General features: G+C 45.9%; 2 protein-coding genes across 9 annotated transcripts; both read right to left on the bottom strand.

Moving 5' to 3' along the window:
* Nucleotides 1–30,707: 30,707 nt before the first annotated feature.
* Nucleotides 30,708–109,258, bottom strand: LOC141271206 (C-type lectin domain family 2 member A-like). The gene is made up of 5 exons (XM_073681328.1): nt 109,183–109,258; nt 69,058–69,126; nt 32,345–32,505; nt 31,797–31,906; nt 30,708–31,001 (listed from the first exon to the last, which is right to left on the bottom strand). Exons 1-5 carry the CDS (start codon nt 109,193–109,195, stop codon nt 30,887–30,889), a joined length of 468 nt encoding a protein of 155 aa, XP_073537429.1. The 5' UTR covers nt 109,196–109,258; the 3' UTR covers nt 30,708–30,886.
* Nucleotides 109,259–116,838: 7,580 nt separating this feature from the next.
* LOC141271205 (killer cell lectin-like receptor subfamily B member 1B allele B) lies at nt 116,839–137,986 on the bottom strand. 8 transcript variants are annotated; one of them, XM_073681320.1, is made up of 6 exons: nt 137,761–137,986; nt 130,812–130,904; nt 124,180–124,261; nt 122,064–122,209; nt 117,648–117,757; nt 116,839–117,514 (listed from the first exon to the last, which is right to left on the bottom strand). In XM_073681320.1, the coding sequence occupies exons 3-6, from the start codon at nt 124,205–124,207 to the stop codon at nt 117,388–117,390; spliced, it is 411 nt and encodes a 136-aa protein (XP_073537421.1). In that variant the 5' UTR covers nt 124,208–124,261; nt 130,812–130,904; nt 137,761–137,986; the 3' UTR covers nt 116,839–117,387. The 8 variants fall into 8 exon arrangements, 7 of the variants coding, with proteins under 7 accessions (XP_073537421.1, XP_073537423.1, XP_073537425.1 ...); XM_073681322.1 differs by having other exon boundaries at nt 122,064–122,137; XM_073681324.1 differs by lacking the exon at nt 124,180–124,261.
* Nucleotides 137,987–144,179: the final 6,193 nt, after the last annotated feature.

The raw sequence follows: 144,179 nt of genomic DNA, 5'->3' as shown, positions 1-144,179 counted from the left end.
ACAACCTACTGTCTCCTACCCCACCATCCTGTAGAAAGTATGGCTGCAAGTGCAGGGTCTATAAGACTTAAGATGCAATATGGCACCTTGACAAAGCCCAGTTATGTTCTCCCTCTGATATCTAACAATAGCAAACAGGTCATGCAGGAGAAACTTGCACCTACTGCCACTCAGTGTCTTCACCTCCTTTGTGAGACACTAATGTTTGCTCAGCCAGTCTAACAAATAAAATTCCTGAGGTACGGAAATTGTGGATGGCTTTGCTTCTGGTATTGTGTGTTAATACCAAACTGTGGCATGCCATTCACTGGATATTCCTGGCTGGTTGGAGACCAGCTCATGCCCACAGAAAAGTACCAGCAAGCTAAGGAGATGGTGGCCTCTATCATCATGAAGGAGTTTGCTCGTTGTCTAGTAGTTTGGCTTTTATACTAAAGATCCTGCTCATTTTTATAGTTTTAAGTGAACACGCAGAGACCGTGGTTTCTGCAGCAGCGCTTCCAGGCTGGGGTAGTGGCAGAGAAATTGCTGTACCATCAGGTTGAGGATGCGAGCGATGCAAGGTATGTGTCTGAGGTTGCCCTGGAGTAGGGCTGCCACTGGGTTTACACCATTATCGCACATGGCCTTCCCTTGCTCTAGGTTCATTGGAGAGCCATTGCTCAAACTCGGCCTGGAGCACTGGCCACAACTCTTCAGCTGTATGACTGCGATCTCCAAGGCATATTAATTTTAACACTGCCTGATTGCAGTGAGCCCTGCGCAATACAGAGGTGGGGGGGATTCTCTCTGCTCTGTTGGAATGTGTGTCTCATTAAGCCAGAGGTTGAGGGTGCAGGTGGAGGCTCTAGAGGAAGTGGAGGATGCAGAAGCACTGGATACATAGGTTTGTCCCGCAAGCCTTGGGGATTCCAACACTTGCTGTCTAGTGACACCTTCGTGTCTAGTGGTTTAGTTCTCCATCCCCTGGTGTGTAGTGGTTTAGTTCTCCAACCCTAGCTGTTTAGTAAGTTCGTTTTCCAACCCCTATTGTCTTATTAGTTTAGTTTTCCAACCCCTGTTGTATATTAGTTTAGTTCTCCATGTTTTGGTGTGTATTTATTTCTTTATCCAACCCATCTATGCCCACCCCCAGGGGTTAACGTCTGGTGACAAGAGTTTGGATTCTTCTCGGACCCTACTTCGTCTGGGCCCGGATCAACTGAAAACAATTTTGGGCATCGCTACACATGCTTTCCCCCTCTTGAATCTGTGAAGCTTTGGATCAGACCTCTGATGCCCCAGAATAGAATGTGTGAACAGCTCTACAGACATCTGTGCGTCCCCAAAGTCAGTTGGCCGGTGGGAGAGTTGTGACGTGGGTGAAAACAAGGGTAATTGGGATGCCACCTCTGAGGACTGTACTGTGTGTGATGTTACGGTGGAGGAAGAGGAGCAGAGGCCACTTGCGGCAGCGCTTGTCATCTACTGGAGCACATGTTCTTCCTGCCCCTCAGCTACAAGGTGTACCGCTGTTCGACTGCCAAAGAAAGGGAGTGGAGTAGAGTAACAGAAGTTTTAAAAATGCTGCACAATTGCTCACTGCAGGAAAACAAACCTACTTCTAATCTCTTATATCATATGTGTCTCACAACCCTAAACAGCTATTCAGTACTTTCAAGTCCCTCCTCTGTCCACCAGCTCCCCCTCCCTCTCCTCTCCACTCATCTAGGCTGAAGATTTAGGGTATGTGCACACGATGCAGAAATGAAGCAGAAAATTTCTGCATCATTTCTGCATCTCCCTGGCAGAAAAACGCATGCGGATTGTACATGCCTTTTTCCTGCGGAATACATGCGGATTCACATGCGTTTCCACATGCGTTTCCGCATGCGGATTGACAAGCGCTTTCCAGGCGATTTTAGCATCACCTGGAAAGTGCTTGACAACTAGGTCACACTATATAAATCCATGCAACCGGCATGGATTAATATAGGTTGACCCGAGAGAATGGTAAAAATAAAAAATAAATGTATACTTTACCCTCCGATGGCCCGCGCTGTCCTGCTCACTCCGTTCTCCCTTGCCGGCAACATTGAATTGAAAGACCTGCCGACGTCAGCATCACGTGACCCGTCACATGACTCTGACGTCAGCGCAGGTCCTTCAACTCACTGCAAAGTGCCGGGAACCAAGCTGGAGCGGTGCGCGGGCCGACAGAAGGTAAGTATACATTTATTTTTTATTTTATTCTTTTTTTACAGATTTTTTAATGGTACCTGGGTGTGGATGAGACTCTCCTCTCCTCCACACCCGGGTACCATCCGCACATTAGAACGCGCCAATAACGCAAGTACAAATGCAGTCTTGCGGTATTGGCGAGTTCTAATGCAAGTCAATGGCGGCGAAAACGCCGCGTTTCCGCAAAATTAATGGACATGCTGCGGATTTTTGAGCGCAGCGTAAACACTGCGGAAAAATCCGCAGCATGGGCATAGCATATGCGGATTTCCATTGGGGAACATTGCTGTCCTTCTACCATGCGTTTTTAATGCGTTTCCGCAGCTTTTCCGCAGCTGCAGAAACGCTGCGGAAATGCATAAAAAACGCATCGTGTGCACACAGCCTTAGCCTCATTCTTCAAGCAAAAGATTGACAACATAGGGCAAAGCTCTTGCTTAAAGCCTCAACAGCCCCTTATAACGACTCAACTCTCCTCCTCCAAAATCAGCTTCTCCGCCATGACGGAAGATCATCTTTACTCTCCAAATCACATCACACCACCTGTGAACTTGACCCAATACCATCCCACCTCATTACAAACCGTACTACAGTCTTCATGCCAAGCTTAACCCTCCTCTTCAACCTGTCACTAACAACTGGTGTCTTCCCCTCATGATTCAAACATAGCTCGATCACACCCATCCTCCAAAAGCCCTCCCTTGACCCATCCTATGTTTAGCTATCGCGCCATCTTACTTCTCACCTATGCCTCCAAACTACAGGATCATCACGCCTATTTTGAACTGTCCTCCCACCTCTCCTCCTGCTCCCTCTTTGACCACTTACAATCTGTCTTCCGACCGCACCATTCCACTGAAACTGCCCTGACTAAAGTCACCAATGACTTACTAACTGCCAAATCCAAGCAAGACTACTCTGTCCTCCTACTCCTAGACCTGTCATCTGCCTTCGACACAGTAGACCATTCTCTCTTACTACAGACTCTCATGTCTCGGCATCACAGACTTGGCCTGGTCTTGGATCTTTTCATACCTAACAGACAGGATATTCAGAGTCTCCCACTCATACACCACCTCCACATGTTGCCCTTTATGTGTCGGTGTCTCCCAAGGTTCAGTTCTGGGACCCCTTCTCTTCTCCATCTACACCTTTGGCCTGGACATCTCATAGTCACACGGGTTTCAGTATCACCTCTATGCTGATCTACCTCTCTGGACCTGATATCATCTCCTTACTAACGAGAATCCCAAAATGTGTGTCCTCTATTTCATCTTTCTTCTCTGGTAGATTTATAAAACTTAACATGGATAAAACCAAATGCATCATCTTTCCACCATCTTATTCATCCCCCCTCCCAACTGACCTGTCCATCAAAGTGAATGGCTGCCCACTCTCCCCAGTCCCACAATCTTGACTGATCTGTCCTTGAAACGTCAGATCCAAGCCCTTTCCACTTGCTGCTGACTCCAACTCCAAAGTATCTCGGGGATCCGCACATTCCTCAACCAAGAATGTAGAAAAACACCAGTGCAAGCCTTCATCATCTCCCAGCTCAATTACTACAAGCTCCTGCTCTGTGGCCTCCCTTCTACCACTCTCGTACCCCTCCAATCTATCCTAAACTGTGATGGCCAATTAATCCATCTATCACCCCGCTTTGCCCAGGCTTCTCCCCTCTGTCAATCCCTGCGCTGGCTCCCTGTTGCCCAGAGACTCCAGTTGAAAAGCCTAACTTTGGCATACCAAGCCATCAAAAATCTGTCTTCTCCATACATGTGTGACCTAGTCTCCCTGTACTAGTTACCTGCACGCAATCTTCCATCTTTCCAAGATCTTCTTCTCTACTTCCCTCTTATCTCTTCTTTTCACAATCACATACAAGATTTGTCCCTTGCATCTCACTGTGTTACGCTGTACCCCAACACATCAAACTCTTGCCTATCGTGGAAACCTTGAAAAGAAAGCTGAAGACCCACTACTTCTGACAAGCCTACAACCTGCAGTAACCACCGCTCCAGCTTACCGCTGCACGACTAGCTGTACCCTGACCAACTGTATCCTCACCCATCCCTTGTAGATTGTTTGTGCGCCTTCGCAGGCAGGGTCCTCTCTCCTCTTGTACCAGTCGGTAAGTCACCGACGGTGACCCCTTTTCACATGTAAAGTGCCACGGAATAAATGTCGCTGTAAAAATAATAATAATTATAGTACTTGTATTCTGGGTCAATTGATGGCACTTTTCTGGTGTCTGCCACTAATTTGATGTTCTTTGGCAGCTTTTGGGCCTGTTTAAAGGTGTTGTATATGCGTTTTTTGCCCCCTACTGAATCCTATGGCGTTGGGTAATGTTCGACGAATATTCGACTAATAAATCGGCGAATATTGCAGATTCGACGATCGTAATCCGAACCGAATATTAAAACATTCACTCATCTCTAGTCTTACCTGGCGCAAGGAGAAAAAGACCTGGACTGTTGCTCAGTGGTCCAAGGTGTTGTTTTCAGATGAAAGTAAACTTTGCATTTCATTTGGAAATCAAGGTCCCAGAGTCTGGAGGAAGAGTGGAGAGGCCACAATCCAAGCTGCTGGAGGTCTAGTGTGAAGTTTCCACAATCAGTGATGGTTTGGGGAGCCATGTCATCTGCTGGTGTAGGTCCACTGTGTTTTATCAAGACCAAAGTCAGCGCAGCCGTCTACCAGGACATTTTAGAGCACTTCATGCTTCCCTCTGCCAACAAGATTTTTGGAGATGGAAATTTCATTTCTATTACTGGTAATAGCAGGAGTTAGGCAGGGTTTGTGGTTGTGTGTGTATACAGCACAATAAGGTCCATTGCACTTTATGTTCACGTTCTGTCTGCTGCTGCTTTTACATATCTACACAGCCCTACATATCAGGGCTCTTTCTTTTTGCTCTTATTGCTTATTTTTGCTGATTATTTGCTTAAAAAGCAATACAGTACTCTATGTTACTGCTCCATTATCAGAATACAGGCAGATTTTTGGATTTTATTCACACTGCAGTAGAAACTTTTACATCACATCACACTTGATCGCATATTACTGTGGTAATAATCGTGACATTTTTTGGAGCGTGCCAAATATTCCACTCCATTTAAAGTTAGCCATCTGTGTTTTATTGAACCTATTGACACTTGGTTGCTGACCAATACTATACTACAAGGCCACAGCCTAAAACCGTGGTTGTCACACGTGATCGCATATTACTGCGGTAATAATCGTGACAGTTTGTGGAATGTGCCAAATATTCCACTCCATTTAAAGTTAGCCATCTGTGTTTTATTGAACCTATTGACACTTGGTTGCTGACTAATACTATACTACAAGACCACAACCGAAAACCTGTGGTCGTCGCACGTGATCGCATATTACTGCAGTAATAATTCAGACATTTGTGGAGCGTGCCAAATATTCCACTCTATTTAAAGTTATCCATCTGTGTTTTATTGAACCCATTGCTCTCAGTGGGACCATAAAACTTTCACACCACTAATCTAATCCAATAAAGGACTCAGTCTCTAAGCTCAGTTTTTTTTGTTTATTTAAATGTAAATTTATTATGCCATCCATCTGCTTTTCTTTTCCTGTGCATATATTTGTGTTTCTTCATATATCTTGTTATACCATGCCTGAGGAAGGGACTTAAGTTGTCTCGAAAGCTTGCCTTGTAACATCATTTATTTTATTTTTGTGAGCCATTAAAAGGTATCATAACTACAAGATTATCTTGTTTTTCCCACTGAGAGCAATCTTTTTTCAACTGGCTAACACGGTACCAAACCCCATTTTTTCTTTTAATTGAACCTATTCACACTTGGTTGCTGACCAATACTCTACTACAAGGCCACAGCCTAAAACCGTTGTCGTCACATGTGATCGCATATTACTGCGGTAATAATTCAGACATTTTGTGGAGCGTGCCAAATATTACACTCCATTTAAAATGGTAAAGGCACGTGGCAAGGGACGGGGAAGTGGGCGTGATGGTGATGGTGCATGCAGAGGTCGAGGCCGTGGGCAAGATGAAACTGTGCCTACTGAGAAAGCACAACAAACACCCACATCTTGTCGTCTGACCCAATTTCTAGGGGGCCACAGCACACCACTATTGAAGCCAGAGCTGTGTCAAAAGGTTGTTGATTGGATAGCAGATAATGCTTCCAGTCACTTTGCCACTACCAACACCACCCTTTCTTCCACACAGTCAAGTCTCAGTATCCGGAAATCTGAACCGCATATTCTTCACCCTGATCCTCCTTCCTCCCACCATGCTGAGTGCCCAGAGACAACTGATCCCACACTTGGACACTCTAAAGAGCTGTTCACTTTTCCATTTATAGATTCGGGCCTCTTGCCCGGCTAGCTTCAAGTGGGGCAAGACGAGATCGCATGTAGCGATGCCCAAATATTTGAGCAGCCACGGTCACATGAAGGCGACCGTGGGAAAGTGCAATTTCTGTCGCAAGAGGTGGATGATGATGATGAGGCACAATTGCCAGAAAGTCAGGAGGAGGACCAGGATGCGGAAGTCAAAGACGAGGTGGTGGATGATGAAGTCACTGAACCAACCTGGCAAGGTGAAATGCAGAGCGAGGACAGCAGCACACAGGGGGAGGGAGGTGTAGCAGCACAACAGGCAGGAAAAAGCAGTGTGGTGGCCACAGACACAAGACGCGCAACTGTTCCCCGGAACACCAACACAACGGAAATTGCCAGTACAACTGTTAAGTCTTCCCGAGTCTGGTTGTTTTTTAAAGACTGTCCAGATAACCCCAAAAAGGTAATTTGTAACATCTGCCAGGCTGGCATCAGCAGGGGCAGGAAACTACCAGCCTGACCACCACCAGCATGCTCAAGCACATGACAGAAAATCATCCGACTAGGTGGGCCGAATGCCAGGGTCAAGAAAAAGTGTCTGCGGGTGACACCACTGCTTATTCCGCTGTTGTGCATGCATGCCAATAACCTGTCCATGGCGCATGCGAAGATGCCTTCCGCCGTGCACCTGTCGTTGCACACTCGCAACTACCACCATCAGCAACCACGTCCACGTCCTTGTCCCAGTGCAATGTTCAGTTTCACTACCCCAGTCCTTGGAACACAAGCGCAAATACATAGCCAATGCCCCACAGGCCACACTACTAAGCTCACACATTTCTCAAATGCTTGCGCTCGAAATGTTGCCTTTTAGGCTTGTGGAGACAGAAGCTTTCTGCAAGCTGATGGTGGCAGCTGTCCCTCGGTACTCGCTCCCTAGCCACCACTATTTCTCCAAGTGTGCCATCTCATATTACAGAAGCACATGTCCCAGAACATTAGCCGTGACCTCAACAATGCAGTTACTGGGAAGGTCCACCTAACCATGGACATGTGGACAAGTGCTTGTGGGCAAGGATGGTATATCTCGCTGACAGCACACTGTGTTAATATAGTGGAAGCCGGGACCCAGTCAGACCTTGGGATGGAACACGTCCTCCCGACGCCGAGGATTGCGGGCCCTGGGTCAATCAGTGTTGCCCCCCACATTCTACAGCTCTTGCACTTCCTCCTCAGCCTCAGAAATGACCACATCAGTCAGTGGACAAATCGCACACCTCTGAAGAGTTGTTGACAGCTGTAACAGAGCAGGCAGATCTCTGGTTGTTACCGCTGAACCTACAGCCAGGCATGGTCGTGTGTGTGACAATGGCCGGAACCTGGTGGCGGCTCTGAAGCTAGGCAACCTCACACACGTACCATGCCTGGCCCATGTGCGCAACCTAGTTGTTTAGCGGTTTCTCAAAACTTACCCGAATCTGCCTGATCTTCTTGTCAAAGTGCTGCGTGTGTGCCCATTTCCGAAAGTCACCTATAGCTTCTGCCGCCCTCACAGTGCTTCAGTAGCGTGTGCAGTTTCCAGCTCACCGACTGGTGTGTGATGTCCCCACGCGTTGGAAAGGATTTATGAGCAGCAGAGGGCAGTTGTTGAGTACCAGCTTCAACACGCCCGTCGGCATTCAGGTCAGCCTCCGCACATAAGAACTGAGGAGTGAGCATGGATGTCAGACATTTGTGTCGTTCTCCAAAACATTGAGGACTCCACCAAGATAGTGAGCGGCGATGACACCATAATGAGCTTATCTGTTATCTGAAATGCTGCTCACAATTAAAGAGGATGCATTGAAGGCGCAGCATGATGAGATGAAACAAGGAACCATACAGGGTGATGCCACACAGCCAAGCCTGATCTCATCCCAACGGAAATTGGGTGCTAATGGGGAGGAAGAGAAGGAACAGGAGGAGGATGAGGAGGAAAGCACGGACAGTCGTCGTCTTGTTCAGGACAGGGAAGACTTGGCTGTTGGCAGTCTGGCACACATGGCTGACTTTATGTTCCGCTGCCTTTCCTGTGACCCTCAGATTGTACACATTTTAGCCAACAGTAATTACTGGTTGGTCACACTTCTAGACCCACGTTACAAGGAGAACTTTATATCTCTCATTCCAGTGTCGTAGAGGTCTAGTAAAATGTTGCAGTACCAGCAGACCCTCGTTGAGGAATTATTAAAAAAATTCCCATCTGAAAACACTGGCGGCAGAGGTCACAGTTCCTTGGACAACCAAGGAATACAGGCGAGGGAGACACAAATACGACGCAGCAGAGGCAGGGGAACACTATCAAAGGTGTGGGACAGTTTTCTCAAACCCTCCCAATCAGGGGCGTACATAAGAATCATGGGGCCCCATAGCAGAAGTTCTAATTGGACCCTCCCCCCCAAAAAAAATAAATAATTGTCGGGGTCACAGCAGAGCAGATCTCACAACTTTCCAGCCTTTACATAGTAATTTTCCTCCTGCTGAAGTCCTAGATTCCTTTTTCATTGCCCCATAAAGTTTGATGCCAACAAAAGTGCCCCCCAAACATAGTATGATACCCCCACGGTGAATTCCTCCACATGCACAGTTTAATGACCATACTGTACCCCACCTCAACTCCCAGGGCAAAGTATGCTGACCCCAACACAGTATGATCCCCCAACTGTGACCCCCACACAGCCCTCCATGCAGTATAATGGGCCTATATGCAGTATAGTGGTCCCACACCTCTCCACACTCCACAGAGTATAATGCACTCCCGATGGTCCTCCATACAGTATAAGGCACTCGCCATGGTCCTCAACACAGTATAATGCACCCCATTGTCTGTACGCAGTATAATGCAGCCCCCTATAGGGTAAAATGCAGCTCCCCCCCACCATAGCGTAAAATGCAGCCCCCAGTCCTCCAGTATTATCAGTACTCACTGATTTATAAATAAATACTTACTTCTCCTCGTTCCCCGCTGCTTCAGTCTCTGCAGCGCGTCTCTGTCATCACCTCAGCAGCTGCCAGCTCCACTGTCTGACAGAGCGTGGAGCGTCATCACACCGCTGCGTCAGACGCTGAAGAGGAATGATGGGAGAGAGAGTGTCACATGACATTCTCTCCTCCATCATTGCTATCAACCAGGGCCGGCTCCAGGTTTTCGTTGGCCCCGGGCGAAAGAGTCTCAGTGGGCCCTTTAATACATACCAACATTCATGATGCACAGATACGACGGAGAAATATAGGTATAGTACACAGGGCCCGGGCTGGCCCCTCATCCTTCACATATGCAGACATGCACGCACAGGGTACGCAGCCACGTGCGCACACACACAGTACGCAGCCACGTGCGCACACACACGGTACGCAGCCACGCGCGCACACACACGGTACGCAGACACACACGCACACACACGGTACGCAGACACGCGCGCACATGGTACACAGATATGCACATACACAAATAGATACACAGATAAGTACACATACAGACATAAGTACATATTTGAACACATTCTTAAAAACACATAAAACAGATATAAATATATATATATATATGACTCGCCCCCTGGGCCGTGGGGCACTCGGATCCGGGCAATTAGGGAAACGATGGGAGTAGTAGTGGCAACCCGGTTCCGTGGCTCAGGGTGGTCAGGCCAGTGGTAGTCCGTTATGTACTGATGTTTATGTCCGACTACGCCACCCGTGGATTGCGGTTATTAGGAACCGCCGCTGCATGCAGACCGCTGGGGCTGATGAGGTGTGCAGCTAGGGTAGTGTGACTCCCCACGGGAAGAGTGCGGCCCCAGGGCAGTATAGTGGATGGTGGGAGTGATGGTAGTGAGAGTCCCAGTGATGATAGTGCTGGAGGAGCAAGGAGCACACAGACAACAGGTTGCAGTCCAGGGTCTTTACTAAACAGGTAAACTGCCCCACAAACAGTCCCAGCTAGGAGGGGACCTGGATGTCTGAGAGCAACGGGGAAATTGGCCCTGGTCATGGTGAGGGTGTAGGCCTACCGTGCTTTCTGCGCTCCTTCTGGCTATCTCCTCCTGATAGGGTAACAGCCCACGTTTCCGAGCTTTCCGTGTATTCTCGCCTGTATGGCCTGCGACGTGGGTTCCTTTCTGCTCCCAGCCTTGTACGGCTTTACTGGTCCCTTCGGTTGTGGCAGGGCCTCCAGGCTTCTTAGGCCAAGGAAAGTACAGTCCCTTGCGAACTGGTTCTCTGCTGGGGGATGTGCAATCCTCCCAGCCTCAGACACCAAAGTCTGGTAAAATTAAGTCTTTTCTCTGCCAAGACAGGCTCTCTTCGCCTCTTGTCTCTGGCTGGTGGCTCTCTCCTACTGCCACACTTCCTCTTAGGTGCAATCAACTTTCTGTCCCTGCTCCACTCTGGGACACGTCTCAAAGCTGAGACAGGCAATCCAGTTCTCTCTAACCCTGTCCCCAGTACCAGCTTTTATAGGGGCAGCCTGCTCCCCCTACTGGCCTGAGACAGGAGGCATTGCATGCTAATGTTCCCCTAACCAGAGAACCTCCCCCTTGCTCTCAGACACAGCTTTATTACACTTGTGGCATCCAGGTAGGGTGACACATTCCCCCCTAGTGAAATTTAGTACTCCGGGACTAAACAGTAAACAAAGATAATATACATAACAATAAAACATGAATACACAAATGACGCACAGATTGAGTTCTTAAGGTCACAGTGTGGTCTGTGACCAGGTGTCCATATCACCAAAACAACGGGGAGCCTTAACCAGGTGGGGGTCTGTCCTACCCCAAGTCCTTCACAGTCTTAGTTCATTCCTGGGTTAGGCTCCGAACGCAGTCCATACAAGGTCCCGGTTATACAAAGTCCATAACCTGTGAGTCCTTACGGTTGCTGCAAGAAACTGAAACACATTATCAATAAACATGCAGGTAACTTGGCAAACATTTTAACATTTGGCAACAAGGTTATTTACAATTTAGTACACTCTATATTCTCCAGCGAGCGGGTATCTGCCCCTTTGTGCTCCTGGTTGACCTACGTAGCCCACTGTCTGGTGGTGGACCAACCTGGCTTTCCCCACTAGCGTTAGGGGTACAGCTACCAGCTGGGTGTACAGGTAGGGCAGGCAGCTGTCTGCGGGTTCTTTGGCTTACCGCAGGCATGGCAGGCTCACTGTCAGCAGAGGGTTGATTCTCCTGGGCTGCTGGTACAGGCTCTTCTGCCTCTGGAACCGCTTGCTCCTCTTCACCTTCCGGCTCTGGTGTTGGTTGTTGCTGGGCCGGTTGCAGGAAATGCAGGACGGGTACCACTATAGCATCATTTATGCGAGTCCAGGACTGAGGGAACTCTCCGAGAACGGTGCTGATCATTTCTTCCTTGTCCTCTGCGGGTTCAAGGTCACTCTGATCCTCTTCTGCACTGCGGAGTTGCTCGGGGCACCTTTTGAGGTGGTCTCTGGAGACGACACTAGTGGTTTCTCCTCCGTCCTTGGTGATCACGCACACCTTTGGGTTGTCGTGATCAGACTGCAGTACGGTGTAGGGTTCCCTTTCCCACTGGTCGTCCAACTTATGTAGCCTTCTTTTTCGCTTTAGGACTTGCTCACCAGGTTCTAGGGGACTAGCAGGGGCGTGTTGATTGAAGAGTCTTTCTTGCTTCTCTCTCACCTGGGCCAGGCTCTTCTCCACACTCTCCTGTACCTTCTTGTACTGCAGTCGCCTTTCCGTATCCCAGTCCGCATCCGGGGAGGTGTCCTCAGGTATTAGGACTCCCATCTCCAGGTCTACGGGCAGCTTACCCGGTCTGGCTCGCATCAGGTAAGCCGGGGTGCAGTTTGTAGCGTTCACCGGGATATTGTTGTACATGTCTACCAGGTCCGGCAGTTTTTCTGGCCACAGGCTGCGTTCCTCCAGGGGCAACGTCTTCAGGAGATCAATGACTATATTGTTCATCTTCTCACACATCCCGTTGGTTTGGGGGTGGTAAGGCGTTGTCCGAATCTTCTTACAGCCATAGAGGTTGCAGAACTCCTGGAAGATTTCAGCTTCAAACGCTGGACCCTGGTCTGTCAGGACCTGTTCCGGATACCCGTGTGGACGGCAGAAGTATTGCTGGAAGGCTCGGGCCGCTGTTTGGGCTGTCAAGTCCTTTACCGGGACCACCACTAGAAAACGGGAATAGTGGTCCACGATTGTCAGGGCGTAGATGTATCCGGACCGGCTTGGAGCCAATTTGACGTGGTCCAGAGCTACCAGCTCAAGAGGCTGCGTGGTGACGATGGGCCTCAAGGGTGTCTTCTGGCTGGTGCGGTCCTTCCTCCTCAGGTGACAAGGGCCACAGTCTCTGCACCACTTTTCTACTGCTCCTCTTATGCCGACCCAAAAGAACCTTCCTCTTAGTAGGAACTCCAGTTTCTTCCAACTGAAGTGTCCCGCTCTGTCATGGTAAGCTCCCAGGACCATAGCTGCATCTCGCCTTGGGACCACGACTTGCCAGGTCAGCTCGTGCGTCCGGTGGTTGACAATCCTTCTGCACAACTTGCCTTCGTAGAAGAACAGCTTGCTCTTCTCCTTCCATAGCTGCTTGGCTTCCTCTGGGGCATCTGGATCTAGGCGGGCGTCTTCCCGGGTCAGCAGATCTTTCACCAGGCGGACAGCAGGGTCACTATCTTGGGTTTCGGCCCAGCTGTGGTGAGGTAGGGGATTCATCATCACAGTTGTTAGATCCTCCTCCTTCACGCGGTGAGAGTGTTGAGCGGCTCCATACCGGTGAAACGCGGGGAGTTCTACCTCTTCCAGCTCTTCTGGGTCTTCGTCACCTTCAGGTAAGTGAGGCATTCTTGATAGGGCGTCCGCGTTGGCGTTGGTTTTGCCTGCCCGGTACTTGATCACGAAGTCATAGTTGGAGAGACGGGCCATCCACCGCTGTTCCAGGGCACCCAGTCTTGCATTGTCCAGGTGTGTCAACGGGTTGTTGTCCGTGTACACGGTGAACTTTGCGGAGGCCAGGTAATGCTTGAAGCGTTCCGTCACGGCCCACACCACCGCCAAGAATTCTAGCTTGAAGGAGCTGTAATTCTCCGGGTTCCTCTCGGTGGGCCTCAGCTTCCGGCTGGCGTATGCGATCACCCGTTCTCTGCCCTGTTGGTTTTGGGACAGTACGGCTCCCAGTCCCACATTACTGGCGTCAGTGTGGAGAATGAAAGGCTGGCCATAGTCAGGGTAGGCCAGGATCTCATCCCCAGTGAGGGCCAACTTTAGCTGGCGGAAGGACTCCTCTTCCGGTTTATCCCACTTGAAGGGTGGCTTTTGACTTCTGGACTTGGACTGTCCGATTAGGAGGTCCTGCATAGGAGCTGCCATCTTGGTGAACCCGGGGATGAACCTTCGGTAGTAGCCTACCAACCCGAGAAACTGTCTCACCTCTTTGATGTTCGAGGGGCTTGGCCAGCTCTTGATTGCCGTGACCTTGTCAGGGTCGGGGGCCACTCCTTCCGCGCTTACCACGTGCCCTAGGTACTGGACCTTTGGTTTCAGCAGGTGACACTTCGATGGTTTCACCTTCAGGCCATAGCCTGCCAGGGCTTCGAACACCTCGGCCAGGTTCTTCAGATGGTCCTCGTAGGTCTTCGAATAGACGATCACGTCGTCCAGGTAAAGGAGGACCGTCTCGAAGTTTCGGTGCCCTAGACAGCATTCCATCAGCCGCTGGAAGGTCCCTGGTGCGTTGCAGAGCCCAAAAGGCATGCAGTTGAATTCGCTCAGTCCCATCGGGGTGGTGAAGGCGGTCTTCTCCTTGTCAGCCTCTGCCACAGGAACCTGCCAGTACCCGCTAGTAAGGTCCAAAGTAGAAAAGAAGTTAGCAGATTTTAGTGCGGCTAAAGACTCTTCTATTCTAGGCAGCGGATATGCGTCTTTGTGAGTGATACGGTTGATTTGTCTATAGTCCACGCACATTCTCATGGTGCCGTCTTTCTTTTTGACCAGAACCAAAGGGGCTGCCCAGGGGCTACAGCTGTCTCTAATAACCCCAGCTTCTTTCATCTCTCTTAACATGCCCTTTGCGTTCTGATAATGTGCAGGGGGTACAGGTCTGTGCCTCTCTTTTATTGGTGGGTGGCTCCCGGTGGGGATGTGGTGTTCTATCCCCTTTACTCTGCCGAAGTCCAGTGGGTGCTTACTAAAGACTCTCTCGTACTCCTGTACCACCCGGTAGACTCCTTGTTTTTGGTGCAGGGGAGTGGAGTCAGCACCCACATGGAGTTTCTGGCACCAGTCCTCCTTTTGTTTCTGGGAGCCATTACCCTCCGCCTGAGGAGATGGAGGCAAGGGTTCCACGGCCCTGATAGCTTGGTGTTCGACAACAAACAGTTTGGCGAGTGTAGCGTACCTGGGTAAGTGTACCTCCCTCTCCCCAATGTTGAGAATGCGGACGGGCACCCTCCCATGACGGACATCAACCACCCCCCGGGCTGTCAAAATGGTGGGCCTGCTGTCTTAGTACACGGGTTCTACCATGGCTTGGTAGTCTCTACCTCTCAACCCGATTGCAGTCCGACACCAGATCATCATTTCACTTTTGGGAGGCATGGAAATGGGGAATGGATCACTGAGTCTTACGCTACCGATCTCACCACCAGACAGTTCTACCTGCTGCCGTCTCATCAGGGCTTTTATCTCCTTGTTGAGGACTCTCTTTTGGCTGGAACTAGCATTCACCGCCACCTGTTGTAGAATTACAATTACCTCTGAAAGACAATTTTCAATTATGTTAGTACCCACAGTTATTTTGGGGTGACTTTCATGACGGTCAATGTCCACAATAATCACTCCCTGTGCCGGCAGTTCAACTTTACCAATTTTAATGGTCATCTCCTTGAACCCCATCTGCGGCACGGGTAAGCCATTACTGGCGATGATGCTCAAGTTACTGTCTGGATACCGTGTGATATCAGCATCAGTCCAATACTGCTGAAAAAGTACATAAGGGATTGTGGTTACTTGCGACCCAGTATCCAGCAAGGCGTTCATGGGGATACCGTCCAGCACCACGGGTAAAACCGGGCGCCCCCCAACGTACTTATTACGCCAATTGTAAGGGCCTGGTGATCTTATGCCTGGGGGTTGGCCCTCTGCCCCAGGTTGGACCCGTTTAAATTACAGTACCTGGAAATGTGTCCGGGCTGGTTGCATCGACGGCAAATGGGCTGTCCATCCTCTGCGTAGCGGTCTGTGGGCCTCCCTCGGAACGACGGGATCCTCCTCTGTCGACGCCACGGGACATCCTCCGGACTTGAAGCCAGCTTGATGGGTCTTGACGGGTCCACTTGCAACGCCTGGACGGTCCTGGTCAACGCCGCGACGCTCCTGGTCAGCTCCTGGACTTGGTGGTGCAGGCCTTTCGACGGGGCTTGGTTCAGGGCCTGTGCATCAGCCTCCACGGAGTCCATAGAGGAGGGCGCCGCCTCCTGGTGGTAGGTGATAGCAGGGCGCCGGGGGTTTATAGCGCCACTGGTTGCAGATTCACGGAGCACCCTTATGGCCCTGTCCTTAAATTGGGCAAAGGTCAGGTCGGGGTTCTGGAAGAACATGAGGCGTAGCTGGGCCCTGTGGGCGCTGGACAGCAGACCCTCTATGAATTGTTCTGTTAGCAGCTTATCGGTTTCCTGCACACTGCCAGGGTCAGTTTGTTGAATAGCCCTCAAGGCTTCCTGTAAATTTAAGGCATAGTCTCTGATGCTGTCCTGTGCCCGCTGCTTACATCCGTAGAACCTCATTTTAATCTCAGCGGAGGTACGTGTATCAAAGGTACCCCGCAGCCGGGCCAGAATACCCTTCACAGTCCCTTTCTCCTCAATGGGCCATGATTTTACCTCCCTTTGGGCTGCGTCAGTTAACTGCCCTGTCAATATGCTGACCTTCTGTTCCTCTGTCAGGGGGTAAACTTGGAACAAACTATACAGTCTTTCCTTGAAGTCAGTTAGGGCATGGGGCTCCCCTGAGTATTTGGGCAGCCAGGCCGCTCCAGGGATGTAGGGCAAGGAAAAGGGCATCACCGCTGCTGCAGCTGCGTTGGTGGTAGTGGGCGCTCCTGTGTCCGACATCTTCCTCCCCCCCTAGTGAAGCGTGGCCTACCTTCCGACGATCCTCTTCTGTAGGCCGCGGCTCCGCTGCTGCTCTGGACGAGGACCTGGCGTCGCACTCCGATGACGTCAGCGTCGCTCTCTCTCCCTTCCAGGACCTTGCGCAGCGTCGGTGCGTGGGGCGGAGCTTCGGATCTCACGCGGTTTTGATGTCCACGCCCCTCTTCTTCCCGCGCGGCGTCCTGAAGATGGCGTCCGATGGCGGGAAGCAGCTGCGGATGGCGGGAAGACGGCAGAAGACGGCGGGAAAAGGTCCAAGATGGCGTCTGATAGCGGGAATCGGCTCCGGACGGCGGGAAATGACTCCGGACGGCGGGAAACGGTCCGAGATGGCGTCTGATGGCGGGAAACTTCTCCACAGGTAAGTTTACAACAGTCTTTTTCAGGCACGCAGTACCCGGTGGTTGCGGGCACGAAATCCTGCCGACTACGCCAAAGCTGACTCACCCCCTGGGCCGTGGGGCACTCGGATCCGGGCAATTAGGGAAACGATGGGAGTAGTAGTGGCAACCCGGTTCCGTGGCTCAGGGTGGTCAGGCCAGTGGTAGTCCGTTATGTACTGATGTTTATGTCCGACTACGCCACCCGTGGATTGCGGTTATTAGGAACCGCCGCTGCATGCAAACCGCTGGGGCTGATGAGGTGTGCAGCTAGGGTAGTGTGACTCCCCACGGGAAGAGTGCGGCCCCAGGGCAGTATAGTGGATGGTGGGAGTGATGGTAGTGAGAGTCCCAGTGATGATAGTGCTGGAGGAGCAAGGAGCACACAGACAACAGGTTGCAGTCCAGGGTCTTTACTAAACAGGTAAACTGACCCACAAACAGTCCCAGCTAGGAGGGGACCTGGATGTCTGAGAGCAACGGGGAAATTGGCCCTGGTCAGGGTGAGGGTGTAGGCCTACCGTGCTTTCTGCGCTCCTTCTGGCTATCTCCTCCTGATAGGGTAACAGCCCACGTTTCCGAGCTTTCCGTGTATTCTCGCCTGTATGGCCTGCGACGTGGGTTCCTTTCTGCTCCCAGCCTTGTACGGCTTTACTGGTCCCTTCGGTTGTGGCAGGGCCTCCAGGCTTCTTAGGCCAAGGAAAGTACAGTCCCTTGCGAACTGGTTCTCTGCTGGGGGATGTGCAATCCTCCCAGCCTCAGACACCAAAGTCTGGTAAAATTAAGTCTTTTCTCTGCCAAGACAGGCTCTCTTCGCCTCTTGTCTCTGGCTGGTGGCTCTCTCCTACTGCCACACTTCCTCTTAGGTGCAATCAACTTTCTGTCCCTGCTCCACTCTGGGACACGTCTCAAAGCTGAGACAGGCAATACAGTTCTCTCTAACCCTGTCCCCAGTACCAGCTTTTATAGGGGCAGCCTGCTCCCCCTACTGGCCTGAGACAGGAGGCATTGCATGCTAATGTTCCCCTAACCAGAGAACCTCCCCCTTGCTCTCAGACACAGCTTTATTACACTTGTGGCATCCAGGTAGGGTGACACATATATATATATATACACAGTCATACACACTGATATACACACAAGACACATTAGAAATATATTTAATACAGGGATTGGGGAATATGGCGACAAGCCTCACTCACCTGCTCCTTGGCCTGTGTCCGGTCCAGCTGTGCAGGGTCGCCGGCTTGTCTGATGGCCATCACAGGCCCTGGACCATCAGTGTGGCCCACTCGCCGTCGGGGCTCACACCGCTTCCCCAGCATGTCCGCAGAGATGACCTCCGGCAGTGTTTGATTGCCGGCACTTCATCAGGGCCCCCTTCAGGGCCTCCCTTCACCAGGGCCCCCCTTCATCAGGGCCCCCCTCGGGGCCTGCCTGCATCAGAGCCCCCCTCCTTCATCAGGGCCCCCCTCGGGGCCTGCCTTCATCAGGGCCCCCCTCGGGGCCGGCTTTCATCAGGGCCCCCCTCGGGGCCGGCCTTCATCAGGGCCCCCCTCGGGGCCGGCTTTCATCAGGGCCCCCCTCCTTCATCAGGGCCCCCCTCGGGGCCTGCCTTCATCAGGGCCCCGCTCCTTCATCAGGGCCCCCCTCGGGGCCTGCCTTCATCAAGGCCCCCCTCCTTCATCAGGGCCCCCCTCAGGGCCTGCCTTCATCAGGGCCCCCCTCGGGGCCTGCCTTCATCAGGGCCCACCTCATTCATCAGGGCCCCCCTCGGGGCCTGCCTTCATCAGGGCCCCCCTCCTTCATCAGGGCCCCCCTCAGGGCCTGCCTTCATCAGGGCCCCCCTCCTTCATCAGGGCCCCCCTCCTTCATCAGGGCCCCCCTCGTGGCCTGCCTTCATCAGGGCCCCTCTCGGGGCCTTCCTTCACAAGGGCCCCCCTCGGGGCCTGCCTTCATCATGACCCCTCCATCATCGGGGGCCCCCCTCCTGCACCCCCCTGCTCCGCAGCTTGAGTGCCTCCGCCGCCACTGTCTTCAGGCATGGCCGTGTGCAGTGCCCTATGCGGCTGTGTCTGCTAGCAATGACGTGACAGGGGCGACACAAGCACAATTAAAGGCGCAGTGTCACCCCTGCCGTGTCATTACTACAACACACAGCCGCACATCGCACTGCGGGCGGCCATGCCGGAAGACAGTGCCTGTGGGCGGCGACAATCATGCAGCTGAGCGGGGAGTGCAGGAGGGGGGCGACTGCTATGGGGCCCCCTCCAGCTCACGGGCCCCATAGCAGTCGCGTGGTCTGCCGCCATTGGCGGTACGCCACTGCTCCCAATGCCCAGGCCCTGATGCGGGGGTATTCTGATGAGAGAAAAGTCAGGGAAGATGCAGGACTACCTTGCTGATGGTACCAACGTCCTCCGTGATTCCTCTGTGCCCTATAATTATTTGGTATCCAAGCTGGACACATGGCATGAACTGGCTCTCTATGCCTTGGAGGTCCTGGCCTGCCCCGCTGCTAGCGTTTTGTCAGACTGTATTTTTAGTGCCGCCGGGGGCATTATAACTGATAGGCACACCCATCTGTGAAAATGCTGACAGGCTGATTGGGCCAAACTTCTCAACACCACCGAATGATAGCAGCGGGACATAAAGTCAAATCCAGTTGGCTTTTTTTTGGGAGGTCTATTCCCATGCTCCTCTTCACATCCAGACATAGGTATACACTTCATGATTTTGGCTATTTCCTGTTGTCCTTCTCCTTCTCCTCATCCTCCACCATCATACCACCAGGGTGACTGTGATGCAACACCTACATAATTTTTTTAAGGGTGTTTATGATGGCCGTAGGAATTTTTTTTAGAGGCCTACCTCTAACATTCTGTATGATATACAGTATGTTCATGCATACCCCACAGGGGTAAATGTTTTATAGCCCATGCACCTAGTGCATGGGCACTATCAGTATAGGAGACCCATTCCTTAACAATGGTAACAATTTTTTTTAATGAGGACCTTCTCTATGTCTCTTCAAAGGGGTATTGGAGTGCGTCCAATTTTTTGCCAGCCCTTGCAGTCACTGCATGGGCATTACCAGTATAGGAGACCCGCTCCTTTATAATGGGAACATTTTTTTTTACTGAGGCCCTCCTCTATGTCTCTTCAAAGGGATATTGGAGTGCGTTCGAATTTTTGGCAGCCCTTGCAGTCACTGCATACGTAATAACAGTATAGGAGACCCGCTCCTTTATAATGGGAACATTTTTTTTACCAAGGCTTTCCTCTATGTCTCTTCAAAGGGGTATTGGAGTGCATCCTAATTTTTGGCAGCCCTTGCAGTCACTGCATATGCTATAACAGTGTAGGAGACCCGCTCATTTATAATGGGAACATTTTTTTTTACTGAGGCCCTCCTCTATATCTCTTCAAAGGGGTATTGGAGTGCATCCTAATTTTTGGTAGCCCTTGCAGTCACTGCATATGCAATAGCAGTATAGGAGACCTGCTCCTTTATAATGGGAACATTTTTTTATCTGAGACCCTCCTCTATGTGTCTTCAAATTGGTATTGGGGTTTTTCCAAAATTTGGGCAGCCCTTTCAGTCACTGCATACGCAATAACAGTATAGGATACCCGCTCCTTAATAATGGGAAATTATTTTTTTAAATCAGGCCCCCTTTATCTCTTCAAAGGGGTATTGGGGTTTTTCTTAATTTTGGGCAGGCCTTACAGTCACTGCATGGGCACTACCACTATAGGAGACCCGCTCCTTAATAATGGCAACAACAAAGCATAGCCGGCTGATATCCCTCTGACAATAGTGAGGGCTGATTGCTGGCCCTATAAAAATAGGCTTTGTGACTTTCAGATGCCCTCCTTCATAAATGAAACAGGATGTGTCTGATCATGCCTCACACCACATGGGCAGATAAGGTAGTAAAATGTTAACATGACATTTACTGGTAAATGTATTTTTCACCGTTGAAAGCAATGCAAAAGTGAAAAAACGCTACATGTGAACATAGCCCAACGTGTGGAGGATCATTTTTCTTTTTGGTTATTTATTTTGCCATATATACAAGTCATTACCCTGGAAAGAATGTTCTTCAACATTTTTCCCAGGAAAATCTATTTTGGTTTTGTTTTTGTATATTTTATCGTGAGCCCGTAAAAGTGGCGTAATACTCTGACAACATTGTTCACAGCAGTGACCTGGGAGTCAGAGATGCTTCCAGGGGTCTTCCCCAAGCTGTCCCCATGTCATTTCAGCACTGTTCCCATCGATTTCGGCAATTTTTAGGCCCCCTGCAGACCTCCGGGGGTATGCAGCCGGAAAAATTCTCCCATAAACTTACATTGGGCTCGTTGCTTGAGTTCAGGCCCGGCGTCAGCACCCGGTGCACCCGGGCAAGTGCCGGGGCCCTGAGCAGGCGGGGGGGGCCCACTCACCGTCGGGCACCCCGACGCGCTATGGGTCCTGTGAGCGGTGCGGTGCCGGTGTCAACGCCTGCCACCTTCCCCGCTTGTTCAGGGCCCCAGTAGCCGGCGGCGCAATACTTACCTTTCCCCGTGCCTCCGCCGCAGGTCCTGTCTCTTCCTCGGCTGCTGCACTGATGCATGATAATGCCCCGTCTCATGCTGCACATAACACATCTGCATCTCTGGCTGCTATGGGCATAAAAGGGGACAAACTTATGGTGTGGCACCCATGCTCCCCTGACCTCAACCCCATTGAGAACCTCTGGAGCATCATCAAAAGGAGTGTCTATGATGGCGGGAGGCAGTTCACATCTAAGCAACAGCTCTGGGAGGGTATTGTGTCCTCACGCTAAACAATTAAAGCAGAAACCATCCAAAACCTGACAAATTCAATGGACGAGAGAGTTCAGAAGCTCCTTTCGAACAAGCAGTCCTATGTGCAAATGTAACATCACCTAGAATAAAGTTTTAAGTTGAAAACTGTTTGATTTCAGTTTGTAATAACCTGCTAATGCTTATAATTTAAAAAATGACCATATTTTTGTTCTTTATTAAAATGAAAAGGTTGAAAACTCTGCTGTGCATAATAATTTGGAACATGCATTTTGAGTGCAGTTTGAGTTTTTTATTTTTTTAAAAATATACTGTTATCATAGGCAGTTTGTACAAAAACCTTTCAATTGGACTCTAATAGTTATTTGACTGGAAAATTACAATGACTGCAATTCATATAGGTAATTTGAGAAAATCTGAGAAAATATTATTTGCATAATAATTTGGAACACAGTGTATGGGGGGGAGAGGTGACATCCTGCCTGGGGCATTATATCGGGGGAGAGGTGACATCCTGCCTGGGGCATTATATGGGGGGGTGACATCCTGCATGGGGCATTATATGGGGGGATGACATCCTGCATGGGGAATTATATGGGGGAGAGGTGACATCGTGCATGGGGCATTATATAGGTGGAAGGTGACATCCTGCATGAGCATTATATGGGGAGGAGAGGTGACATCCTGCATGGGGCATTATATGGGGGAGAGAGGTGACATCCTGCATGGGGCATTATAAAGGGGGGTAGTGACATCCTGCTTGGGGCATTTTATGGGGGGAGTGACATCCTGCATGGGGCATTATATGGGGGCCAGTATTCTGTATGGAGCATTATATGGGGCCAGTATTCTGTATGGGGGGAGAGATGACATCCTGCATGGGGCATTATATGGTGGGGGTGACATCCTGCATGGGGCATTATATGGGGGGAGAGGTGACATCCTGCATGGGGCATTATATAGGCGGAAGGTGACATCCTGCATGGGCATTATATGGGGGGTGACATCCTGCATGGGGCATTATATGGGGGGGGGAGGTGACATCCTGCATGGGGCATTATATAGGGGGAAGGTAACATCCTGCATGGGCATTATATGGGGGAGAGGTGACATCCTGCATGAGGCATTATATGGAGGGGAGAGGTGACATCCTGCATGGGGCATTATATGGGGGCCAGTATTCTGTATGGAGCGTTATATGGGGGCCAGTATTCTGTATGGAGCATTATATGGGGGCCAGTACCCTGTATGGAGTGTTATATGGGGCCAGTATCCTGTATTGAGCATTATATGGGGGCCAGTATCCTGTATGGAGCATTATATGGGGTACAATATCCTCTTTGGAGCGTTATATGGGGGCCAGTATCCTGAATGGAGCAGTATATGGGGGCCAGTATCCTCTATGGAGCATTATATGGGGGCCATTATCCTGTATGGAGCATTATATGGGGGCCAGTATCCTGTAAGGAGCGTTATATGGGGACCAGTATCCTGTATGGAGCGTTATATGGGGACTAGTATCCTGTATGGAGCGTTATATGGGGACCAGTATTCTGCATGGATCATTATATGGGGTCCATTATTCTGTATAGAGCAATATATGGAGCCCACAATACTGTATGTAGGACTATGTAGGACTATGTAGGACTATGTGGGGCCATTATACTGTATGAAGGATTATGTGGGGCCATTATACTGTATGGAGCACTATGTGGGGCCCATTATACTGTATGGAGGACTATGTGGGTCCCATTATACTGTATGGAGGATTATGTGGGGCCATTATACTGTATGGATGACTATGTGGGGCCATTATTCTGTATGGAGCAATATATGGGGCCCATAATACTGTATGGAGGACTATGTGGGGCCATTATACTGTATGGAGCACTATGTGGGGCCCATTATACTGTATGAAGAACTATGTGGGGCCATCATACTGTCCGGTCTGCACTGTGAGGATTCGCCAGTTTCTGAGCTTTTGTAGAATTTACAATAGATATCGCTCATTTAATGTAAGAAGTGAAATCTTTGGCATTGTACTATATACTGTATATATTTCTCTGCGGTATCTGTGCATCATGAATCATGGTATGTGTTAAAGACTCTTTCGCCCAGGGCCCACAAAAACCTGGAGCTGGTCCTGCTCAGGTCAAGCACCCAAGCATTCCAATTTTCTCGACTCAAGCAAAGAGCAACTGGGCATTTTAGTGCTCGCTCATCACTAGTGTTTATGCATTTTTTTACAAAGATGATACAAAATGGGAACAAAACAATACGGTATATACAATTACATGAGATAGAAGGGATAACAAAAGAAAGTTACTAAACCTGATGCCACAGGTGGCTCAGAGATTAGCGTAGGGATTTATTCCTTAGGAAAACAGACAAAACCTACAGCAAGCTATACCTTCCAGGACTGACAAGTGACCAAACACAAATTCTGCTTTCTGTTAGATTAAGGTTACTCCTACATACGTTCCCTTGATGAGCTCATGTGCGGGCTGGTTGTGGGATGTGCTAGGTTTGTAAGAATTTTATGAGATCCCCAACTTACAGGATATCTTTGTCCATGGAGGTCCCAGGTGGTAGATATTGTCGTCATGTTTCTTACTATGATTTTAACTGTCTATAGAAATGAAACATGGCATGGATAGCACCATCAATCGGACCCACATTAACTCCTTCACGCTGCAGCACTTTTCCGTCTTTGTCCTTTTGTTTTTCACTCTCCTTCCCAGAGCCATAACTTTTTTATTTTTCCGTCAATATGGCTATGAGAGGGTTTTTTTTTTTTGAGGGCCGAGTTTTACTTTTGAACAACATCATTGGTTTTACCATATCGTGTACTGGAAAATGGGAAAAAAATTTCAAGTGTGGTGAAATTGCAAAGAAATGTGCAATTCCACAGTTGTTTTTTTTTCCATTTTTTTTTTACCATGTTCACTAAATGCTAAAACAGACCTGCCATTGTGATTCTCCAGGTCATTACGAGTTTCTAAATACCAAACTTGTATAGGTTTTTTTTTATTTAAGTGGTGAAAAAAATCCAAAGTTTGTTAAAAAAAAAAAAAAGTTGTCATTTTCAGAGACCCATAGCGTTTCCATTTTACAAGATCTGGGGCCGGGGAGGGCTTATGTTTTTGGGCGCTGAGCTGACGTTTTTATTGATACAATTTTGGCATAGATACAATGTTTTGATCGCCCGTTATTGCATTTTATTGCAATGTTGCGGCGACCAAAAAAACGTAATTTTGGCGCTTTGATTTTTTTTTGCGTTACGCTGTTTACCGATCAGATTAATTATTTTTTTATATTGATAGATCGGGCGATTCTAAATGCGGCGATACCAAATATGTGTATATTTAATCTTTTTTATTGTTTAATTTTGAATGAGGCGAAAAGGGGGGGTGATTTAAACTTTTATATTGTTTTAATTTTTTAAATATTTTTAAAAACATTTCTTTTTTTACTTTTCACATCCTTCAATAGTCTCCATGGGAGACTAGAAGCTGAGATTCTCTGATCACCTCTACTACACACAGGCGATGATCAGATCGTCTGTGTGTAGCAGAAATGCTCATCTTAAGGTTGCGCTCATAGCAATCTTGCAATGACAACTGCAGTGGTCTCCTGCAGACCCTGGATTGTCTTGAAAACCCATTGGCGACCCGTGGTCATGTAACACGGGCGCCGATGGGCGGGACCAATGACGTCCTTCCGGAGCGGCGATGTTAAATGCTGCTGCCTGACAGCGGCATTTAACTAGTTAAAAGCCACGGGTGGATCGTGATTCCACCGGCGGCTGTTAGGTGCACATGACAGTTGATCAGATCAGCTGTCATGTCCCCGGAAAGGTGCGAGCTCATCGCCGGTGCCTGCACTGAAGGGAGAGACACGGCATGCGCTGTACATGTACGGCTCATGTCGTGAAGGGGTTAAGCTGGAGGGGTTCTAATGGTCTTACTGCGATGTGAGTGAATGTATTATGTTTGTCCCTTCACTACAGCAGTTGCCGTTGAAACACGTAGCCTCTCTATTCCTGTCTCTGTGCATTATCTGTTTTTGGCTTTACATGCATTAACTACCATAGCCCTTGAGCTGTGCTATATTTTAGCTGTTTCTAAATGAAGATCAACATTTTTTTAATCAATTTTCTTCGAAGCAGGAACATTTTTTCTTTTCTCGGCTGGCATGGTGTATACGCCTTGGATGGAATATACTGTATATATGCATATATACCGCTGTACGGTCACTGCTAATTCCTTAATAAGAAAAGAACTATTAGCTGCCACCACTAATCATTTACACAGGCTAATTGAACACTCATTACAAGTAGCGTATGGCTTCAGGGGTGCGGCTTACAGAGCAAGAGGAACAGAGCTATTCAATTTTATATATTTAATCCGGAAAGGTAGCCAGTGTTTTTAAACATTTTTACAAAGATGATACAAAACAATACGGTATACCATTAAATTGCATAAAAAGGATAACAAACGAAAATTACTAAACCTAATGTCACGGAAATGGCTCAGAGCTTAGCGGAGGGAGGTACTCTTAAGGAAAACAGACAGAACCAACAGCAAGCTGTACCTTCCAGGACTTACAAATGACCAAATCCAAATTCTGCTTTTTTAGAGCAAGGTTACACCCACATACCTCCTCTTGGTGATCTCATGTGTGGTTGTGGGATGTGCTAGGTCCTTTGGAATTTTATGAGATCCCCAACTTTGCCCCTGGAGGTCCCAGGTGCTAAATATTGTCATGTTTCTTATCGCGATTTTACCTGCCTATAGGAATGAAACATGGCATGGATAGCACCATCAATCGGACCTATATTAAGTCTGAGGGGTTCTGTCAACCTTACGGTGATGTGAGTGAATATGTTATGTTTGTCCCTTTGCTACGATGCCGAACATATATCTCCCATAAATAACGGATTGATGCAAACGCCAATATTCATCACTGACCACTGGCTCCTAAAGGTCTGGGAGTTGGGCTTTGATCAGAGGAAGCAAATGCCTGGGAAGCATACATCCCTGTGTCTGCGTAAATGAATCTCAGTCTTGAAGTCTTTTTTGCCTGGACAAATTTCCTGTTGTCATTACCTGTTCACTGCAGGAGGCTCCTACTTCAATTGAAGTTAGTTCTTTCTGACCGTGTACGGAACATACGGAACAGCTCCTGGGCAGGGGAGGAAGCAAAAGACAATACAGATATTACAGCATGGGATCACAGAGGATTCATTTTGTGAGGTAAAATATTTTTTAAAAACAGGCAGTGAAATGTTTTACCTGACAAAATGAATCCTCTGCGATCCTCTACTTGTAATATCTGTATTGTCTTTTGCTTCCTCCCCTGCCCGGGAGCTGTGGTATGTTCCGTACACGGTCAGACACAGCCAATTTTTAAAATTAACTTTAGTTTGTGGGAAACCCCCTTTAAATGTTTGGCCACACCCTGATGCACCATGTGCCTGTACTTGGTTTGAACAGATAATTCAATGGACTCAGCAAACGACCAAATGTGTTTCCCAAAGCTGCAGGATCTCAGCAGACTAAGAACAACTGGCAACAACAATAGCAAGAGGTTGTTTTATCCAATAAAAATAGGTTCACACAAGTGTATTTTCAGCCAGAGTGCTATCCATGTAAAAAAAAAATACAGCACACTGACAGCACTCAAGCCTGTAAAGGTGGAAAATTCATCTAAACATCCTCTCTAAAGACTTCTCATATATTATTGTATGGACCTGTTTTACATGTGATGCTATATAGACTATGTTCTGCAGCAGTCCAGTTACCCCGAGGATAGGGTTAACAGCTAGAAGCAAGCCCAGGTTGAGAGGAGTTACATGGGCACACAGGAAGCTAGCTCCTGTTTATTAGTAGTCGAGAGTGAGTGAGTTGGAGAGAAGCTACAGAAGTAGGAGGAAGTGTTATATTCTTTTGTCTAGCTTATAGGCCACAAATGAAGAGTGTGTTCAGTGAGGATAGCAAGTTCCAGATGAAAGTATACTACAGCAACTGAATTCTTACACGGTCGGAGTTCAGAGTGCAGAGATTGAAGGAGTAATAAGAAGGTTCTTCTCACCATCAGTGAGTACCCATAGCATAAATAGAGCTGAGGGTGACAGAATAACCCTATGCAGCTATAAAGAGTGGGCTACAAAACAGAAAAGCAACGTGTTAACCAGCTTTGGAGGTTTAGAGAATTCTTACTCCGACTAGGAGGGGACATATTGGTGCTACCTGTAGTGGAGGATAAAGAAGTGAAGGCCAGAACTAGGAAACTTGAGTGATACTCTGTCAACCATGAATAATACCAATACCAGCAATACGCTGTGTGTTCTACTTAAAGAATTCCAGTAAAGATGTTTTTTATCTTTTTAAAAAGGCTTCTGGTCTCACTGGTACGTTGTGTATTTTCAAGGTACCCATACAATCAAACTACTTGTGGTCTAAAATAGGGGTAAGCAGCAACCCCAAAGATCGAAAACACATTCAGGGGTACCGGATGCTTGGGGACTGTGAAGCCAACGTCACTGAGACGGGTTCCTTACAGGATGATGTTATTTGGTGCGGATGAGCAATTTTTTTTCAACTGACTGAATCTGTGAAAAAAATCACACAATGCACTAGTTTCTTTTGTAAATCCTATGAGATTTGCCCATTCAAGTCACGTCCAATTTTTATGGGTATGTTGCAATTCTGTAACATAGGAAACTGTAAATGATCTCGTACATTATTAGTAACTGTTGTTGTAAAAAAAAAACTGATTGCACATGCATGACAAGTGAGAAAAAAACTCATCAGTTTTTTTTTCTGGATGAAACTGGTGATTTTTTTTTTATACTCGGCTCGTGTGAACCCAGCCTTGGTGTATGTTCACATGTACAGTTTTTGAAGTGTTTTTTTCTGCACCAAAAACCAGTGTGTACAATATCAGAATTGTGTTCTTTTCTTGGAGACTTTTTACTTGAATTTTTCACCTATTCATTTGAATCTGCAATGAAAATACGTGCAGAAAAAGAAAGCAACATGTGCATGAAATTTCAGAAATCTCATTGATTTTGAAATGCTGCTCATTTAACCCCTTTCTGGCCCAGGGCGTACTAATACGTATCTGTGCCCTGGGCCTTATGGGCCTGATACATATTAGTACGCCCTGGCGATTTCGCCCGCACACAAGCGGTGCGGGCGAGATCGCTGCCAGGTGTCAGCTGATTCTCACAGCTGACACCCAGTGCTATCTGCAGGGAGAGGTCCCACACCGCTCCCGGCACATTAACCCCCAAAATGCTGCGATCGAAATCGATCGCAGCATTCCGGTGGCAAGAGGAGGTAAGCGCTATACTTACCTTCTCTGCCGGCGTCCCGCTGCGTCTGAGTCCGGTCCCGGATGTTGCCATGGTGACCCAATGTCATCATGACAACATCCGGGTCACGAGGAGGCAGGAAGTTGCTTTGGTCATGCGCAGTGCATGACCAAAAGTAACTTCTCCCTGTGCAGCGCTGACAGGCTGCATAGCACAGGGATGGTTCTGCATTACTGAGCTATACAGCCGATCAGGCTGCAAAAAGTGAAAGTCCCATAGTGGGACAAAGTGTAAAAGTAATAAAAAAGTCAGAAAGTGAAAAAAAAAAAATAATTGTAAAAATATATAAAAAAATGAAAACAATAATAATAAATATATATATATATATATATATATATATATATATATTGTACCCATAAATACTCTTATGAAAAAAAAAACAAAAAAACAATAAAAGTACACATATTTGGTATTGCCGCGTCCAGAACGACCTGACCTATAAAACTGACCCACTAGTTAACCCCTTTAGTGAACACGGTAAAAAAAAACAAAAAACGAAACATAAAACAATGTTTTATCATCATATGGCAAACAAAAAATGGAAGAAAACACGATCAAGAAGACTAATGTAAATAAAAATGGTACAGCTGAAAACGCCATCTTGTCCCGCAAAAAACAAGCCGCCACACAGCTCCAACAGCCGAAAAATATAAAAGTTATAGCTCTCAGAATAAAGCGATGCAAAAACAATTCTTTTTTCTATAAAATAGTTTTTATTGTGTAAAAGCGCCAAAATATAAAAAAAATATATAAATGCGGTACTGCTGTAAACATACTGACCCTAACAATAATGCTACCTTATCAATTTTACCACACGCAGAACAACATAAAAAAAAAAAAAAATTCCTGAATTGTTGTTTTTTTTTATTCTGGTTTCTAAAAATCAGAATAGAAAGCGATCAAAAAATGTCACGTGCCCGAAAATGGCACCAATAAAAATATCAACTTGTCCCGCAAAAAACAAGCCATCACATGACTCTGTCGGCCGAAATATGGAAAAATTATAGCTCTCAAAATATGGCTAGGGTTGTAAATTTTGTTGCAAAAAAGAGAAATCGCTTGTCAACTTTAACCCTTATAGCTCCCTACTAAAAAAAAAATTTGGTTCCAAAATTGTGCTGATGTAAAGTAGACATGTGGGAAATGTTATTTATTAACTATTTTGTGTAACATATCTCTCTGATTTAAGGGCATAAAAATTAAAACTTTGAAAATTGCGAAATTTTTGAAATTTTCGCCAAATTTCCCATTTTTTCACAAATAAACGCAAGTGATATTGTAGAAATTTTACCACTATCATGAAGTACAATATGTCATGAAAAAACAATCTCAGAATCAGGGGGATCCGTTGAAGCGTTCCAGAGTAATTACCTCATAAAGTGACAGTGGTCAGAATTGTAAAACTGGCCCGGTCATTAACATGCAAACCACCCTTGGGGGTAAAGGGGTTAATGCACAAAAAAATGTATGGGGAAAAAAACTAAAAATGCCACATGAGAACAGACCAAAACTGTGAAAAACTGAACGATAAAAAATTACTGCATAATCAAAAAAATTCACAAAACTTTAATAATCTCCTGTACATTCCCTCTAACTCTTGTTACAAATCCATTTGAAATCAAAATTTCCATCTCCGCTTCCCACATCTCTAGAATTCAGATAAACATATTCAATGTTTTCATGTGACGATCTTCTGATCTTGAATCTGGAAAAGAAGACGTTATATTTAGAGAAACATCGCACCACCATGCTATCACATCCTATTAAGATGCAACCCTCTGCAGTGTATAAATCGCTGATCACTGTGTAATTACCCTACTGTCAGTACATACAGAGACTATTTCATTTTCAGAAAAAAAAAATTCTATAATTTTCCAATATATTTGTTGTATCAATGCAAAAATCTATTCCATTCATGATGATGAAACAGGTGCACTGCTGCAGTGTCCAACACAATGGCGTAGAGGTAATAAAATTGTCTATAATGGAACTTACACATTTTTTCATACACATTTTTAGAATTCCTCTTTAAAAACATTGCACTTGCCCTTAGAGCTTCCTATGCTTGGAGATAATCCATGAACATTTGCTTTGATTTGGGGACCTTAATACTGTATCATGTATCATGGAGATGTGTAATTCACTAAGCCATCCAAGACTTAAAGTATAAACGAAGTTTTTGGACACGTTAAAAGTTTTAGTAGGTGGAGGCCCTGGTGCTGAGGCCAAAAATGATTGCAAAAAGAAAGAGACAGAGTTGCTTAGTCGAGTGTTGCTTTCATAGGTTTATAGACTTTCTATGGTGTCTGTTTTTGGTTCTTGGATGAGAGCAGCTCAGTTAACCTCTTCTGTTCCTCCATTTTAATGACTGATGGTGTTCTCAGCAACCAGGTTCTTTAATAATCAAAGCTTACACTTTTTCTCTATGACATGTCAATCATTTTCTAAAAGTACAATTACATTTTAATGTTCTGAGATTATCCCCCATGTGAGAACTTACAAGCTTTCATCATATAATGATCCATCTGTCCAGGTCCAGGCCGTATTATCATCTGTACGTCTTATACCGATCCAGTGATTGTCTGTACCCTTATACCGGAACAGAAAATCCTGATAATAAAATCATCATAGTTATTATCTATAATCCTGTGAGGATATTATTTATTTTTCTCACTTATATAGCGCCATTAATTCCACAGCGGTTTACAGACATTATCATCGCTGTCCCCATTGGGGCTCACAATCTATTTCCCTATCAGTTTGTCTTAGGAGTGTGGGAGGAAACTGGAGAACCCGGAAGAAACCCACACAAACACGGGGAGAACATACAAACTCCTTGTAGATGTCCTTGGTCTCCTTGTAGATGTTGTCCTCGGTGGTAACTGAACCCAGGACCCCAGCGCTGCAAAGCAACAGTGTTAACCACTGAGCCACCATGCTGCCCATATAAAATCTTGTGTGGAAATATTATTATTATTATTATACAGTTATTATATAGAATCCTGTGTAGATATTCCATGTCTCCTCTGTACATTATCAGTTTCTCACCTTTTCCTCTTTATTTTCTATAATCGCCAGTGATGATTTATGTGAGTTGCAGAATTCCTCGCTGTTGTTCCAGGTGTCACTTTCATTAGAGAAGTAATAACACTTTCCCCGGTACCAGATCCAATCATCCTCACATGGAGCAGATTTCCCATTCTTGATCTCTGTATATGAAACAAAATCATTTGTAGAAAATCATTATTTTTATCTGCAATAAAAGCTTGTTCTTTCAGTACGACCCATTTGATTTTTTACTAGAAGATTCTGGAGAATACATAAACTACATTTCCTTTCCTTCGTAGCTTTCTTGTGTAGGTCAGGGTCAGCACTAAAATTCACAATATATGTTACATTTTAGTTAAGTATTCTCTATAAAGATTATAAAAATAATGCAGTGCTGTAATTACATAATCTCTAAACGGAGTCACACCAGCGGCTCTCTAAATTTTCATGAAGCTGTAATAACTAGATATTAAAGAATCTTAAAAATGAAGCACAAGTCCAAAACCCAGACAGTATGGGACATGAAAAATTAATATCTTATTATTATTTAAGCCATTGCTCTTTTTGGTTAGCAGAGCACGAGTGAAAACCAGCTATATTTTTTCGAAATAATCTAGACCGCAAAAATAAAGCAATAGATTAATTATTTCAGCCTGCCCAAGATTATTAACAAAATATATTGTTTTGATACAGAGTAAAATCTTAATTAGCCAGACAATTAGATTTGGTAATCCAAGAGAAATACGATAGCTGGCTGTGTTTTATTAATGTTCTGCTTGTCGTCAGTTTATGTGCACTAATTTAACTTGTAAAGTGTCCATCATTCCACTAATCTCATTACTATCTAAGCAGCCTCTAGCCATTGTTCAGGAATTGTCTAGGGCCTATTGTGTAAGTGTTGAAAGAAGGTCCAGCAGGGCCTCCACTGCAGGGAGTCTCACATGTAGACCCAGGTGATGAGGTCCACCTGAGAAAGATACCTCCACTAATGCACACTTACAGTGGGTATGGAAAGTATTCAGACCCCTTTAAAGTTTTCACTCTTTGTTTCATTGCAGCCATTTGGTAAATTCTAAAAAGTTCATTTTTTTTCTCATTAAAGTACATTCTGCACCCCATCTTAACTGAAAAAAAAAAACAGAAATGTAGAAATTTTTGCAAATTTATTAAAAAAGAAAAACTGAAATATCACATGGTCATAAGTATTCAGACCCTTTGCTCAGACACTCATATTCAAGTCACATGCTGTCCATCTCCTTGTGATCCTCCTTGAGATGGTTCTACGCCTTCATTGGAGTTCAGCTGTGTTTAATTAAACTGATAGGACTTGATTTGGAAAGGCACACACCTGTCTATATAAGACCTCACAGCTCACAGTGCATGTCAGACCAAATGAGAATCATGAGCTGAAAGGAACTGCCCAAGGACCTCAGAGACAGAATTGTGGCAAGGCACAGATCTGGCCAAGATTACAAAAGAATTTCTGCATTACTCAAGGTTCCTAAGAGCACAGTGGCCTCCATAATCCTTAAATGGAAGAAGTTTGGGACCACCAGAAGTCTTCCTAGACCCGGGCGTGCAGCCAAACTGAGCAATCGTGGGAGAAGAGCCTTAGTGAGAGGGGTAAAGAAGAACCCCAAGATCACTGTGGCTAAGCTCCAGAGATGCAGAAGGGAAATGGGAGAAAGTTCCACAAAGTCAACTATCACTGCAGCCCTCCACCAGTCAGGCCTTTATGGCAGAGTGGCCCGACCGAAGCCACTCCTCAGTGCAAGACATATGAAAGCTCGCATAGAGTTTACTCAAAAACACATGAAGGACTCCCAGACTATGAGAAATAAGATTCTCTGGTGTGATGAGACGAAGATAGAACTTTTTGGTGATAATTCTAACCGGTATGTGTGGAGAAAACCAGGCATTGCTCATCACCTGCCCAACACATTCCGAACAGTGAAACATGGTGGTGGCAGCATCATGCTATGGGGGAGTTTTTCAGCTGCAGGGACAGGATGACTGGTTGCAATTGAAGTAAACATGAATGCGTCAAAGTACAGAGATATCCTGGATGAAAACCTCTTCCAGAGTGCTCTGGACCTCAGACTTGGCCGAAAGTTCACCTTCCAACAAGACAATGACCCTAAGCACACAGCTAAAATAACAAAGGAGTGGCTTCAGAACAACTCTGTGACTATTCTTGACTGGCCCAGCCAGAGCCCTGACCTAAACCCAATTGAACATCTCTGGGCAGACCTGAAAATGGCTGTCCGCCAATGTTCACCATCCAACCTGATGGAACTGGAGAGGATCTGCAAGGAAGAATGGCAAAGGATCCCCAAATCCAGGTGTGTAAAACTTGTTGCATCATTCCCAAGAAGACTCATGGATGTACTAGCTCAAAAGTGTGCTTCTACTTAATACTGAGCAAAGAGTCTGAATACTTATGACCATGTGATATTTCAGTTTTTCTTTGTTTAATAAATTTGCAAAAAATTCTACATTTCTGTTTTTTTTTGGGTGCAGATTGTACTTTAATGAGAAAAAAATTAACTTTTTAGAATTTACCAAACGGCTGCAATGAAACAAAGAGTGAAAAATGTAAAGGATTTGAATACTTTCCATACCCACTGTAGTTTTGGGTGGGGGAGGGTGAGATCAGTTCTATTCATTTAGGAGTTTGAGCCCAGACAAGCAGGAGGGACATGTGCATTTGTAGCTGGGAGACTTGGGGCAGAGAATCAAGTAACATCAGATAGATGTTACTAGGAGAATGAGAGACATCCTTCAGGACAGTAGATGGATTGCATGGCATTACATAAAGAGACACAGATTTGTATTCTACATGATTCTAGTCTAAGGGTGTTGGCCCTGACTGTAAAGATACAGATTTGCTCCATTTAACCATCAGAGAGACCATGGACACTTTTGGGGAGACCAAGAGAGGACAAAGAAATCACCTGGCCCCATGGATATGTTTTGGGGTTGCTAGGAGGGACCCACCGGTCGCCTATAACCCATGGAGACATTTGGAGTTGCCAGGAGGGACCTACCTGTCACCTGGCCCCATGGAAACTCTCAGAGAGGCCAGGTTGGGACTCACGGGTGTCCTGGCCTTTTACCTCAATGGACTGCTACCTTTTCTCTGTGGGGTCCTGCCAGAAGCGGGGGGCCACAGGTTGAGGAAGCTGGCCCTGGAAGTCTCCAAAGTCACCACTGTCCTATCCCAGGTGGGTGGAGAGGGAAGGGTGAGACTGTGTAATGTTGTACCATCTTGGGTATACTGTGGGACTGTTCTGTGTGTTTATTGTCCATTTTATTGGGCAGCAGAAAGGTTTACTAAAAAGAGCAAAAGAAAGCCTGTGTTTCAGTTTCGATAATTAAATCAAGTGGATGAAGAACCCAAGGCTTAATTCAATCATGACAATAGTTTGACATTTCTTTTTGCCCACTGGAAACAAACAGTATGGCCAGTAAAGCAACAGCTTTTAATAATTCAACCAAATATTTTCCTATTTTATTGGATAAAAAATACTGAAGTTTTGTTGATTTAGAAAGTGAAAATGCTATGGATTTTTAACAAGTTATCCCAAAATTATCCCCCTTTTTTAGGATGAGCGATAGGTTTTTTGTTTGGAAAATCAAGAAGCTGTGGCTATTTAAAGTGACAGTGCCGCAATTTTCATTTTTGTATTAACAATTATTGATTATATAGTCAATTATTTTTAGTAGAAAGTTAATTCACTGTTTTAACAGTTTTTGTTTTCATTCAGCTACTGGGTGGTGCCATGTGCATTTGACAGTTACACACCTCAAATACAGCAAATGTATATAGGAGTCTGTGGTTGCTGTCCAACTGCATCTCCTGCATTGTGTCTGCCTCCAGCTGTGACCTGGGCATGCTTCCTGGGCTGTCCAGGTCACTGCTGTGGGAGGAGATTGGCGCCATTCTTTTTAAGCTTACAAAGCTGCAAGCTCTAGTTCCCCCTTGTCACCATCCACAATGCTCAGTGCGTGCAGTGAAAGGAGTTGCTGAAGAGGAGGTGCCGGGGAGTGGAGGTTTGGGGTGAGGCGAGTATCGGCGGCAGGGAACAGTGATCGCAGCCTGACATCAGTAGTACAATTCAGGCTACAGATCACTATTCATGACCGTGTTCAAAGCACAGCAGAGAAATCACACTGTTGTGCTCTGAACACACTGACACAGGTCTGCTATATCACTGTAAACTGACATAGCAGAGCTGTGTATGTATTGCCCATCATGGTGACTATGTGGGGCTATTATACTGTATGGTGCATTATACAGGGCCATTATACTATAGAGTGCACTATGTGGGGCCATTATACTGTATGGAGCACTGTAGGGCCATTATACTGTATGGAGCACTGTGTAGGGCCATTATACTGTATGGAGGACTATGTGGGGCCATTATACTGTACGGAGAACTATGTGGGGCCATTATACTGTATGGAGGACTATGTGGGGCCATTATACTTTATGGAGGACTGTGGGGCCATTATACTGTATGGAGGACTATGTGGGGTCATTATACTGTATGGAGGACTGTGTAGGGCCATTATACTGTATGGAGGACTATGTGGGGCCATTATACTGTATGGAGCACTGTAGGGCCATTATTCTGTTTGGAGCACTGTATAGGGCCATTATACTGTATGGAGGACTATGTGGGGCCATTATACTGTATGGAGGACTATGTGGGGCCATTATACTTTATGGAGGACTGTGGGGCCATTATACTGTATGGAGGACTATATGGGGTCATTATACTGTATGGAGGACTGTGTAGGGCCATTATACTGTATGGAGGACTATGTGGGGCCATTATACTGTATGGAGCACTGTAGGCCCATTATTCTGTTTGGAGCACTGTATAGGGCCATTATACTGTATGGAGGACTATGTGGGGCCATTATACTGTATGGAGGACTATGTGGAGCCATTATACTGTATGGAGCACTGTGTAGGGCCATTATACTGTATGGAGGACTATGTGGGGCCATTATACTGTACGGAGAACTATGTGGGGCCATTATACTGTATGGAGGACTATGTGGGGCCATTATACTTTATGGAGGACTGTGGGGCCATTATACTGTATGGAGGACTATGTGGGGTCATTATACTGTATGGAGGACTGTGTAGGGCCATTATACTGTATGGAGGACTATGTGGGGCCATTATACTGTATGGAGCACTGTAGGGCCATTATTCTGTTTGGAGCACTGTATAGGGCCATTATACTGTATGGAGGACTATGTGGGGCCATTATACTGTATGGAGGACTATGTGGAGCCATTATACTGTATGGAGCACTGTGTAGGGCCATTATACTGTATGGAGGACTATGTGGGGCCATTATACTGTATGGAGGACTATGTGGGGCCATTATACTGTATGGAGAACTGTGTAGGGCCATTATACTGTATGGAGCACTGTGTGGGGCCATTATACTGTATGGAGCACTATATGGGGCCATTATACTGTATGGAGGACTATGTGGGGCCATTATACTATATGGAGGACTATATGGGGCCCCATTATACTGTATAGTGCCCTACGTGGGGCCATTATACTGTATGGAGGACTATATGGGGCCCTTTATACTGTATGAAGCACTATTTGGGACCATTATACTGTGTGGTACACTGTGTAGGGCCATTATACTGTATAGAGCACTATGTGGGGCCATTATACTGTATGGTGCATTATGTGTGGCCCATTATACTGTACACAGCATTATGTGGGCACATTATACTATATGGAGCACTATGTTGGGCCATTATACTGTATGGTGCACTATGAAGGGCCATTATACTGTGGAGCACTATGTGGGGCCAATTTTACTATATGGAGGTCTATATGTGGACTCTAGGGGGTTCAGTAGGATGAAAATTACTTTGTAAGGGCTGCAAAGTTATGAGATATGATCTTCCTTGACCCTGCTGAATATTGCTCCCTTTTTTTGGGGGGGGGGCAAGTAATGTGTGACCCTGCTCTGTCCACTTATATGGGAGTAGTAATGTAGTGGACAGAGATGGGCCACACATTTCACCACTGCTCCCATAGATGTGGATGAACCGGGGTCATGCATTACACAACTGCTTCCATAGAAGTGAACAGAGCGAAGTCACACATTGCACCACTGCTCCCATAGAAATGTGTGACCTTGCTCTATACACTGTCAATGAACAGTGTACACAGAAAGCTGTCTATCAGTGGTGTGGGAAGATTATAGAGGGCTCAGTGTTCAGAGAAAAGCTATATCTGTGTCACGACTCTGTTGTCGGGCATCCTGGAACTAGGGGCTCCTTCCCTGTCCCTAACGCTAGAGAAGCCTTAGCTCGCCCTGTTCCCTGGATTACTTCTGAAGGTGAAGACGCCGGGGCCATGCACCTTGTCTAAACTCCTGATCCCAGACTCAATCTGTTCCTTCCCGCCATGGAGGGAAGAGGGGAGTAGTAATGTATGGCAATACACCAACCAGACTAACAAAGTAATACAAACAGTGATAAAGGGCAATACCAATCATACAAAAATATGCACAAAAACACCAGAGGATGACACCAGGAAGTGGAGGATGGGGAAAAACCAAAGACAGAGGAGAGGATAAAAGCAACCAAAACCAAGCAACCGTCTTAGATAAATCCACCAAATGCCTTCTCAAACAACAACAACCACCCACCATCTCCTAACCATGCAGCAATGAAGCTAGCTCTGGCAAAGACTGCTTTCCAGAGCCCAGAATATATAGGAGTGGGGAGTGGCAAACAGTGAACAGCTGAGAGCATCACTGTGATGCTGAGCCACTACTCACGAGCAAGCCATGAGGCAGGGTAGTGAGGAGGTCCAAGGTCAGGTACCAGGAGGGCTCGTAGTACAGAGGTGAGAGTCAAAGACGTGGTCAGGAAACAATCCGGGATCAAACGCCAGGAGAGTATGTCAAAACCAGGGAATACAACGGATTCTCAGGGGACAAAGCCAGGCTCAGATGCCAGGAGGGTACATCCAAAGCAGAAGGGAAAATCCACAAGAGTAGTCATGACAAATCCTAGGTCCGGCAACAGGGTCAGCAAACAGAACCACAGAGCTAAGCAACCACATCTAGCTAAGCAGAGTTACAACTGACACAGACTTCTGGAAGTTAGAAAGTTAAATCCCTTCCAAATGAGTGAAGGATGGGAGACACCTGAGGGAAACACCTACAGACTAAACCAGATACGACAGCAGGGCTGTCAACCAAATTGCTGACAGCACAACACCTTCCAGATTACCATAAGGCGGCTGAACTGTAGCTCACAGCGTCCCTATGCCTCAGTCAGTAATGAAATCGTGACGATCACCCTGTGAAGCTTCCAAAAGCTCTCAGCAGCAGATTGACCCCTGCACTGCTAAAATAAACCTGCTCCGTTTAATATGAAGGTGAAAGGCTTCTAATGAGTGCAGGAATCAGACACTGCGGTCTTCTGGCTCCTCTCTGTTGCGGTAAACCCGTGACAATCTGCGGCAGAGAAAATATGGATCCTATCAAAATGACAGCAGCTTAGTTAGTGTTACATTGCTGAAATCAGGGCCTCTGTTTGCTTTAGGCTACATTTACAAATCCACGTGAAATATTTGTGTGCTGCTTGATTTTTTTTTTTATCGGACGGCACATGAAACCATAGAGTTTCGTAGATCAATTAACACAACTATGAAAATTACAGATTCAAATAAGATCCGGGAGACTCAAAGCAGGTCCTATTATGATGAAGTTTTGAGGATTAGAATAAGATATTGTCAAGGAAAAAAGAAACTCACGACATAGAAAAATTATGTGCTGCCATTCCTTTTTTCAGTATTCAAAGTACTTGCCACTCAAAAAGAAAAATTGTGCTGGTGGTGCTCAAGTAGTGCCATATATCTACAACATTAATGATCATTTCTTTTTTTAAGCCCTCAAATCTATCTGTCCCTTGTAAGCAGGTGGTCTAAATGCAACAGTGGAAACACCAGGCGGGAACAACAATTTACTTTATTTGCTCAACAGAATTATATGGGAAAAAGGGTATTGTTAAAGGCAAATCACACAAAAATAATATTCACAGGATTATTGGCAAACAATTATATAGACAGAGATATGTGGGTTAGTATACAATAAAGATTTCAGGATAAGCTCAGAATCTACAGTCCAAACTCGTTCTAGTTGAGAGGGGAGCAAACACAGTATTTGGTGGGAACAGTGTCTAGGAACTTTTGCAGCTTTCTGGACCCTGACAAGGGCCACTCCTCCGTCTCACTAGCCACACGTTCTCCTAACAAAGTCTATTAGCGCTCTCTGGGCCGCTCTAGTGTCAGCCAGACCCTGTCTGGCCTGCAGCCCTCCCCCTGTCCATGCCCAGTACCGTAAGTCCGTTCTGATAGTGACGGCCCGTCTCATACGCCTCCTCCGATCACTGGCCCAGGCTCGGGTCTCTGGCTGGGTATCCTGAAGGCCTCTTTGGTACTTGACCTCCATGGTCTGTATCAATGGGGGCTGGTCCTTGGCTGTTGACCGGCATTGTCTGGGTCAGGAACCTTGACCGGCATTGTTCGGGTCTGTGGTGCTTGACCGTTGATGGGTGAAGTCTGGACCTTGACAGACGTTCTTCTGGTCTTCGGTGCTTGACTGTCATCATCTGAGTCTGGACCCTGCTGGTACCCACGGCTGCAGCCTACTGTCTCGGCTGCTAGAGCCAGGGCCGGACTGGCCTGGCGGGATATTGGGGAAATGCCCGGTTGGCCTCGATGCGAGAGTGAGAATTGGTAGAGCGGGCCCTTTAAAATTACAGGCCCTTTAAAAGTGTGGCCCAAGAATATACAGGGCCGCATGCACATACCATTATTAGCTATGACCCACATGATCCGGACTGACGTTAACGGTCTTTGTGGGCGGTGACACGCATCGCGCGCTCTGCTCTCCCGCTGTCCTGTCCTTGTAACACCAGCTTTGTGATGACACCGCGCTCCCGCTGTCCTGCCCTGGGAACGCTTTACAGCAGTGATTACACTATGCTCTGCCGCCCTGGAAACGCTGGCTACAGCTCTCCCTGCTTCAATGCAAAAAAAATTTTCTGGGTGAGTGTTCCCAGGATTGTTCAACAATATCATTTCTACATGCATTGCAATCTCGCCCTCCTAAATGAAATATAGACTGGACTCTTTATTGCATATGACACATACAGTCTATATCGTGGCTACCAGGTACACATAAATTGACCAATTTATGTGCTAAGATTTCTCATTTATTTTTATTTTCTAGGGCAGTAATGCTATTCAAATTTCATATATTTCATGTTCACATACTTAGCATTGCAGTGTGCTGCTTTGTTTGTTGGTTGCATACGGCGGTAGCTGCTCCTAGTAAGCACTTGTTCACACCAATTCCTTGTTTTGGATGTGCTGGTCAGTTTTTTCTGTTTCTATGTATAAGCTTTGACTGAGCACTCCACCTCTATGCCACAGGCGGTTTTAATTGCAGCAGGTTCCTATTATCCCACACATAAGCAGACGGATGTCTCTTAGAGAGGAATTCACATTGATAGTGTCCTGGTATTTTTCAGAGATGCCTTATCGTGGCTACCAGGTACACATGAATTGACCAATTTATGTAGTAAGATATCTCATTTATTTCTATTTTCTAGGGCAGTAATGCTATTCAAATTTCATATATTTAATGTTCAAATACTTAGCGTTACAATGTGCTGCTTTGTTTGTTAGTTGTATATGGAGGTAGCTGCTCCTAGTAAGCACCTGTTCACACCTACAGTACATACAGTCTATATGTCATAAAGGAGGCCAAGAGTGCGGTACACATCATATATGGGGCCTAGAGTGCGAGCTTATATGACATACAGACTACACTATCGGCCTACTATAATATATACTTTATATAGGAGGCCGAGTGCATTGTATATGTCATATACAGTAGGAGTCCAAGAATGTGAAGAATGCGGTATACGTCATATAAGCTCGCACTCTCGGCCTCCTATAAGACATATAGACCACAGTCTCGTACCGTATGTGATGTATACAGCATAATAATGTATAGTATGGTGCTGTGCTTATATAGTATATTATGTAGAGTTGTGTACATAATAATAAGTTTCTATAGCGCCAACATATTCTGCTGCACAGTACCACTTCTCCTGTCCTGTATATACACTGCACAGTACCACTTCTCCTGTCCTGTATATACACTGCACAGTACCACTTCTCCTGTCCTGTATATATACACTGTAGAGTACCACAGTATCAAACATGATGTCCATTGGCAGTCTTGGTGATCGTCCATACAATAGGAAAAAGGGTGATTAATAGAGATGAGCGTTGTTCGACTCGAACTGTTCGCCAATCTCAAATTCGAGCTGTTTTGGGCGGTGTTCGAGCCATTCGGCGAACACGAACGATTTGAAAAAAATTTGGCTGTTCGAGGTTATGTTCGATAACTGTTCATGCACCAAAATCATAACTGGATTTTTTCTCAGTAATGATGAAAATTAATGTTAATACGCAGTTTGAGTGTACAGCGGGGTGGGGGGAGGGGCAGGGGATGGATCTCTGCAGGAACAATGAAGATCTCCATTTTTTTTTCTCTTTCCCGCATTTACAGTGGGGAGGTGCAATCTGTCAGCCTATCAGCAGCGCACACACGGAGCGAAGTGCTTTTTTTCACACAAGCAAGGGCATGTGTCATTGGCAGTGTATGTCACATGTCCTTGCCCTATAAGACCCAGCCATTTTCCCCGTCGCCACCATTTTCTCACTGCTGCAGCTGCATGTTAGACGGCACCGCTGTTGCTGTGTGCGCTATACCTTGTTAATTTCAAGCCAATTTTCGCACAAATCTACATATAGCTTGGGAGTAGGGAATAGTTGTGATTGCAGTCCTTTTAAGGACTAGGTTACAGCATTTCCTACGACTTTTATCAGGCAGGTCTGTGCTCTTAAATAGATAGGTTGGGAGTAAAGACTAATTGTAATTGCAGTCCTTTTCAGGACTAAGTTACATCAGTTCCTATCAGTTTTTGCCAGGCAGGTCTGTGCCAGTGCTGTGCAAGTTTTTTTCACAGCATTTGGCTAAATCTAGCAAAGCAAATCCTTTTTGGCCTATTGCAGAGTGTGTTAGTCAGTGGAGTAGCCTATCTGTGTTACAAGCTACACCACCTGTGTATAGAAGACCAATTTTTTTAACTGCACCTAGTGAAGTAAAACCTTTTGGGCATAGCATCATTCTATTAGTCCATCTATACTGACCTCCATAAGGTTGCAAATTGAATATCATTTTTTTCTGCATCTAGCTCTGAAAAGATATTTGGGCTTCTAGCAGTGTGTGGGACTTGTTCTATTAGTCCATCTATACTGACCTCCATCAGGTTGCAAACTGAATATAATTTTTTTCTGCATCTAGCTCTGAAAAAATATTTGGGCTTCTAGCAGTGTGTGGGACTTGTTCTATTAGTCCATCTATACTGACCTCCATCAGGTTGCAAACTGAATATAATTTTTTTCTGCATCTACCTCTGAAAAAATATTTGGGCTTCTAGCTGTGTGTGGGACTTGTTCTATTAGTCCATCTATACTGACCTCCATCAGGTTGCAAATTGAATATAATATTTTTCTGCATCTAGCTCTGAAAAAATATTTGGCCTTCTAGCAGTGTGTGGGACTTGTTCTATTAGTCCATCTATACTGACCTCCATCAGGTTGCAAACTGAATATAATTTTTTTCTGCATCTAGCTCTGAAAAAATATTTGGGCTTCTAGCAGTGTGTGGGACTTGTTCTATTAGTCCATCTATACTGACCTCCATCAGGTTGCAAACTGAATATAATTTTTTTCTGCATCTAGCTCTGAAAAAATATTTGGCCTTCTAGCAGTGTGTGGGACTTGTTCTATTAGTCCATCTATACTGACCTCCATCAGGTTGCGAACTGAATATAATTTTTTTCTGCATCTACCTCTGAAAAAATATTTGGGCTTCTAGCAGTGTGTGGGACTTGTTCTATTAGTCCATCTATACTGACCTCCATCAGGTTGCAAACTGAATATAATTTTTTTCTGCATCTAGCTCTGAAAAAATATTTGGCCTTCTAGCAGTGTGTGGGACTTGTTCTATTAGTCCATCTATACTGACCTCCATCAGGTTGCAAACTGAATATCATTTTTTTCTGCATCCAGCTCTGAAAAAATATTTGGGCTTCTAGCAGTGTGTGGGACTTGTTCTATTAGTCCATCTATATTGACCTCCATCAGGTTGCAAACTGAATATAATTTTTTTCTGCATCTAGCTCTGAAAAAATATTTGGGCTTCTAGCAGTGTGTGGGACTTGTTCTATTAGTCCATCTATACTGACCTCCATCAGGTTGCAAACTGAATATAATTTTTTTCTGCATCTACCTCTGACAAAATATTTGGGCTTCTAGCTGCGTGTGGGACTTGTTCTATTAGTCCATCTATACTGACCTCCATCAGGTTGCAAATTGAATATAATTTTTTCTGCATCTAACCCAGACAATAGTTTTGGCCTAATACCACAGTTTGGCCACTCAGCTCTGCTCGGTTCCCATCCATTGTTTTTTTGTGCAAACAACTCCAAAGTTGTGAATTAGTTAACCACCAAAATGAGTGGAAAAAGGCCTGCTGCTGGTGGAAAGGGGAATAGGTGTGTTGGGAAGGGGAAAAAAGTTGTGTCCGTGGAGTAGGTGTTAAAGCAACAGTAGCATCTGCAGAAGAAAGACCATCTTCCAGCAAAACTAAAATGTCTACTTCTTTTAGCGGACAATGTGATAAGATCCCTTTCTTACGGCCACGCCAATTGCTACAAATTCCAGATGAGGCACAAAAACAGCAGGTGCTTAAACGGATATCAAGTGCTCCTTTAAGTGGGCTCTCCTCCACATCAACTTCAACATCACAAATACTCCAGTCCTCAGAGGTGTCACCCCAATCGCACTTGCTTCCTCACAGCTCCCAAATCTCCAGCTGCCCGTCTGAGTATGAGGTAGAACAGATGGTTGAGTCTGCAGAGCTGTTTACTCATACTATAGCCTGGGAATCAGAGGTCGGCTCCAGCGCTTCTGTGAATCCAGACGAGGAAATGATCTGCACTGATGCCCAGAATCTTTATGAGTCGGATCCAGGACCAGACGCAGAAGGTGCTGACCATAATGTAGACCCTCATTCCCAAACTGTAACTCCTGTTGGTGGAGACAATGAGGAAGACGATGATGAGACTCAAATACCTGATTGGAGCCACAACTTTAGTTTTTTGTCAGGGCAGGAACAGGTTGGCTCTGAGGATGACGGGTGTGATAACACACAGGGTGATGATGATGAGGTTGGAGATCCCACTTACTGTCAACCCACAGTCAGCCAAGAGATGAGGTCAGCAGAGGAGGTGGAGGAGGATGCTAGTGATGACGAGGTCAGGTTGCGCCTTCCTGGACAGAGACGTAGTACTGGAAGCACGTCAACAACTGCATCCTCAAACACAACTCTGCCTCTGACCACAAGTCGTGGTGGCTCTTCAGGTCGCATGGGTGCTAAGCCTTGCATAGTCTGGGCATTTTTTCAGATCGATAAAGATGACCCAACTCGTGTTATCTGTAACATTTGTCAACAAAAGCTAAGTAGAGGCCAAAAAATACATAGTTTGAGTACTTCATGCATGAACCGGCACATGGACATGAAGCATAAGTTGCAGTGGGAAGCTCACTGTGCTACAATGAGGACTAGCCGGCCGGGCCAAACACCGTCTGCCCCATCTTGTGCATTTGCGGCCTCTTCATCCTCTGTGACTGGGGGGACAGCAGTCACACCTGTTTTGGGACGCAGACCTGCCACCTCTTTACCCGCAACAGCCAGCGTGATTGGCAGGTCATCATTTTCATTGGAGGTGGTAACACCAGCTGGTGCTGAGCGCTGTCCGACATCGATAGCACCACCTTTGGATCAAGGCAACCTAACATGTCCGCCTGCATCTTCCTCACAGAAAGGCAGTTTGCCGGGGACACCCTTATCAACTCCGTCTAAGCACAACAGCCAGCCCTCAGTCCCTCAGATGTGGACAAGTAAAAGACCATTTCCTCCTAGCCATGAGAAAGCTAAGAGGTTGAATTTCACCATCTGCAAGCTCTTGGCTACAGAAATGCTGCCTTTCCGCCTGGTGGACACAGAGGATTTTCGAGACCTTATGTCCGTCGCAGTGCCCCAGTACCAGATGCCCAGTCGGCACTACTTCTCAAAGAAAGGTGTGCCTGCGCTCCACCAGCATGTCGCACACAACATCACCGCTTCTTTGAGAAAATCTGTGTGTGACAGGGTGCATTTCACCACAGACACTTGGACGAGTAGGCATGGACAGGGGAGTTACATGTTGCTGACTGGGCACTGGGTAACTATGGTGACAGCAGGACAAGGGGCTGCTGTCCAAGTCTTGCCGTCCCCACGAGTTGCGCGTCAATCCTCTTTATGTCAAAGTTCCTCCACTGCTTCTGCCTCCTCAACCTCCTCTCGGTCCTCCACCTGCACCCAAAGCCTGTCTGGTCATGCCACAAGCTTTCTAACTGCGCAGAAGGGATCCTGCACACCTCCTTACTATGCTGGCAGTAGGGCTCAACGTCATCAGGCGGTTTTTACTTTGAAATGTCTGGGAAATGTGAGTCACACAGCTGAGGAGTTGTGGTCAGCTCTGGAGAACCAATTTCATGAATGGTTGTCTCCACTGGACCTGAAACCAGGGAAGGCCGTGTGCGACAATGCTGCAAACCTGGGTGCGGCCCTTCGCCGGGGCAATGTCACACACGTGCCTTGTATGGCTCACGTGTTGAACCTGGTTGTCCAGCAATTTTTAGCCCACTATCCCAGACTAGATGGCCTTCTGCAGAGGGCACGTTCGCTGTGTGCTCACTTCCGCCGTTCGCATCCCGCAGCTCAGCGACTTACATCTCTACAGAAGTTGTTGGGCCTGCCACTTCACCGGCTAAAATGCGATGTGCCTACCCGGTTGAATTCAACTCTGCACATGTTGCAGCGACTGTGGCAGCACTGACAAGCCCTGGTGCAATACGTTCTGACGTATAGCCTGGGCCAACGAGATCCAGAGGTGGGGCAAATCACGCTGGAGGAGTGGTCTCAGATCAGGGACCTATGCACCCTTCTGCACAGTTTTGAAATGGCGAAGAAGCTGTTTAGTGCTGACGATGCCATTATCAGAATGACTATTCCGGTGATTTACATGCTGGAGCACATGTTAAACAGAATTCGGAGTCAGGTGGTGGCACAAGAGGAGGTGGAGGAAGTAGAGGAGGAGGAGTTGTATGCGGAAGGGCTAACATCTGCAAGGTCCAGACGGTCGGCAGCACCAAGGCGGCAGGCATGTGAGGGTGGGGGAGATGGTTTTACCAGGGCGCATGGTAGCAGCCAAACTAGTGAGGAAGGTGCAGGAGCCCAGGAAGAAGTGGAGGACGAACTGATGGAAGACTCATCAGATGAGGGAGACCTTGATCACATTTCTGTTGTGCGAGGTTGGGGGGAGAGGACAGAGGAAGGAAGCATGATTGTTACCTCGCCACCAACACAACAGGGACTTGGTGCTCCTGGATGCTCAAGACACATGAGTGCCTTCTTGCTGCACTACCTGCAACATGACCCTCGAATTGGGAGAATTAGAAATAATCCTGACTACTGGGTTGCCACACTGTTAGATCCCCGGTACAAAAGTAAATTTGCAGAAATAATTCCAGCCATAGAAAGGGATGCACGCATGCAGGAGTATCAGCAGAGACTGTTGCAGAATCTTACATGTGCTTTTCCACAAAACACCAGTGGTGCACGTAGTGAATCTCACAGTTCCAACTTGCCAACCGTGGGACCGTCGAGTGTTCAGCACTCAAACTGTAACAGAAACACAGTATCTGCTGGTAACATCAATTTTGCGGAATCATTTCACCACTTTTTTAGCCCATCCTTTGCAAGGCCACAGGAGACAAGAAGTCTGACACATAGTCAACGCCTAGAGACGACGGTACAGGAGTATCTCCAAGTAAACATTGAAGCTATGACTGTGTCACTGGACCCTTGCTCTTTTTGGGCTTCCAATCTGGATAAATGGCCAGAGCTCGCCACTTACGCCTTGGAGATCTTGTCATGCCCCGCACCCAGCGTTCTGTCTGAATGTGTGTTCAGCGCTGCTGGTGGTGTGCTGACAGATAAGCGCACGCGGCTCTCCACTGATAATGTAGACAGACTCACGTTCATAAAGATGAACAAATCATGGATCCGAAACGACTTTTCTACCCCTGTGTCATCCTGGGGACAGTAAAAGCTTGATGATTGGTTAAAATCACCTCACCAACCGTTTTAAGCTTTCAAATTACTAATCATGTTTATCTATATCTTGGCTGGAAAATAATTTGGGCTTTGTAGCAGTGTGCAGTACTGATTCTATTAGGCCATCTATACTAAGCTCCACCAGATTTAAAATTACGAATCATGTTTATCTGTATCTTGGCTGGAAAATAATTTGGGCTTTGTAGCAGTGTGCAGTACTGATTCTATTAGGCCATCTATACTAAGCTCCACCAGATTTAAAATTAATAATAATTTTTAGCTGCATGTAGCCCGGAAAATAATTTTGGGGCTCCGAGATGCGCAAGACACATAAGTGCCTTCTTGCTGCACTACCTGCAACATGACCCTCAGATTGTCAGAATTCGAAGTAATCCTGACTACTGGGTTGCCACACTCTTAGATCCCCCACACTCTTCGATCAACCTTTTCATTTTAATAAAGACCAAAAAAATGGTCATTTTTGAAATTATAAGCATTAGCAGGTTATTAGAAACTGAAATCAAACAGTTTTCAACTCAAAACTTTATCCTAGGTGATGTTACATTTTCACATAGGACCCCTTGTTCGAAAGGAGCTTCTGAACTCTCTCGTCCATTGAATTTGTCAGGTTTTGGATGGTTTCTGCTTCAATTGTTTTGCTTGAGGACAGAATACCCTCCCAGAGCTGTTGCTTAGAAGTGAACTGCCTCCCGCCATCATAGACACTCCTTTTGATGATGCTCCAGAGGTTCTGAATGGGGTTGAGGTCAGGGGAGCATGGGGGTCACACCATAAGTTTGTCCCTTTTATGCCCATATCAGCCAGAGATGCAGATGTGTTATGTGCAGCATGAGACGGTGCATTATCATGCATGAAAATGATCTTGCTGTTCTTCTTCTTGAACCATGGCAGGAAGTGCTGTTTGAGAAACTCCACATACATTATGGAGTTCATCTTTACCCCTTCAAGGATCCTAAAGGGGCTGACAATTTCTCTCCCCATGATTCCAGCCCAAAACATTACTCCACCTCCTCCTTGTTGGCGCTGTAGCCGTGTTTGCGTGGGGTGTCCATCAACCAGTCATCCTCCACTCCATCCATCTGGACCATCGAGCGTTGCACGGCACTCATCCGTGAATAAAACAGTTTTGAAATCAGTCTTAATGTAATGTTTGGCCGACTGGAGCAGTTTCTGCTTGTGTGCAGTGGATAGAGGAGGTCGACAGGATGGCGTACGCACAGCTGCAAACCTCTGAAGGACCCTGCATCTTGTTGTTCGGGGGACGTTGGAGGCACCAGCAGCTTCAAAAACTTGTCTGCTGCTATGACAAGGCTTTTTTGCCGCTGCTCTTTTAACCTGACGTAATTGCCTGTAGGAAAGAGTCCTCAATTTGCCCTTATCAGCACGCACACGTGTGTGCTGTGAATCAGCTACATACTTCTTGATTGCCAAGACACTTCATCCTGATCATCGCACAATGTTGATTGTAGTCATGCCTTGACCTAAACACTCCACAATTTGTTGCTTCTCAGCAGCTGACACATCCTTTTTCTTTCCCATTTTGGCAGAAAATGTAGGCTGCTTAATAATGTGGGACAGCCTTCTTAGGTAGTCTTGCCGTTCATTGGACACACCTGCCAAACTAATTAGCACAGGTGTCTGCAATTGCTTACAGTGATATAAAGAGCCCTGACACACATCACCATCAATGAGTTTAACTGACAAACAAACAAATTCTTCCCTTATCACTCCTAAACACTTTTTGCATAATAATTTGGAACACAGTGTACATGTGCTTTTCCACAAAACACCAGTGGTTCACGTAGTGAATCTTACAGTTCTAACTTGCCAACCGTGGTCTGTATGGAGTTGTTCAATAAAGGGCCCAAAATTAAGATAACATAGATGGGAGAGGTCTCTATGAATAGGAATTCCTAAGAATTTGATACCCTGTGAGGGCCAGGCAAAGGGAAAGTTGGACTGGATGGAATCCTGTATGGATTTGGGGAGGGAGACATCAAGGGCCTCAGACTTCGCTGTATTGATTTTAAAATTTGACCATGTAAAAAAGTGATCTATTTCAGCCATAACAGCCTGCTGATGGATATATGTGATTGACATCATCAGCAAATGCAGAGCACTTGTACTCGGTGCCTCCCACCTCAATCCACCTAATATTGGGGTTATGGCGAATTGATGAGAGCAGGTGCTCCGTCACTAGGATGTATAAGAGAGGGGACAGAGGACATCTCAGCCTTGTCCCATTGGTGATTATGAAAGGTGATGAAAATGTTCTGACGCGCCCCCTGGGCCTTGGGACATCCGGAGCCGGACCCTTTTTGGTGGATGCTGGTGGTTGTAGTCTCCGTGGCAGGGACCGGTTCCATGGCTCAGGGCGGTCAAACCAGTGGCAGAACTATTTATGTGGTTTTGATGTTTAAATGTCCGACTACGCCACCCATGGATTGCAGTCAGAGTAAACCGCCGCTGCAGGGCAGACCGCTGAGGCTGGTGTTGTGGGTGCAGCAGAGCGTAGCATAACTCCCCATGGGAGGAGTATAGCCTCAGGGCAGTGTATGCGGAGGATGGGGGTGATGGTGCAGGGCAGCAGCAGTAACGACACGGAGTCAGTGATGCAGTCCGGGGCCTTTACTCACAGTTCTTATTATCCAGACCACTTCTGCAGGTAACGGCTGCCCACGTCGTACTGTGCTCACCAGGTGAGGGGCTCAGACAACTCCCAGATAACTTTGGAGCGCTTCACAGGACCCCCTTTGTGTGTCCTTTGTCTGGCCTTTCTTACCAACCCTTCTGTCCGGCTGCCTCGGGCCTCCTCTTGGTAAACTTGGCGCCAGTTTCCCTGACCCTGTGTGCTGCCCTCCTAGCAGGTGTAGCGAGGGGCTGCGCCACATAAAATGTCACAGCCTCCGGTTTCTAGCTGAGGGTCGTTTCCCGCCTCCACTAGTTTCGGGGACCGGTCTCCCCCTTTGGTCTGATCCCTCCACGCAGGAGGATTCAGGCGTGCGGTGGCGACTCGCCCGTCCACACCCCTGGGATCCCTTCGTTCCTCGTTCCTGGAGCCTTCTCCGCTCCTCTTCCTTCCTTCTCCCTCTTCCAGGCCTGGGCCTGTGTTACTAGGCCCGCCTCTGGAGCAGGGCTCATGCAGAGCCCCTGCTCCCTGTCACTTCTGCTCAGACTTCTCTGCACTGAACTAAGATGGTGCCCACCTTTTATACTCCCTTCTCAATGCACCCAGGAACTGCTTCCTCCCTGCTCCTGCACTACAGGGTTCCCCTTCCTCAGTGTTCCCTCCCCCCTCTCCAGCCAGGGACAGGGACTGTCGTACCCATCTCAGGGGCATATTGGTCGCCCTGCCCCACGGCAATGTGGTGTAATGCATGCAGGTGTCGGGTCCTGATCCGCACTCCATCCTTACCTGAGAGTGATATATCACACCTCTGGGTGAGGTGCAATACCTCTGCAGCAACCGAGTCCTCGGGGTGCTACAGTTCCATTTATCTTCAGCCTAGGTGACGCATTGCGATACAGGGCCGTGATTTTGGCTATAAAAGGGTCCCCTAGACCCCTACCCCAAGCTTTTTAAGAGAATAATATATGGCGTGCCAGGAGACTCTATGGAATGCTTTCTCAGCATCCAACGAGAGTATCTAATTACAAATTTTTAACTGCATCTAGCCCAGGAAATACTTTGTGCCTAGTAGCAGTGTCTGCTAGTCAGCGGATTATCTCGGCTGTTAAGCAAGCTACACCACCTGTAGTTTGGACACTTAATTTTTTCAAGGGAAATGCTTCGGGACCATGGGATACTCAGTGAAGAGCATCAGGAGGCACCCCAAGGCATAGGGGCTGGGACTGGCGGTAGGACGCCTTGCTGTGGACAGCCGAGCTCGATCCTTATAAAATCTTTTTAACTGCAGCAGCTTTAGTGGACGCTACTGGAGCTGGAATTACACGGCTGCTGGCATGAGACTTGCCCTTCAATAGATTCTTGTAAAAGGATTTAAAGTGTATTCATTCAAATTAGAGAGACAATTTAAATTAAAAAGCTTAGAGCTGCCTCCACCACAGGGGGGCTCGCTCGACCCACCAGCGGACAGGCACCAGCATTAGGAGAGGGGGGCTGGCCGTCAGGGTCCACCGCGGCTCTGGCACAAACGGAGGTGGCATGGGCAGGAACGGACTGGCCGTGTCGGCTTCTCACTTTTTGGATTTTAGAAGGGCATGACATGTCTATATCTGTGTCTCCCCCTCCTTTTACTCCTCCACCTCTTTTCTTTTCGCATGACTATATGTACTTGTCACTTTTCCATGTGTTAGTTATGTCTTCTGAGCAGTTTGTCAGCTTTTGGACACCTTTGAAGGTGTTTTCTATGTGTTTCTATGTGTTTTTGTTTGCCTGCCATTGGTTTTAACAGTGTTCGAAGGTGTTCGACGAACAGTTCGACGAACAGTTTGGCGAACACAAGGGTGTTCGACGAACCGAACCGAACTCGAACACTACGGGGGTGGCTCAACACTAGTGATTAACCCGTTGCATCGCTCTTTATACAGTTATAGGTATGTCCCACTTTTGACAGAGAACTCTTCCAATCTTTCTTCTCATAAGTTGTTAAAGTGAGCAACATCGACAATAATGTCTGGTTAAAACGTTCCACTTGTCTATTACGCTCTGGGTGATAGGGTGTTGTGTGGGATCTCTGAACTCTACAGTACTTTCCTAGCTTGGCAAAGAGCTGATTCTCAAATTCTCTTCTTTGGTCATGATGTAACCTCGTAGGGAACCCAAACCTCAAAGCAAAGTCATTGAATATCTTCTCTGCCGCTGTTCCACCTGATTTATTGGTGGTGGGATATGCTGGAGCAAATCGAGTGAAATGGTCTATCACCACCAAGATGTATTTGTAACCATCCTTGCACGTCTCGAGATGTAGAAAGCCTATTGAGACCATCTTAAACGGATACGTTGTTTAAATGTTGGTGCCCTGGTTGATGTGTTGGGACATTTATCTTTCAGACACCCACACTCCCTGGTCACGTACCTCTCAATATCTCTCTGCATGTACGGCCAGAAGAAACGTTCACGGATCAAGTTGGTTGTCTTTTCCACTTCCAGGTGTCCCATGTTTTCATGGAGTTCTTTGAAGACCAACCTACGAAATAATCTGGGTAGTAACAACTGCCGGTTTTGTCCTCCTTTAGGATACAGGATACCATCTTCACTCAGGTAGAGCTTCGTCCATTCTTTAATTAAAACAGATACTGCTGGTGACTCATTATCTGTTAGAACCCTCCTATTTGTTTTTTCCATCTTGTGTTTTGCAGTCACGTGACCATCTGCCTTTATATTCCAGCTCCGCCCTTTTGGCTGTGCTGGACTTCAGTGTTTGACTGCTTCTCTAGCCAGGTGCTTCTGTGCCTTTCTCTGTCAGTTCGTTTGGTCCTTCTGGGACCTCTAGTACTTTTTTGTCTGTTTGTCTTTTTGTGTTCTTCAACAACTTCTCTGTTTAGGAGGTGTCCCATTTTTGTCCCAGTCCTTAGTTCTTTTAGGGACCCCTCCCCTTATGCTATAAGTCTCCGTTCAGACTAGCCGAAGACTAAGGCGGGTCTGTTCGTCTGGAACAGGCAGCCCTCTACATTGTAGGGGATTCAGCTTAGTTTTACTGTAGGGACAGTTTTCCTTTATCTTTCCTTAGTAAATGTTGCAGATCATAACAGTAAGTCCAGCCCAAAAAAACTAAAAGGAAAGAAATTCTGGGATCAGTATGGTTTCCGTTCAGGATTTAGCTCAACGCCTGCAGGGATAGTCTCTGGAGGTGGCCGAGCTCCAGCAACACGTGAGTAGCTGTTCTGAAGTGCATTTTGTGGAACCCAAGGTAATAATAATAATAATAATAATAATAAGTTTATTTTTATAGCGCCAACATATTCCGCAGCACTTTACAAATTTTAGGGGGGACTTATACAGACAATACAGAATAAGCATATCTCATATCGAACGGAGTGAGGGCCCTGCTCGCGAGCTTACAGTCTATGAGGAATTGGGGGAGACACAAAAGGTAAAAAGTACATATATTGTATAATGCAGCCTTGATATACTGAATAGGATAAATAATAATACATGGACTGGTCGCCAGCCAGTATGTGTGCAGTCCTGACAGAGGCTTTTATGTGCATGGTTGGTTTGAACCCGAAGTTGAAGAAGATTTTAATATGGGGGAAAGCTGGGATGGACAGAGTGTGTTTAGGTGATACGCCAGTCTAAAGAAATGTGTTTTTAGGGTTCGCTTGAAACTGTGGGTATTGGGAATTAATCGAACTGTCCTGGGTAGTGCATTCCAGAGAATTGGCGCAGCACGCGAGAAATCTTGGAGACGGGAGTGGGAAGTTCGGATTATGGAGGATTTTAGTTTCAAGTCATTTGCAGAACGGAGGGCACGTGTAGGGTGGTAGACTGAGACAAGGGAGGAGATGTAGGGGGGTACTGAAGCATGGAGCGCTTTGTGGGTAAGCGTGATAAGTTTAAAACGAACTCTATATTGGATGGGCAACCAATGCAATGACTGGCACAGGGAAGAGGCATCTGAGTAGCGGTTGGCGAGGAATATGATCCTGGCTGCTGCGTTCAGGACGGATTGGAGAGGGGAGAGTTTAGTAAGAGGGAGACCGATTAGTAGAGCGTTGCAATAGTCAAGACGAGAATGAATAAGAGCGACAGTAAGAGTTTTTGCCGAGTCAAAGGTGAGAAAAGTCCTGATTCTTGAGATGTTTTTGAGGTGTAGATGACATGAACGAGCGAGTGATTTGATGTGAGGAGTGAAAGAAAGATCTGAATCAAAAATGACCCCAAGACAGCGGGCTTGTAGCTGGGGAGTAATGGTTGAGCCACAAACGGAGATGGCAATATCGGGCACAGGTAGATTAATGGAGGGAGGAAAGACGAGTAGTTCAGTTTTTGACAGATTCAGTTTTAGGTAGAGGGAGGACATAATGTTAGACACAGCAGAAAGACAATCACTGGTCTTTTGTAGTAATGCAGGGGTGATGTCCGGAGCAGAGGTGTATAATTGGGTGTCATCAGCATAGAGATGGTACTGAAAACCGAATCTACTGATTGTTTGTCCAATAGGAGCGGTGTATAAGGAGAAAAGAAGGGGGCCTAGGACTGATCCTTGAGGAACCCCGACAGTAAGAGGAAGTAGGGAGGAGGAGGAGCCGGCAAAAGACACAGAGAAGGAGCGGTCAGAGAGATAAGAGGAGAACCAGGAGAGAACCGTGTCCTTGAGGCCAATAGTGCGGAGCATAGTGAGGAGGAGCTGATGATCCACAGTGTCGAATGCTGCAGAGAGATCCAGGAGAATCAGCAGGGAGTAGTGACCATTAGATTTAGCTGTTAGTAGATCATTAGAGACTTTAGTGAGGGCAGTTTCAGTAGAATGTAAAGAGCGGAAACCAGATTGTAAAGGGTCAAGAAGAGAGTTGTCTGAGAGATAGCGGATTAGACGGGAGTGGACCAGGCGTTCCAGGAGTTTAGAGATAAAGGGAAGATTGGAAACAGGTCTGTAGTTGGCCGTGCAGTTCTGGTCGAGGGATGTTTTTTTAAGTAATGGTTGTATGCTGGCATGTTTAAAAGAAGAGGGAAAGATACCAGATGAGAGGGAAAGGTTGAAAATTTTAGTTAGGTGAGAGGTGACAGCTGGAGCAAGGGACTGAAGGAGATGTGAGGGAATAGGGTCGCTGGTGCAGGTGGTAGGGCGAGAAGATGCAAGGAGCCTGATCACTTCATCTTCCGTGACTGGTTCGAAGTCAGAAAATGAGCAAGATACAATGTGGCGGGGGGGAGCATGCATAACATTTGGGGATTGGGAGAAAATTTCCTGTCGGATATGGTCAATTTTTTCTTTGAAATAGTTAGCCAGATCGTCAGCGCTGAGGTCGGTGGTCGGGGCCTGTGCTGTTTGATTGAGGAGAGAATGAAACGTGTCAAAGAGTCGTTTAGGTTTATTGGAAAGTGAGATGATGAGGTTGTTAAAGTAGGTTTGTTTGGAGAGGTGAAGGGCAGAGTTATATGTTTTCAGCATAAATTTATAGTGGAGGAAATCTTCGGGCAGATTTGATTTTCTCCACAGCCGTTCAGCGCACCTGGAGTACCTCTGGAGAAGACGTGTTTGAGGCGTGTGCCAGGGTTGTCGCCGTCTATGCCGAATTGTTCTTTGTGTAGGAGGTGCGGCTTCATCCAGGGCGCATAGCATTATTTTGTTATAATGCTTCAATGCAGATTCGGGACATGAGAGGGAGGAGATTGGGGCCAATGATGATTGCAACCTTTTTATAAATTTCTGGGTGTTAATGGCGCGTAAATTTCTATAAGTGTGGACGGTGGGAGTGTCTTGAGTAGAGTCACAGTTCTTGACAGAGAATGAAAGAAGATTATGGTCAGAGAGTGGAAGGGGAGAGTTAGTAAAGTCATGTACTGAGCAAAGCCGGGAGAAGATCAGGTCCAATGTGTTCCCGTCCTCATGTGTAGGAGAATTAGCAAGCTGTGAAAGGCCGAAGGAGGAGGTTAATGATAAAAGATGCGTGGCAGATGGGGAAAGAGGATCGCCAATTGGGATGTTAAAGTCTCCCATGATTATCGTGGGGATGTCGCAGGATAGAAAATTTGTAAGCCAGGCAGCAAAGTGATCCAGGAATTGACGGAGGGGACCTGGGGGGCGATAGACAACCGCCACTCGCAGGGAGAAGGGCCGGTAGAGTCTGACTGTGTGGGCCTCAAAGGACGGGAAGATAAGGGAGGGTACAGGGGGGATAACCTGAAAAGTACATTTTGTTGAAAGAAGCAGACCAACACCTCCACCTGATCTGTTGTCAGGTCGCGGGGTATGAGAGAAATGTAGGCCACCATAGGAGAGAGCTGCAGCGGCGGTGGTGTCCGACTGCTGGATCCAGGTTTCAGTGAGAGCCAGAAGGTTGAGGGAATTAGAGAGGAAAAAGTCATGGATGTAAGAGAGTTTATTACAAGCTGAGCGTGCATTCCAAAGGGCACAGTTGAATGAGACAGAAGATATGCAGGGAATATTAATGAGATTAGCAGGGTTTCTGAATGTAACAGGGAAAGAGTTAGTGTTATTATTACTGGAGGGTCCTGGGTTGGGAGAAATATCACCTGCGACTAATAGAAGGAAGATACAGAGAGTGAGCAGATGATTGAGTGATTTGTGAGAGCGTTTCCTGCGTTGTATGGTGGGAATGAATGGATCTGCGTGGTATAACATTGTTAAGAGAGCATGACAACTGTACATAGGAGAAGAGAGGAGTGAGGGATTAATATGGATGAAGTGTGCCGCATTTGTGGGAGAACGGTGAATGTGGATGATTGTAGCAACCAGAGTATAAATGGCACAGATACAAATGGTGAATACTGTTTGCCAAAAAGATGACCTGGAAGCAAGTTTGTTTAATTGTCTTGCATGTCTTACCTGTCTCCTGCCCTGTCCAACTGCCATTTTCTAACTGCCAGGGCACTTTGCTAAATTATGGCACTTCGATAAAGTATGCATAAATGCTATATGCATAAATGCCCCCGCATAAATGCCTCCCCTTAACTAAGTCTCAATATATAGGGACGTATCTGCTTAGATCTGCACAGATTTAACTCATTAACAATCAATCACTAGCTTAAAAGACAACAGGAGACCATAAAGTGCAGGGAAAAAAAAAAAAAAAAAAAAAGACTAGTAAACTCGGCATGGATCATAAACTCTTAAAGTAAGTGTGATGACCTTTAAGTATCATGGAATAAAAAAGCTAGAGTAGGACTGCCTGATGTTTTTTTATGGTAAACAGCAAGATTTTTTTTCCTTTATAAATGCTTGTTTGTTATATTTTCGTTTGAGACCAAGGTCCTCTGGGAATGAATCACAGCGCATTGGTTTTATTATGTCACTTTTGCGCAAAGAACCACAGGGGTGGGCCTTTTCTCTCCAACCTAATGATCCATGTTTAAGGTCTGTAGAAGAATTTTTTTCTTCTATGGGGCTATTATATGACGATCCTGATTGAATCTCATCTGCTGAGGCAGAACTCAGGCGTTTGAATCAGGGGTCAGATGATGTTGAAAATTATTGCACACACTTCAGAAGATGGGCCTCAGAAGTTAAATGGAATGATCCAGCTCTGAAATGTCTATTTCTTGCTGGTCTGAGTGAAAGGGTTAAGGATTTGCTAATTGCATTCCCCGCACCTGAGACTCTTCGGGATGCCATCCAATTAGCTGTTCATGTGGATAGGAGACTGAGATTTAGACAGAATGAGGTAAAGACTCCTGTAATGCCAGGTCCTAGTCCCCAGAAAATCTGCTCAGATGGCGAAGAACCGATGGAGGTTGGGGCGAAGTCGCTCCCCTCTCAGGAAAGAGACCAGAGGTTCGCCGAGGGATTGTGTCTTTATTGTGGTAAAGCTGACCATTTGATTAAGAATTGTGAGCTTCATTTAAATAAAGAAAAAAAAAAGGTCAGTTACGCCCGTATAGCTCGTTTAGGCTCTGCAGGAGTATTTCTTTTTGGGAGTACTACTTTGCAGGAAAATTTGATTGAATTTCAGGTATTTGTGGATTGTGGTTCCACACTTAATGTGATTGATAAAGGGTTTTAGGAAAACCTTAAATTGAAATCCAAACCTTTGTCATCACCTATTTCTGTGATTGCAATTGATAACACTCCCTTGAAATGTATTACTCACAAGGTTGCTGCATTTCCCCTCACTATCAATGGAGTTCACCAAGAAATTTTGGACTTGGTTGTATTAGATAATTTACCCTCTCCGGTCGTTCTAGGATTGCCTTGGTTAAAACTGCACAATCCTTTACTGGACTGGTCTACTAATGTGATTAAGTCTTGGAGTCCAAAGTGCTATGATAAATGTTGTAATGGTCGCATTGCGGCTGTGGAAAAAGGGGAATTACCGGTACCTATTCAAGATTTTTGCCTGTGGCAGTTGGATTTTTCATTGTTAATAAAAGGACGGGGTTTACGTCCATGTCTGGATTTTCGTGAAATTAATAAGATTACCGTACGCAATTCCTACCCAGTGCCGTTAATTCCTGACTTGTTTAACCAGTTGGTGGGGGCCAAGTGGTTCTCTAAAATTGATCTCCGGGGGGCATACAATTTGTTACGAGTGAAGGAGGGTGATGAATGGAAAACTGCTTTTTACATTCCGGTAGGTCATTTTGAGAATCTGGTGATGCCTTTTGGTCTTACCAATGCACCTGCATTTTTTCAGAACCTTATTAATGACATCCTGAGACCTTTGATTGGTAAAAATGTGGTTGTGTATTTGGATGACATTTTGATGTATTCACCAGATCTAGAGTCCCATTGGCAGAGTGTACGTGAAGTTTTGCAGTTATTGAGTGATAATTCACTGTTTGCTAAGCTGGAGAAATGTGAGTTCGCTGTGCAGAAAATTTGTTTTTTGGGCTACATTGTCTCCAGCGAGGGCTTTGAGATGGACCCTGTGAAGGTTCAGGCTGTGCAGGAATGGCCTAGGCCTATTGGTTTGAAATCTATACAGAGATTTTTGGGTTTTGCCAATTATTACAGGGAATTCATTAAGAATTTTTCTGTAATTGTTATGCCTCTGACCGATCTCACCAGGAAAGGTGCAAATACTGTCCAGTGGACTACTGAGGCCATTGAAGCATTTGAGTATCTCAAAGAGAGGTTCAGTTCTGCCCCTATCCTTATGCAGCCTGATGAGACCAAGCCTTTTTTGGTCGAGGCTGATGCTTCATCGGTGGGGGTCGGAGCAGTTTTGTCTCAGGAGAATAGAATCATAGAATGGTAGAGTTGGAAGGGACCTCCTGGGTAATCTGGTCCAGCCCCCTGCTCAAAGCAGGATTCACTAAATCATCTCAGACAGATGTCTGTCCAGCCTCTGTTTGAAGACGTCCATTGAAGGAGAACTCAATGGACAAGGAGTACATCCTTGTGCCTTCTTTTCGAAAAAAATTTCGGAAACAGAACTGAATTATGATGTTGGAAATCGGGAGTTGCTGGCTATTAAACTCGCGTTTGAACATTGGCATCATTTTGTGGAAGGCGCTAGATTTCCTATTCAGATTTTCACAGATCATAAGAATTTGATCTATCTGGATGCTGCCAAGCGCTTGAATGCCCGTCAAGCTAGGTGGGCACTTTTTTTCATCGGTTTCATTTTTCTGTTACCTATATCCCTGGTAATAAGAATGTTAAAGCCGATGCTTTATCTCGCAGCTTCTCTCCTACGGTCGGTGCCGAGGAGGAGTAGAGCATTTTACTGAAAGGAGTTGTGGTGGCGGCATTGGACTCCATTTTGGAGAATGGGATTCTGAAAGCTCAAGATGATGCTCCATCTAACACTCCCCATGGGAGGTTGTTCGTGCCTAGAGCCTTTAGGAGAGATTTGTTTGTGGAATGTCATGAGTCTCGGTTGGCAGGTCATCCAGGAATTTCGGAGACTAAGAGACTTATCAGTCACAGTTTTTGGTGGCCTGGATGGCAGAAGGAAGTCATCAAGTGGGTGCGTCAATGTACTGTGTGTGCTAGGTCAAAGGCTTCATATACTCCTGCTGTGGGGTTGCATTGCCTTCTGGAGGTTCCTAGTGCGCCTTGGACGCATCTCACAATGGATTTTATTACTGATCTTCCTGTGTCCGAGGGTTTTACTGTCATCTGGGTGGTCATGGACCGTTTTAGTGAGATGTGTCATTTGGTTCCATTCATTAAGTTGCCCTGCGCCAAGACACTCGCTAAGGCATTTGTTAAGGAGATTGTCAAGCTCCATGTGTGCCCACGGATATTGTTTCTGATAGAGGACCTCAGTTTGTGGCTCGCTTTTGGTGTGCTTTTTGTGACAGGTTGGGAGTCCATTTGTCATTTTCGTCTGGGTATCATCCTGAGTCTAATGGACAGACTGAAAGAAAGAACCAGGATGTTGAACAGTTTTTGCGTTGTTTTGTGGCGGACAATCAAGAGGTGTGGTCTGAGTTTCTGCCTCTCGCAGAATTTGCTCTTAATCATACATCCTCCTCTGCTGGGTGTTCTCCTTTTTTTGTTGTATTGGGAGACATCCGTCTTTTGGTTCGTTCTCCAAATTGGGGTTGGCGGTGCCGGAGGAGGTGAATTTTTCCGGTGATTTGGAGAGAGTTTGGACTAATGTACGTTACAACCTTCAAGAGGCTAACAAGAAGTCCAAGAAGTATTTTGACAGGAAACGTAAGAAGTTTTTGTTTACTGTGGGTGACATGGTTTGGTTGTCCTCCAAAAACCTGCGGTTGAGGATTCCCTCTAAAAAACTGGGTCCTAAGTTTGTGGGTCCATTTAAAGTGCTTCAGGTTGTTAACCCATCTGCTGTTAGGTTGGATGTCCCTACTTCCTGGAAGATTAATCCTGTGTTTCATGTTTCCTTGTTGAAAAAGGCTGATGTATCAGATAGGGATGCCACTGTCTCAGTTCCTCCTGTGGTGGAAGACGGCAAATATGAAATTTCTCATATCTTGAATTCTAGATGGCATAGAGGGAGATTACACTATCTTGTCTCCTGGAAGGGTTTTGGTCCCGAAGACAACTCCTGGGTAAGGACGGATGATGTCTCTGCTCCTAGGCTTGTTAAAGCTTTCCACAAGAGGTTTCCGGATAGGCCTGGACCTGGAGGATCCGGAGGATCCTCATAAAAGTGGGGGTACTGTTAGAACCCTCCTGTTTGTTTTTTCTGTCTTGTGTTTTTCGGTCACGTGACTATCTGCCTTTATATTCCAGCTCCGCCCCATTGGCTGTGCTGGACTTCAGTGTTTGACTGTTTCTCTAGCCAGGTGCTTCTGTGCCTTTCTCTGTCAGTTTGTTTGGTCCTTCTGGGACCTCTAGTACTTTTTTTGTCTGTTTTTCTTTTTATGTTCAGCAACAACTTCTCTGTTTAGGAGCTGTCCCATTTTTGTCCCAGTCCTTAGTTCTTTTAGGGACCCCTCCCCTTATGCAATAGGTCTCCATTCAGACTAGCCGAGGACTAAGGCGGGTCTGTTGGCTAGGAACAGGCAGCCCACTACATCGTAGGGATTCAGCTTAGTTTTACTGTAGGGACAGTTTTCCCTTATCTTTCCTTAGTACATGTTGCAGATCATAACATTATCTCTCTCCCGTTTACTTTGAAACCAATTTTGGTCCACATAAAACTACCAATTATCTGATCTTCCCGTTGTGCTCTACGGATTTTCCCTTTTGGTAGTTGTTGAATAGACTGGGGGTGATCTTGTTCTCCCACTTTTATGGTGGTTTCCACCGTCAACGGACACCACAATGGTGTGTCTTCCTCCTGATAAGCTTGTACTGCTTGGGTAGTGCTCTCAATTGCTTCCAGACTGACTTCCTCCAAGCATTCTTGAATGAACTCCTCAGGCTCTAGTGGCATTCTTGACAATCCGTCAGCATCCGCATTGCATTTTCCTGGCCTTTAGTTGATGCTAAAATTGAAGTCAGCTAGTTCAGCGACCCATCTCTGACCCATTGCATTCAGTTTGGCTGTAGTAAGGACATAGGTCAAAGGGTTGTTGTCAGTGTATACCTCAAACTCTTTGCTGTAGTAGAGATAATCTCTAAATCGTGCACAGATAGCCCATTTCAGTGCCAGGAACTTCAATTCTCCGGAATGTAGATGGTAATTCTTCTCGGCATCTGTCAACATTCTAGAACCGTAAGCGATGACTTTCAATTTTCCATCTTGATGCTGATACAGGGCAGCTCCCAGTCCAACTTGAGAAGCGTCACAATGAAGAACAAATGGTAAATTGAAATCAGGATATCCCAAGATGGGTGGTTTTACCAGGTAGTCGACTAGTACTTCCAATACCTCCTGGTTGTCTGCTGTCCAGAGAATGGGCTGTTGGGATGAAACGGCGTTGTTTCTTTTAAGCCTAGTCCTACCCGCGTTCTTCTTTTCATCCGTGGGTGTTGTCGTCTCTGTCGTCCCCCCCAAGAGGAGGTATAGTGGGGCGGCAATCCTGGAGAAGTTCCAAATGTAAGTACAAGAGTAGGAGAGGAATCCTAATATCTGCCTCAACCCCCCAACGGTAGAGGGCCGCTTGTCTTTTAAGGCCAGTACCGGAGCAATTTCTGCTGGGTCCATGGTATATCCTTCTCAGGACACAATTTTCCCTAGAAATTGGACTTTCCTTTTGAACAGTTCACACTTCTTTGGGGTCAACTTAACTCCATGTTGTTGATACCGTTGTAATACGGTCCTCACGTGTTCAATATGCTCCCGGAAGGTTCTGTTGTGTACCGCATTGTCATCCAAGTACGACTGGCAGATATCGTTCCTCAATCCTTCTAAACATGTCTCCACGCTCCTCTGGAATTCTGCTGGAGCTGAACTGAGCCCAAACGGTATGTGGATCCACTCATATAATCCCCACGGTGTGATGAATGCTGTCAAGGGTCTACTGGACTCTTTGACAAACCCTTGGTGGTATTCCTTACCCTGATTGAGGACAGAGAACCGGGTACTTCCTGATAGGCTATCCAACATATCTTGGATCTTTGGTATCGGGTGCCGATCAGGTACTGACTTTTGGTTTCGTTCCCGGTAATCACAGCAGAGTCTCAACGTACCGTCCTTTTTCCTAACGCAAACAATAGGAGAGGAATAAGACGACTTCGACTTTTGGACCCAACCTCAGGTCTTGTAAATACTCTTTCACTTCACGGAGTATTGGTTTCGGCACAGACATGTAACTTCTGGTTACTGGGGTCGTGTCTTTCAAATTAATTTTCAACTGCAATGATGAGATACAGCCTATGTCTGAGTCATCTTTGGAGAATGCATGACACTCTTCTCTCAGCATCTGTTTTTCTACCGCTCGATCTTCAGCACACAAGTGTTCCAGGGGTACTGGGGGAACCCAGGACTCCGAGGTGGGTCGTGCAATTTCTTCCCCTGTTCCTTGGTGGGGAGACTGAATTCACTGTAGACCCTGGGCGGGTCTCACACTGGATGGATATACCATTTTAACGGTTTCAATGTGACCTAACACAGTCTTTGGATCCAGTCTAATTTCGTGTTTCTTAGTATTCATCACCGGTACTGTCACTCGAACAAACCCACAAGTAGGAATAGTAAGCACAGTCTCACCTTGAACTAGGCCTTCTGGAAGTTCTGAGGAGTCTTTTGGCACGAACAGTCTTTTCTGGACTTTTCTTCCCGTTTCTACCCGGACTTCACACCTCACCCCCACCATTTGGTTTGCAGTGATGATGGCTGGGCGCCAGCCTACCTTGACTTCTTTTAGGTCCATTGTATTCTGTGCTTTCTTTACTCTATGAATCACATTTTCCGCCACTGCATTGGGTATGGCAAGTGATGTGGCAATTGAATCCACCACCAGCGTCAATGACTTGTGTTTCGTGATGACCTCACTGATTACATTATAACGCAGGATAGGATCCTCTGCCACATTCTGATCACTGGTCACGAGAAAAGGTACCAAAAGCACAATGGTGTTGCTGTTCTTCGTGGCCCTCAGTTGGAAAGTCACTTCCACCCAGCCTATGAAAGCTATTTCGGTCTGGTTGACAGCTTTGCAGTGGAGTTCCACTGGTCCTAAGAGTTCTTTTAGCGACCGAAGGCAGGTATGTGGCAGGTAGTGCCTTCTCCATTCTTCATTTAAAAGGCTCGTTTGGGCTCCTGTGTCCCACAGTGCTTTTACCAGGAGTCCATCTAGCTAGCACTGTATAAAGCCCCTTTCACCGATTAGGCTGATGAGGCTATCTTTACTGACTGAGGAATCCTCTGAGGATGCCGCAGCGAGTCATTCTCCTCTGCTCCTCAGCATGTGCGGTCACCTCAAGGCAGGTGAGTATAAGGATTTGTTCTACTTTATTATTTTTACAGGTTTTGGAGACATTGGGAGCTGAATTCTACCCTCAACATTGTTCCTTGCTAGTGCTGATCCCTAACGCCTCCCTAGTGCAAAATTTCCATGTTCAGCCGTACAAAAAAATGTTTAGGGTAGCTGTAGTGTGGGCCCCTAGAGTCAATTCCCTTGGTGGGCCCTAGGCACCGCAGTCCAACCCTGGCTAGAGCTGTAGTGGGATCAACTGTCACTTCCCTTGGTGCCAAATCTGCTCCCGTTTTGGAGCGCTGGCCTTTTATATTGAAGACTGGTTTAGTCACCGTCACTTGACCCAGAGCACTGCCTAATTCTGTCCCTCCTGCAACTCTTTTCCTTGGGAACAGTTCTGCGGGGTTTTGTTCAGACCTGGAAGCCGCACAGTATTGCAGCACTTTGTCTCCTATGCTCCATTCTCTTACACCCTCATAAGCACTTAATAATTAAAGCTCCATGATGGATAAATACTTCTCACAGGTACTGCTTCTGTACCTGTGTGATAAACTACACGAGCCCACGTACTACTCATAGCTGGGCTCCTGCTGAAACTGCTAAGTTCAGTGAGATCACTGATACCAATAATGAAACCCCTAAGATGCAAAGGTCAAAGCAACCACTGAATCAGAAGAATTTGATAGAGGGAGAGTTGCCATTCTGTCTATCCTCAGTAGTGCAATCGAAGTGTGGGATGGGGTCTATTGCAGCCGGAGACCTAGCAAATGTCTCAATGTCGGCCTCATACCCATGCCTATTAGATCCTACCTGATGCAGGATACAATAAGTTGCCGGACAGTATAAAGGTATGTGCACACAGCGTTTTTTTCATAGTATCTAAATGCTTGGCAGGCCTCATCCCTCTTCCTGGTATGCATGGCACCCTTCATCCCTCATCCTGGTATGCATGGTACCCCGCATCCTGGTATGCTTGGCACCCCTCATCCTGGTATGCAAGACACCCATCATTCTGGTATGCATGGCATCCCCACATCCCTCATCCTGGTATGCATGGCCCCCCTCATCCCTCATCCTGGTATGTTTGGCACCACCATCCTGGTATATATGGCACCCCTCATCCTGCTATGTATGGCACCCCTCATCCTGGTATATATGGCACCCTTCATCCTGGTATGCATGGCACCCCCTCATTCTGGTATGTATGGCACCCCCTCATACTGGTATGCATGGCACCCCCACATCCTGGTATGCATGGCACCCCCACATCCTGGTGTAATGCAGGTGTCAGAATGCAACGCGCAGAGTCACAAAATGAGGGCAGTCAAGTAGCTATAAATAACAATTTATATATATACAGTATATATATATATATATATATATATATATTAAATAAGCTGACAGGGGTTGTAACAGAGGTTAGTAATGAGAACAATATCACGATAGCAATAACATTAGCAATAACACACAATAAATCACAATAGCAATAACAATAGCAATAAAATCCTTTTCTAAAATACTGTATCTAGCCCAAATATGGGATTAGCACTGAAGTCCATTGTTTTTGCAAATGTCCCTAGTGGGGGTCTCCGGTTATTCCCGCTAGGCCTTTAAGTCTTTTTCTGACAAAGTCAATTAGATCCCGTTTGGCTTGTTCCACCTCACCCGTCCCCCTCCCAACCTGATACCCTAAACCCGATTGTTCCCAGTACCGTGAGGGAGCAGTTGAAGTGACCGCCCTGTTCAGTGATGACACTCGTCGACTTTTGCTGATGAGATCTCTCCAGCATGACTCATTTCTACCCTCTCTTTGTCCTGTCAATCAGGGCTGTATACCACGTCGTGGGTAGGAGGGTCTTGTACATTTCCTTAATGTTGTATCCAAGTCCCGGTCCTCTTCCGTAGCCGTGACACCCTAGGGACCGCTGCGCTGAATCCTGCACTTGTTCACCGGCAACCACCCGTCTTGCCTTAAGGGTCTATCACCCCGGTCTCTCTCGCTGGTTCCTTCAGCGCGTCCGGCCTTGGTTCACGTCTCTTCCTGTGTCTGGTGGCGACCTCACCTCAGGCACTGCGCGCTCGACCGTTAAATTTTGAAATCCTCTGCTGGAGGTCACCTAACCAGGTCCAGCATCCAAACTTGACATGCTCACCAGATGGCGCTCTTTCTCCTTATTACATACATCTCGCATTGATTCTCAGAAAGACTTTTCTCCTTCTATTACACTGGCATGCATGGCACCCCCACATCCTCGTATGCATGACACCCCCACATCCTAGTATGCATGGCACCCCCACATCCTGGTATGCATGGCACCACCACATCCTGGTATGCATGGCACCCCCACGTCCTGGTATGCATGGCACCCCCACATCCTGGTATGCATGGCACCCCCACGTCCTGGTATGCATGGCACCTCCATCCCCATCACACAAAAAAAAAAACGATACTACTCACCTTTCTTCCCTTTGCTCCAGTATCACGTCCAGCTCTGCTACCAGCACTGGTCTCACTGTATGAGCCGCGCATGATGTCACTGCCATGTGCGCTCACACAGGGAGATCAGCTGCCAGAATAGTCACTACTCCCCAAGCCGGGACTATTGGCGTGGGGAGTAGTGAATATTCACTCTCCTTAATCGTGGGCACACACTGTAGCCGCAGCGCAGCTCCGGCAGTGGCCGGGCAATTGCGTGTGCCCGCTATTAAAGAGCATGAATATTCATCCCCTCTAAACTCCCATGGGCGTGGAGAGGGGGGTGAATATTCATGCTCTTTAGTAGCGGACATAAATGACTGTCAAGCGCTGCAGGATCTGCAGCTGCTGCAGACACTGTACACCTGCGATTAAGCAGAATGAATATTCAATGCTCCGCATGCCCATGGATGTGGGAAGCACTGAATATTAATTTTGTTTAGCAGAGGGGACAGTGTAGGCTGCAGCAGCCGCTCCTGCCTCCTGTGCCCCGCTCCTCCGCCGCTCCCATAACACACCCACCACCCACAGCAACAAGACATTAAATTAGATGATTCAGACTACAAGACGCACCCCCCACTTTCCCCCAAAATTTTGGAGGAAAAAAGTGTGTCTTACAGTCCAAAAAATACGGTAAATAATACCACCTCTCTGCTCTTTGCTGCAAGGAGGGTGTGGTGGAAATACAGATACATAGTTATCATAGCCCAGGAAGTGTATATAATACCACAGCTCTGCTCATTGTTTGTGGTTACAAATATAGTGCACAAAAAAAGTTGTCTCTCATTCTCTAATAATTATCTCAGGAAGATTATAACAAAACAGAAAAAAAGTGATTCTTAGTGCTTCTCCCTTTATATCAGGATGTAGCCAGAATAAAACGTAAAAAGTCATGAAAAGTCCTCTTTAAAATGTAAAGTAAAAGTAAAGACTGCACATGATTATCTAATCCAGCTAAAGGGTAAGGAATATTGATACTTACGAGTGAAGATAATGATGGAAGCCAATAGCATAATTATCGTTAATATCAAATTCACAATTATGATAAACCCTGTAGAAAAGAAAATGTGAGGACTGATTGTAACTTGTGAATGAGAAGATAACAACACATAGATAATGTCATTTCCATAATTCTGAGGATATGTCACGTAATTCATTATGTAATCTGCCTTTTAACCCAAATGCTCCCTCTGTCTTGTGGGACTCACTGTAAAATATTAAGGACTCTTGACTTCTTAAAGGCTCTCACCACACATGACAAATTGTCCTTGACAAGACATTATGGTTTAACACTTTACCCAACATTAGACACACTGTATAGCCCTAATTTGGGTGCCTGTTCTTGTCCCATTTTATGCTCCCATGTCCCCTACCCCACAACATGATCACAGACCGTGAATGGGTTGCTGTGCCACTCCGGGACCTTCTGATGGCCCCTATTGCTGCCATGTTGGTACTTGTGTGAAGCTAGGCTTCATAAGAGACTGTGATTTTAGCTATGTACTTGTTCCCTAATGGGACTGAGAAATAAAGTAAAATACAAATATTTTGATGTTTAAAATAATTACAAAATATAAACACATTCTAATCATGCCCATTTCCCTCCTAAAAATTAAGGAAATAAAAAATAAAATTGTAAAAAAAAATTGTGTTGCAACCAGGGCTGTGGAGTCGGTAAGCCAAACCTCCGACTCCGACTTTCAATATTCATGCCATCGACTCTGACTCCACGACTCCGACTCCCTCATCCATGGCTCATGTTTAAGTGATAAATTTACTGTAGCACAGACTCATCTCAGCTAAAAGTCTAGACCCTTAGATCAGGAATACGACAGACATTAATAGGACATTTCATAACTTTCCCAAATTCTTATGAAAAAATATTCCCCACAAACTGCATTGAACTACTGTACCCAATTTATTATATATTTTAGGAGTCGGAGTTGGTCCATTTTATACCAACTCCACCAAAATGGGCTCCGACTCCGACTCCACAGCCCTGGTTGCAACGTCTGACAAAGTCTGACTTATGTTGTAATAAAATATAAAGTTGTTTAACAACTATACGGCTCAGTCAACAGAAAAATGAAAATGTTGTGGGACTCCAAAAATGGCATGGCAAGATGCCATTTTTATTGTTACCATTTTGATATTTTGATCGAATCTTATTTCATTTTTTGTGGAAGTTCTGGCAAAAGAAAAACAGCCATTTTTTTTTTAATATTTATTAATTTATTCTTTCTCTTTAGAGGATTTGTTGAGTTTTGACATTTCTGCACCTATTAAATAAATTAGGTTACTTGTGTTTTTTTATTGCGCTTTTGACTGCGTATTTTTACATGCGTTTTTATCACGTTTTTGACGCTGTGGTTCTTGTCTCTTCTTGGTATGTCATGCTTTAAATACATATATTTGGCTTTTTTTCAGCACCTATTTACTCAATAAGTACACAAATGCTGAAGAAAATCTGCAACAGCAAAAACTGAACTAAAGCTCATATTGGGAATGTAGCCTTAAAAGCATGCAGTTTCCGCCGCAATTATTCAGCAAAAAGACTAAGTGTGCACATACCCTTATGGCCTTGGTATCAGGTTGTTTAAAAAATGATGTTTTTAGTGTTTTAGTGAAATCATTCTATCCCTGGTGTCAGTCTAGTGGGTTATTAATAACAAACCTTTAATTGTAAAGTGCTGTGGAATATGTTGGCACTATATAAATAAAATTATTATTATTTATTATTATTGTGTCTAGGAGATTAATAATATATCCATGGTATCTAGTAGTTTTACCTCTGTTGTCTACTGGGTTAGTAATTCTGGAGTTGAATTAGGTTAGTTATAGAATCCCTTGTTTTTGGTAGGTTAATAAATTTGTTCAGGGTGTGTAAAGTGTTCAAAACACAACTGTCTATCTAGGAGGTTATTATGTTGTAGTCGACCTTATAAACCAAAAACTATATATATAGAGAGAGAGAGAGAGAGAGAGAGAGAGAGAGAGAGAGAGAGAGAGAGTACAGACCAAAAGTTTGGATACACCTCATTTAAAGATTTTTCTGTATTTTCATGACCATGAAAATTGTACATTCACACTGAAGGCATTACAACTATGAATTAACACATGTGGAATTATATACTTAACAAAAAAGTGTGAAACAACTGAAAATATGTCTTATATTCTAGGTTCTTCAAAGTAGCAACCTTTTGCTTTGATGACTGCTTTGCACACTCTTGGCATTCTCTTGATGAGCTTCAAGAGGTAGTCACCGTAAATGGTTTTCACTTCACAGGTGTGCCCTGTCAGGTTTAATAAGTGGGATTTCTTGCCTTTTAAATGGGGTTGGGACCATCAGTTGTGTTGCGCAGAAGTCTGGTGGATACACAGCTGATAGTCCTACTGAATAGACTGTTAGAATCTGTATTATGGCAAGGAAAAAGCAGCTAAGTAAAGAAAAATAAGTGGCCATCATTACTTTAAGAAATGAAGGTCAGTCAGTCTGAAAAATTGGGCAAACTGTGAAAGTCTCCCCAAGTACAGTTGCAAAAACTATCAAGCGCTACAAAGAAACTGTCTCACATGAGGACTGCCCCAGGAAAGGAAGACGAAGAGTCACCTCTGCTTCTGAGGATAAGTTTATCCGAGTCACCAGCCTCAGAAATCACAGGTTAACAGCAGCTCAGATTAGAGACCAGATCAATGCACACAGAGTTTTAGCAGCAGACACATCTCTTCAACAACTGTTAAGAGGAGACTTTGTGCAGCAGGCCTTCATGGTAAAATAGCTGCTAGGAAACCACTGCCAAGGACAGGCAACAAGCAGAGGAGACTTGTTTGGGCTAAAGAACACAAGGAATGGCCATTAGACCAGTGTAAATCTGTACTTTGGTCTGATGAGTCCAAATTTGAGATCTTTGGTTCCAACCACCGTGTCTTTGTGCGAAGCAGAAAAGGTGAACGGATGGACTCTACATGCCTGGTTCCCACCGTGAAGCATGGAGGAGGAGGTGTGATGGTGTGGGGGGGCTTTGCTGGTGACACTGTTGGGGATTTATTCAAAATTGAAGGCATACTGAACCAGCATGGCTACCACAGCATCTTGCAGCGGTATGCTATTCCATCCGGTTTGCGTTTAGTTGGACCATCATTTATTTTTCAACAGGACAATGACCCCAAACACACATCCAGGCTGTGTAAGGGCTATTTGACCAAGAAGGAGAGTGATGGGGTGCTACACCAGATGACCTGGCCTTCACAGTCACCAGACCTGAACCCAATTGAGATGGTTTGGGGTGAGCTGGACCGCAGAGTGAAGGCAAAAGGGCCAACAAGTGCTAAGCATCTCTGGGAACTCCTTCAAGATTGTTGGAAGACCATTTCCGGTGACTACCTCTTGAAGCTCATCAAGAGAATGCCAAGAGTGTGCAAAGCAGTCATCAAAGCAAAAGGTGGCTACTTTGAAGAACCTAGAATATAAGACATATTTTCAGTTGTTTCACACTTTTTTGTTAAGTATATAATTCCACATGTGTTAATTCATAGTTTTGATGCCTTCAGTGTGAATGTACAATTTTCAAAGTCATGAAAATGCAGAAAAATCTTTAAATGAGAAGGTGTGTCCAAACTTTTGGTCTGTACTGTATATATATATATATATATATATGCTGTATATGTATATATATATATATATATATATATATATATATATATATGTATATATACACAAAAAAAAACCATTGAAAACAAGAAATAAAATCCCCGAAAAAGGAGGCAGTGTGGTCAATGGTAAATCACACCTTAGAAAATCAGTAACAGATATAATAAATTGATCAAACAGTGGGGGGACAACACTTACAAAAACATAAACAAAATGTAATCAAGGGACCTAGAACATGATTATAAGAATGAGTAACATGATAACTATTATAGAAAACCTCAGTTATAGAAATTACCCCTCAAAACAAAGAATTCTTAACAAGATAAAGCACATGGTTAAGAAAGTATATACACAATAAATATTTATAGAAAAAACTCAGTTATGAGGAGGACCTCTCGCAGCCAGAGATCTCAGCAAAGTGCAATAGTACAGAGGCGCCCATACCCACCACAAGCCATCATCAATAAACCAACAGACCACAGTACCCCGACTCACGTTTCGCATATGGCATTGTCAGGTGGTACTGGGGCAGTGCCCTCAGTCATCTTTTATAACAACTGCTTACCAATTGCATTCCTTTGTCTGATAGATGTGAGCTGCCCAGTGCCGCATCGCGGAAGTCACACTGCGCATTTCAGCATAGTGCCAGGGTGCAATCCAATTGGATGTCGGGCGGGGAGAGGCACATTATTTTCAGGGGTACCATCATTTCTGTCCAGGCCTATTTCATGAGTTTCATTTTTTTTTTTAATTCTGTGGTAGCAGGGCTGAAAAGCAATGTCTGACTTTCATTTGTTCATTTTCATAGATTTTTTATTTATTATTACTTTTGACAGATTCAAGTTATTTCTGTGACCATTGTGGGTTTTTCTTTCATTAAATGAGGGGTAACAACAATTTTGACCACGTGTGTATCTGTTTCTGATTTGCTAAGGTGTGAATTACCATTTTATTTTATTGCCTTCTTTTTGCTAGACTTTATGGGGTGTTTTTAGGATTCCTTCTAGTTTGCGTATATAATTATTTGTATGTAATAAAATTTGCATATATGTATGGACTGTTTGAGATTTATTTGTTGTTTTTTTGTGTTTTTTTTTGGGGGGGGGGGTTATTTATAGGTTTAATACATTGTTTGGGTACTCCTTAAACGTTTTCTAATTTTGATTATTTCTAGTACGAGTCTTGTTTGTCTGATTTTGGTTTCTAATAACCTAATACTACCCAACACCAGAAATAAATTACTCCCTCATTAAAGAGTTTTCTGAAATTTCACAAAGTGTTGTACTTCTTTTTACCTGTTTGTTTGCTCTTTTATACTCAAAGTGTGGAAAAACAATCTGCAACTTGTCTCAGTCACATCATCAATACTAAAGGTCCTTAGATTGGGAAACTCACTTGGCAAATTTTATAGAAAACGCTTGGGTAAGCAGGCTCGATCTAACAGCGGGGAATACAAAAGAACCTTCATGTCAATTACATGTGCAAGGGCGGTGTGAGTTTCAATCAGCAACATGTCAACTTCCTTTGCGCGTATGTAGCACCCTGAGGATTCGGCTGCTACAGGGGTATTGCACCTCAACCCAGAGGTGTGATATTCCACTCCCGGGTAAGGAAGGAGTGTGGAACTGAGCTCAGTAGGCTGCATGCACTACACACATCCCATTTCCGGGGAACAGGCCGACGGTACTCCCACTTAGAAATGTGCAGGTACGACCGAGTCTGTTCCTGGCTGGAGTGGGAGGGGGGTGGTACATCCCAAGTAGTGTAGGGGCAGATAGGGGGAGCAGCCTGGGTAAAGATAGGAGCTCATTGGGTGCTGGTCACCTGAGCTCACACATAGAGGGTGTATATAAGGTGGGCACCAACTAAGAACAGGGTCAGTTGCAGAGAGAAAGTCAGCGAGCGGAGGAGAAGAGAGACCCAGAGTGAGAGAGGAGAAAGAGAGACCCAGAGGGGGAAACAGAAGAAAGGACTCTAAGACCCCAAATTAAATCCCCGGGTGAAGAGTCGGCACAGGGTACCGGAACCCAAGCTGGTGGGGGCAAAAACACACCCCAGCCAGAGACCGGAGACCGTGGGCAGCGTTTGCCACGGCCACCCACCACATCCACCATGAAGGCATACCACGTGGAGGGTCAGGGAACCCAAGGCCAAGGGTCTCCCAACAGAAGGCCCGAGGGAGCTGGACCTGGGTGGATCAATAGTGGGGACGGCCAGAGAAAGGACAGAAGGAGAGCTCAGGGTCACGCTCCGGACTTATTTGGGGGTTGGCTGGATCCAGAACCTGGTGGACGCAGCACGGCTCGGGAGGTCACTCGAAGCTGGAGTGACCAGAACATCAGCAGTGAGTAAACATCCTAAACTGCATAACCCGACTCTGTCTCTGATTGCCGTCTACACTGCATCACCACAACTCCCATCCTCTGCACCTGATCCCCCTGAGGCTATACCCCTCCCGTTGGGGGTTATCCTATCAAGCTGCACCAACACCACCAGCCTCAGCGGACCCTGCTGCAGCGGCGGCCACAGTGACCGCAACACAACGGGTGGCGTAGTCGACATTAAGAACTTAATAACATCTGTAGGACTGCCACATACAACTGAGTTTGACACCCTGGGCACGGACCGGGTCACAGCCACTCGGAAGACTACAACCCCCATCTGATCCGGCTCCGGATATTCCCCCTAAAGAATATGGCCCAGGGGGCGCGTCAACTTTGGCGTAGTCGGCAGGATTACGTGCCCGCAACACCCGGGTACTGCGTGCCTGAAGGAAAGTGCAAGTTTACCTCAAGAAGAAGTCTCCTGCCGGTTCCGGAGGGTCCCCGCCATCGGACCCCATCACCAGTCGATTCCCGCCGGTTGTCCGCCATTAACAACTTTTTCCCGCCATCTGCAGAGTTTCCCGCCACTGGGAAGCGATTCCCGCCATTTCCAAAGGTTTCCCGCCTTGCCAGAGCGGACGCCATTATGGGCGTGCCAGAGGGTGGCGAGAGGCCACCTCCCATCGTGGGCCAAGACCGAAAATGGCGCCAAAAGTGGAAACCGCCCCCACCAACAGAGACTGTGATGCTAGAGGTGTCTGTCAGCGTGAAAGAACCGCCCCTGGAGCTGACAGTCACCAAGTGGCCCCGGGACCGCCCTCGAGGGGGGAGGAGACGAAAGGAGAGAGCAAAGATGGGTGTCGCTTGGAGCAGTCTGGAGCGAGCGCACCCGGAGGCAAGAAGCCTGGAGAAGAGTAGCAGAGGAGCTCACCCGGAGATGGCGAGAGAGCAGAGCAGCACCGGCCCGCTGGCCAGGAGCCTGCTGGAAGAAGAGCAGAGCAGCACCGAGCCGTTGGTCAGGAGCCTGCTGGAAACCACGACCCCACTAGGCCTAGTGGAGGTCCTTGCACAGCTCCCCCGAGACCGGGAGTGTGCACAGACGGCCCTGGAGGGCCTCGCACGGAGGATGGCCCGGGTACAGCGAGAGACATTGGCGGAGTGGAGCCGAGAGATGGCCCAGCAAACCAAGACCCGGAGCACGCCAGCCAAGATGAGGAGACAGACCGCCTCTGAGGATGGCGCGGGAGGACCCAAGGCCGGAGACGGCGCCGAGAAGGGAGCCGAACGCATGGAGGCAGGTAAAGGGGACGTCTATACCCCAAACCGGGACACCGCTTACCTGCCCCAGCTCCCCGTCGCAGAGCCCGAAAGTCCCCCTGCTGTGCCCGAAAACGCCATGTCACCGACGCAGACTAGGCCCCAACCGGAAGCCGCGACCCCTGTGACGCCATGCGCACCGACCCCGAGCGTGGCAAAACAGGAAGTAACACCAGCCTGGTCGCAGGGCCTAGAATTCCCGGGCGTCGCATCACCAACAGCGCCCCCTACCTCCGCGGAGCCTCCGGCCTGGCCGCAAGGCCAGGTAGCCCAGGGCGCCGCCGTCCTAACGGTGCCCTTCACCTTCCAGGTGCCCCAGGCCTGGCCGCAAGGCCTGGGCAACCCGGGCGCCACCACCACCGCGCCCGCACCCGTAAAACCAAGGGTGCCGCGTCTGGGAGAGGACTTGTTTGCCCAGCACACGTGGCCGGACGGGCAGCCTTTCATCTGGCCCCAGAAATATTATGAACTGGAGCACCAGAGGAGAGTTGGGGCCATGTGTGCACCCCTGATTCCGGCTCCGAAGCCCGTGATAAGGATCTCGCCCCCGCTTGAAGAGACCCAATTTGAGTGGGACCCCACCGGAGAAGACCTAATGGGGTTCACTCAAGAAACCAGGGCAGCTGCAGCGGAGCGTGCTGAGTGCTGCCGATAGCAGCTCGAGGAGTTTGCGAGGGAGCGGAGAGAGAGGCGGGTCCGGGAACAACAGGCCCAAATAAGGAGCGCCGAGCAGAAGAGCCGAACCAGGAGGGACCCCCGTGCAGCGCACAGTCCCCGCACCACCGGGACTGTAATTAAGTTCAACATGCAGCATGGGTGGGGCTTCATCAGAGACCACAACACCCCCGGCGACGTCTTTGTCACGCGCAGAGATGTGGAGTCCCATCTGCCGGAGGGACACAGAGGTCGTGACCTTTATATCGGGGACGAGGTCACCTTTACCCGGCACAAGTGTGCCAAAGGACCTTACGCCCTCCATGTGCATCGCCTGACAGAGGAGGAGCTGCGATGTGAGGAGGAAGAGCAAGAGGATCCGGACGGGTCTGAAGCTGAGATCCCCAAAGAAGGAGCAGGAGGAAGACGTTGTTGAGTACAGCGGAGCAGGTGCTGTAAATAGTTACCCGATCGGGGTATAAAGAAACTGTTACTGCAAATATAGTCCCCGTTGGGACCAGCTGATGTGAACTGTTCACCCGTTTACCCTTAATCCCACAGGCTGAGGACTGTGAGCAGCCATTCCCTTTCCCTCCTTAACTGGCCGAGGACTGAGAGCGGCCATATCCTTGTATATAGTTGCGCGTCCTAAAGCGCCCCCTACTGGTTTTACTGTTAAATCATCTTAAAGAAAGGAACTGTCGCACTTTGCCCGGTCAACAGTTGCCCAGTGACCGGAGGAGGAACAAGAGACGACGAGAATGTTTAATGCTGCTAATTTATATAAAGTTTTATATGTTTTATATGTTTATGTTTATATGAAAATTTTTGTATGTTTTGTGATGTTTTTGTCTTACAGCCCGAGGATGTGCTGTGGTTTACCAGGGGGGAATGTAGCACCCTGAGGATTCGGCTGCTACAGGGGTATTGCACCTCAACCCAGAGGTGTGATATTCCACTCCCGGGTAAGGAAGGAGTGTGGAACTGAGCTCGGTAGGCTGCATGCACTACACACATCCCATTTCCGGGGAACAGGCCGACGGTACTCCCACTTAGAAATGTGCAGGTACGACCGAGTCTGTTCCTGGCTGGAGTGGGAGGGGGGTGGTACATCCCAAGTAGTGTAGGGGCAGATAGGGGGAGCAGCCTGGGTAAAGATAGGAGCTCATTGGGTGCTGGTCACCTGAGCTCACACATAGAGGGTGTATATAAGGTGGGCACCAACTAAGAACAGGGTCAGTTGCAGAGAGAAAGTCAGCGAGCGGAGGAGAAGAGAGACCCAGAGTGAGAGAGGAGAAAGAGAGACCCAGAGGGGGAAACAGAAGAAAGGACTCTAAGACCCCAAATTAAATCCCCGGGTGAAGAGTCGGCACAGGGTACCGGAACCCAAGCTGGTGGGGGCAAAAACACACCCCAGCCAGAGACCGGAGACCGTGGGCAGCGTTTGCCACGGCCACCCACCACATCCACCACGAAGGCATACCACGTGGAGGGTCAGGGAACCCAAGGCCAAGGGTCTCCCAACAGAAGGCCCGAGGGAGCTGGACCTGGGTGGATCAATAGTGGGGACGGCCAGAGAAAGGACAGAAGGAGAGCTCAGGGTCACGCTCCGGACTTATTTGGGGGTTGGCTGGATCCAGAACCTGGTGGACGCAGCACGGCTCGGGAGGTCACTCGAAGCTGGAGTGACCAGAACATCAGCAGTGAGTAAACATCCTAAACTGCATAACCCGACTCTGTCTCTGATTGCCGTCTACACTGCATCACCACAACTCCCATCCTCTGCACCTGATCCCCCTGAGGCTATACCCCTCCCGTTGGGGGTTATCCTATCAAGCTGCACCAACACCACCAGCCTCAGCGGACCCTGCTGCAGCGGCGGCCACAGTGACCGCAACACAACGGGTGGCGTAGTCGACATTAAGAACTTAATAACATCTGTAGGACTGCCACATACAACTGAGTTTGACACCCTGGGCACGGACCGGGTCACAGCCACTCGGAAGACTACAACCCCCATCTGATCCGGCTCCGGATATTCCCCCTAAAGAATATGGCCCAGGGGGCGCGTCACGTACGCTGAGTTTTTTGTGCTGACTTTCCCCATAAACTTGCATTAGATGTGGAAAATCCACAGGTTAAAAATACACATGCACATGCATTTTTAATGTGTCTCTGCAGTGGAATGGCATAAAAAATGTGTGTAATCTGCACTTAATATCAATAAACTTACCAGAAAGTATAAAAAACAAAGCAGCTAAAGGAGCAGGACGTGTCTGTGAAGAGCTCCTGAAGAGCCCTGTCTTGAGGGAAGTTTCTGGCTCTTTTTGACTTCTTCCCCAGCTTGCTGCCCTCCCAGAGCCTGCGGAAAAGGTCCCCGGGTCCCCCCGGCACTCCTTGGTGGGAGGTACCGGAGCCTCAAGCTGAAGACGGAGTCCTGGCCTGTGAGCGGCCGCCATCTTGGAGACGCATCCCCGGATCCTGCCTCCGCTCCTGCTGCACTCCCCTGACAGGAATCTCTACTAGCCAGGGGTAAGTGCTTCGTAGCGGCACCCCCCGATCACCTACTAAGAGACACTTACCTCATCCTCCCTGGTGGATCGGAGACGGCGGGGTGGCCTGCGTGGAGTGCGCCGCATCCTCTGTGGAGTCCTGCAGAGCGGGGCGTCGGGACTTTCCCTCAGACGGTGTGTGGTGCAGGGTGGGGAGACTGCTGGTCCTGGGCTCTGTATCGGCCTGGCGGAGGTGGAGGTGAAGTGGAGAGGGGCTGGGGACTGTAAAGCAGTCTGGGGCCCACGCATCTATGTGGATTTCAGTAACATCAGTGAGGCAGATCAACGGAGACCTCTGACGCTATTCTTGTGCTTTGAATTTGGCCCAAACAGAGCATCAAGACCCTGCTAATTCTCCTTTATACTCTGTTCACTACAGGGTCATCTCTTACATCAGTGGAGTTATATAGGAGTTTGTTAAACTCGAAATAACCGTTCACCATTGTTGATTACTAGTGTTGAGCGAGCACTAAAATGCTCGGGTGCTCGAAGGTCGGGCCGAACTCACCGTGATACTCGGGTGCTCGTCCCGAGCAACGAGCCCAATGTTAGTCTATGGGAGACCCGAGCATTTTTGGCGCGCCACCCCCGGCAGTCTTTTAAAAGCCTAACAAGTGCCCAAAACGATAGTGGCAGTGCTCAAATGACATGGGGACAGCATGGGGATCGCCCCAGGAAGCATTACTGACCCCCAGGTCACTGCTGTCAACAACGTGGTCAGAGGTATTAAGCCACTTTTAAGGGCTCACAATAAAACGTTCAAAAATGAAACTGAAACTGCTTTCCTGTGAAATATGTTAAGGAAGTTCCTTTCCAGGGTAAACACTTGTCTATAAGGTAAAATAAATACCCCCCCAAAAAAAATACTCCTCCACACCTTGGGCTATGTTCACAAGTAGCATTTTTTATGCGTTTTTGCAATTTTGTATTGCTTTCAACCGTGACAAATGCATTCACCGGGAAATGTCATTTTAATATTTTACAACCTTATCTGGCCATGTGCTGTGTGACACATGCATACAGTGCTGAAAAGACATGGGAACAGCATGGGGAAGACCCCTGGAAGCATCTCTGACATCCAGGTCACTGCCTAAAAGTGTGCCCATCAGAAGTGATCCTTGCCGCATCAGAAGATGCAGACTTGCAACTATCCCCGTGCAAGTCCTTGTCCCAGGGCAGTGTTCAATTGTACCTCCCCCATTCCTTGCAATGCAAGCGCAAATATGAAGCCAACCACCCACCCACCCGCAGGCTGCAATACTATACTGCTAGCTTGCACTTGAAATGGGGCCTTTTAGTTTGGAGGAGGCCGAAGCTGGCCACTACCTCATGGCTGCTTCGGTAGCGAGGTATCCATACTCAGTCCCCAGTCGCCCGGCGGCTGGGTGTCCACGCTCGGTCCCCAGCCTCCAGGGGGCGGCCGGGTGTCCATACTTGGTCCCCAGACACCCCTATTTCTCCTGTCACCTTCCCACACACTTTTCTTAGCCTGGCCTGCTTTAGGGCAGCATTGGACGAGCCCACCAGAGAACCAGACTCCTCCGGTGGGCCCTGGCTTCTCCATCAGGGGACTTGAGAGTGCCAAGGTGAGGAGCATGATGATGATGATAGAAGTTAGCATCTGCTTTGTTTTCTTGGAATGCAAGCGCATGTATGTAGTAGCGGCTAGGTGGTCAGCATTTTGGCGCATATCCTACCTCCTCCGAGGATCACTGGATGTTTTCCAGCTACTATCCCAGTTCTATTACTCCCATTAAAACAAAGCTTCTGGTGATGAATGATGGATGAGGTGGTGGCAAAGGAGAAAGAGCAGGAGGAACAGGGACCATTCACAGCAATATCAGGCCAGTCAACCACATATGTCTTGTAGGATATGTTTCTGTAACAAAAGGAGCGGTTCGGCTACACAGTTATAGGGCATACAGTGAGTGCAATGCCTACCAAAAATTTCGAGGCACTCCAATGCCCCTTGGAAATAACATGGAGGTCAGAGGGCCTTAACTAAACCGTTTTTTCCATTTATAGCAACTGGGTCTCCTGTATACTGTTGGCCTAAGCAGTGAATGGAAGGCTTTCAAAAAATTATGAGGAACTGCAATGCCCCTTGAAACAGACGTGGATTGCAGTGTACTAAAAACCTTCTACCCATTATTGGGGAGTGGGTCTCCCTTAGTTTTCGCCTTTGCATTGAAAAGCAAAAGCTGACTAAAATTAGGAGGAAATGCAATGTCCGTTGGAAGAGTCGTGGAGGTTTGAGGTAATTAAAAACAACATTTCAATGCCCCTTGGAAGAGCTGTGGAGTTCAGAGTGGCTTAAGAAGACGCTTTTAATGCCCCTTTGAAGAGACGTGGAGTTCACAGTAGCTTAACAAGACGGTTTTAATGCCCCTCGGAAGAGACGAGGAGGTCCCAGTAGCTTAACAAGACGGTTTTAATGCCCCTCGGAAAAGTGGTGGAGGTCGCAGTAGCTTAACAAGACGGTTTTAATGCCCCTCGGAAAAGACGTGGAGGTCCCAGTAACTTAACAAGACGGTTTGAATGCCCCTTGGAAGAGACGTGGAGGTCACAGTAGCTTAACAAGACGCTTTTAATGCCCCTTACAAGAGCCATACAGTACAGCATCTTAAAAATATTATTCCCATTATTGGGGAGTGGGTCTCTCATAGTATTTGCTTATGTCTTCCAAGCAAAAGCTGCCAAAAATTAGGACGGAGGAACTTGCAATGCCCCTTACAAGAGCCATGCAGTACAGCATATTACAAACATTATTCCCATTATTGAGGAGTGGGTTTCCCATAGTATTTGCTTATGCCTTCCAAGCAAAAGCTGCCAAAAATTAGGACGGAGGAACTTGCAATGCCCCTTACAAGAGCCATGCAGTACAGCATATTACAAACATTATTCCCATTTATTGGGGAGTGGGTCTCCCATAGTATTTGCTTATGCCTTCCAAGCAAAAGCTGCCAAAAATTAGTACGGAGGAACTTGCAATGCCCCTTACAAGAGCCATGCAGTACAGCATATTACAAACATTATTCCCATTTATTGGGGAGTGGGTCTCCCATAGTATTTGCTTATGCCTTCCAAGCAAAAGCTGCCAAAAATTAGTACGGAGGAACTTGCAATGCCCCTTACAAGAGCCATGCAGTACAGCATATTACAAACATTATTCCCATTATTGGGGAGTGGGTCTCCCATAGTATTTGCTTACGCCTTCCAAGCAAAAGCTGCCAAAAATTAAGACGGAGGAACTTGCAATGGCCCTTAGAAGAGCCATGCAGTACAGTATATTACAAACATTATTCCCATTATTTGGGAGTGGTTCTCCCATAGTATTTGCTTATGCCTTCCAAGCAAAAGCGTCAAAAAATTAGGAGGAAATGCAATGCCCGTTCGAAGACTCGTGGAGGTCCCAGTAGCTTAACAAGATGGTTTTAATGCCCCTTACAAGAGACGTGGAGGTCAGAGTGGTATAACAAGACAGTTTTAATGCCCCTCAGAAGAGACGTGGTGGTCAGAGTGGTATAACAAGATGGTTTTAATGCCCCTCAGAAGAGACGTGGAGGTCAGAGTGGTGTAACAAGACGCTGTTAATGCCCCTCAGAAGAGACGTGGAGGTCAGAATGGTATAACAAGACGGTTTTAATGCCCCTCAGAAGAGACGTGGAGGTCAGAGTGGTATAACAAGACGCTTTTAATGCCTCTTACAAGAGACGTGGCGGTCAGAGTGGTATAACAAGACGGTTTTAATGCCCCTTACAAGAGACGTGGAGGTCAGAGTGGTATAACAAGACGTTTTTAATGCCCCTTACAAGAGCCATACAGTACAGCATCATAAAAATATTATTCCCATTATTGGGGAGTGGGTCTCCCACAGTCTTTGCTTATGCCTTTCATGCAAAATCTGACAAAAACAAGGACGGAGGAACTTTCAATCATGGCAACACAGACCACGGTCACCCTGGTGGTATAGTGGTGGTGGAGGCTGAGGATAAGGAGAAGAACATAAAACAGCCGAAATGAGGAAGCGTATACCCATGTGTGGGTGTGAAGCGGTGCATGTGAATACACCTCCCGAAATAACACAGTGGATTTGACTTTATGTTACTCTGCTGTCATTTGGTGGTGATGAGAAGTCTGGCCCAATCCCGCCCTTGTTCATTTTGATAAGGGTCAGCTTGTCAGCATTGTCAGTTGACAGGCGAGTGCGCTTATCAGTTATAATTCCCCCAGCGGCACTAAAAACACGCTCCGATAACACGCTAGCGGCAGGGCAGGCCAGGACCTCCAAGCCGTACAGAGTGAGTTCATTCCAAGTGTCCAGCTTGGATACCCAATAATTAAAAGGCACAGAGGAATCACGGAGGACGCTGGTGCGGTCGGCAAGGTACTCCCTCAACATCTTTTGAAACTTTCCACTCCTTGTGAGAGTACCCCGCGCCTCAGGGTCTGTCCGAAGGGAGGGTCTGAGAAAACTGTCCCAGAACGTTGACAGTGTTCCCCTGCCTCTGCTGGATTGGAGTTGCCTCTCTCTCACTTGTACGCTTTGGTTGGTCAACGAACTGTGACCTCTGCTGCTAGCGTGTTCAGATGGGAATTTTTTTAACAGTTCTGCAGCAAGGGCCTTCTGGTACTGGCCCATTTTTGTAGACCTCTCCACCTCAGGAATAAGAGAGTGAAAGTTCTCCTTGTAGCAGGGGTCTACAAGTGTCACCAACCAGTAATGACTGTCACCCAACATTTTGACAACGGGAGGGTCACGGTTAAGGCAGCATAACATAAAGTCAGCCATGCGTGCCAGACTGGTAACGGGCAAGATTTCCGTGTCCTCACCAAGATGACGACTGACCATGCTCTCCTCCTCCTCCTCCTCCTCCTCCTCCCCCCTGTCCTCAGGCAACCCATGCTGAACTGACGATATGACACTTGTACAGGTACTACCGTCTACTGCGCATGATAACAGCTCCTGTTCTTCCTCCTCCTCCTCCTCCTCCTCTCCCTCATTGTCCCCCAATGCACGTTGGGATGAGATGAGGCTGGGCTGTGTGTAATCGCCCACTATGGCTTCTTGATCCATCTCATCATACTCTGGCTGCAATGCCTCCTCTTTAATTCTCTGCAGAGAGCGTTGCAAAAGACAGACAAGTGGGATGCTGACACTAATGATGGCGTCATCGCCACTCACCATCTTGGTGGCCTCCTCAAAGTTTGTCAGGATGGTACATATGTCAGACATCCAGGTCCACTCATGAGGTCTTATGTGTGGAGTCTGACCTGAATATCGACGGCCTTGTTGCAGCTGGTACTCCACAACTGCTCTCTTCTGCTCACAAATCCTTTGCAACATGTGGAGGGTAGAGTTCCAACGTGTGGGGACATCACACACCAGCCGGTGTGCCGGTAGCTGCAAACGCTGCTGCAACACAGCAAGAGCGGCGGAAGCTGTAGCCGACTTGCGAAAATGAGCTGACAGGCGACGTACTTTCACGAGCAGATCTGGCAACTCGGGGAACGATTTAAGAATCCGCTGAAGCACGAGGTTAAGCACATGAGCCAGGCATGGTAAGTGTGTGATCTCGCCTCGCCTCAGAGCCGCCACCAAGGTTACGACCATTGTCACACACGACCATGACTGGATGTAGGTTCAGCGGTCTCAGCCACAGATCTGCCTGCTCTTTCACAGCTGTCCACAACTCACAAGCAGTGTGAGGTTTATCACCTAAGCTTATGAGTTTCAGCACAGCCTGTTGCCGCTTGGCGGAGGCAGTACTGCAGTGCTTCCAGCTTGTAACTGATGTGGTGATATCTGAGATTGAGGCTGAACATGAGGAGGAGGAGGAGGATGATGCGCAGGAGCTGTACACTGTGGGGGCAACTCTGACTGACATAGGGCCCGCAATCCTCGGTGTGGGGAGGATGTGTTCCATCCCAAGGTCCGACTGGGTCCCAGCTTCCACTATGTTTACCCAGTGTGCCGTCAGGGAGATGTACCGTCCCTGGCCACAAGCACTTGTCCACGTGTCCGTTGTCAGGTGGACTCTCCCAGTAACTGCGTTGTTGAGGGCACGGCAGATGTTTTGGGACACGTGCTTGTGTAGTGCGGGAATGGCACACCAGACAAAATAGTGTCGGCTGGGGACCGAGTACCGAGGGACGGCCACCGCCATAAGGCCGGGGAAGGATTCCGTCTCCACCAGCCTAAAAGGCAGCATTTCTAACGCAAGCAGTCGTGAAATGTGCAAATTTAGGACTGTGGCCTGTGGGGCGTTAGCTGCGAATTTCCGCTTTCGTTCAAAGGTCTGGGATATGGACAATTGAACTCTGCGGTGGGACGTGGACGTTGATGCTGTTTCTTGAGAAACTGCCATAACAAGTGAAGACTGAGAGGAGGGGGCATCTTTACATGCAGTATGGACAGGGGATTGCCTTGCACACACAACAGGGGGTTCTATTGCACACAAAACAGCGGAAGAAGCAGTGGTGACACCCACTGACACTGGTCGTGGACCCTGGGTTTCGCCCCACAAAGTCGGGTGCTTTGCTGCCATGTGCCTGATCATGCTGGTGGTGGTCAGGCTGGTAGTTTTGTCACCCCTGCTGATGCTGGCATGGCAGGTGGTACAAATGGCCTTTTTGGGGTTATCAGCAGAGTCTTTAAAAAAATTCCAGACTCTGGAAGACCTACCTCTTGTACTGGCAACGTCCCTCGTGTTAGTGTTACAGGGAACGGTTGCCCGCCTTCTGTCTGCAGCCACCACACTGCTTCTTCCTGCCTGTTGGGGTACTCTGCCTCCCTCCCCCTGTGTGCTGCTGGCCTCACTCTGCATGTCCTCCTGCCACGTTGGGTCAGTTACTAGATCATCCACCACCTCCTCCTCTTCCACTTGCGCACCACGATGCTCCTCCTCACTTCCTGGCAATTGTGTCTCATCATCGTCCACCTCTTGTGACAAATTGCCAGCGTCGACTTCCTGTGGCCGTGGCTGTTCAAATATTTGGGCATCGCTACATGGGATCTCCTCTTCCACCACTTCAAGCGTAGCAGGCGAGGGGCACAAATATGGAAATGGACCAGTGAACAGCTCTTCAGAGTGTCCAAGTGTGGGATCAATTGCTGTCTGACGACACTCGGCATGGTGGGAGGAAGGAGCATCAGGGTGAGGAGGAGTATGTGGTCGAGACTCACGGCTACTAAGAGTTGACCATGTGGAAGACAGACCAGAGGTGGTGGTGCCCAGGTAACTGGAAGTATTATCTGCTATCCAATTAATAACCTGTTCACACTGATCAGTTCTCAATACTGGTGTTGTTCTGTGCTTCCCTAGTAATTCGGTCAAGAAGTGGGAGCGAGAAGATGTGGCTGTTGGTTGTGGCACATTTTCACCTTGGCCACGGCCCCGTCCTCTGCACGCACCATCACCAGAACGTCCAGTTCCACGTCCCTTGCCACACGCCTTGCCCATTGTAAAGGAAGCAACATAGCTTACCCTCGCACTATCAATGGAAAAAGGGTAATAAAAAGTAGATTAGAACCGTGGAAGAGGAAAACCACAGTTCTATTTCTCTGGACTACACATGACTCTTTTAAACAATCAGAACAATCAGGGAGAAACTATTACTGTTTTTCCTTACGGAAAAAATACCAAAACCTGAATAATAGAAATTTTTTACCGTGGAATGGCAAAACCACAGTTATTGTTTTCTGGTGTATACCACACTTTTTAAAATATATAGATTTGCGGCTGAACAGTGAGCGACACACTCAAACTGTTTTTTTTTTATACCAAAGGCCCAAAACTGGATACTACAGAGATTTTACCCGTAGAACTGCAAAACCACGCAGGGATTTGTCAGGCGTACACCAGACTATTTTCAACAGATATATTTTTGTGTCAGAACAGTCAGGAGACACTACTGGTTTTTTTTACTGCAAAAAATGCGAAAAGCAGGATAATAGAGATTTTTTACCGTGGAACAGCTAAACCACAGTTTTAATTTACGGGTGTATATGCCAGCCTTTTTTAAAAATATAGATTTGCGGCTGAACAGTGAGCGACACACTCAAACTGTTTTTTTTAGATACCAAAGACCCAAAACTGGGTACTACAGAGATTTTACCCGTGGAACTTCAAAACCACACTTCTGTTTCTGTGGCCTATACCAGACTCTTTTCAACAGATATATTTGTGTCTGAAAGATCAGAGACACACTTTTTTTTTTGGGGGGGCGGGGGCACCAATAGGTTAATAAGACGGGTATTTGTACATTATGTAGGAGGAAAAAAAAAGAGGATTTAGATGAAAAAAAGGATTTTTACTGGCCCCTGAGACCTGCAGCTAAGTCCAGCAATTTCAGCAACAGGAGCACACAGGACTGTAATGCAGCGTTTGCTGGTATAACCACTGCCTCTCCTATACAGCCTGCCTGCCTGATATCTGGGATGGATATTAGTCCTGAGAAGGACTGTTTGTTTGTTCTGGCAGCCTTTACAGACCTTACACTAACTATTTAGCAGGAAAAATCTCTCCCTAGCTCAGCAGCGCTGTCCCTACACTGTCTGATCCGGAGCGTCTGTGTCCAAGATGGCGGCGCCCGGTTTTAAATACTCGAGGTGACGCTGTGCGGCCAGCCAATCACTGTAATGCCCACAAACAACATGGCTGCGACATTACAGTGACTGGCTGGCAATCTCTGCATGTTCATTGGCTCTGTAAAGAGCGCCAAACATACAGGGCGGAGACCCGAGCTCCCGCCCGAGTAACCCGGAAATGCTCTGTGCTCGCCGAACATCCCGAGTAGCGTGATGCTCGGGCGAGTACCGAGCAGTGTCGAGCATGCTCACTCAACACTATTATTTATTTTACCTTATACACAAGTCTTTACCCTGGAAAGGAAGTTCCTTAACATATTTCACAAAAAAAACGTTTCAGTTTCATTTTTGAACATTTTATTGTGAGCCCGTTAAAGTGGCTTAATACCTCTGACCACGTTGTTGACAGCAGTGACCTGAGGGTCAGAAATGCTTCCTGGGGCGATCCCCATGCTGTCCCCATGTCACTGTCACTATCGTTTTGGGCACTTTTTAGGCTTTCTACAGACTGCCAGGGGTGCCGCCGCAAAACTGCTCGGGTCTCCCATAGACCAACATTGGGCTCGTTGCTCGGGTCGAGCACCCGAGTATCACGGTGTGCTCGGCCCGAGCTTCGCGCACCCGAGCATTTTAGTGCTCGCTCAACACTAATGACGATGTCAGATCCTCACAGCTTTCTTCACACAGATCCATCTTCCTTCATTATCACAGTTATTCTGATGATAATCAGATCCGGTCATTAATATGCAGCGTCCTGATCCTTGTGATCGGAACATTCTCCCGAGCCTGAGTAACGAGAAGATAAAACAAGAGGAAATGATGAGAAATCAGTAATTATAAGCGAGGTCCAGACCCCGGTGATCGGATGTATCACAGTCACAGTAATGACCGGTGTGTGCTCGTGTCAGCAGACACCTACAAGCTGCCGGGATAATGTTCTCCATCCACCCATCTCCAGACATCTCCATCACGGTGAAGTCCTATCCAATATGCTTTCTCTACCTGCTGTGTGATAGATCTCTGTATAATCTCCTGTAACAAATGAAGAACGTCCATCATATCAGATACATAATAGATATGAGGATACAGCAGACCAGGGTCATCAGGGCCTATATTATCCTTATATATGGGGCCATAATCTAGTCCTATATTATCCTTATATATGGGGCCAGTCATCTAGTCCTATATTATCCTTAAATATGAGGTCGGTCATCTAGTCCTAGTTTATCCTTATATATGGGGCCAGTCATCTAGTCCTATATTATCCTTATATATGGTATAGACCTCACACCTGCTGTTCCTGGTCCTTTATGACCAGTAGATCGGCTCCCATCATCATACAATAATCCCAGCTCTGGCTCCATGTTCTTTCTGTTACCTCTGAGTAGTAATAACAGTGATCTCCATGTAGCCGCCAATAAGGAGGACACAGAAGACAACCTGAAATACAACCATAAAGTATATGACTTTCCCTTTAGTGCAATGATTACAAGATTTCCAACTTGGACGTAAAATGAATGATATTAACCCCTTTAAACCCCAAGACGTACTAATACGTATCTGCGCCCTGGGCTTTAAAAGCCTGAAACGTATTAATACGTCTTTGCGATCGCGCCCACACACAGGCTGTGCGGACGCGATCGCCGCCGGGTGTCAGCTGTCACCCGGTGCTATGTGCTGGCAGCGGTCACGCCCCGCTTCCGGCACATTAACTCCCGCAATGCTGCAATCGAAGTCGATCGCAGCATTGCGGGGGCAAGGGGAGGTGATCGCAATACTCACCTCCTCTCCCGGCCTCCAGCGTTGTCTGCCGCGGCTTCCCGGATGTTGCCATGATGACCCGATGTCGTCACTCATGACAACATCCGGGTCACCAGACAGCAGGAAGATATTTTGGTCATGTGCAGTGCATGACCAAAGTATCTTCTGCATCTGCAGCGCTGACAGCCAGTATAGCACAGGGATGGTGCTCCATCCCTGTGCTATACAGACGATCAGAATAAAAAAAGTGAAAGTCCATTAGTGGGACAAAGAATAAAAGTAAAAAAATGTCAGAAAGTGAAATTTTTTTTTAAAAAATTGTAAAAATATTCTAAAAAAATGAATCCACCAAAAATAAAAATATACAGTTATATGAAAAAGTTTGGGCACCCCTATTAATCTTAAGCTTAATGTTTTTTAAAAATTTGTGTTTTTGCAACAGCTATTTCAGTTTGATATATGTAATAACTGTTGGACACAGTAATGTTTCTGCCTTGAAATGAGGTTTATTGTACTAACAGAAAATGTGCAATCTGCATTTAAACAAAATTTGACAGGTGCATAAGTATGGGCACCCTTATCATTTTCTTGTTTTAAATACTGCTACCTACTTTTTACTGACTTACTAAAGCACTTTTTTTGGTTTTGTAACCTCATTGAGCTTTGAACTTCATAGCCAGGTGTATGCAATCATGAGAAAAGCTACTTAAAGTGGCCACTTGCAAGTTGTTCTCCTGTTTGAATCTCCTCTGAAGAGTGGCATCATGGGCTCCTCCAAACAACTGTCAAATGATCTGAAAACAAAGATTATTCAACATAGTTGTTGTAACATACCTGGCGGCGTCCTTGCATAGTGGTCCATCTCCCACTGTGCAAGAGCGCGCACTTGATTTCCAGTCCAGACTATCACTTTGGCTTCTTTCCATATTGTCTGCTTTGCTCTGCTCTGTCTGCTTAGGGCGACGCCCGCTGAACTTCCTGTTTCTTGTAGCTGCTGCAGACACACCCCTGATGCGTCCTCAGCCTATTGCTGTCTGTCACCTGGTATTTAACCCAGCTCCTCCCTGGAATCCTTGCCTGAGCATCTTGTCCTGTCAGTTGGCTTCTGGTCGCTGACGTGCCAGGTCCTTTCTATGTTTCCTGCCTTACGTTATCAGTTCCCATGTCTGAACTGTGCACTGTCTGTGCACTCTAGCTAGCTGTCTGTCTGCCTTCCTGGAGGCTGTATTTCCAGGCCAGTCTGAACACTCTCCTTGCCTGTTCGTCCCGCCTCTCTGGGGGCCGCATACCCAGACTCGCTCCTGTTTCTCGCTGCAGTGTCGGTCACTGTCCGAACACTCAGTTCCTGTCTGAACACTCTCCTACCTTTTACCTGTTTTGTCTCTTTGTCCGTCCCTTCCCTTTTTCTGCGTTGTCTGAACCTGTACCTAACTCCCTCTCGTTGTCGCTGTACCTCCGTTTGTGAGTTTAGTGTTCTCGCGCTACTTCATTGCAAGTATCTAGTGTGTATCTGGTTCCGCCTTTCCCTTCCTGTCTGTTCCGTGTGAACAGAACCCTGTCCCCTCTGCTCTGCCTTGCTCACCGCTCCGGCGGTTCTAGCCTGCTCTGCTTTGCTCACCGCTCCTGCGGTTTCCCCTCTGCTCCGCCTTGCTCACCGCTCCTGCAGTTTCCGCTCTGCCTTGCTCACCGCTCCTGCGGTTTCCGCTCTGCTCCGCCTTGCTCACCGCTCCTGCGGTTTCCGCTCTGCTCCGCCTTGCTCACCGCTCCTGCGGTTTCCGCTCTGCTCTGCCTTGCTCACCGCTCCGGCGGTTCTAGCCTGCTCTGCTTTGCTCACCGCTCCTGCGGTTTCCGCTCTGCTCTGCCTTGCTCACCACTCCTGCAGTTTCCGTTCTGCTCTGCCTTGCTCACCGCTGCGGCGGTTCTAGCCTGATCTGCTTTGCTCACCGCTCCTGCGGTTTCCGCTCTGCTCTGCCTTGCTCACTGCTGCGGCAGTCTCGCTCTGCTCTGACTCTTTGCTCACTGCTCCGGCAGTCTCGCTCTGCTCTTGCCCGCCGCTCCGGGCGGTCTCACTCTGCTGTGTTTGTCTACCGCATCTGCGGTTCTGTTCCTGACTCCCAGTCTGTACCGGGTCCTATCCACTCTGTGCTCCAACCTGTCATACCTGCCAGTACCTCCCTGCCTGCATACCAGCCGTGCTTACCAGCATCCACCTGCCTGCATTCCGGCCGTACCTGCCAGTACCTCCCTGCCTGCATACCAGTCGTGCTTACCAGCATCCATCCGTCTGCATACCAGTCGTGTCTGCCTATACCCCCCAGTCTGTGTGCCAGCCTAACCTTCCAGTTCCTGTATTCTCCGGTGTTGGCCAACAGCCGTGTCCGGAGTCTGACCTGGAGTAGACCCTGGTCCCTCTGCTCGGTTCCTCCCTGGTGCACTGGCGTCGTATGCCGTCGTGCGACCTTGGTCGGATTGGGCAGATACTTAGTTATGCCCCTCCAGGCACTCTCCGGTTCATGGCCCAGTGGAACTACTAAACACGCACACGCCAGTCAGTCCGGGCATGTGCATTACAGTTGTTCAGGGGAAGGATACAAAAAGCTGTCTCAGATATTTAACCTGTCAGTTTCCACTGTGAGGAACATAGTAAGGAAATGGAAGAGCACAGGGACAGTTCTTGTTAAGGCCAGAAGTGGCGGACCAAGAAAAACATCAGAAAGGCAGAGAAGAAGAATGGTGAGATCAGTCAAAGACAATCTCAGACCACCTCCAGAGAGCTGCAGCATCAACTTGCTGCAGATGGTGTCACTGTGCATCGGTCAACTATACAACGCACTTTGCACAAGGAGAAGCTGTATGAGAGAGTGATGCGAAAGAAGCCGTTTCTGCAAGCACGCCACAAACAGAGTCGGCTGAGGTATGCAAAAGCACATTTGGAGAAGCCAATTTCTTTTTGGAAGAAGGTCCTGTGGACTGATGAAATCAAGATTGAGTTGTTTGGTCATACAAAAAGGCGCTATGCATGGCGGCAAAAAAACACAGCATTCCAAGAAAAACACTTGCTACCCACAGTAAAATTTGGTGGAGGTTCCATCATGCTTTGGGGCTGTGTGGCCAATGCCGGCACCGGGAATCTTGTTAAAGTTGAGGGACGCATGGATTCCACTCAGTATCAGCAGATTCTTGACAATAAAGTTGAAGTTACGCAGGGGATGGATCTTTCAGAAAGACAATGATACAAAACACCGCTCCAAATCTACTCAGGCATTCATGCAGAGGAACAATTACAATGCTCTGGAATGGCCATCCCAGTCCCCAGACCTGAATATCATTGAACATCTGTGGGATCATTTGAAGAGGGCTGTCCATGCTCGGCGACCTTCAAACTTAACTGAACTGGAATTGTTTTGTAAAGAGGAATGGTCAAAAATACCTCCATCCAGGATCTAGGAACTCATTAAAAGCTATAGGAAGCGACTAGAGGCTGTTATTTTTGCAAAAGGAGGATCTACGAAATATTAATGTCACTTTTCTGGTGGGGTGCCCATACTTATGCACCTGTCAAATTTTGTTTGAATGCAGATTGCACATTTTCTGTTAGTACAATACACCTCATTTCAATGCAGAAACATTACTGTGTCCAACAGTTATTACATACTAGAATATGCCCCATGCAGGATGTGACCCCCCCCACACCCCATATAATGCGCCATGCAGGATGTCACATCCCCCGTCCGTTATAATGCCCCATGCTGGATGTGACTCCCCCCCCCTCCCTTATAATACCCCATGAAGGATGTCACATCCCCCCCATAGTGCCCCATGCAGGATGTGACATCCCCCCCTCCCTTATAATGCCCCATGCAGGATGTCACATCCCCCTTCCCTTATAATGGCCCCTCCACGATGTCACACTTCCCCACCCCACCATTTAATGCCCTATGGCCTCATACAATAAAAAAAATAAAAAATCCAATACTCACCTCACTTGTCAGCTGCTCCTCTGGACTCCAGCGTAGCCCGCATGTTCCCGCTGTGGCTGTGACCGTTCAGGAGAGAGCGCGGTGTAAAGACGTCACCGCGCCCTCTGACCTGACACGTCACACAGCAGCAGCGGAAGACACAGGAGCTGCTGCGCAGGCACGGGGAGGGGTAAGTATGGCGCCGGGTGCCGGGGTCCTGAGCGAGCGGGGAGGGGAGAGGAGGAGAGGGGAGGGGCGTCACTTTTACCGTACGGAGATAAGCGGCCGTAGCCGCTGATCTCCCGACAGTAGCCGCATGGGGGTCAGCGGCGCCTCCGGTCGGGGGACGTATGCTGCGAGCAGACGGCTTCATCTCCCGGCTGCATCGCCGCTCACCTCCGTGCGGCAGATCAGCCGCTAACGGCCGCCATCTTTTTGTGAAATGCCGCGTCGCTGATTGGCCGCGGCCGGACCAATCAGCGAAGCGGGATTTCCTGGACAGACAGACAGACAGATAGGATAAGACAATTATATAGATAGATATCAAACTGAAATAGCTGTTGCAAAAACACCAATTTTTATAAAACATTAAGCTTAAGATTAATAGGGGTGCCCAAACTTTTTCATATAACTGTAATGTACCCATCAATAAATATGAAATAAAAAAACAAAACAAAACAATACAAGTACACATATTTTGTATTGCCACGTCCGGAATGACCTGACCTATAAAACTGTCCCACTAGTTAACCCCTTTAGTGAACACGGTAAAAAATAAAAATAAAAAACGAAGCAAAAAACAATGCTTTATCATCATACCGCCAAACAAAAATGTAATAACACGCGATCAAAAAGACGAATATAAATAAAAATGGTACCGCTGAAAACGTCATCTTGTCCCGCAAAAAAAAGCCACCATACAGCTCCATCAGCGGAAATATAAAAAAGTTCCAGCTCTCAGAATAAAGCGATGCAAAAAAATAATTTTTTCTATAAAATAGCTTTTATTGTGTAAAAGCGCCAAAATATAGAAAAACTATATATATGTGGTACCGCTGTAAACGTACTGACCCGAAGAATAAGGCTGTGTGCACATGATGCGTTTTTTATGCGTTTCCGCAACGTTTCTGCATGTCCATTAAATTTGCGGAAACGCGGCGTTTTCGCCGCCATTGACTTGCATTAGAACCCACCAATACCGCAAGACTGCATTTGTACTTGCAATATTGGCGCGTTCTAATATGCGGATGGTACCCGGGTGTAGAGGAGAGGAGAGTCTCATCCACACCCAGGTACCATTAAAAAATCTGTAAAAAAAAATAAAATAAAAAATAAATGTATACTTACCTTCTGTCGGCCCGCGCACCGCTCCTACTTGGTTCCCGGCACTTTGCAGTGAGTTGAAGGACCTGCGCTGACGTCGGAGTCATGTGACGGGTCACGTGACGCTGACGTCGGCAGGTCTTTCAATTCAATGTTGCCGCCAAGGGAGAACGGAGTGAGCAGGACAGCGCGGGCCATGGGAGGGTAAAGTATACATTTATTTTTTATTTTTATCATTCTCTCGGGTCACACTATATAAATCCATGCTGGTTGCATGGATTTATATAGTGTGACCTAGTTGTCAAGCACTTTCCAGGTGATGCTAAAATCGCCTGGAAAGCGCTTGTCAATCCGCATGCGGAAACGCATGTGGAAACACATGTGAATCCGCATGTATTCCGCAGGAAAAACGCATGTACAATCCGCATGCGTTTTTCTGCCAGGGAGATGCAGAAATGATGCAGAAATTTTCTGCTTCATTTCTGCATCGTGTGCACATACCCTAAAGCTACCTTATCAATTTTACCACACGCGGAACAGCATAAAAAAATTAAAAAATAAACAATTCCTGAATTGTTGGTTTTTGTTTTCTCTGCCTCCCAAAAATCTGAATAGAAAGCGATCAAAAAATGTCACGTGCCTGAAAATGGCACCAATAAAAACGTCAACTCGTCCCACAAAAAACAAACTGTCACATGAATCTGTCAATCAAAATATGGAAAAATTATAGCTCTCAAAATATGGAGATGCAAAAAGTAGATTTTACAAAAAACTGCGTCTTTTAGTGTGACAGCTGTCAATCATAAAAACCGATATAATTCTGGTATCGCTGTAATCGCACTGACCCAAAGAATAAAGTCGTCTATTCACTTATACCGCACAAGGAACGGTGTAAAAAATAAACTCTAGAGTTGTGCTAGGGTTAGGGTTGTGCTAGGGTTAGGGTTGGGGTTAGGGTTGGGCTGGGGTTAGGGTTGGGCTAGGGTTAGGGTTGGGCTAGGGTTAGGGTTGAAGTTAGGGTTGGGGTTAGGGTTGGGCTAGGGTTGGGCTAGGGTTAGGGTTGGGCTAGGGTTCTGCTAGGGTTAGGGTTGGGGTTGGGGTTAGGGTTGGGGTTAGGCTTGGAGTTAGGGTTAGGGTTGGGGTTAGGGTTGGGCTAGGGTTGGGGTTATGGTTGGGCTAGGATTAGGGTTGGGCTAAGGTTGGGCTATGTGCCCACGATGTAGAATTGAAGCAGAAATTTTCGGAGCATTTCTGCATGTCCTTGTCAGTAAAAACGCATGTGGATTTTACACGCGTTTTTGAAGCGTTTTTGAAGCGTTTTTACTTGCGGATTTGCCATGCGTTTTTCAAATGCATTGTGTAGGCAAATCCGCATGCAGAAACACACAAATAATGGACATGCTGCGGATTTTTCCGCAATGAAAATCCGCAGCGGAAATTTCCGCAGCATGTGCACAGCAAATGCGGATTATCATTGTGAACCATGGAGCATGTATTACCAAGCGTTTTTAAAGCGTTTCCGCTGCGGAAATTCCGCAGCAAAAATGCTAGAAAAACGCATAGTGGGCACGTAGCCTTAGGGTTGGGATTTTTTTCAAAAGTAAAAAAAAAAAAAAAGACGATATAGTGACTATTGTTGAGCGCAAGTGCTCGCTACTTGAATTTGCATCGGGTGCTCGTGTATGCACTGAGTGACATGCTCGAGTCTCCGCCCCATATGCTTCGTGGCCAAAAAACCCTTGCGGGGATTGCCTGCCATGCACGAGCGATCCCCGCATGTTTTTTTTTTTTGGGTGTCTAATAACCATGAAACATGCGGGCAGGGTCTCGAGCATGTCACTCGAGCACCCGCGATACATGGTGCATACCTGAGTACCCGATGCAAACTCAAGTAGCGAGCACTTACGCTCAAGACTAATGACAACTTATTCAATATGATGACCTAATGTTATCAAATTCTGTGTCGTACCTCTGGGTTCAAAATGTTCACTATACCCCTTGAAAAAATTCTTGAGGGGTGTGGTTTCCAAAATGGGGTCACTTGTGGGAGGTTTCCACTATTTAGGCTCATCAGGGGCTCTCCAAACCCGATATGGCGTCCGCTCTCGATTCCAGCCAATTTTGCGTTCAAAGTCACACAGTGCTCCTTCCCTTCTGAACTCTGTTGTGCACCCAAACACTGTATTTTCCCCACATATGGGGTATTGTCATACTTAGAAGAAATTGCACAAAAGTTTTTGGGGTCCATTTTCTCCTCTTACCTTTGTGAAAATAAAAAAATTGGGGCTAAAACATCATTTTTGTGGAAAAAGTTAGATTTTTTTATTTTCACGGCTCCATGTTATAAACTTCTGTGAAGCACCTGGGGGTTCAGGGTGCTCACCACACATCTAGATAAGTTCCCTGAGGTGTCTAGTTTCCAATATGGTGTCACTTGTGGGAGGTTTCCACTGTTTAGGCACATCAGGGGCTCCCCAAATGCAACATGGGGTTCGCTAATTATTCAAGCAAATTTTACATTCAAAAAGTCAAATGGCGCTCCTTCCCTTCCGAACCCTGCCGTGTGCCCAAACAGTGTTTTTTCCCCACATATGGGGTCTCTGCGTGCTCAGGGGAAATTGCACAACAAATTTTGGGGTCCATTTTTTCTTGTTACCCCTGCGAAAATAAAAAAAATTGAGTCTAAAGTAACATTTTTGTGAAAAAAGTTAAATGTTCATTTTTTTCTTCCACATTCCAAAAATTCCTGTGAAGCACCTGAAGGGTTAATAAAGTTCTTGAATGTGGTTTTGAGCACCTTGAGGGGTGCAGTTTTTAGAATAGTGTCACTTTTGGGTATTTTCTCTCATAAAGACCTCTCAAAGTGACTTCAAATGTGATGTGGTCCCTAAAAAAATGGTTTTGTAAATTTTGTTGGAAAAATGAGAAATCGCTGGTCAACTTTTAACCCTTATACCTCCCTAACAAAAAAAAAATTTGGGTTCCAAAATTGTGCTGATGTAAAGTAGACATGTGGGAAATGTTATTTATTAACTCTTTTGTGTGACATATCTCTCTAATTTAAGGGCATAAAAATTCAAATTTTGAAAATTGCTAAATTTTCGCCAAATTTCCATTTTTTTCACAAATAAACGGAAATGATATCGAAGAAATTTTACCACTATCATGAAGTACAATATGTCACAAAAAAACAGTCTCAGAATCAGGGGGATCCGTTGAAGCGTTCCAGAGTAATTACATCATAAAGTGACAGTGGTCAGAATTGTAAAAATTGGCATGGTCATTAACGTGCAAACCACCTTAGGTTGTAAAGGGCTTAACAGGTGATCAGTCAGATCGGAGCAGCTTTACAGTTCGTCATTCAGAGCCGGATTACAGATCTCATACAGCCGGTAAGTGATGATGTTGTAAAGTAGAAACTAAATTCAATCAGCAAATCAATACAACTAAAAATACCCCCCACCCCCACCACAAATACAAAACTAAATGAAAGTAATTAATAGGAGATAATCCTCCTCCCATCCTCATGTCGGTCTCTAGTCCTTTGAAGAAGTCCTTCAAATATCTATAAGACTTTGTCAACTTATTAAAAAATCTTTTTTTTCTTTTCCTTGTTCTATGTTTTACCATCACTATTGCCCCACTATTGGGTTATCAAATCTCGGGATAGGAGACTGTGCTTGGTAAATCTGGTGTCTAGAACCATCTACAGGTAACAATCACTCTGGGACTGTATCAGAGGCCATGACAATTGACACTCAGTTCCCACTAAACCATAAAACACCAAAAGAACCAAAACTGCATCAAAATAGAATTCTGTAACAAGTTGATGGAAAAGAGGAAACTCAAGGACGTTATTTGGGTCTAAAGTTTCAGAATTCCAACAGTATCATATCCAATCCATCAAGATATACATTGTAGAACGGGAATATAACACAGATCAGACTTAATCTGCAGGTGAGGAGCGAGGCTGGAATCACACCGGGGATTTTTGTTGAAGCGTTCCAGAGTAATTACCTCAAAGAGTGACAGTGGTCAGAATTGTAAAAATTGGCCTGGTCATTAACGTGTAAACCACCCTCGGGGGTAAAGGGGTTAATTCAACTTAAGGGGCTGGTGAGGACCCAGCGGACATAATGCACATTGGCACAAATGACAAAGTTAGAGGTAGGTGGAAGGTCCTTAAAGATGATTTCAGGGAATTAGGCTGCAAGCTGAAAGCAATGACCTCCAAGGTGGTATTCTCTGAAATACTACTGGTACCACGTGCCATGCCAGAGAGGCAATGGGAGATTAGGGAGATAAATAAGTGGCTCAAGAACTGGTGTAGGAAGGAGGGATTTGGGTTCCTGGAGAACTGGGCCGACTTCTCAGTTGGCTACAAACTCTACGCTAGGGACCGGCTGCACCTCAATGGGGAGGGTGCAGCTGTGCTGGGGGAGAAAATGTCTAGAAGGTTGGAGGAGTGTTTAAACTAGGGATTGGGGGGGAGGGTATTCATTTTATAGGTGGTGAAGATAGTGCAGATAGTGACCTGGGCACAAATAAAGAAATTGGGGGTGGGGTTAGAACAGTCAATAAAGTTAGAAGGAATAGAGGTATAGAGAGAAATGCATGTACACTAATGCCAGAAGCCTCACCAACAAAATGGAGGAATTAGAATTAATTTTGTTGGAAAATAATTATGACATGGTAGGGATATCTGAAATGTGGCTGGACGAGAGCCATGACTGGGCAGTTAATTTACAGGGCTATAGTCTGTTCAGAAATGAACGTACAAACAAGCGAGGGGGGGGGGGGGGTGTGTTTATATGTAAAATCATCCTTAAAACCCATCTTGCAGGAGGATATATGTGAAACTAATGAAAATGTAGAGTCCCTGTGGGTGGAGATAAGGGGAGGGGGAAAAATAATAAATTACTGATAGGGGTTTGTTATAAGTCTCCAAAAATAATGGAAGCAGTGGAGAATATCCTCGTAAAGCAAATAGATGAAGCAGCGACTCAAGGAGAAGTCATTATTATGGGGGAATTCAACTACCCTGAAATACATTGGGGGACAGAAACCTGTAGTTCAAGCAAAGGTAATAGGTTTTTTGACAACTATGAGAGACAATTACCTTTCACAACTGGTTCAGGACCCAACAAGAAGGGGGGCACTGCTAGAGCTAATATTAACCAATAGGCCAGACCGCATATCAAATATATGATTTGGAGGTCACAAAATAATATGTTTTCATGTAACCTTTAATAAGATGTGTAGCAGAGGGGTAACATGGACACTAAACTTCAGGAAGGCAAATTTCCAACGGTTGAGAGATGATCTTAGTGCAATAAACTGGGATGATATCCTGAGACATAAAGCTACACAAAGCAAATGAGAGACATTTATTAGCATCCTGAATAGGACCGGTGCACAATATATACCCTATGGGAATAAACATGCTAGAAACAGGAGGAAACCACTATGGCTAAATAGAGCTGTAAGGGGCGAAATAAGTGACAAAAGGAAAGCATTTAGAGAACTAAAGCAAGTAGGTAGTGATGAGGCATTAAATAAATATAGAAAATTAAATAAATTCTGTAAAAACCAAATCAAGGCAGCAAAGATTGAGGCAGAGAGAATCATTGCCAGAGAAAGTAAAAATAACCCCAAAATATTCTTTAACTACATAAATAGTAAAAAACTAAAAAATGATAGTGTTGGCCCCCTTAAAAATAGTCTGGGTGAAATGGTGGATGAGGATGAGGAAAAAGCCAATATGCTAAACTATGTACAGTTCTGGTCTCCGGTGTATAAGAAAGACATAGCTGAACTAGAGAGGGTGAAGAGAAGAGCGACCAAGGTTATTAGAGGACTGGGTTGTCAGCAATACCAAGACAGGTTATTACACTTGGGGTTATTTTCTGTGGAAAAAAGAAGGCTTAGGGGTGATCTTATTACTATGTTCAAGTATATGAGGGGACAGTACAAAGACCTGTCTACTGATCTTTTTAGTCTGAGGCCAGAGATGGTGACAAGGGGGCATCTTCTACGTCTGGAGGAAAGAAGGTTTAATCATAATCACAGACGGGGATTCTTTACTGTAAGAGCAGTGAGACTATGGAGCTCTCAGCCGCATGATGTTGTAATGAGTGATTCACTACTAACATTTAAGAAGGGCCTGGATGCCTTTCTTGCAAAGTATAATATTACAGGTTATAAATACTAGATTCCTTGATAGGGCATTGATCCAGGGAACTAGTCTGATTGTCGTATGGAGTCGGGAAGGAATTTTTTTCCCCAATGTGGAGCTTAGTGTTTGCCACATGGTTTTCTTTTGCCTTCCTCTGGGTCAACATGTTAGGCTATGGGTTGAACCAGATGGACTTAGTCTTCCTTCAACCTTAAAAACGATGTTACTATGTTACTATGTAATAAATTATGTGATCTGATGAAAAAGTGCTATAAATCTTTATTGATTCATTTTAACTAATTAAAACTAATACGCTTGGTTTCATTAAAAATCAAACTGTAAACTGTTCACAATCTGTACAATACTGAATCATATAGATTTATATTTATATACTATCTTCCAAAATTTTATTTTTTATATTTTTACTTATCTCCTCTGAGATCCAATTTATAAATCCTGATATTCGTTATAATTTAAACCAGTCTAAAAAATCCAAATAAAGAAAACACATTTACAGGCGCTTCTCACACAATGAGAATATCATCAAAAAGTTAATTTATTTCAGTTCTTCAATACAAAAAGTGAACTCATATATTATATAGAGTCATTACAAACAGAGTGATCTATTTCAAGTGTTTATTTCTGTTAATGTTGATGATTATGGCTTACAGCCAATGAAAACACAAAAGTCATTATCTCAGTAAATTAGAATCATTAACAACAAACACCTACAAAGGCTTCCTAAGCGTTTAAAAAGGTCCCTTAGTCTGTTTCAGTAGGCTCCACAATCATGGGGAAGACTGCTGACTTGACAGATGTCCAGAAGGCAGTCATTGACACACTCTACAAGGAGAGTAAGCCACAAAATGTCATTGCTAAAGAAGCTGGCTGTTCACAGAGTTCTGTATCCAATCATATTAATGGAAAGTTGAATGGAAGAAAAAAGTGTGGTAGAAAAAGGTGCACAAGCAACCGGGATAACCGTAGCCTTGAAAGGATTGTTAAGAAAAGGCCATTCAAAAATTTGGGGGAAATTCACAAGGAGTAGACTGCTGCTGGAGTCATTGCTTCAAGAGCCACCACACACAGACTTATCCTGGACATGGGCTACAAGCATAGGCGGATTATAATGAGGGCAATCCGGGCGACCACCCGGGGCCCCGAGCCTGCAGGGGGCCCGCGGCTCCGGGCGGGGTGTCTAATGCCGGATTGCCCTCATTATATGTGCGGGCCGCCGCGGCACATACCGGTAGCAATGGCGGGAGGGGGGGGCCCCGGACCGCTCCCCCAGCAGCGGCCGCCGCTACTTCTTCATCGGCCGGGCCAGCACTGCAGCAGTTAACTTCCCTGTGCTGGCCCGGCCGAGTCACTGCTAGGAGACACGGCTCTGTGCGAGGCCGTGTCTCCTAGCTCTGACGTCACGCAGTGCGCCCCGGCCTGCAGTGCTGCACCAGAGAAGAGAGAGAGCAGGCAGGAGGAATGGAGCCGGGGGATGGTGAGTGTGTATGTGTATGTGTGTGTGTGTGTGTGTGTGCAGATGTGTGTGTGGGCAGATGTGTGTGTGTGGGGGCAGATGTGTGTGGGCGTGGGCAGGTGTGTGTGTGTGTGGGCAGGTGTGTGTATGTGTGGGCAGGCGTGTGTGTGTGGGCAGGTGTGTGTGTGTGTGGGCAGGTGTGTGTGTGTGCGTGTGGGCAGATGTGTGTGTGTGTGGGCAGATGTGTGTGGGCAGATGTGTGTGGGCGTGGGCAGGTGTGTGTGTGGGCAGGTGTGTGTGTGTGGGGGCAGGTGTGTGTGTGTGTGGGCAGGTGTGTGTGTGTGTGGGCAGATGTGTGTGTGTGTGGGCAGATGTGTGTGGGCATGGGCAGGTGTGTGTGTGTGTGGGCAGGTGTGTGTGTGTGGGGGCAGGTGTGTGTGTGGGCAGGTGTGTGTGTGTGTGGGCAGATGTGTGTGTGTGTGTGTGGGCAGATGTGTGTGAGTGTGTGTGGGCAGATGTGTGTGTGTGTGTGGGCAGGTGTGTGTGTGTGTGGGCAGGTGTGTGTGTGTGTCTGTGTGGGCAGGTGTGTGTGTCTGTGTGGGCAGGTGTGTCTGTGTGTGTGGGCAGATGTGTGTGTGTTTATGTGTGTGTGTGTGTGTGGGCAAGTTAGAAAGTCTTGCCCTGTTGAAAACTACACCTGACTTGAGGCCACCACCTCTTGGTTGTCCAGTGTTCTTGCTTCTCTAGGGCTCTTCTCAGATATTCATTATACCAGCTCCCCAGAATACCAAAGCTAGGGTGGGTGACCGCGAGCCCTGGTGGTGGTCATAACTGCGGCCACCCAGGGGCAATACTCCATAACAACAATCCCCTGAGGTGGTGTAGGATGTAAGGACCTATTCACACTACATTCAGCGCTGCATTCAGGTCTTTACACAAGGCTTACAACTGAATCCCTGAAATTCAGGATTGTGCTGTCTGAAATGAGACATCTGAAAGCAGAGCAAATGGAGCCTAAAGATTCAGACTTTAGCCTCGGTTTGCCTTTGTTCAAATCAATGGCTATGTCAAGGCACATCTGAATGACATTTTTCAGGGATTTAGATAGAAGCCTGGAAAGAGGAGATGAATGCATTGCAAAATTCAGTGTGAATAGGCCCTTATATCTGGAGTCTTGATATTGATGCCACATGCATTTTACTTGTTTTTAACTTAAAAAAAAAATACACACACACAAATTATACACACACACACTATACATACACACACACACACTATACATACACACACAGATGTGTGTGTGGGCATGTGTGTGTGGGCAGGTGTGTGTGTGTGTGCGCATGTGTGTGTGTGGGCAGGTGTGTGTGTGTGTGATGTCTGTCTGTTTGTGTGTGTGTGAGCAGATGTCATTGTGTGATGTCTGTTTGTATGTATTTTTGTGTTTCAAATGTGTTTATGCGTGTCTGTATATGTTTGTGTGTGTGCATGACTGCATGCGGCCTCCTGCTGAGTATAGTTGGCGCCGTGCGGCCTCCTGATGTCTCTGGGGGGGCGCCGTGCGCCCCCCCGCTGTGTATAGATGGCTACGTGCGCCCCCTGCTGTGTATAGATGGCTACGTGCGGCCCCCCGCTGTGTATAGACGGTGCCGTGCGGCCCCCCGCTGTGTATAGATGGCTACGTGCGCCCCCCGCTGTGTATAGATGGCTACGTGCGGCCCCCCGCTGAGTATAGATGTTGCCGTGTGGCCTCCTGCTGTGTATAGATGGCTACATGCGGCCTCCCGCTGAGTATAGATGGCACTGTGCGGCCTCCTGCTGTCTCTGGGGGGAGCGCCGTGCGGCATCTATACTCAGCAGGAGGCCGCACGTAGCCATCTATACACGTATACTCAGCAGGAGGCCGCACGTAGCCATCTATACGGTGCCATCTATACACAGCCGGAGGCCGCACGGCGCCATCTATACACAGCGGGAGGCCGCACGGCGCCATCTATACACAGCGGGAGTCTCAGTGCTTTGCAAGACCAGTCAATAAATTCTGCTTGACTAATTCTAAGCACCATAAAGTCTGGTTCGCTTCTAACCTGCTGTCTTCATTTTCAGCTTGCTGAATTCTAACTCATTTACTGTCATTCGAGACGATGCCTTTGCTGGTCTCTTTCACCTTGAATACCTGTAAATGTTCCACTTAATGTCATATTTTTGATTCTGTTCTTCTTCATCTTATGGCATGTGCAATTGTATGAGCAAATATCCATATGAATTTATGACCTACTTAAACCTTCGAGGACCTTAAATTTTATTCAATCAAATTTTTTTCCAGTTTAAAACTATGGGACATATATGTGCCTTGGTCCTCAAAGGGTTTTTAAAGGGGTTGCAAACATAAATACGAAAAAAATAATTCAATTAGTGCTTTTTGTGTTCATTTAATTTTTATTTGAAGTCCATTTTTTTATATACCTTGAAATTAAGCCCTACCCCATGGAATGAAGCCCTACCTACATGACATCTGAGAGCTACATGGATCCCGCTTGTGAGGTGCCTGTCCGTCACTACTATTCAGTTTTAGGGTCCACTCACTAAGCCATATATTCTCTCATGCAAGAGAATAGGGCCAATTATGCTAATGACACTCGGCTCAAACTCTGTCAGAGCTTCAACTGAGTGTGATCCGATTCTCTCGCAGCACAGATATGGAGAAGATGGAGAACTTAATTTCTCCATCTTCTCCATAGTCTCTGTGAGTGTTCATCGGACTGCACTTGGATGACATCCGAGTGCAGTCCAATGTTTTACGTGCACCCATAGACTTGTATGGGTGCACATGGTCCGAATATCGAATGAGATTATTTTCTCATGCCAATAATCGCAGATCTGCACTGTCCCATAGTATAACATAGGGCCGAGTCCTATCCGATAAAACATCACATAGCATTCGGCCGTGTTATACGACAGTGTGAACGAGCCCTTAGAGTCAAGGAATATTTACATGCAGATGATGATATTACTCTCCAAGTGTATACTTTTTGACATGTGATCAATTAAAGAGCAAGAAAGATTTAGGACCTCCCCTATAGAGAAACGGAAAATAGTTTGGAGGACTTGCATGTCCTTTTTTTATTTATTATGAGAAAATCATAAAAGATCCCATTTTTTAACCATGCTGTGACTTTCTGCTGAGGGAGAGGGAGAGAGCTGCCCTATTCAGAATCTGTAATAAGACCTGCTGACAAAAGTGTTGAAGATACAGTCTAATGTGAATTAACAATGAAAAAAAGTTAATTTCACAAATGGCTTGTATTATTTTAATACAAACGTTTTTGTCTTTACAGCTCCTTTAAAGGGAATCTGTCATCAGGTTTTTGCCACCTAACCTGAGAGCAGCATAATGTAGGGTTAGAGGCACTGATTCCAGTAATGTGTCACTTACTGGGCTGCTTAGTGTTGTTTTGATAAAATCATTGATTTGTCAGAAGGTAATTATCACTAGATGACTAGTAAGTTCTGTAGGACCCCACCCCCATCACTTATCAGTAGATTTCTGTGTACACTGAGCATGGGCAGAAAGCTGCCAATCAGTGGTGTGGGCGGGGCTATACAGAGCGCAGCATTCAGAGAGCTGCTAGATCTGCAGCAGATAAAACGGTGATTTTCTCAAAATGACAACAAGCAGCTGAAAAAGTGACACATCGCTGGAATCAGGGTATCTGCCCCAATATTGTGCTGCTCTCAGATGAGGCAGCACAATTAATATTGTGCCAAATTAATTTCCCGTTAACTATCACATGATCTATCACAGGGGATCATGTGACATGTCACGTGATAAATCAGGTGTGTGTGGAAATCAAGGTCCCAGAGTCTGGAGGAAGAGTGGAGAGGCCACAATCCAAGCTGCTGGAGGTCTAGTGTGAAGTCTCCACAATCAGTGATGGTTTGGGGGCCATGTCATCTGCTGGTGTAGGTCCACTGTGTTTTATCAAGACTAAAGTCAGTGCAGCCGTCTACCAGGACATTTTAGAGCACTTCATGCTTCCCTCTGACGACAAGCTTTTTGGAGATGGAAATGTCATTCTCCAGCAGGACTTGGCCCCTGTCCACACGGCCAAAAGTACCAATACCTGGTTTACGCACAACAGTATCACTGTGCTTGATTGGCAGCAAACTCGCCTGACCTTAACCTCATAGAGAATCTATTATAGAGAATCTATGGGGTATTGTCAAGAGGAAGATGAGAGACACCAGACCCAACAATGCAGACGAGCTGAAGGCTGCTATCAAAGCCACCTGGGCTTCCATAACACCTCAGCAGTGCCACAGGCTGATCGCCTCCATGCCACATTGCCGCATTGATGCAGTAATTGATGCAAAAGGAGCCCGACCAAGTATTGAGGGCATTTACTGAACATACATTTCAGTAGGACATTTTGGATTCTAAAAACATTTTTCAAGCTGTTGTTATTAAGTATTCTAATTTACTGAGATAATGACTTTTGTGTTTTCATTGGCTGTAAGCCATAATCATCAACATTAACAGAAATAAACACTTGAAATAGATCACTCTGTCTGTAATGACTCTATATAATAGATCCCTCTGTGTGTAATGACTCTATATAATAGATCCCTCTGTGTGTAATGACTCTATATAATAGATCCCTCTGTGTGTAATGACTCTATATAATAGATCCTTCTGTGTGTAATGACTCTATATAATAGATCCCTCTGCGTGTAATGACTCTATATAATATATGAGTTTCACTTTTTATATTGAAGAACTGAAATAAATTAACTTTTTGATGATATTCTAATTGTGTGAGAAGCGCCTGTAAATGTGTTTTCTCTATTTGGACCCGCTCCGTGGCCCCAGGCGGTCAAATAAATGAAAAGTGTCAATTTGGGGAAATAAAGATTTGGGGATAATGTTCGTATGCGGCTATATATGGGGCCGCCGCTGCGGTGCAGGTCCACTGGAGCTGATGGTGACACATCAGAGTTGGTTCAGCTCTCCATGGGCAGAGCTAAACTCCAGGGCAGTATAGATGATTTTATCAGGTAGATGTTGGTGCAGTGTAGTGCAGGGCAGATGATGCAGTAATTAGCCAAGGACACAGTGGGGTGCAGTCTTCAGGTTTTACTCACAGTTCTTAAGTTCTCCAAGTTACAGTTACCAGTGTGTAACCGCCCATGTCGTCCTGTGTCTTCTGGGGAGGTGATCCAGCAAACTCTCAGGTATCTCAGGAGCACTTGGATGGGACCCCGTTCTGTGAACCTATCCAGGTTGTCTCACTGCACTGGCTCTCGCCCTCCTGCCCTGCGCCTCACACCCAGTATCCAAAGCCAGTCGGGCGATGTCCTCTCTGTCCCCTTGGTCCCCTATGGCCACCTTTTCGGTGAAAGAGTGTGCAGTGTGGCTACAGCACTTGAAATGCTGCAACCTCTGGTTTGCTACCTGAGACCTAAAGTACTCCACTAGGCTGGGGCAGGTCCCCTACTGTGGCCTGATCCCTCCACGTCAGCGTGAATTCGGGCACATAGGTGACATCCGCACTCACCGTGCCCCTGGGATCCCTTCTGTCTCTCAGGAGCACTCTTCACTGCTCCTGCCTTCTCTTCTCACTTTCCTCCTCCTGGGCATTTCTGACAAGGCCCTGACTGAGCTCCCCTCCTGCTCCAAGCACTGGAACAGGAGACTGATGAACTGCTCCCCTTGCTCCCCTGAGCAGAACCCCTCGTAAGCTCCCAACTCAACCCTGAACTCTAACCACTTCTAGAACCTTCTACCCTCCTTTTTATACTCCTTCTCTCTGTGCTCCACTGTTCTACTTCCTCCACCCACCTCCACTACCTAGTTCCACTCTCCAGCTAGGGACCAGGGACTGTGCTCTCCCATAGGAGCAATCTCGCCCTTCCCAACTGAAGTGGAGTGTGTTGGATGTGAGTGTGTGGGTAATGTGTAGTACTCCATCCTTACCTGAGAGTGGGGTACCACACCTCTGGTTGAGATGCAGTACCTCTGTGGCAACTGGACCCGCAGGGGCGCCACATAAGTTTTCACAAAAATTAAAAAAATGTGGATATAAAATACATATTGATTCTATGTTTTATCTTTATATTCTGTTTAATCCAATTAATAAATTCCTTGACTTTGTGTTGCTCAAATAAAACCATCCAAAATCTTTGTCATTTGTTCTAATTAAATATTAGATATCACGACCTTTCACAAATATGTAAAATGCTGCAGAATGTGAACAAACTTTAGATTTTTGTTTTCTGATTTTGCGGATATTTATATGATTGCAAAATCTGATCATTTTCCATTGTTCTTACCTGATGTCTCCATGTATGTAGCAGCACAATGTAATTCTCAGTGAGCTGTAAATGTTCTGGTCCTTCTCGGAGTATAGTGACTTCCTGTTGAAGGTCTCAGAAGAACTTCATGTCACACAGGAAATTAGTGCAGTGGTCAGTGACCGTGATCCACCTTTACAAAGCAGTGAGGCTCGCTGGCCACGAGTTTTCAGGGGTTTTACATTTTTAATTTATAAATTCAGTAGAATGTTCAAAGAAAAGTTTTGTGATCTCGTCTGACTTTTCCTTTATTAAAGTATTTACAAATCATCTTGAATACACATTACTGTATAGCAATATAGTAACTGTCAGTGATGGAGCCATTAATCCAAAAATACCTTTGACACTTGCTGCAATAGTTGAATGAGTATATTAGACAGAGAGCCTGTGGTGTCAGCACTAGATTATAGTAATCTGCCCCCTGTGTGCTTCTACTAGAGAGTGTGTGATCATTTATGAAAGAGACATGCTAGTAATGGAGGGCACTGCTATCAAATGAGTAGTTTATGCTGCACATTTGTATTTGCAATAAAGTAACGCCTCACTAGAAACATGCCTCCAAGTCCATACATGTGATATAGAGTGGTGGCCAAAAGTATTGGCACCCGTGCAATTCTGTCAGATAATACTCAGTTTCTTCCTGAAAATGATTGCAATCACATATTCTTTGGTATTATTCTCTTCATTTAATTTGTCTTCAATGAAAAAACACAAAAAGAATTGTCCTAAAGCCAAATTGGATATAATTCCACACCAAACCTAAAAAAGGGGTTGGACAAAAGTATTGGCACTGTTTGAAAAATCATGTGATGCTTCTCTAATTCGTGTAATTAATAGCACCTGTAACTTACCTGTGGCACCTAACAGGTGTTGGCAATAACTAAATCACACTTGCAGCCAGTTAACATGGATTAAAGTTGACTCAACCTCTGTCCTGTGTCCTTGTGTGTACCACATTGAGCATGGAGAAAAGAAAGAAGACCAAAGAACTGTCTGAGGACTTGAGAAACCAAATTGTGAGGAAGCATGAGCAATCTCAAGGCTACAAGTCCATCTCCAAAGACCTGAATGTTCCTGTGTCTTCCGTGCACAGTGTCATCAAGAAGTTTAAAGCCCATGGCACTGTGGCTAACCTCCCTAGATGTGGCGGAAAAGAAAATTTGACAAGAGATTTCAACGCAAGATTTTGCAGATGGTGGATAAAGAACCTCGACTAACATCCAAACAAGTTCAAGCTGCCCTGCAATCCGAGGGTACAACAGTGTCAACCCGTACTATCCGTCGGCGTCTGAATGAAAAGGGACTGTATGGTAGCATATCCAGGAAGACCCCACTTCTTACCCCGAGACATAAAAAAGCCAGGCTGGAGTTTGCCAAAACTTACCTGAGAAAGCCTAAAACATTTTGGAAGAATGTTCTCTGGTCAGATGAGACAAAAGTAGAGCTTTTTGGGAAAAAGCATCAACATAGAGTGTACAGGAAAAAAAAAGAGGCATTCAAAGAAAAGAACACGGTCCCTACAGTCAAACATGGCGGAGGTTCCCTGATGTTTTGGGGTTGCTTTGCTGCCTCTGGCACTGGACTGCTTGACCGTGTGCATGGCATTATGAAGTCTGAAGACTACCAACAAATTTTGCAGCAAAATGTAGGGCCCAGTGTGAGAAAGCTGGGTCTCCCTCAGAGGTCATGGGTCTTCCAGCAGGACAATGACCCAAAACACACTTCCAAAAGCACTATAAAATGGTTTGAGAGAAAGCACTGGAGACTTCTAAGGTGGCCAGCAATGAGTCCAGACCTGAATCCCATAGAACACCTGTGGAGAGATCTCAAAATGGCAGTTTGGAGAAGGGACCCTTCAAATATCAGGGACCTGGAGCAGTTTGCCAAAGAAGAATGGTCTACAATTCCAGCAGAGCATTGTAAGAAACTCATTGATGGTTACCGGAAGCGGTTATTCGCAGTTATTTTGGCTAAAGGTTGTGCAACCAAGTATTAGGCTGAGGGTGCCAATACTTTTGTCTGGCCCATTTTTGGAATTTTGTGTGAAATGATCAATGATTTCATTTTTGTTTCATTCTCTTTTGTGTTTTTTCCTTGCAAGCAAATTAAATGAAGATAATAAGACCAAAGAATTTGTGATTGCAATCATTTTCAGGAAGAAACTGAGTATTATCTGACAGAATTGCAGGGGTGCCAATACTTTTGGCCACCACTGTACTTTCTCTATTTAAGATAGCATTACCAATTATCCCTTGAGGAAGCTAAGTGGTGAAACGCATACGGACATAAAATCCCCGAACCCTCAAGTGACTCTTTGGTATTTATTTCTTGTACTAGCACTTTATTTATGACAAAGATATTGTACATTCAATGATACTATATGAAAAGATCAAAGAGAGTGCAGTGTCTGACAATAATTATCTGTGTGGGTGATGTGGGGAATATATGTCATAGAGATAAATGGCTGCAGTAACTAGTTGCTATAATGTAGAGACTGTACTGTAACAATCCATAGAGGGGGAACAAAATCCGCCACAACAATCAGAGCAGAAACTGAATTGTTCTCCGACATTGGTAGGGTTGTTATTTTCTTTGCTTGTTTAACCCTCTTACCACTTTGGGCTTTTCCATTTTTTTTTCATTTTCTGCTCCTCTTCTTCCCAGAGCCATAACTTTTTTTATTTTTCCACGGCCATGTGAGGGCTTATTTTTTGTGGGATGAGTTGTAATTTTGAATATATGTAAATCTAAATGTGGTGAACAGAGCGCACAATAGGGTGATACTCTATGGAGGGAGAGTAGGAGAGCGCTGGTTACACTCACCTGATGGAGTTGTGACAGGTACAACTCCTATGCAGGCATGAAGAAAAACAGCTGCTGCCCCGCGGCTGGAACATAGATCCTCCTGGAGATATTGGATCCAGATGCATGAACACGTAGGTGGACTGCGCTGCTGGAGTAAATAACTTCTTCAGAGATGATAATTATGACAAGCCTCTTTATTCACAACGCGTTTCAACGCCGTACCGGAGTCTTTTTCAAGTGAAAAAAACAAATGTGATGTGCTTTTGAATGACACCATTGGTTTTACCATATATTGTACTGGAAAATGGGAAAAAAATTCCAAGTGATGTGAAATTGCAAAAAAAAAGTGCAATTCGACCATAGTTGTTTTTTTTTTTAACCATGTTTACTAAATTCTAAAACTGACCTGCCATTATGATTCTCCAGATCATTATGAGTTCATAGATACCAAACATGTATAGGTTATTTTTATTTAAGTGGTGAAGAAAAATCCAAAGTTTGTAAAAAAAAAAAAAAAAAAATTTCTCCATTTCCAGAAATCCTTAGCGTCTTCATTTTTCGAGATCTGTGGCCGGATGAAGGTTTATTTTTTGCGCACTGAGCTGATGTTTTTATTGATACCATTTTGGGGTAGATACAATGTTTTGATTACCTGTTATTGCATTTTATTGCAATGTTGCGGCGACCAAAAAAAAATGTAATTCTGGCGGTTTGATTTTTTTCTCATTACACCATTTACCAATTGGATTAATTATTTTTTTATATTGATAGATCGGGCGATTCTGAACGCGGCAATACCAAATATGTGTATTTTTTTTTTAAATTGTTTTTTTTTGAATAGGGCAAAAGGGGGGTGATTTGAACTTTAATATTTTGTTTTATATTTAAAAAAAACTTTTTTTTATCTTTTTACCTGCTTTAATAGTCTCCAAGGGAGACTAAAAGTTGCGATCATCGGATTGCCTGTGCTACATACAGCAGGGCTTCGGCTTTGCTATGTGTAGCAGAAATGCTCATCTGCTTTGAGCGCCAACCGCTGGGCGGCGCTCATAGCAGATTGGCTATGACAATCACAGGGGTCTCCTGCAGACCCCGGGTTGTCATGGCAGCGTGCTTCCGGTGCGGCCATGTTTAAAGTGAACCTCTCACTAAATTTTTTAGTATTTAATTTAAAAGCACAAGTAAAAATATCAATAATTTGTCAAAAAAAGTTATAAACAAGGTATATACCAATTGGGAGAAAAACTCGCTTTCCTGGCAGGAACCTCTCATTTAACTGCGCCGACTTCAGCTGAAGTCGCCTCCAGGGGATTCCCCAAGCTCCTCTGCTCACGTCACTCTCCCATGATGCATTGCACCAAGAAAAAGTGATAAGCAGTCTGCCGGGTAGCGCTCTGTAAGTAATACTAGAGCTGCTTAGCTAGGGATAAGATGCAGAGCAGGATCGCTTGCTGCTGTATACATTGGTAACTATCCTGCCAGTGAGTCAGCAGTAACCCAGCGATCCTGCTCTGCGTCAGCTGGGACAGCACAATCAGCTCTGTGTCTGCCCAGGTTCTGTAACTCCCTCCATAACTCACCAGGCTGTGAGCTGGAGCTCTGCCCTTGGTTTCCTCCTTCCACCTCCCTCTTCTGTGGTAAATCCATGCATGATGTTCTTGCTTTTTGGCAGCCTATTTCCCGTACACATTGTCCAGCACTGAAGTTCAGATCTTGTGGAGACTCCTGCTTCCTGCTGGGGTAGTGATTGTGTCCCTCCCCCGCTGTGTGACAGCAAGCAGGGCTGAGAGGAGAGATGTGGTAACAGAAACTACAGCTACTGAAAGAAGCTTTCTGCCAGACAAGATGGGTTTTAATTATTTCCAGTTTCTGCATTTGGCCAGTGTATATGTAATTGTGTGTATAGACATGTGTCAAATATTTGCCTATACAGTTGTGTTCAAAAGTTTACATACCCCGGCAGAATTTTTGCTTTTTTGGCCTTGTTTCAGAGAATATGAATGATAACAAAAAAACTTTTTCTCCACTCATGGTTAATGGTTGGGTGAAGCCATTTATTGTCAAACTACTGTGTTTTCTTTCTAAATCATAATGACAACCAAAAACATCCAAATGACCCTGATCAAAAGTTCACATACCATGGTGATTTTGGCCTGATAACATGCACAGAATTTGACACAAATGGGTTTGAATGGCTACTAAAGGTAACATCCTCACCTGTGACCTGTTTTCTTGTAATCAGTGTGTGTGCATAAAAGTTGACTGAGTTTCTGGGATCCAGACAGATTCTTGCATCTTTCATCCAGCCACTGACGTTTCTGGATTGTGAGCCATGGGGAAAGCAAAAGAATTGTCAAGGAATCTATGGGAAAAGGTAGTTGAACTGTATAACACAGGAAAGGGATACAAAGAGATATCCAATGAATTGATAATGCCAGTCAGCAGAATTCAAACTGTGATTAACAAATGGAAAATCAGGGGCTCTGTAAAAACCAAACCACGGTCAGGTAGACCAACAGAAATTTCAGCCACAATTGCTAGGAAAATTGTTTGGGATGAAAAGAAAAACCCACAAATAACATCAACTGAAATTCAGGACTCTCTGAAAACTAGCGGTGTGGCTGTTTCAAAGTGCACAATAATGAGGCACTTGAAGAAAAATGGGCTGCATGGTCGAGTCGCCAGATGAAAGCCAATACTGCGCAAATGCCACAAAGTATCTCACCTACAATGAGCCAAACAGCACAGAGACAAGCCTCAAAACTTCTGGAACAAGGTAATTTGGAGTGATGAGACCAAAATTTAACTTTTTTGGCGACAACCATAAACGTTACATTTGGAGAGAGGTCAACAAGGCCTATGATGAAAGGAACACCATTCCTATAGTAAAGCATGGATGTGGATCGCTGATGTTTTGGGAATGTATGAGCTACAAAGGTACAGGAAACTTGGTTAAAGTTGAAGGACAGATGAATGCAGCACGTTATCAGCAAATACTGGAGGCAAATTTGCACTCATCAGCCCGGAAGCTGCGCATGGGACGTACTTGGACGTTCCAACATGACAACGATCCAAAACACAAGGCCAAGTCGACCTGTCATCGGCTACAGCAGAACAAAGTGAAGGTTTTGGAGTGGCCATCTCAGTCTTCTGACCTCAATATCATTGAGCCACTCTGGGGAGATCTCAAGCGCGCAGTTCATGCTAGACAGCCCAGGAATTTAAAGGAACTGGAGGCTTTTTGCCAAGAAGAATGGGCAGCTTTACCATCTGAGAAAATAAAGAACCTCATCCACAACTACCACAAAAGACTTCAAGCTGTCATTGATGTCAGAGGGGGCAATAGACGGTATTAAGAACTGGGGTATGTGAACTTTTGATCAGGGTCATTTGGATGTTTTTGGTTGTCATTATGATTTTAGTTTGACAATAAATGGCTTCACCCAACCAATAACCATGAGTGGAGAAAAAGTTTTTTTGTTATCATTCATATTCTCTGAAACAAGGCCAAGAAAGCAAAAATTCTGCCGGGGAATGCAAACTTTTGAGCACAACTGTATGTGGGGAGTGCATGCATGAGTGTATAGTGTATGTAAGAACTATATGTAAACATGTGTACGCACATATATATACACACACACATGTATAAGTGTGTATACATCTATTTATGTGTATGCACACACGCTATTGGACCCGAGGTGTTCAGCATTTTTATTGGTACATTTTTGTGCTATCTTAAAGGGAACCTATCACCAGAAATAATTCTGTTAACCAGCAGATATGTGGTTAATCTGCAGGTTAACAACATTATTATGCTGCACGCAGTCAAATGCATTTGGTTTCAGTCATGGAGGCGAGGGCGCCGCGGGTTCAGTCACTGCTCTGGGTGTACAGAGCGGCGGCTGTAACTGCGCCCCTGGCCCTGACTGACACTCCCTCTGAATTGGGGCTCAGCTGTCAGCCAGTGCCGGGGGCGCAGTTACAGCCGCCGCTCTGTATACCCAGAGCAGTGACTGAACCCGCAGCGCCCCTGCCTCAATGACTGAAATCAAATGCTGGAGGGGAGAATAAAGTTAATTTTCTCCCCACTGCATTCGGCTGCGTGCAGGCGCCGGGCAGCATAACACTGTTAATCTGCAGATTAACCGCATATTTGCAGGTTAACAGCGTGATTTCTGGTGACAGAGTCAGCGCGAGCGCATACTGCGACCTCCGGCTCCATTTTACTAAAGACACTGTGTATAGTGTCTTCAATAAAATGGCGCCAGAGATTGCGATATGTGCACGCGCTGACTATGGTTCCATTTTATTATTGCGTGTGATACAGGCTGTAGGAGGCCGCTCCTTTCCCGGGCTGAATAGTCGGCGGGGAGCCAGGATCACTGAGGCAGAGTCACGGGCCAGGAGTGGGGCATGCGAGTAGTGGGTGACCGGCTGCCTATGTCGGCGGCTTTGGTGTCCGCACTACAGCGCCATTTTATTGACACTCTTCAATACAATGGCGCCATAGTGCATACATACAGACATGGATATACACACAGTCACACTTCCTGTGGTTACTCAGTAGCCTTTTCTCTGGCTCCACACACAGTATATACAGTACAGATACAAAGCCCCTTTATATACACTTTCCGTGTTTCTATAATGGTACAATTTGGAAAATGAGCTGTTAGGGTTACTACATTGCTGCTGATCAGAGGCGCTGCCTAGCAACCAGCCTGGAATCTGGGGGCATGTCTCATTAGAACACAGCATGCTGAGCTGCCAATCCCAAGATGGTGGCTCCCATAAACTGATTTTCTCATAACATAATTCATGTAATAATAGTCATTATTCTTCCAAAAGCAGTTTATTTATTTCAATAGTCTCCTTACTGTAATATACTATAGTATGTGTGAAGGTGATAGGTCCTCTTTAACTGTTAATTGTCGGAGTTTGACAGCATTTAATTAGTTAACAGCTGCAGGAGGATCGCGATTCCACCTGCGACTGTTAGGGGCACATGACAGCTGATCGGATCAGCTGTCATGTGCCAGGAAAGATGAGGGCTCAGCGTCGGAGCCCGCATCAAACGGGGTAGAGACCTTGGACATATCTATACGTCTAAGGTCATAAAAGCGCTAAAACTGATGAAGGATAAAGAGAATCTTTGGGGTCTAAAGCAAGAAAATCCTTCAATCAGTTTAGTATCATGAGCTTTTAATTTCAGCATGTTTGATTGCCCGTACAAGAGGTCCTGCTCCATGAACCAACCATAATTGCCATTCTAACTGCTTATCATATAAAGCCCATTTCCTTGCACGCACCTCACTGCTGATGTCCAAACACAAGGACATTACCACATTCAATCTTAAATCAATTGTGTCAGTAATGGCGATGTCAGATCCTCACAGCTTCCTTCACACAGATCCATCTTCTTGCAGTATCACAGTTATTCTGATAATAATCAGATCCGGTCATTATTACGCAGCGTCCTGATCCTTGTGATTGTAACGTTCTCCCGAGCCTGAGTAACAAGAAGATAAAACAAGAGGAAATGATGAGAAATCAGTAATTATAAGGGAGGTCCAGACCCCGGTGATCGGATGTATCACAGTCACAGTAATGACCGGTGTGTGCTGGTGTCAGGAGTCACTTACAAGCTGCCGGAAAAATGTTCTCCGTCCACCCATCTCCAGACATCTCCATCACGGTGAAGTCCTATCCAATATATGTCTCTCCACTGAGTGATAGATCTCTGTATAAACCCCTGTAACAAAAGAAGAACGTCCATCATATCAGATACGTAATAGATATGAGGATACAGCAGATCGGGACCGGTCAGCTAGTCCTACATTATCCTTATATATGGGGCCGGTCATCTAGTCCTGCATTATCCTTATATTTGAGACCGGTCATCTAGTCCTATATTATCCTTATATTTGGGACCGGTCATCTAGTCCTACATTAGCCTTATATATGGGGCCGGTCATCTAGTCCTATATTATCCTTATATATGGGCCCGGTCATCTAGTCCTATATTATCCTTATATATAGGACCATCATCTAGTCCTATATTATCCTTATATATGGGGCCGGTCATCTAGTCCTATATTATCCTTATATATGGGGCCGGTCATCTATTCCTATATTATCCTAATATATGGGGCCGGTCATCTAGTCCTATATTATCTTTATATGAGGCCGGTCATCTAGTCTATATTATCTTTATATATGGGGCCGGTCATCTAGTCCTATATTATCCTTATATATGGGGGTCGGTCATCTAGTCCTACATTATCCTTATATATGGGCCCGGTCATCTAGTCCTATATTATCCTTATATAAGGGCCGGTCATCTAGTCCTATATTATTCTTATATATGGGGCCGGTCATCTAGTCCTACATTATCCTTATATATGGGGTCGGTCATCTAGTCCTATATTATTCTTATATATGGGGCCGGTCATCTAGTCCTACATTATTCTTATATATGGGGTCGGTCATCTAGTCTATATTATCCTTATATATGGGGCCGGTCATCTAGTCCTATATTATCCTTATATATGGGGCCGGTCATCTATTCCTATATTATCCTAATATATGGGGCCGGTCATCTAGTCCTATATTATCTTTATATGAGGCCGGTCATCTAGTCTATATTATCTTTATATATGGGGCCGGTCATCTAGTCCTATATTATCCTTATATATGGGGGTCGGTCATCTAGTCCTATATTATCCTTATATATGGGGCCGGTCATCTAGTCCTACATTATAGCTGCGCCCTGGGCCTTATGGACCAGCTACACACTATTACGCACGCTGCGATCGCGCCCGCACACAAGTGATGCGGGGTCGATTGCTGCCGGGTGTCAGCTAATTGTCACAGCTGACACCCGGTGCTATGTGTCAGGAGCAGTCCTGCACTGCTGCTGGCACATTAACCCCCGAAATGCTGCGATCTAAGTCGATCACAGCATTGCGGGGGCAAGGGGAGATAAGCGCCGATACTTACCTCCTCTGCCAGTGTCCCGAGCTGTCCGCGGCGGCTCCGGGATGTTGTCATGGTGACACGATGTCGTCATGCCAACATCTGGGTCACCAGACAGCAGGAAGTTACTCTGGTCATGCGCAGTGCATGATCAAAATAACTTATCTCTGTGCAGCGCTGACAGGTTGCATAGCATAGGATGCTGCTGCTCTCTATGCTATAGAGCTGACCAGGCTGCAAAAAATGAAAGTCCCATAGTGGGACAAAGTGTAAAAGTAAAAAAAGTGCCAGAAAGTGAAAAAAAAGAAATTGTAAAAATATTTTTAAAAAAAATGAAAAAAATAATCCTCAAAAAATAAAAATATATTGTACCAATGATGTTTATTTATTATGAAAAAAAAAATAAAATAAAGTACACATATTTGGTATCGCCACGTCAGAACGACCTGACCTATAAAACTGTCCCACTAGTTAACCCCTTTAGTGAACACGGTAAGAAAAATAAATAAAAAACAAAGCAAAAAACAATGCTTTACCATCATACCGCCAAACAAAAAATGTAATAACACACGATCAAAAAGACGAATGTAAATAAAAATGGCACCACTGAAAACGTCATCTTGTCCTGCAAAAAACAAGCTGCCATACAGCTCCATCAGCGAAAAATAAAAAAGTTATAGCTCTCAGAATAAAGCGATACAAAAAAAATATTTTTTGTATAAAATAGTTTTTATTGCGTAAAAGCGCCAAAACATAAAAAAAATATAAATGTGGTACTGCTGTAAATGTACTGACCCGAAGAATAACGCTGCCTTATCAATTTTACCACACGCGGAACGGCATAGAAAAAAAAACAAAAAAAAAACAATTACTGAATTGTTGTTTTTTGTTTATTCTGCCTCCCAAAAATCAGAATAGAAAGCGATCAGAAAATGTCATGTGCCCGAAAATTGTACCAATAAAAATGTCAACTTCTCCAGCAAGTCATCACATGACTCTGTCGGCCGAAATATGGAAAAATTATAGCTTTCAAAATATGGCGATGCAAAAACTAGTCTTTGCAAAAAAAAGCATCTTTTAGAGTATGACAGCTGTCAATCATAAGAACTCAATATGAATCTGGTATCACTGTAATCACACCGACCCAAAGAATAAAGTCGTCTAATCACTTATACCACACGAGGAAAGGCGTAAAAAATAAACTCTATGGTTAGGACTGTGCTAGAGTTAGGGTCAGGTTTGTGCTAGGGTTAGGGTTGGGGTTAGGGTTGTGTTGGGGTTGGGATTTTTCAAAAGTAAGGAAAATAATGATGACGATATGGCGACCAGTGTTGAGCGCAAGTGTTCGCTACTTGAGTTTGCATCGGGTGCTCAGGTATGCACTGAGTATCACAGGTGCTCAAGTGACATGCTTGAGTCTCCGCCCTATATGCTTGGCAGCCAAAAAAATGTTGCTGGGATTGCCTGCCATGCATGAGCGATCCCCGCATGTTTTTATTGGGGTGTCTAACAACCGTGAAACAAGCGAGGCGGGGACTTGAGCATGTCACGCAAGCACCCGCGATACATGGTGCATACCCGAGTAGCCGATGCAAAGTAAAGTAGCAAGCACTTGCGCTCAACACTAATGACAACTTATTCAATATGATGACCTAATGTTATCAAATTCTGTCGTACCTCTGGGTTCAAAATGTACACTATACACCTTGATAAAATCCTTGAGGGTCTAGTTTCCAAAATGGAGTCAATTGTAGGGGGTTTCCAGTATTTAGGCGCATCAGGGGCTCCCGAAACGCGTCATGGCGTGCGCTCTTGATTACAGCCAATTTTGCGTTCAAAAAGTCACACTGTGCTCCTTCCCTTCTGAACCCTGCAGTGCGCCAAAACAGTGTATTTTCCCCACATATGGGGTATCAGCGTACTCAGGAGAAATTGCACAACAGTTTGTAGGTTCAAATTTTCTCCTCTTACCCTTGTGAAAATAAAAAATTTGTGGCTAAAAGATCATTTTTGTGGAAAAAGTTAGATTTTTTTATTTTCATGGCTCCATGTTATAAACTTCTGTGAAGCACCTGGGGGTTCAGGGTGCTCACTACACATCTAGATAAATTCTCTGAGGGGTCTAGTTTCCAAAATTGTGTCACTTGTGGGGGGTTTCCACTGATTAGGCACATCAGGGGCTTTCCAAATGCAACATGGGGTCTGCTAATTATTCCAGCAAATTTTACATTCAAAAAGTCAAATAGCGCTCCTTCCCTTCCGAACCCTGCCATGCACCCAAACAATGTTTTTTCCCCACATATGGGGTATCTGCGTGCTCAGGGGAAATTGCACAACAAATTTTGTGGTCCATTTTTTACTGTTACCCCTGCGAAAATAAAAAAAATTGGGTCTAAATAACATTTTTGTGAAAAAAGTTAAATGTTCATTTTTTTCTTCCCCATTCCAAAAATTCCTGTGAAGCACCTGAAGGGTTAATAAACTTCTTGAATGTGGTTTTGAGCACCTTGAGGAGTGCAGTTTTTAGAATGGTGTCACTTTTTGGGTATTTTCTGTTATGAAGACCCCTCAAAGTCACTTCAAATGTGATGTGGTCCCTAAAAAAATGGTTTTGTAAATTTTGTTGTAAAAATTAAAAATCTCTGGTCAAATTTAACCCTTATAGCTCCCTAATAAAAAAAAATATTTTGGTTCCAAAATTGTGCTGATGTAAAGTAGACATGAGGGAAATGTTATTTATTAACTATTTTGTGTGACATATCTCTCTGATTTAAGGGCATGCAAATTAAAATTTAGAAAATTGCAAAATTTGCAAAATTTTCTCCAAATTTCTGATTTTTTTCACAAATAAACGCAAGTGATATCGAAGAAATTTTACCACTATCATGAAGAACAATATGTCACGAAGAAACAGAATCAGGGATCCGTTGAAGCGTTCTTACCTCATAAAGTGAAAGTAGTCAGAAGTGTAAAAATTGGCCCGGTCATTAACATGCAAATCACCCTCGGGGGATAAAGGGGTTAAATATGAGGCCGGTCATCTAGTCCTATACTATCCTTATATATGGACATAGACATCTTACCCGCTGGTCCTTTATGACCAGTAGATCGGCTCCCATCATCTTACAATCAATCTGGCTCTGGCTCCATGTTCTTTCTGTTGTTATATCAGAGAAGTAATAACAGTGATCTCCATGTAATCTCCAATCAGGAGGACACAGAAGACAACCTGAAATTCAACCATGAAGTGTATGACATTCTATTTGCTGTAATGATTAGAAGATTTCCAACTTAGACTTAAAATGAATGATATTAACAGGTGATTAGTCAGATCGGAGCAGCTTTACAGTTTGTCATTCAGAGCCTGACTACAGATATCATACAGCCGGTAAAGCTCCCGTCACACTAAGCGAGATCGCTAGCGAGATCGCTGCTGAGTCACAAGTTTTGTGACGCAACAGCGACCTCAGTAGCGATCTCGCTACGTTTGACACTTAGCAGCGACCAGGCCCCTGCTGTGAGATCGCTGGTCGTGTCAGAATGGTCTGGACATTTCTTTGATCGTTGAGGCCCCGCTGGGTAGCATGCATCGGTGTGTTTGACACCTTACCAACGACCTTGTTGACGACTGACTCAGACACATAGGCGTGCATCGTTATACAGATCGTTACAGGTCGCCGCATCGTTGCTGAGTCGTTGGGAAGATCTGACTGTTTGACATCTCACCAGCGACCACATAGCGACGCAGCAACGATCCCTGACAGGTCGTATCGTTGTCGGGATCGCTGTAGCGTCGCTGAGTGTGACGGGGCCTTAAGAGGTGGGATAGAAGATTTGTTCCCAAGTATTAGACTGATGATGTAGTAAAGTAGAAACTAAATTTAATCAGCAAATCAATACAACTAAAAATACCCTCCACCCACCACAAAAGCAAAAAGAAATTACAGAAATTAATAGTAGATAATCCTCCTCCCTTCCTCGTGTCAGTCTGTAGCCCTTTGAAAAGTCCTCCAAATGCATATAAGACTTGGTCAAGTTATTAAAAAATATTTCGTTTGTTTTCCTTGTTCTATGTTTTACCTTCACTTTTGCCACAGCACTGGGTTATCACCCAGTAAATCTCGGGATAGGAGACTAGTGATGAGAGAGCACTAAAATGCTCGTTGCTCGGGTCAAATCGTAATGCTTGGATGCTCGACCCGAGAAAGGAGCCCAATGTAAGTCTATGGGAAACTCGAGCATGTTTCTGTCAGCCTCCCCCGGAGGTCTGCAGAAGGCCTAAAAATTGGTCAAATCGATATAAACAGTTCTCAAATGAAATAGGAACAGCATGGGGAAGACCCCTGGAAGCATTCCTGACTCCCTGGTGACTGCTGTTCCCATTATTAAGGAGCGGGTCTCCTATACTGTTACTGTGTACAGTACAGTACAGTTACTGTACTGTATTCTGTACAGTGACTGCAAGGCCTGCCCAAAATTTGGAAAAACCCCAATACCCCTTTGACAAGACATAGAGGAGGGCCTCATTTTAAAAAATGTTCCCATTATTAAGGAGCATGTCTCCTATACTGTTATTGCATATGCAGTGACTGCAAGGGCTGCCAAAAATTTGGAAAAACCCCAATACCCCTTTGAAGGGACATAGAGGGGGGCCTCAGTTTAAAAAATGTTCCCATTATTAAGGAGCGGGTCTCCTATACTGTTACTGCATATGCAGTGACTGCAAGGACTGCTCAAGATTTGGAAAATCCCCAATACCTCTTTGAAGGGACATAGAGGAAGACCTTGATTTAAAAAATGTTCCCATTGTTAAGGAGCGGGTCTCCTATACTGTTATACAGTGACTGGAAGGCCTACCCAAAATTTGGAAAAATAACAATACCCCTTTGAAGAGACATAGAGGAGGGCCTCAGTTTAAAAAATGTTCCCATTATAAAGGAGCGGGTCTCCTATACTGTTATTGCGTATGTAGTGACTGCAAGACCTGCCCAAAATTTGGAAAAACCCCAATACCCTTTTGAAGAGACAGAGGAGGGCCTCAGTATAAAAAAATGTTCCCATTGTAAAGGAGCGGGTCTCCTATACTGTTATTGCGTAAGCAGTGTATTCTGCCACCGATGTACATGGGGCGAGATGTGTCTGAGGGATGTTAATACAGATCTCTGTATAAGCAATGGCAGATAGCATTAACTCACTAACCTGTGCTTCTATTCCTAATGAACTGCATGATTAGTCCGGAAGGATGATGCAGTGATGAATTCAACAGGTATATTTACAGTTCCTTGATGAGGTGAGGGAAGGTGAAGAATGAAGATGAAGTAGAGGATAGTGTTGTATTATAAGATGGCAGCAAAGTACAACAATACAATTGAACATAATGGCTGAAAATCTTTGCAAACAATTAGCTGAACAGCACACTCCCCGTCTGAAATCCCTGGATTTCACTATTTTAACAGTCTTGAGGTGGAGGTTCTTTCCTGAAGTGCACTGAGGGATACCTCAACCAGAAAGACAAAACAGTGCATGCAATGCAACAAAAACATATAACAATAACAAACGAGGTAGACAAATGTCTACAACAGTTCCTGAAGCAATTCAAGGATAACCCATCTTTGGATTGGAGAAGCCGTACTAGGCCAAACTGTCTCCAACCCAATTGTAATCCAGTGGTTACAGTTCCTGAAAAGTTCCTTGTGGTTGATTGGATAGTCCTTAATTCTCAACTGACATGAGTAAGATGATCTCTGATATAGGCCTAATGAAAGATTTGAGGTCACCTTGCTTCGTGACTGTCACTTCCACTTTGCATCCCTTGCCATCTTCGCTTGGAAAGGTTTTTGATATAAGTCCCATAGGCCATGCGTTTCTTTCTGCCTTCTGGTCTTTCAGGAGAACAAGATCTCCTATTTGCAAGCTTGGTTTAACTTGCTGCCATTTTCTTCATCTTTGGAGAAGAGTAAGGTACTCCCTTTTCCATCTACTCCAGAAACAGTTAGCCAAATGTTGTACATGTTTCTAACGTCTCTGATATTTGTAACCGCACACAGAGTCTTCAGGTGGGTTAGGAACGGTTCCAAGTTTCTGAGTGAGGAGAGTTGCTGTGTAAGAATAGCAGGAGATTCTGAATCCGTAGATATGGAAACAAGTGGTCTTGAGTTTACAATAGCAGATACTTCCGCTAAGAAGGTGGTTAAGGTCTCGTGAGTGAGTCTTGAAAGATTTGAGTCCATCAACATAGACTCCAGTATCCTATGAGTGATGCCTATCATTCTTTCCCATAATCCGCCCATATGGGAAGCGTGAGGAGGGTTGAAGACCCACGAACAGCCATTGTTTGCCAAGAAGTCCTGGACTGGTGTTAAATTGTAGTTCTCGACAGGCACCTACAAAGTTTGTTCCACAATCAGACCTTATTTGCTTGACTGGTCCTCATATGGTGAGGAATCGTCTTAAGGCATTGATAAAACTGGGGGAATCCATTGATTCTATTACTTCTATGTGTATTGCTCGTACAATCATGCATGTGAACAACACTGCCCATTGTTTACTCTCTGCATGTCCGCCTCTGGTCCTACGTGCAGTGACTTCCCACGGGCCAAAAACGTTCAAACTAACATAGGTAAATGTTGGCTCTGTGCTTGTCCTATCAGCAGGCAAATCAGACATCTGTTGTTGTTACAGATTTCCTCTTGTCTTGCGACACTGAACAAAATGATGAATTAAATGAGAAACCTGTCTCTTTGCTCCCACAATCCAGAGGCCTGCAACTCTTAAGGCACCTTCAGTGAAGTGTCTGCCTTGATGTTTGACTTTTTCATGGTAATGTCGTATTAGTAGAGTGGTGATATGGTGACGGCCAGGAATAATTAGAGGATTCTTTTCTGACTCCTCCAACTTGGCTTTGTTTAAACGACCACCGACTCTCAGTAAATGCTTCTTGTCAATTACTGGATTTAAGTGGACAATGGAGCTGTTTTTAGGAACATTTTGCTTTTTACATATACATTCTATTTCCTTGTGGAAAACATTCTGCTGCACATTACGTATCACAAACAGTTCACTCAGAGCAATGTCTTCTGCAGAGAGAGGCTTATGACAGATGTGCCAACCGTGACACTCAGCGTTACTGTCCTTATTGCAGTAGCATTGTGCAATGTGGACTAACCTTGCAATAGCACGAACAAGCCTTGTCCATCTGGAGAAGCGATTAAATCGCCGACAGTCCAAGCCAACCTTCTTCTTGGAATTGGTGATGAGGATGCTGACATCGGGATGGATCTCTGGGTCGACGTCTGGATCCTGAAGACTGAAGCTGTTGTCAACGGCAGTCTCTTCACACTGGCCGAGAAGGAACTCCGGTCCTGTTAACCAAGAAGAATTTGCAAAAGCACCAACAGACACTGGCCTAGTAGCAAGGTCAGCAGGGTTAAGATGGGATGGAACATACTGCCATTGCTCAGGTTTGGACGATTTCCTGATCCTTTCAATGCCTTTACTGACATAGACATAGAATCATTTCGTCTGGTTGTATATGTAGCCCAGAACATCCTTGCTGTCTGTGTAGAATCTTGTGTCATCCATGTGAATAGCTAGATCACTCTGTATGAAGTCTGCAATCTCAATGGTTAGTACAGCCACACAGAGTTCAAGTCTGGGTATGGTGTGTTCGGGTTTAATCCAACATGGGCTTCATTGTTAGAATCTATAAACTTCAAATAGGCAACAGCTGCGATAGCTTCGGTAGAGGCATCAGAGAATATATGGATCTCTTTCCTTTGATTCTTAGCAAGAGATGCTGGAGTGTAACAACGTGGTATGTGGATTTTATCCAAGGAACAAAGAGATTCCCTCCACGACTTCCACTTTAGTTGCTTGTCAGCAGGGAGTGGTATGTCCCAGTCCCAGTCCTTAATAGACTCTGAGAGTTGCCTTAACAGAAGCTTGCCTTGTATAGTCAAGGGTGCAACAAACCCGAGTGGATCGTAAAGACTATTCACCACTGACAGAACCCTACGCTTAGTAAATGGCTTTTCTGCACCACTAACCTGAAAGCTGAAGGAGTCCTTTAACAAGTTCCATCTCAAGCCCAGACTACTCTGTACTGGTGAATTGTCTGAGCCTAAATTCAAGTCTCTGAATTCTGTGGCGTGATCATTAGGGTGAAAGGCCTTCATGGCAACAGCACTATTGGAGGCAATTTTATGCAATCTTAAATGAGCTTTAGAAAGCATACCTTGTGTCCCTTTGAGCAGATCTATGGCTTCTTCTGCTGTAGGCAGGGATTTGAGACCGTCGTCCACGTAGAAGTCCTTTTCAACGATCCTTTGGGCGTCCTTCCTGAACTCTGATCTGCCATCAGAAGCAGTCCTACGTAGGCCGTATGTAGCAACTGCAGCAGAAGGACTGTTTCCGAACACGTGCACCTTCATGCGGTATTCAACCGTTTCCTTGTTGGTGTCGTTGTCTCGGGGCCATAGAAAACGGAGATAATTTCTGTGATCTTGTCGCACAATGAAACAATGAAACATTTGTTGGATGTCAGCAGTAATGGCGACTGGCTCTTTTCTGAATCTCATGAGCACTCACACCAGGTTATTAGTCAGGTTGGGACCAGTGAGGAGAACGTTGTTCAGAGATACACCATTATGTTTGTCGCTTGAATCGAACATCACTCTGATTTGTTTAGGCGTTCTTGGATGATATACTCCAAAGGAAGGTAGATACCAACATTCTTCATTGGCTTGCAAGGGTGGAGCTGTCTCTGCATGGTCATTGCGAAATATCTTGTCCATAAAGGCTACAAAATGGTTCTTCATTTCAGGCTTGTTTCTCAATGTTCTCTGCAGTGAGGTGAACCTGGATAAGGCCTGTTCTCGGTTGTTAGGAAGCTTGGCCCTACCCCTTTAGCCTCAAAGGGTAAGGGAGCAACCCAACAGTCAGATTCGTTCTTGAAGAATCCACTGTCCATTATTTTAATAAACTCTTTGTCTTCTTTGGTTAAGGCGACATTGTTGTCATCTTGTGTTGTGCAAAACCGTGTTCTTCCTAAGTCGTCACCATAGGAAGTGGGAATTATGTCAGGCTCTTGGATGAAGTCAGAGAACCTTTCTTTCATTTCGTAGTGATGAGAGCATGGTTAGAAGTGAATTGTGTGACCATTTTGAAGTACATGCGTTTTAAAGGAGTTGACTTCGGATGCCTTGTGACTCTGATCCAGACATACAGTGGTGGCCAAAAGTATTCGCACCCCTACAATTCTGTCAGATAATACTCTTCCTGAAAATGATTGCAATCACAAATTCTTTGGTCTTATTATCTTCATTTTATTTGCTTGCAAGGAAAAAACACAAAAGAGAATGAAGCAAAAATCAAATCATTGACCATTTCACACAAAACTCCAAAAATGGGCCAGACAAAAGTATTGGCACCCTCAGCCTAATACTTGGTTGCACAACCTTTAGCCAAAATAACTGCGAACAACCGCTTCCGGTAACCATCAATGAGTTTCTTACAATGCTCTGCTGGAATTGTAGACCATTCTTCTTTGGCAAACTGCTCCACGTCCCTGATATTTGAAGGGTGCCTTCTCCAAACCATTTTGAGATCTCTCCACAGGTGTTCTATGGGATTCAGGTCTGGACTCATTGCTGGCCACCTTAGAAGTCTCCAGTGCTTTCTCTCAAACCATTTTATAGTGCTTTTGGAAGTGTGTTTTGGCTCACTGTCCTGCTGGAAGACCCATGACCTCTGAGGGAGACCCAGATTTCCCACACTGGGCCCTACATTATGCTGCAAAATTTGTTGGTAGTCTTCAGACTTCATAATGCAATGCACACGGTCAAGCAGTACAGTGCCAGAGGCAGCAAAGCAACCCCAAAACATCAGGGAACCTCCGCCATGTTTGACTGTAGGGACCGTGTTCTTTTCTTTGAATACCTCTTTTTTTTTTTTTCCTGTACACTCTATGTTGATGCTTTTTCCCAAAAAAGCTCTACTTTTGTCTCATCTGACCAGAGAACATTCTTCCAAAACGTTTTAGGCTTTCTCAGGTAAGTTTTGGCAAACTCCAGCCTGGCTTTCTTATGTCTTGGGGTAAGAAGTGGGGTCTTCATGGGTATCCTACCATACAGTCCCTTTTCATTCAGATGCCGACGGATAGTACGGGTTGACACTGTTGTACCCTCGGACTGCAGGGCAGCTTGAACTTGTTTGGATGTTAGTCGAGGTTCTTTATCCACCATCCGCACAATCTTGCGTTGAAATCTCTCGTCAATTTTTCTTTTGCGTCCACATCTAGGGAGGTTAGCCACAGTGCCCTGGGCTTTAAACTTCTTGATGACACTGTGCACGGAAGACACAGGAACATTCAGGTCTTTGGAGATGGACTTGTAGCCTTGAGATTGCTCATGCTTCCTCACAATTTGGTTTCTCAAGTCCTCAGACAGTTCTTTGGTCTTCTTTCTTTTCTCCATGCTCAATGTGGTACACACAAGGACACAGGACAGAGGTTGAGTCAACTTTAATCCATGTTAACTGGCTGCAAGTGTGATTTAGTTATTGCCAACACCTGTTAGGTGCCACAGGTAAGTTACAGGTGCTGTAATTACACAAATTAGAGAAGCATCACATGATTTTTCAAACAGTGCCAATACTTTTGTCCACCCCCTTTTTTAGGTTTGGTGTGGAATTATATCCAATTTGGCTTTAGGACAATTCTTTTTGTGTTTTTTCATTGAAGACAAAATAAATGAAGATAATAATACCAAAGAATTTGTGATTGCAATCATTTTCAGGAAGAAACTGAGTATTATCTGACAGAATTGCAGGGGTGTCAATACTTTGGCCACCACTGTACATTGCCAACGATTACCCAGCCTAGATCAAGTCTTTGGGCTTATAGAGCATCATCTGGGCCGTGGCATTGTTGGCGCACTTTGTGGACCTTCAAAATGTCCCTCCCTAGTAGGATTAGAATATCAGCATTCATGTCCAGACGAGGAATTTCGTTAGTTAGGTACCTCAAGTGGGGATGATGAAGCGCGGCTTCCAGAGTAGGAATTTCTTCCGTTATCGGGTATCTAGTCACATTCAATTAAAGTTGGCAAGGATATGTGCACGTTCCCCTTGATTGAAGAGATAACGTACCCAGAGGCTCTCGTACCAGAAGCCTCAATATGACCAGAACAGGTGTTGAGGGTGTATGGAGCCATTTGTCCCTTTATATTGAAGATCTCAAAGAGTTTTGGCTTTGCTAGAGACCTGTTGCTTTGCTCATCTATTATGGCATACATTTTGGAGGCCTTGTCAAGTTGTCCTTCTGGATAGACTTTGACCAGACATACTTTGGCACAGCATTTAGGACCAGTCCCTTCTCCGCATACTTCAATACAAGAGGAAGAAACAGCAGTTGCAGCTGAACTTGTGGCTCCCCGCCATGCTTTTGAGCAGGATTAGAGGCTGCAGAAGGTTGTGAATTGTGTGGAGCTGGTGTGGGATGCATGGATGTAACGTTTTTGTCACTACTGCATTCAGTGCACTTAGTGACGGCCTTACAGTCCTTAGCAAGGTGGTCTGAGGAGGTGCAACACTTATAACATATCCCAAGCGCCTTGAGAGTATTTCTGCACTCCTGCAAAGTCTTTTCCCTGAGTCCACGATATTCCTTAACTGGGTGAGGTCTTTTGTGGATAGGGCACATATGGCTACAGTCCATCACTTTAGGAGCAACAGCAATTGTTTTAGTGAAGGAGAGTGCAGTAAGTGGAACGTCAGTCTTTCTCACAGATACTGTGCCTCTTAACTCTCTACGTTTGGTGGTAATGTTATCATACCTTGTAGATGATGATGATGATGAAGCTAATGGAGTAGGTTCAGTGAAGTCGAAGCTGGGATCATTCTTCTTCCGAGCTTGATCACTGACGAACCTGGAAAAATATGAAAAGGGAGGAAAAGACACATTATGCTGTCTTTTATATTGTGTGCTATGGTCTGCCCATTTATCCTGCATGCTGTGTGGCAACTAGAGAACTATTGGAGTCACGCCATGAGCAGTATCAAGGTAACTCAGTCCTGAAAGACGTGGGTCTAATTTTTCCAGTTCTATTTCTATTAGCAGGTCGCTCAGGTCTTGAAGTTTTTGATTTTCCTTGTTAGTCATCCTGGGGAAGGTTTGCAGTCTCTTAAATAAGGCAGACTCTATGGCTTCTGAACTGCCGTAGGTTTGCTCCAGTCTCTCCCATGCTGTAATAAGACCTGCATCTGAATAGTCCACATGAACTGCCCTTATTGTCTTGATGCACTCCGCTGATTCAGGGCGTAACCAGTTGACAAGCAAATCTAGTTGTTCCTTGCCAGTGTGGTTAAGGTCTTGGATTACTGCTTGAAAGGTCGATTTCCAGGCTCTATAATTTTTGGCACGATCATTAAATTTGAGAGACTGATGTTTATTAACTCCCTGCAAATCATGTATCTGGTGAATTCAGACATGTCCGATCTTCCGGTCATGGTTGCCGGATTAATTTGTGGAATCCCTGGGGAATGTAAATTCTCTGGCTTATATGGCTGAGATGGAGCAGGACGAAATGATGCGGCATGAGGGCTAAGTAGTGGTTTAGTCTCTGTAGGGTCTGCTGGCTGCGGCCTAAATTGTGGATTAGTACTGGAAATTACCTTGTCAGCAGTAGGTGGGGACATTTCTTGGCTTGCGGGTGCATCTGTGTGGTAGATTGGAGGTGGTGCTTGTACAGATCGTAAATGTTTTAGCACATAGTCAGTAGTGTGATCAGCTGGGTCCTCCACTTCTCCTGGAATGAGACAGTACCTATCAGCATCTTGACCTAGTGCTTGCTCATGGACCTTCAGTTTAGCAAGGGCTGTTGCTTCTTCCCTTTCTGCTTGGAGTATTTTTAATTGGACCTTCATCTTGTTTCTTTGAGCTTCCATCTCATTTCTTTGGGCTTCTACTTCAGCCTCCTGCCTTTTTAATTGGGCTTCCATCTCATTTCTTTGGACTTTTAATACAGCCTCCTTCCTAGCAAAGGAACTTCTTACTCTAGCGTTCTCTGCAGATGCATGGATTTCCAGTATCTTGTCAGACAATGTTGACTTCCTGGAGTGAGATCTGGAAGATCGAGATGTGATTTTGGTCGGGGTTGTACGATGTGACCTAGCCTCTTGGAGGTGTGCGATGCAGAGTTCTGCCTTATCCTGGGCATCTCACACTAATGTGGTCTTTTCTTGGAGAAGAGTCTCTCTTTCTGCCAGCTCTGCTGGGGCATCATCAATATCACAGTTACTCAGGAATGTGATGTACTTTTCAGACAGTCTCTGGTAGCGATCATAGGCGGCAGATAAACTATTCAATTTGGCCGTTAAATCTGCTGCGTCATTGTTAGTGCGTGGAAGAGATGCTAAAAAGCAGTCAACTCTGCCCCATAAATGATCTATGTTATCATGGAACTCATCTCAGGTTGTCTCCAGGTTCTCTCTGACCTTTTGTGTTGGCTTGGTTACAGGTTTGGATCGTACATTCTGCTCTGCAATAAGTGTGGACTCTGCTCCTGGAGCATCTGTGGTGTCAGGAACATGATGTGCTTCTCCCACAGAGGGATCCACTGTGCCCTTTGTAGACATGCTTTAGCTAAGATGGTGGACTGTTAGAACCTTGCTCTTAGGTTAGTTCCTTTGCTGGTCACATGACCTTGTTGGCCTATTTAATCCTGCTCCGCCCTTCTGGCTTTGCTGGACTTCATTGTATAACTACTTTCTAGCTAGCCTGTGCTCTGTATCTAACTCTGTTAGTTTGCTTGGTCTACGGACCTCTATGTTCTATATATTTTGTTTGTTCGTCTGTCTGCTACTATTTCTGTTAGGAGGTGTCCCATTTTCCTCCCAGTCCTTAGTACTTGTAGGGATTCCTTCCCCACATCTATAGGTCTCCGTACAGACTAGCTTAGGACTTTAGCAGGTCTGATCGCAGGATCAGGTTCCCTGTTACATCGTAGGGATTCAGCTGAGTTCTATCGTAGGGACAGATCTCCTCTCTTTCCTTAGCTCTGGCAGCAGAACATAACAGTAAGTCCAGCCTGCAAATTCTCTAAGGAAAGATTTTTCTGTTCCATCATGGTGTCGGTTCAGGATTTGGCTCATCGCCTGCAGGGACTCTCTCTGGAGGTGGCCGAGCTCCGTCAGCACGTGAGTAACTGTCCTGGAGCACATTTCTTGGAGCCTAAGGTATGTTTGCCGGATTTATTTTTTGGTGAACACCAAGAATTTTTTTCATTTAAAAATGCTTGCTTATTGTATTTTCGTTTGAGACCCAAGTCCTCTGGGGATGAATCCCAGCGCATAGGGTTCATAATGTCACTTTTGCGCAAAGAGCCTCAGGAGTGGGCCTTTTCTTTGCAACCTAGTGATACATGCTTCAGATCAGTGGATAGTTTTTTTTCTGCTTTGGGACTATTATATGATGATCCTGACCGTGTCGCATCAGCTGAGACTGAGTTGAGACGTTTGAAACAGGGATCAGGTAATGTGGAAAAATATTGTACTCATTTCCGTCGATGGTCTACTCAAACAGGGTGGAACGATTCTGCTCTGAAAAGTCTATTTCTTGCTGGGCTCAATGAAAGGGTTAAAGACCTGCTAATTGCTTATCCTACACCTGAAGATTTGCAACAGGCTATGCAATTAGCTATACGGGTGGATAGGAGACTGCGTGCAAGGGTTAATGAGAGCAAATCCTCTGCTATGTCAGTTTCTGGTTATGAGAATGTGTGTACTAACAGTGGTGAACCGATGGAGATTGTATCGGTGGCACCTCGCTCTCAAGAAAAAGACCGTCGATTTTCTGAAGGCTTGTGTTTTTATTGCGGAAAATCTGGTCATTTGATTAAAGGCTGTGAGCTTCGTATGAAGAAAGAAAAAAAAATGGTCAGTCATGCCCGTATTGCCTGTTTAAATTCCAAGGGTGTATTTTTAGCTGCTTCCACGATTGCTCAGGAAAAATTAATGGAATTTCGGGTGTTTGTTGATTGTGGGTCTACTCTGAATGTAATTGATGGGGGATTCTTGGAAAGACTCAATTTAAAACCCGAACCTTTATCATCCCCCATTGCTGTGGTTTCTGTGGATGGTTCCCCTTTGAAGAATATTACTCTCAAGGTCTGTGAATTTCCTCTCACTATTAATGGTGTTCACCATGAGAAATTGGATATGGTAGTTTTGAATAACTTGCCTTCTCCAGTAATATTGGGATTGCCCTGGTTAAAATTTCACAATCCTGTACTGGATTGGTCTACCAGTGAAATTAAATCCTGGAGCCATAAATGTTATGACAAGTGTTGTAACGGGCGTATTGCAGCTTTGGATAGGGGAGAATTGCCTGTTCCTATTCAGGATTTTTGGAGAGTTTTTTCTGAGAAGGAATCGCAGGTTTTGCCTCCCCATAGAGACTATGATTGTTCTATTGAATTTGTCCCTGGAGCGACTCTTCCTAAAAGTCGTTTATTTAACCTTACTATTCCTGAGAGGAAGGCTTTGGAGGAATACATACAGACAAGTTTGGCCGCCGGTCACATTAGGCCCTCTAAGTCTCCTGTGGCGGTTGGATTTTTTTTTGTAAAAAAAAAGGACGGCGGTTTACGTCCTTGTCTGGATTTTCGTGAGATTAACAAACTTACTGTACGCAATCCTTACCCACTGCCATTGATTCCTGATCTGTTTAACCAGTTAATGGGGGCCAAGTGGTTCTCTAAAATTGACCTTAAGGGGGCATACAATCTGTTGCGCATGAAGGAGGGTGATGAATGGAAGACTGCTTTTAACACTCCTGTGGGTCATTTTGAGAATCTGGTTATGCCTTTTGGTCTTACTAATGCTCCTGCATTTTTTCAGAATCTTATTAATGACATCCTTAGACCTTTGATCGGCAAAAATGTGGTTGTGTATTTGGATGACATTTTGATTTATTCGCCGGATCTGGAGTCTCATTGGCGGAGCGTACGTGAGGTATTACAGTTATTAATGGACAATTCGCTTTTTGCTAAGCTGGAGAAATGTGAGTTCGCTGTACAGAGAATTAGTTTTTTGGGTTACATTATCTCCAGCGAAGGTTTTGAGATGGACCCGGTTAAAGTTCAAGCTGTACAGGAATGGCCTAGGCCTATTGGTTTGAAATCGATACAGAGGTTTTTGGGTTTCGCCAATTATTACAGAAAATTCATAAAAAAATTTTCTAGTATTGTCAAACCTCTGACCGATCTCACCAGGAAAGGTGCTGATGCGGTTCAGTGGTCTTCTGAGGCCATTGAAGCTTTTGTGTATCTCAAGGAGAGGTTCACCTCTGCTCCCATCCTTATGCAGCCTGATGTGACTAAGCCGTTTTTGGTTGAGGTTGATGCTTCCTCTGTGGGGGTTGGCGCAGTATTGTCTCAGGATAACGGGGATGGATTACTTCCCTGTGCCTTTTTTTCAAAAAAATTTTCGGAGACTGAACTGAATTACGATATTGGTAATCGGGAATTATTGGCTATTAAACTCGCATTTGAACACTGGCGCCACTTCTTGGAAGGTGCGGAATTTCCCGTTCAGGTTCTTACGGATCATAAAAATCTGATATATCTTGATGCTGCCAAGCGCCTGAATGCCCGTCAGGCTAGGTGGGCACTGTTTTTCTCGCGGTTTAATTTCTCCGTTACTTACATCCCTGGTACTAAGAATGTTAAGGCGGATGCCTTGTCTCGCAGTTTTTCTCCCATAGTCGGTGCTGAGAAAGAGGAGAACATTTTACAAGAAGGTGTTGTGATAGCTGCTTTGGACTCCGTTTTGGAATATGAGATTCTTAAAGCACAGGAGAATGCCCCATCTAACACTCCTCATGGGAGGTTGTTTGTGCCTGGGACCTTTAGGAGAGATTTGTTTGTTGAGTGTCACGAATCTCGGTTGGCAGGTCATCCCGGAATCTCTGAGACCAAGAGACTGGTGGGTCGCAGTTTTTGGTGGCCTGGATGGCAGAAGGAAGTCATTAAGTGGGTGCGTCAATGTACTATATGTGCTAGATCTAAGTCCTCACATACTCCTGCTGCGGGGTTGCTTTGTCCTTTGGAGGTTCCCAGTGCTCCTTGGACACATTTGGCTATGGACTTTATAACTGACCTTCCCCCCTCTGAGGGTTTTACTGTCATCTGGGTGGTCGTGGACCGTTTTAGCAAGATGTGTCACTTGGTTCCCTTCGTCAAACTGCCCTGCGCTAAAACTCTCGCTAAGGCCTTTGTCAAGGAAATTGTCAGACTTCATGGCGTTCCTACTGACATTGTTTCTGATAGGGGTCCTTAGTTCGTGGCTCGTTTTTGGCGTGCCTTTTGTGACAGGTTGGGAGTTCATTTGTCGTTCTCGTCCGGATATCACCCTGAATCTAATGGCCAGACAGAAAGGAAAAACCAGGATGTTGAGCAGTTCTTGCATTGTTTTGTGGCAGACAATCAAGAGGGGTGGTCTGAGTTTCTGCCACTTGCTGAATTTGCTCTGAACAATCATACATCTTCTTCTGCTGGTTGTTCGCCTTTTTTTTGTTGTTCTGGGAGACATCCGTCGTTTGGGTCGTTCTCCAAGTTGGGATCTGCCGTGCCTGAGGAGGAGAATTTTTCCGGTGATTTGGAGAGAGTTTGGACGGATGTGCGTGGTAATCTTCAGGAGGCCAACAGAAAATCTAAAGACTACTTTGATAGGAAACGACAGGAGGTTTTGTTCGCTGTTGGTGACATGGTCTGGTTGTCCTCTAGGAATCTGCGGTTGAGGATTCCTTCTAAGAAATTGGGTCCCAAGTTTGTAGGGACCTTTAAGGTGCTTCAGGTTGTCAACCAATCTGCTGTTAGGTTGGAGGTTCCTACCTCCTGGAGAATTAATCCGGTATTTCATGTCTCTCTGTTAAAAAAAGCTGTTGTGTCGGATGGTGACGCCTCTGCCTCTGTTCCTCCGGTGGTGGAGGACGGGGAATATGAAATTTCTCGCATCCTTAACTCTAGACGGTATAGAGGTAGTTTGCAGTATCTTGTGGCCTGGAAAGGTTTCGGACCCGAGGATAACTCTTGGGTGAGGTCAGATGATGTTTCCGCGTCCAGACTTATCAGAGCGTTTCACAGGAGATTTCCTGATAAGCCTGGTCCTAGGGGATCCGGAGGATCCTCTTAGAAGGGGGGGTACTGTTAGAACCTTGCTCTTAGGTTAGTTCCTTTGCTGGTCACATGACCTTGTTGGCCTATTTAATCCTGCTCCGCCCTTCTGGCTTTGCTGGACTTCATTGTATAACTACTTTCTAGCTAGCCTGTGCTCTGTATCTAACTCTGTTAGTTTGCTTGGTCTACGGACCTCTATGTTCTATATATTTTGTTTGTTCGTCTGTCTGCTACTATTTCTGTTAGGAGGTGTCCCATTTTCCTCCCAGTCCTTAGTACTTGTAGGGATTCCTTCCCCACATCTATAGGTCTCCGTACAGACTAGCTTAGGACTTTAGAAGGTCTGATCGCAGGATCAGGTTCCCTGTTACATCGTAGGGATTCAGCTGAGTTCTATCGTAGGGACAGATCTCCTCTATTTCCTTAGCTCTGGTAGCAGAACATAACATGGACGGTCATAGACTTGCTAGCAGACAATGCATATGCATACAGACGCTGTAGGTCTCTCCTTAATATTCTGAAACCGATGTACGTGGGGCGAGATGTGTCTGAAGGATGTGACACGGATCTCTGTATAAGCAATGGCAGATAGCATTAACTCACTAACCTGTGCTTATATTCCTTATGAACTGCACGATTAGTCCGGAAGGATGATGCAGTGATGAATTCAACAGGTTTATTTACAGTTCCTTGATGAGGTGAGGGAAGGTGAAGAATGAAGATGAAGTAGAGGATAGTGTTGTATTAGAAGCACAGGTTACAGGTAAGGGGAGAATCCTTTCTCAGTCCTGCAGCATGTATTGTCAAAATGGCACGGATAAAGAAGAAGGAAGTGAGGAAAAAATAGGAGGAGTTGCAGACAGGAAGGATTGTGAGTAAAATAGAGTAATAATTGCATATATAACAATGGCCAGTAGATGGCAGCAAAGTACAACAATACAAATGAAGATAACATTAGGAAAATGTTCCTATAATGGCTGAAAGTCTTTGCAAACAATTAGCTGAATAGCACACAGTGACTGCAAGGACTGCCCAAAATTTGGAAAAGCCCTGACACCCCTTTGAAGAGACATAGAGGAGGGCCTCAGTAAAATAAAATGTCACGATTATTAAGTAGAGGGTCTCCTATACCGTTATTGCATAAGTAGTGACTGCAAGGCCTGCCCAAAATTTGGAAAAACCTCATCAACCCTTTGAAGAGACAGAGGGGAGCCTCACTTTAAAAAATGTTCCCATTATAAAGGAGCGGGTCTCCTATACTGTTATTGCGTATATGCGTATATAGTGACTGCAGGGGCTGCCCAAAATTTGGAAAAACCCCAATACACCTTTGAAGAGACAGAGGAGGGCCTCAGTAAAAAAAATTGTTCCCATTATTAAGAAGAGGGCCTTCTATACTGTTATTGCGTATACATATATAGGAGAACAACGAGTTAATTGGCATAAAACATATAAATTTTTTATTACATCAAATATTTAAAAACATACATAATAGAAGACAAGATGACATAATTCGGATAGTATGGAAACACTAGTTGGACTGCCAATGTGGTAAGATATGTAACAAAAAATATATACATATATGATCACGCATAGGGTCGAAGTGGGTCATGAGCAACATAAGTAATGAAACATCAGGTTAGTATATCAAAAATAGTGCAATGAATATAATAATATATATCGGGAAATAGTCCATAGATATTCCACAGTCATTGGATTTTACAATTACCCTATATATCAGATGTCCATCTAAATGATGCTCCCGCCCACAAATAGTCAACACGTGTCACAAAAAATGTCCAAAAAATTGTATCCCACCACATAGCAGTCCCTAGTGTAGAGACACTAATTAGATTGCCACTGTGGCAAGTGTATAGCAGAAAATACATATATAATCATGCGAATGGCTACAATGGGACATAACTGAACCTAGATGATATAACACATGTGCGTTCTTTCATGCACCTCACTCTCCTCCTGACACTCTCTGTGGTATGGGATTACTTTTTTATGCTTTATGCGATATATATTCGATTACTGGTGTGTGGGTACATTACCTAGATGGATACTTGATGCATATGGCTAGTGTCAATTCAATGACTACGGGATTTTGATGGAATACTTCCTGATCCATTACTATGTCTATCAGGATTGTCTTGATGTACTTGCCTTATGTTATATCATCTAGGTTCAGTTATGTCCCACTGTAGCCATTCGCATGATTATATATGTATTTTCTGCTATACACTTGCCACAGTGGCAATCTAATTAGTGTCTCTACACTAGGGACTGCTATGTGGTGGGATACAATTTTTTGGACATTTTTTGTGACACGTGTTGACTATTTGTGGGCGGGAGCATCATTTAGATGGACATCTGATATATAGGGTAATTGTAAAATCCAATGACTGTGGAATATCTATGGACTATTTCCCGATATATATTATTATATTCATTGCACTATTTTTGATATACTAACCTGATGTTTCATTACTTATGTTGCTCATGACCCACTTCGACCCTATGCGTGATCATATATGTATATATTTTTTGTTACATATCTTACCACATTGGCAGTCCAACTAGTGTTTCCATACTATCCGAATTATGTCATCTTGTCTTCTATTATGTATGTTTTTAAATATTTGATGTAATAAAAAATGTATATGTTTTATGCCAATTAACTCGTTGTTCTCCTATATATGTATGTGCCTCATGAGTTGGCTTGGGTTAGCAAATCGGGGGTATATTTCTTCCCGGATTTGCCAACATTACCCCTATAGGGTCTATTTAGTTGCATTACTGTTATTGCGTATGTAGTGACTTCAAGGCCTGCCCTTTTGAAGATACATAGAGAGGGCCTTAGTTTATAAAATGTTCCCATTATTAAGTAGCTGGTCTCCTATACTGTTATTGCGTATGCAGAAAGTTCAAGAGCTGCCAAAAATTATGACGCACTCCAATTCCCCTTTGAAAAGACGTAGAGGGTGTCCTCATTAAAAAAAATCCTTTCCAGAGGAGCGGGTCTCCTATACTGTTATGGCACATGCAGTGACTGCAAAGGCTGGCAAAAATTTTGACACACCCCAAAATCATTTTGAAAAGATATAGAGGAAGTCCTCATTAAAAAAAATGTTCCCATTGTTAAGGAGTGGTTCTCCTTTAGTAGTAATGCCCATGCAAACGCTGCAAGGGCTGCCAAAAAATTGGGCGCAATCCAATACCCCTTTGAAGAGACATAGAGGAGGTCCTCATTAAAAAAAATGTTACCATTGTGAGGAGTGTGTAGCGTCGGCGTCCCTGCCTCCTGCTAGGCAGGGACGCTGTTCCCCTCACCTCTCTGCTCCGTGCCCGGCGGCTTCCTCCCGCTCTGCTTGCAGCGCCCGCTCTCCCCCGGTCACTGTGCTTAGGGCGCGCGCGCGCTGCCCCTCTCTTAAAGGGGCCGCGCGCGTCGCCCTAAGGAGTCCCCGGCCAATGGCCGGAGGATCCCTCCATATATAAGGCACCTCCTCCAAAATGGAGGTGCCCGAGCAATGTTGTTGCACTGTTCACTACTCTGCTTCAGCCCTCAGGTCCCGTTGCCTGTTACCTGCCTGTTACCTGCCTGTCACCTGCCTGTTACCTGCCAGTTACCTGCCAGTCTCCTGCCAGTTTGCTGCCTGATTCCTGCCTGTCATCCGCTTTCCTGCTTGCTAGCCTGAGGTCCGACTGTCTGCCTTCCGACACCTGTCAGTCTGTCTATGGACCAGCTTGCCCGCTCACCTGGGAGCGCTCATCTGCTACCTGCCTGTTAGCCTACCTGGAGGCTCCGCCGTCACGTGCTGTGACCACCTGCCAGTCCAGAGACTCTTGCCCGCTCGCCTGGGAGCGCTCATCTGCTACCTGCTTGTTAGCCTACCTGGAGGCTCCGCCGTCACGTGCTGTGACCACCTGCCAGTCCAGAGACTCTTGCCCGCTCACCTGGGAGCGCTCATCCGCTACCTGCCTGTTAGCCTACCTGGAGGCTCCGCCGTCACGTGTCGTGACCACCTGCCAGTCCAGAGACTCTTGCCCGCTCACCTGGGAGCGCTCATCTGCTACCTGCCTGTTAGCCTACCTGGAGGCTCCGCCGTCACATGCTGTGACCACCTGCTTATCCAGAGACTCTCGCCTACTCACCTGGGAGCACTCATCTGCCATCTGCCTGCTAGCCTACCTGGAGGCTCAGCCGTCACAGGTCGTACCTTCCCGTTTACCCAGAGACTGTCCCGGTCACTTGCCGTGACCTCCTGCCCGTTTACCCAGAGACTGTCCCGGTCACTTGCCGTGACCTCCTGCCCGTTTACCCAGAGACTGTCCCGGTCACTTGCCGTGACCTCCTGCCCGTTTACCCAGAGACTGTCCCGGTCACTTGCCGTGACCTCCTGCCCGTTTACCCAGAGACTGTCCCGGTCACATGCTGTGACTGCCTGCCTGTCTTCCCTGGTCGCCACCCTTTTCCTTACAGGAACCGCCCCCTTGTATAAGTTGCTCAGAGGTTCCGCCTCCCAGACCCGTTACAGTTTGCTCGGGCCATGGAACCCGGTGGCACCCAAGCTCCCTCGCTCTCGGACCTTTGTCATGAACTGTCCCGACAGAGGTCCCAACAGGAGTCCATCCTGGGTCACCTGCGGAATGTCAATACTCGCCTGGACACTTTGACTGCCCCACCAGCAACCACCAATACCATAGTATCCTGCTCTGGAATCCGGCTTTCTGCACCTCCTCGCTTCGGAGGCGACTCCGCTCAAGCTCGGGGCTTCATTAACCAGTGCACCCTGCACTTTGAACACCAGTCCCACCAGTTTAATTCCGACCGGGCCAAAGTAGCCTTCATCATGTCCCATCTCACGGGAGAGGCACTGGATTGGCTAAATCCTCTATGGGAGAGAGGAGACCCTCTGGTGTCCGACCTGCCAGCCTTTCTCACGGCTTTCCGGAAGGTCTTCGACGAACCCGGACGGAGGACCTCATCCGCCTCATCTCTGCTACGCCTCCGTCAAGGGAGTCTCACCGTGGGCCAATATGCCATACGGTTCCGTACCCTTGCTTCGGAGCTGGCCTGGGATAACGACGCCCTGGTGTCCGTCTTCTGGGAGGGTCTGTCCGGCCGTATTAAAGATGAACTCGCCAGTCGGGACATTCCTACCACTCTCGACGACTTGATTACACTTGCCACCCGGATTGACATCCGGTTCCAGGAGCACGCTAGGGAGGTCACTCGTGAGAGGAGGATTCCACGTCTAGTCCCTACCTCCCAGAGACCCGTCACTCTCCAGGCACACTCACCTGAGCCTATACAGGTCCACCAGACCAAGATGGTCAAGACCCGTCAAGACTTACGTCGTGCCGAGGGGAGCTGTTTCTACTGTGGCAGTAAGGAGCACCGGATCCGTTCCTGCCCTGAGAGGTCGGGAAACGCCTGTGTCTAGGATCGCTCGGAGAGGTCGCCCTAGACAAAAGTAAACCCTCTCCATCCCTGATGCTGTCTGTTTCTATCTTCTGCGGAGAGAACCGCTATTTTGAACTGGCTCAACTTGACTCTGGAGCTGCTGGAAATCTCATCTCTCAATCCCTGGTAGAAAAATACCACATTCCCACCAAACCTCTGGCAGTACCTTTATCTGTCGCCGCCGTGGTTGGGGGCCTCTTACCACATCCCATCCAACTCATCACCGAATCTCTGACTCTACAGGTGGGAATGCTGCATTCTGAGAGCATCTCCTTTCATGTTCTGCCTGGACTCTCTCACGCACTATTGCTTGGCCTGCCTTGGCTCCAGAAACATGCACCCGTGCTTGATTGGCAGACCGGAGAGGTCCTTCGCTGGGGACAGGACTGCCATAAGACTTGTCTAGTTCCCGTTCGTCCTGCCCGTCCTTCTCCTACCCCAGCCAATCTGCCCGGTCTTCCGGTTCCCTATTGGTCTTATGCGGATGTCTTCAATAAAAAAGAGGCAGAGACTTTACCTCCTCATAGACCATACGACTGCCCAATCGACCTGATGCCCGGCTCTACTCCCCCCCGTGGGCGAATCTACCCTTTGTCCGCTGCTGAAACCCGGTCCATGTTTGAATATATTGAGGAGAACCTGGCCCGGGGATTTATCCGGAAATCTACCTCCCCGGCGGGAGCAGGCTTCTTCTTTGTCAAAATGAAGGACGGCTCACTCCGTCCATGTATAGACTATAGAGGCCTAAACCAGATTACTGTGAAGAATAAATACCCCCTTCCGCTTATTCCTGAATTATTTGACCGTCTGAGGGGGGCTAGAATCTTCACCAAACTGGATCTCCGTGGGGCGTATAACCTGGTCCGTATCCGTCAGGGGGATGAGTGGAAGACGGCATTCAATACCCGGGACGGCCACTATGAGTACCTTGTGATGCCCTTCGGTCTCTGTAACGCTCCTACCGTCTTTCAAGAGTTGGTCAATGACATCTTCCGTGATTTTCTCTACTCCTGCGTGGTGGTGTACCTGGACGATATCTTGGTCTTCTCTCCGGATCTTCCTACTCACCGGAGGGACGTTCGTCAGGTCCTGCTCAGGCTCAGGCAGAACCACCTCTACGCTAAATATGAGAAGTGCATCTTTGAGCAGACCTCTCTTCCATTTCTGGGCTACATAATCTCTCAGACAGGTCTACAAATGGATCCTGAGAAACTGTCTGCCATCCAGAAGTGGCCCCGACCAGAGGGGTTGAAGGCTATTCAGCGGTTCCTGGGCTTCGCCAACTATTACCGCCTGTTCATACCGCACTTCTCTTCCCGGACCGCCCCTATCTCTGCTCTCACCCGTAAAGATACGAACCCCAGAGAATGGCCGCCCGCAGCAGAGGAGGCATTTCTTTCTTTAAAACAGGCCTTCCTCTCCGCCTCGGTGCTGCATCGTCCGGACGGCAACAAACAATTCTTCCTAGAAGTTGACGCCTCCTCCTCCGGAGCTGGGGCGGTACTTACCCAAAAATTTTCTTCCGGAAGAAAGGTAACCTGCGGCTTTTTCTCCAA

This window comes from Phyllobates terribilis, unplaced genomic scaffold, assembly GCF_046119375.1.
Source record: "Phyllobates terribilis strain yellow unplaced genomic scaffold, ASM4611937v1 Scaffold_5__5_contigs__length_657084704, whole genome shotgun sequence".
NCBI classification, from domain to species: domain Eukaryota; kingdom Metazoa; phylum Chordata; class Amphibia; order Anura; family Dendrobatidae; genus Phyllobates; species Phyllobates terribilis.
This window is presented reverse-complemented; position numbering and strand designations above follow the sequence as displayed.

Coding starts and splice junctions, on each gene's coding strand:
- LOC141271206 (XM_073681328.1), bottom strand. Junction 32,506..69,057: donor TTCCATCATTATCTTCACTC/GTAAGTATCAAT, acceptor TTTCATATACAG/AGATCAAGAATGGGAAATCT. Junction 31,907..32,344: donor TAGAAAATAAAGAGGAAAAG/GTGAGAAACTGA, acceptor TTTTATTATCAG/GATTTTCTGTTCCGGTATAA.
- LOC141271205 (XM_073681320.1), bottom strand. CDS start 124,207: ATGCAGTTCATTAGGAATAGAAGCACAG. Junction 122,210..124,179: donor CATTAGGAATAGAAGCACAG/GTTAGTGAGTTA, acceptor GTTGAATTTCAG/GTTGTCTTCTGTGTCCTCCT. Junction 117,758..122,063: donor TGGTCATAAAGGACCAGCGG/GTAAGATGTCTA, acceptor CTTTTGTTACAG/GGGTTTATACAGAGATCTAT.